This window comes from Dendrobates tinctorius, unplaced genomic scaffold, assembly GCF_039654945.1.
Source record: "Dendrobates tinctorius isolate UK_male_01 unplaced genomic scaffold, ASM3965494v1 ptg000028l, whole genome shotgun sequence".
Classification (NCBI taxonomy): domain Eukaryota; kingdom Metazoa; phylum Chordata; class Amphibia; order Anura; family Dendrobatidae; genus Dendrobates; species Dendrobates tinctorius.
In genome coordinates this window covers 79089535-79233473 of record NW_027361696.1, presented here as the reverse complement: position 1 = coordinate 79233473, position 143939 = coordinate 79089535, and the positions used below count along the sequence as shown (strand labels likewise).

General features: G+C 44.7%; 2 protein-coding genes, 1 long non-coding RNA gene and 1 pseudogene across 4 annotated transcripts; 3 read left to right on the top strand and 1 right to left on the bottom strand.

Moving 5' to 3' along the window:
* Window positions 1-10577: 10577 nt before the first annotated feature.
* On the top strand, window positions 10578-14487 carry LOC141085572 (small ribosomal subunit protein uS4-like; annotated as a pseudogene).
* Window positions 14488-23399: 8912 nt separating this feature from the next.
* Window positions 23400-27257, bottom strand: LOC141085571 (small ribosomal subunit protein uS4). Its single transcript, XM_073571032.1, has 4 exons — window positions 27123-27257; window positions 25111-25233; window positions 24723-24909; window positions 23400-23636 (listed from the first exon to the last, which is right to left on the bottom strand). Exons 1-4 carry the CDS (start codon window positions 27217-27219, stop codon window positions 23459-23461), a joined length of 585 nt encoding a protein of 194 aa, XP_073427133.1. The 5' UTR covers window positions 27220-27257; the 3' UTR covers window positions 23400-23458.
* A 26093-nt stretch (window positions 27258-53350) lies between these two features.
* LOC141085570 (small ribosomal subunit protein uS4) lies at window positions 53351-56710 on the top strand. Its single transcript, XM_073571030.1, has 4 exons — window positions 53351-53482; window positions 54863-54985; window positions 55187-55373; window positions 56464-56710. The coding sequence occupies exons 1-4, from the start codon at window positions 53386-53388 to the stop codon at window positions 56639-56641; spliced, it is 585 nt and encodes a 194-aa protein (XP_073427131.1). The 5' UTR covers window positions 53351-53385; the 3' UTR covers window positions 56642-56710.
* A 1685-nt stretch (window positions 56711-58395) lies between these two features.
* On the top strand, window positions 58396-143039 carry LOC141084955 (uncharacterized). 2 transcript variants are annotated; one of them, XR_012231183.1, is made up of 5 exons: window positions 140699-140827; window positions 140951-141057; window positions 142144-142282; window positions 142438-142629; window positions 142771-143039. It is a non-coding gene; the product is annotated as an uncharacterized lncRNA (long non-coding RNA). The 2 variants fall into 2 exon arrangements; XR_012231184.1 differs by lacking the exons at window positions 140699-140827; window positions 140951-141057 and adding an exon at window positions 58396-60385.
* Window positions 143040-143939: the final 900 nt, after the last annotated feature.

Here is a 143939-nt window from a genome sequence, read left to right as displayed (position 1 = left end):
CTTCAGCATCCGAGATGAAGCATCTGCGCTAGCGGTATAGCATAGCGTGATCGCGTTATGCTATAGCGTTAACGCAGCCTGTCAACGCTATGCGTTGAACAGGCTGCTTTAACGCAGTGTGAGCCTAGCCTCACATGTTCAGAATTTGAGCAATTTTTTGTCCCTGTATCGGGTTTTGGAAAAATATCAGGTGGGGAAATAATGAAATTTCTTTTAGGCCGGGGTCACACATGTGAGAAACTCGGCACTGCCGTCGGCACTTGGGAGCGGAGCGCTCACCTGAAATACATGCAGCCGCACACTCCGGTCCCGAATGCGCACGGCAGTGCCGGGTATTGAGACGCGAGACTCGTGCAAGTTTCCCGCAAGTGTGACCCCGGCGTTAGATATCTTCTGCTCCAAACTAGGCAGTGTCGAATGAAAATGCTGCAAAAAAAAATGCTTCAGGAAACTTCTCCAAAACCGCTGCAGGAAACGAAAAACTCAACCTAAGAAAGAACGTTTTCAGAAGCGGTGAAAACTCATAGTTTTTTACAGCCTCCAAAAAACAAACTTTTCATATGCATTTACCCTAAGGCCGCTTCCACACGTCCTGATATTTCCGGTACCGGAAAAAACGATGTCGGTGTGTAAATTTGTCACATCCGTGTGTGATCCATGTGCTGTCCGTGTATCCGTGTATTGAAGCAATTTGTTTCAATGTTAACCCTATGATTTTTAAAACGCACACAGATGGCACACATACGCCATCCGTGTGCAGTACGTGTTTACACGGACCCATTGACTTGTATAGGTCCGTGTGATCCGTGCTGTTGCTCAAAAAATGACATATCCGTGAAAACACGCTGACATGTGCATAGACCCATTCATTTGAATGAGTCTAGGTGTGTCAGTGTCTCCGGTATGTGCAAAAACTGTCACCACACGTACCGGAGACACTGACGTGTGAAACCCGCCTAAGGGCTCATTCACATGCTGCATTTTTTTAAATGTAAAAAAAATCTTGGCATTTTGCAGTATCTGCAAAGCAAATGAGATCTCTGAAATCTCACTCTCAGCTGCTTAATATTTACTTGCAATTTTACCCATAAGGCCGGGGTCACACTAGCGAGTAAAACGGACGAATGCAATGCGATAAAAAATCGCATTGCATTCGAACCCATGTTATTCTATGGGGCGGCTCACATCATGCGATTTTTTATCGCATCCGATCCTCTGATCAAGACAATCGCAGCATGCTGCGATTGTAACCGATTTTTGTATCGGATTCGACAATACAAGTCTATGGGGACGAGAAAAAATGGGAGTAAAAACGGACCCGATGCGTGAGTTGCGATAAAATTGCACCCGGTGTCCTTTAGCAAAAGCCAGCAATTATTTATTCCAATACAGTAAAATCACAGAGACCGGTTAAATAAAGAAAGAATGATTATATCTAGACATATATATATATATATATATATATATATATACATATATATATATATATATATTTTATACATGTCATAGAGACACATTTATACATATATTTCTAATTCATACAGTTCATCAAAGCAGAATAGCCGCAGAAACATTTGCCGGCTTTTGGATATTTATTCTCCTGCCCGACATGAAATGACACATGGTTTACATATAGTTAACCATTTCATTTCATGTTTTTTTTGGTATGTCTATCACTATTAATTTGATGAGTGTTTGTGGGTTAAATTTTGGAGTTGTAGGGGTTAATTTAAGGGGTTAATTCGTTGTATGAAATTACGGGGACTCCCTGCAGCCTCAGTGACGTCAGCAGGAGTCCCTGCAATTTAATACATTTATTTAGTACATTTATCCTTGTCAGTTTTATTTTCCAGTGATAACAGATTAAAGCGATTGTCACATCTGGACATCACCTTTTCTGTGAGCCAGGGCTCCACAATGTGGGTGCTAGTGGATAGACTTTACATTAGTCACTCCACCCAGAGCGCCCCGGTGTTCACCCTGTCACCCCTATACAGAGATTAAGACCTTCGATGCATCCAAGCAGTAGCTGCTGGCTGGTGGAGCAAGCTAAGGGAAAATGAATGTAAGAAGCCAGGAAATAAGAATGAGAGACAGAGGTCAAGCAGTCAAAGGTCAATCTGCTAGGACATTTATGGGTCAAATGTAAGTGAATTCTTGTAAAAGCACACCAGGAATGTATAGTATACAATAACTGGGGGTTGGGGGGGACAGAAAAAATGTGCAGAATTAAAAAAACAAAAATGCAACAAATTCCCAATGTGTGTCATAATGTATTAAAAGACCGTCCTGTAATATTCTACACATGGTGGGAGTCCTGATATGTCAGGGCCAGAAGCTTCTGCATTCACTTCCCCATGAAGCCAAATTTAGAAGTGTGCAGTCATGAAAACTAGTCAACATTAAAAATGTATAGGATCAATAATTTTCCACTTTCCGCTATTGTATGTCTTTATCAGGTGTGGAGAAGTAGACGCTGTCCGCAAATGACGTCATTTATAGGCATAAGTTTATTAAAGGGGTTTTCCGGTCACAGAATATTGACCACCTCCATAGCATCCGCTGCAAGGTACAACAGAGTAGCTCTTGCTGCCGTTCTGCAACACCGGTCAGTGACTCCTGCACATTACATGGAGCTTTGCTGTGTTCAAAGAGTTTACATCTGGCAAATGACAGCTGATCGGTGGGGCACCCACTCATCTGAAACTGATAACAACTCCTTTAACCCCTTCACCTCCAAGGGTGGTTTGCACGTTCATGACCGGGCCAATTTTTACAATTCTGACCACTGTACATTTATGAGGTCATAACTCTGGAACGCTTCTATGGATCCCGGTGATTCTGACAATGTTTTCTCGTGACATATTGTACTTCATGTTAGTGGTAAAATTTCATTCAAATAACTTGCGTTTATTTGTGAAAAAAACGGAAATTTGGCAAAAATTTTGAAAATTTTGCAATTTTCCAACTTTTAATTTTTATGCCCTTAAATCACAGAGATACGGCACACAAAAAACTTGATAACTAACATTTCCCACATGTTTACTTTACATCAGCACAATTTTGGAACCAAACTTTTTTTTTGTTAGCAAGTTATAAGGGTTAAAAGTTGACCAGCGATTTCTCATTTTTACAACACCATTTTATTTTTAGGACCACATCACATTTGAAGCCACTTTGAGGGGTCTATATGATAGAAAATACCCAAAAGTGACACCATTCTAAAAACTGCACCCCTTAAGGTGCTCAAAACCACATTCAAGAAGTTTATTAACCCTTTAGGTGCGTCACAGGAATTTTTTTGAATATTTAAAAAAAAATGAACATCTAACTTTTTTCACAAAAAAAATACTTCAGGTTCAATTTTTTTTATTTTACCAAGGGTAACAGGAGAAATTGGACTGCAAAAGTTATTGTGCAATTTGTCCTGAGTACGCTGATACCTGATTTGTGGGGGGAACGACTGTTTCGGCGCATGGCAGAGCTCAGAATGGAAGGAGCGCCGTTTGACTTTTTCAATGCAAAATTGGCTGGAATTCAGATCGGACGCCATGTCACATTTGGAGAGTCCCTGATGTACCTAAACAGTGGAAACCCCCTACAAGTGACCCCATTTTGGAAACTAGACCCCCCCAAGGAACTTATCTAGATATGTGGTGAGAACTTTGAACCCACAAGGGCTTTACAGAAGTTTATAACGTACAGCGGTACAATTAAAAAATCATATTTTTTCCACAAAAATGATCTTTTCACCCCAATTTTTATTTTCCCAAGGGTAACAGGACCCTAATAGTTATTGTGCAATTTGTCCTGAGTATGCTGATACCCCACATGTGGGGGTAAACCACTATTTGGGCGCATGGCAGAGCTCGGAAGGGAAGCAGCGCCATTTGACGTTTTTGGCTGGAATTGAGATCGGACATCATGTCGCGATTGGAAAACCCCTGATGTACCAAAACAGTGGAAACCCCCCACAAATGACACCATTTTGGAAATTAGACCCCCTATGGAACTTATCTAGATGTGTGGTGAGAACTTTGAACCCCCAAGGCCTTCACAGAAGTTTATAACATAAAGCCGTACAATTAAAAAATCATATTTTTTCCACAAAAATGATCTTTTCACCCTCAATTCTTATTTTTCCAAGGGTAACAGCACCCTAAAAGTTATTGTGCCATTTGTCCTGAGTACGCTGATACCCCACATGTGGGGGTAAACCACTATTTGGGCGCATGGCAGAGCTCGGAAGGGAAGCAGCGGCATTTGACGTTTTTGGCTGGAATTGAGCTCGGACACCATGTCGCGATTGGAAAACCCCTGATGTACCTAAACAGTGGAAACCCCCCACAAATGACACCATTTTGGAAGCTAGACCCCCTAAGGAACTTATCTAGATGTGTGGTGAGAACTTTGAACCCCCAAGGGCTTCACAGAAGTTTATAATATAAAGCCGTACAATTAAAAAGTCATATTTTTTCCACAAAAATGATCTTTTCACCCTCAATTCTTATTTTTCCAAGGGTAACAGCACCCTAAAAGTTATTGTGCAATTTGTCCTGAGTACGCTGATACCCCACATGTGGGGGTAAACCACTATTTGGGCGCATGGCAGAGCTCGAAAGGGAAGCAGCGCCATTTGACGTTTTTGGCTGGAATTGAGATCGGACACCATGTCGCGATTGGAAAACCCCTGATGTACCTAAACAGTGGAAACCCCCCACAAATGACACCATTTTGTAAACTAGACCCCCCAAGGAACTTATCTAGATGTGTGGTGAGCACTTTGAACCCCACAGTGCTTCACAGAAGTTTATAACGCCCGGGCGTGAAAATAAAAAATTCGTATTTTTTCCACAAACATGATCTTTTAGTCACCATTTTTTTTATTTTCCCAAGGGTAACAGGAGAAATTGGACCCCAAAAGTTGTTGTCCAATTTGTCCTGAGTATGCTGATACCCCATATGTGGGAGAAAACTACTGTATGGGCACACGTCGGGGATCGGAAGGGAAGTAGTGACGTTTTGGAATGCAGACATTGATGGAATGGTCTGCCGGTGTCATGTTGCCTTTGGAGAGCCCCTAATGTACCTAAACAGTGGAAACCCCCCACAAATGACCCCATTTTGAAAACTAGACCCCTAAGGAACTTATCTAGATGTGAGGTGAGCACTTTGAACCCCCAAGGGCTTCACAGAAGTTTATAATGCCAGGGCATGAAAATAAAAAATCGTATTTTTTCCACAAACATGATCAATTAGTCCCCAATTTTTTTTATTTTCCCAAGGGTAACAGGAGAAATTGAACCCCAAAAGTTGTTGTCCAATTTGTCCTGAGTACGCTGACACCCCATATGTGGGAGAAAACTACTGTATGGACACACGTCAGGGCTCGGAAGGGAAGTAGTGACGTTTTGGAATGCAGACTTTGATGGAATGGTCTGCGGGTGTCATGTTGCCTTTGGAGAGCCCCTAATGTACCTAAACAGTGGAAACACCCACAAATGACCCCATTTTGGAAACGAGAACCCCTAAGGAACTTATCTAGATGTGTGGTGAGCACTTTGAACCCCCAAGGGCTTCACAGAAGTTTATAATGCCCGGGCATGAAAATAAAAAAATCGTATTTTTTCCACAAACATGATCAATTAGTCCCCAATTTTTTTATTTTCCCAAGGGTAACAGGAGAAATTGGACCTCAAAAGTTGTTGTCCAATTTGTCATGAGTACGCTGACACCCCATATGTGGGAGAAAACTACTGTATGGACACACGTCGGGGCTCGGAAGGGAAGCAGTGCCATTTTGGAATGCAGACTTTGATGGAATGGTCTGCGGGTGTCATGTGCGTTTGGAGAGCCCCTGATGTACCTAAACTATTGAAATTCCCAACAAGTGACCCCATTTTGGACACTAGACCCCCCCACGGAACTTATCTAGATGTGTGGTGAGCACTTTGAACCCCCAAGTGCTTCACAGAAGTTTATAACGCTCAGACGTGAAAATAAAAAAATAATTTTTTTCCACAAAAATGATATTTTTGCCCACGATTTTTTATTTTCCTAAGGGTAACAGGAGAAATTGGACCCCAAAAATTGTTTTGCAATTTGTCCTGAATAGGCTGATACCCTACAAGTGGGGGTAAAACACTGTTTGGGCGCATGGCAGAGCTTGGAAGGGAAGGAGCACCATATGACTTTTTCAACTCAGAATTGGCTGGAATTAAGATCAGACGCAATGTTGCATTTGGAGAGCCCCTGATGTGCCCAAACAGTGGAAACCCCCAATTCTAACTCCAACCCGAACCCCAACACACCCCTAATCTCAGCCCTAACCCTAGCCCTAACCCAAGCCCTAACTTTAACCCTAACCCTAACCCTAGCCCTAACCCTAGCCCTAACCCTAACCCTAGCCCTAACCCTAATGGAAAAATGGAAATAAATACATTTTTTTAATTTTATTATTTTTCCCTAACTAAGGGGGTGATAACGGGGGGTTTGATTTACTATTTATGGCGGTTTTTATATTTGGCAGCTGTCGCACGCTAAAAGACGCTTTTTATTGTAAAAATAGTTTTTGCATCACCACATATTGAGAGCTATAATTTTTCCGTATTTTGACCCACCGAGTCATGTGAGGTCTTATTTTTTGCGGGACGAGTTGACGTTTTTATTGGTACCATTTTCGGGCATGTGACATTTTTTGATCGCTTTTTATTCCGATTTTTGGGACGCAGAATGAACAAAAACCAGCGTTTCATGAATTTCTTTTGGGGGAGTGCGCTTACACCGTTCCACGTGCGGTAAAATTGATAAAGCGGTTTTATTCTTCGGGTCAGTACGGTTACAGCGATACCTCATTTAGGTTTTTTTTTATGTTTTGTCGGTTTTATGCAATGAAAACTATTTTATATAAAAAATAATTATTTTTGCATCGCTTTATTCTGCGAGCTATAACTTTTTTATTTTTTCGCTGATGATGCTGTATGGCGGCTCGTTTTCTGCGGGACAAGATAACGTTTTCAGCGGTACCATGGATATTTATATGCGTCTTTTTGATCGCGCGTTATTACACTTTTTGTTTGGCGGTATGATAATAAATCATTATTTTTTGCTTCGTTTTTTATTTTTATTTTTTAAGGGGTTCGCTAAAGGGGTTAACTAATGGGACAGTTTTATAGGGCGGGTCGTTACGGACACGGTGATACCTAATATGTGTACTTTTATTGTTTTGGGTTTTTTTTATTTTCAAAAAATGAATTTATTGGGGAATATTTTTTTTTTTTTTTACTAATTTATTTGGCGATTTTTTAAAAATTATTTTTACACTTTTTGTTATTTTTTTTTTTACTTTATTACATAGTCCCAGGTGGGACATCACAGATCACTGTGACAGATCAGCAATCTGTCACAGGCATTGAAGAAGACTTCCTCTTGCCTGCGCTTTGCAGACACTGAGGAAGCCAGCTTCCTCCAGGCCCCCGAAGGCCCCCGTCGCCATCTTGGATTCGGGGGCCTGGAGGAAAGAAGCCCCCCGCAGCAGCGCTGCACATTGCGCTGCCGTGGGGGGCTCAGGGAAGCACGGAGGGAGCCCCCTCCCTGCCGATGCTTCCCTTTAACTCCCGGTACACCGCGATCATGTTTGATCGCGGTGTGCAAGGGGTTAACGTGTCGGGGGCGGTCCGTGACCGCCCCTGACACATAGTGCCGGGTGTCAGCTGTGATAACCAGCTGATCGCGGTAGACGTACTATCCCGTCCATGGGCATAGGGGCCCGGGTCCCATGGACGGGATAGTACGTCGGATGTCAGGAAGGGGTTAAAAATGATATGATATGAAAAGTATACATACATTTTCTGGTTGTTTTTTTTAGCTTCAAATGCGGGCATTTAAGAAAAAAAAAACCCTCAAAGATGGACAACCCCTTTAATTCAGCGCTCATACACACGCCAGTCGTCTGATTATATTTTGATCTGATAACTTGCAAAAAAAAAAAGCAACTTTTTTTTAATTTAGAGTTTACTTTACAGTAAAAATGACCTGGTAATACGATTCTCCAGATCAGTACCATTACGGAGATACCAAACATGCACAGTTTTTGTTTTATTTTAGTGGTGAAAAAAATTCTGAAATTTGTAAAAAAAATAAATAAATAAAAACTTTGCTTATCGCCATTTTTCGAGACCTGTAACATTTTAAAATTTTGGGATCTGGGGTCGGGTGAGGGCTTATTTTTTTGTGCCCTGAGCCACTGTTTATATTGATATCATTTCGGGGTAGATCCGATGTCTTGATCGCCTCTTATTACATTTTCTCTGTTGTTGCGGCTGCTGAAAAAAGCACAATTCTGTCGCTTTCAGTTTTTTTCCCCATCAAGCAGTTTGTCGATCGGATTAATTTATTCTATACTTTGATAGATTGGACATTTACGAACACCGATACCAAATACGTGTATTTATTTAATTACATATTGATGGGGGTGATTTGAACATTTATATTTTTTTCATATTTTTTTTTAAATATTTTATTTTCTATGTATTCGTTAGTCTTAGAACCTGCGATCATTTGATCCCTTGTGCTGTATACAGCCCTGCTATGTATAGCGAAAATCACAGTCTCCTATGAACACTCGCTACCGGCTGGCTTTCACAGGAGAACCGTCATGACAAGCACGGAGGTCTTCAGGCAGACCCCCAGATAAGATGTCAACCCATCAGCACCCCGCGATCACTTCACGGCAGTACAGATGGGCACATAGAATGACTTAACCCCCCCCCTGCTGGCGTGCAGTAAATGCCGCTGTCACAGATTGTCAGGCTAACTGACACGGGTGGAGCGGAGGCAGATGATGGTTGATTATTACAGCCAACATCTGCCGGGAAAGATGCAGAATTTCATCCCTGAATAACGGAGAAGGGTGAACACGCTACTTCTTTTAACCGGTTTCCGTACCTGAAAGTTACAAGAAGTAACAGAAGACTGAGCATGTGAACAGCGACGTTGTTTTCACATTGCTCTGCACTATATTCATTTTTTTGGGAGGCACAGGCGATTAAAAGGCAGAAATGCAGGGAACGGAAACCACTTACATGCATTTTTTTTTAAACAAAACTACCCTAATAACGTGATTATAACTTTCCATGGTGGACAAAAAAAATTACTCTCTTTCAGTTTTGCACCATTTGCCTTCTTTGTTTTAGCGCTTGTTGCAGGAGTTAACGGAGGTTCTGTCAGTGAGTTGATTCTGACACAGGCAATTTGCATCTCCGTTTTCTATCTTTCTGAGCTCCTCTCATCTCATTTATGAATGCTTATACCATATCATCAGTGAATATAAAGTCCGTAAAAGCCAAAATGGAGCAAAATTTAAAATGATTGGGAAAAAAATGTTTTCTAGACCCAATTACATGTATTTAAGTAAAGAAATTCCCAAAAGTGGACAATCCCTTTAAGCACCTCCGTGATCTTTACCAGAAGCTTAGGAAATTGCGATTGAATGGACGGTGCACATTGTGCGTTATTTGGCGGGTTCAGTGCGTCTGATCTGTCATCTGTGGGACAGATTTTCCTTTCTCCAGTACATATAGCAGGAGTTGTGTATGTAAAACCATCACAAACTAATATTAATCACAATTTAACAACCTAAATACTTCCCCCTGTGCCGTCTGCTCTCCACCCGGACTTGATATACTACAGACAGACCGTGCACCAAGCCGCATAGGCCTGAACTAGCCATGTCCCATTAGTTCCAACCAGAAAAATGGCGGGTATTTCCCCTGTCTGGCGACAGACGCATCAGAACGTGTCATTAGCTGGCGCTGGAAGATTACGTAAGAGGCGTGGTTTGCACTGCACTATATAATAGGCCGCTGTAGCCGCCCCCTTTCTTTTCCTCGGAGCGGCACGGTGAGTTTGCATGTGTTGTTGGATGGCGGAACCGTATGACGCGTCCGCCCGCAGCGCTTCTACCACTTCTCTGCCCGTATTTTTCCATCGCTTTTGCCTTCTGAATGGGTCCAGGTGTTTGGGTTTTCTGGTTATCGCAGCCGGCCGCGTGCTTTGTTAGGGCGCCATCTTTGGAGCATGGCGTTCTGCTCCATGTACGATGTATTACCAAACCTCCCTGGCCCATGTAAACCACCATTGCAATTGCATTTCTAAAAATAGTGCTTTTCACAGGTCTGTTGTATAAGGCCCCTAAAAAAGTGTGAAATGCACCATGTAAGCTCCATCTGGTAGCATGCTGGTGGTCGTAGTTTCCTATGACCTCTGCAGGCACAATGCTTGCTGGGAGTTGTAGTTTCACAATTGCTAACCCGTTAGCTGTTAGTCTGGTAATTGCAGTGATTGTCGTTTCTCATCTATAAGGAATAGAAAGGGTAGAATGGTCACAAAATAAAGCACTTGGCCAGCAGTGCTTGTCAGTCTGGGGTCCATACACATCAGGAAATAGACTTGTCTAGGTGACCCTAATATCTAATGTGCCTACTTTTAAAGTAATACAATAAATGGCCAATTTCCAGTTTCTATTGAACAGCCGGACCCCAGATATCCATGTGTGTGCGGTAACTAAAAAGTCTGACCATGAACCTTCTTTTTGACAGGTAACTAGCCCAGGATGCCCGTTGCCAGGAGCTGGGTTTGTCGGAAGACCTATGTCACCCCGCGACGTCCATTCGAGAAGTCGCGGTTGGACCAGGAGTTAAAACTTATTGGTAAGTAGTTGTTAAAGGGTTTTCTGGGATTAAAGAAAGACATGTGTGTGCTTAACGCTCATCAGACTGGGTGCACGTTTAGTTTTTGCAGTTTGCCTGCTTCCCACAGCTACTGCGGCTTAACGGGAATCTCGCCACGTTTGACTGATCTGAACTATTAATATGGACACTTGTTCTCTTGCAAACACATTTTGGCAGTTCTGTGCCCTACTGTATTGCAGCCCAGAGAAGGGATGTCAGACATATAGAGAACACACATATATGTACACAAAATAAAGTTATGAACAAGATTAACCCACTTCACAAGATGGCATTTGTTTCCCCTGTCAAGTGATTTGGGGGCACCGATAAGGTCATTACCGCCAGGATTCGTCAGAAGAGCAGTGTGCCTGTCCATTGCGATCTCCTGTGAATCGTGATTTTTGATATATATGCCCCCTTTTGCCCCATTCACATTTGGTATTGCTGCTTTCAGAAATTTCTGATCTATCAAAATATAAAGTAACTTCATCTGGTAAACGGCATAACAAGAAAAAAATTTAAATACCAGATTTACGGTTTTCTGGCCTCTACAACTTTGCAATAAGAGGCGATCAAAACGTCAAGTCTGCCCCAAAATGGTATCAATAAAAACATCAGCTCAGAGCACAAATATGAAGTACTCACCCAGCCTCCAGATGCTGGAAAATGAAAATGCTGTCATTCTCAAAATATTGTGACAAAAACGAAAACTTTCTTAATAATAATTTTATTTCTATAGCGCCAACATACTCCGCATCACTTTACATTATAGAGGGGACTTTTACAGACGATAGACATTACAGCATAGCAATAAATACATAGATCAAAACAGATACCAATAGGAATGAGGGCCCTGCTCGCAAGCTTACAATCTATAAGGAAAAGGGGAGATACAAGAGGTAGATGGTAACAATTGCTTTAATTTTTTCATAGAAATTTTAGAATTTTTTTTTCACCACTTAAATACAAAATAAACTATCCATGTTTGGCATCTGCGTGCTTGTACTGACCTGGGGAATCATATTGCCAGGTCAGTTTTACCATATAGTGGACATGGTAAATAAGTGTGGAATTGCACAATTTTTTGCCAGGTCAGTTTTACCATATAGTGAACATGCTAAATAGTTGTGGAATTGCATTATTTTTGCAGTTTTCCAGCTTTTGACATTTTTTCCTATACACTATATGGTAAAATCAATAGGGTCACTCAAAAGTACATTTCCCTCATAAAACAAGCAGTCATATGGCTATGGGGACAGAAAAAGGAAGTTATGGCTTTTGGAAGAAGTGGAGGAAAACTGAAAAAACTTGTGGATAATGAACCTGAAGTGAACTGACAAATCAATGTGCATATAGGCTTTGGACTAGAACAAATGATCCTCAGTGAAATGAAGCAATACAAAACGAAGAAAAATATTATGGTCAGACTTTGACCAGCTGTCTACAACCTGTGCCCATTAAGAGTTTAGATGGGTGAAATATGGTGACTGATTCACTTTAAGCCTAGAAGTTGCAGTTACTTGTCCCATCATATTGAGTAGGACACACATTGGGGGAATCCATGTATGTACATGTGACTGACTGCAGCAGAGGCTAGGAGGACACGTTGCTGTAGGCCATTAGTTGAACACTTAGTCCCTGTACCAGGAGCCAGATCAGTATTCCACGGCTGGATGCGAGATCTGCAACCTGTTTCCTACATATAGCGTCCCCAGATTTGCATTTTGGTTAGCTGGCCTTGTGTGACACACTTTACACTAGGATGAAAAAATTAGAGTACCCGGTGATGCTGGTATCTAGGAGGCAGTTGCCTGGCCCTCATCCAGTGGCCACACAATACTGACCTGGGACCTGCAAATTTATTCACTGATCTCTACATTCTAAAATTAAGTTTTTACTTTGAGAACTTTGTTAAATGTCGTTCACTTTCTTCCCTAGGTGAATATGGTCTCCGTAACAAGCGTGAGGTGTAAAATTCACACTTGCCAAGATCCGTAAAGCTGCCAGAGAGCTGCTGACTCTGGACGAGAAGGATCCCAAACGACTGTTTGAGGGTAAGCACAAGATTTTAATGTATGGGAAGACTTTATCAGACAGCGATCTTCTGCCTCTGTGATCTCACTAGTGTCCATTTTGACCCTACAGCCATTGTATAAAGTTGAGGGTGCAACAACTTGTCTTCAATCACAAGGTCTGGAGCAGCTGAATGCGCTGAACATCCATTATCTATTCATAAATATTCTTTCCCGCTTTAGGTAATGCCCTGCTTAGACGTCTGGTACGAATTGGTGTGTTGGATGAGGGGAAGATGAAGCTCGATTACATTCTGGGTTGAAAATTGAAGACTTTTTGGAAAGGCGTCTTCAGACCCAAGTGTTCAAGTTGGGTTTGGCCAAATCCATCCATCATGCCCGTGTGCTGATCCGTCAGAGGTACATCCGGTAAGTCACTGTGCCTTAATGTCTGCAGGATTCATTTCTGAATGTTATACTTTATTTTGCAAGACTGCTTTTCTTGCTAGTGACATTTTCACGCTTTTGGTATGTTAAGCTGACTGCTCCTTCATCCTTATGCATGGTCCCAGATTTGCAATGACTGCAGTTAATTGCCAGTACTTGTTATGTAACCTCTGCCTGTTATGTGAAGTATGCCTTTTGGTCTTGCCTAGCTCATGGAACAGTCCTTGAAATGGAGCCTTGACTCGGCAAGGTCACTTTGGCTTCGGCCATACACCTTGTGATCTGCTAGCACTCGATGGTGTCCGAATGGTTCCTATACTTTGGGCATGAAGCAATAGTTTCAGCAAGGTCACTTTGGCTCTGGCCATACACCTTGTGAAGGGTCTTTTTCTGTAAATCCTTATAGTACAGGTAATCCTACAAACTGGTATGAAGCAAGAAGCTTCACTGTCAATTTTACAACTGACATGTAGTGATGAGCGAGTATACTCGTTACTTGAGATTTCCTCCATGCATGCTGTGTTTGTAGTTTGCTCCATAAACTAAAACCATAAGTAGATTTCATAGGTATTGTACAGGTAAACCCTAGTCTTAACTTTCCTGCAGGATACATCTCCATAGTCACTAGTGATGAGCAAACGTACTGGGATAAGATGTTATCGGAGCATGCTCTGGTGCTAACCGAGTGTCTTCGGCGTGCTCGAAAAATGTGTTTGCGTTGTCGCGGCTGCATGTCTCGCAGCTGTTCAACAGCAGCTACAAATGCAGTGATTGCCTTAGTCAATCCCTGCATGTCTCGCGGCTATCGAGCAGCTGTGAGGACTCGTAACATATTTTTTGACCATGCTGAAGACACTGTTAGCACACGAGCACGTTTGCTCATTACTTGAAATCGCTTAATGAACCACATTCTTGCACTGCTACTTACAACCATGTCTTGGTGAAGGTTTAATTCACTGGCTCAATTACTGCACAGCAAATGAGGGGTTACGGTGCTTAGATAACAATGGATGCGCAATAAGGTTGGTTACATGAATGTTTTATCTTGCAGAGTCCACAAGCAAGTAGTCAACATCCCATCATTCATCGTGCGCTTGGACTCCCAAAAGCACATCGACTTCTCCCTGCGCTCACCATACGGTGGCGGACGTCCTGGCCGTGTTAAGAGAAAGAATGCCAAGAAGGCACAAGGTGGTGCTGGAGGTGGTGATGACGAAGAGGAAGATTAAACAGTAAAACAGACTTCCGAATATCTAGGAAGTTGTAATAAGTTGTAAAATAAACGCTGTTGAACAGAACGGCTTGTCAGTTGTTTTCCATCAAAACGTCACTACTTGGTGTTTGCCACTTCACTCCATATCACTGCAGATCTCAATTGGTCATTTACATGCTGGCAGTAATGCAGGATGCTGGCATGGGAAATGTATATTGGGTGCCTGGTTAGGCACCATTAATGTTTGGATCAATTGGGATAATTTTTCACTTCTAATAACTTAAGTCCCCTTTTGGGGGACCTGATTGCTTGTTAAATATAAAGAAAATGCCACAACCATACTTCATAGGAGGTCAAACCGGGTAGTAAATCGGGCCTTTAGTGTGCCCCAGGTGCCGTTGTAAACACTCGTCTTAACAATGATTGTGAGGTGAAATGATGGGAGTCTGTGCATAGGCACTAACCGCTTTTTTTTTTTTTTTTTAAAGGGAATCAAATTCAAAGAAGCTTTATTGGCAGGACTAAATACACATTAGTTTTGCCAAAGCAAGTGTACAAAAGGGAGTAGGGATAGGGACTGTAGGGATGTTGGAAGGGGGCTGTAGGAAAGGTGGGTGGGGGCAGATCCAGGATGGGGGCTATAGAAGTCCATGGCATAGGGAAGGTGGGTGGGGGCAGATCCAGGATGGGGATTACATACATCTGAACCGATATAAAAAAGGTATTTATGCATGAAAGGTGTGGGGTCAGGGGGAAGCAAAAGTCCTAAGAGAATCCTTATGTGACACACAATTGAATGATATATGATATCTCAAAAAAGGGGTGACATATTGCCTTTAAGTATGTGACAGTGACTATAACTAGCTGTAATTGTGGCAGTTACTGGCTAGATACTGGCTATGGGACATGGCATCTGCCAGGTCAGGTTTGATCTGGGGTCAGCACTGAAAAGACCTGTAGATTTCATACTTGGGTGCTGTACACAGTTGTGAAAATTACACCATTTTGACAAGTATATGACTCACATTTTCTGCTCCTCAGAACTCCCTGGTAGTAGTCTTCCTTTAACCCCTTCCCGACATTTGACGTGCTATACTGTCCATGTACCCTGGGCATTAAAGGGAAGGTGCTGCAATTTTTTTTGTATTAAAAATTATATAAACAATTTTTTTTAATACAAATTTAAATTTTTTAACTTTTTATATTTTTTATTTATTAGCCACTGGGCGCTGCCATTTTGCTTTGCAGGAGTGTAAGACACTTAAACTCTGCTAATATGGCTGCCCTGGACATTACCTCATAAAGGGACAGTGGTCAACCACCTTTGGGGGTAAAGGGGTTAAGGTGTATCTGTTGCCAGGTTTTTTCCCAACCCATCTGAGGAGCAATTTCCAAAAAGTTTTTCAACTTGTGGCCAGACAATTTTAGTTCCTGACTGATTCTTTTCTAGTTTAGCATTTTGCTTGTCCTTGTGGCATGTAGGACATACGTCATCCATTCAGGTTGTCTGGCTCCGCCATATGTGCTGTCATGACGTCTATCTTTAGTCTCAAGAACACAGAGCAGATACCAAAACACAAGGAAAGCCATATAGTGTCGTAGAAGGGATTTGACGCAGCAGGACTGATATCTGCTCCTTTATGTGAGGAGCACTGTAGAGCCCTAAAAAAAAAAAAAAAAAATGCTCAGTATAGTTGTGGGACGTGTGCAGATGCATTGACATTCACCAGAGAAACTGTTCTCTTTGCAGATTACAGCAGGTTTACAATGAGCATGTCATCAGACTGGAGATCTCGTGTTGTGTAGTATGTTGCCTGCAACGTCATCCAGCATGACTTGTTTGGTGGTGGAAGGTGGGCTGTAGATTGATGGTCCTGGGAGACATCTTGGAGGATGCAGAAAATCCACATAATAGCTAATCGTAACCCCAATGCTGTTTGGTATCAGCATGAAATAAGTAGTTGGACCTTACACTTGTGCAGTAGGTACTGGGTTCCTCCTGGTGCAGGGCAATGCCTGGCCTCATGACCAGAACGTGTAGGGATTTCCATTAATGCAATTGCCTGGCCCTCATGTTCTCGGGCCTGAATCCACTTGAGAGCCTCAGATATTATGTATCTGTGCATCTGATGCCACCAAGTATCGCCACAGTCTGCAGGATCTCATCTGCCCTGATCCAGATCTGGGAGGAAATGCCCAAGACACCATCTGGCGTCTCATTAGGAGCATGCCCAGAAGTTGTCGGGAGTCCATACAGGCATGTGGAGGCCATACACACCAATGAGACACATTGTGTTCCTGAAGAATGGTCAAGTTGCTTCTTTTAATCCCTTAGCGTCTTTGGAAACCTGAAGCAGGTAAAGATGCTCATAAGACTGAACATATAAAAATGAAGATGTTTGTTGTTTTGAGTGTTTAGCTAGTGCTTTTTCAGGCGGTTTTTGAAGCTGACACCGTCTGAAAAAGATGTGTACACGTATTGATTGGCAATGTTTTATTACACCTTGGTAATTTGGATACAGATGGTCTTGCAAGACTAATAAATTGTTAGCAATAGTTGTCTTTACTCTTAAATCTGGTCCCAACTACACGCTCTTCTTACTACCTGTAAAACAGTATCCAAAATGTGAAGCTCTGATCCAGATATGGTGTGACCCCAGCCGAATTTGTATGGTTTCAGATTTTTTTTGAAGTAGAAAAACAAATTCTAAAAAAAATGAAAAAAAAAAAATCCAAGAAACTCATGGTATGATGCGGGGAGCAGGAAACCAACCACATGGCAACGCGTTTTGAACGTGGATTCACATGTGGTGAAATTTTATGCCTTAGACAAATCTGCTCCGAATTCTGCAAGGTTTGGTTGTGCCTTAGAATTGATCCTGGATCATCTTAATATGGCACGGCGCACCAGTTTATTTCTTTTCGTTAAAACACATTTTTGTGTAGAAGGGACTCTAAAATGCGCAGTTTCTAGAAGTGAATACAACAACCTTTACTTAATCCAACCTCTTAGTTTCGGCTTCATATGTTCACTTGAAGAGGCAGCACTGTAAAAATTCTCTTTTTCGGTCTTTTTGCATGTGACCCATAGGTGTCGCTGCTGCAATTTCTTTCATGGAAGCTTTGTCTGAGGTCCGGATGGCGGAGTATTAGTACAGCTTCATATGTGACAGGTGCATATTACTATCTGTTATAAGAACCCATCTGAGTAGACAGTAGAACTAGCGGGTTACACAAGTGAAAACTGTCAAAATAAACTTTTCAGTGTTTTAAGAGGGACCTGTCAAAAGGGTCCCGTTTATGCTCGTTTTATTTCCGCTGCTCCCGATTGTTCGATTTTTTTTTTTAATGCGCTTTACTGTTCAAGACGTATACCATATTTTTTGGATTATAAACCGCTCCGGATTATAAGACGCACCCCAAATTTTGAGGAGAAAAATAGGAAACTTTTTTCTTTAATAAAATGGTGGTGCTTCTTATAATCCATGCGTCTTATTGTTTACCGGGGGGTGGGGGCTGCAGTGATGCGGGGTCCCAGGGTCGCTGCTGGAGGAGGCAGGAGTGAGGTGATGCTTCAGGCCGCAGGCTGGGATGAGAGGGTGTTGTCTGGCACTGCTGCCCAGTGCTGCTGAAGGTGTCTCCGGTGGTGCCGGGGCTCTGCCAACATTTTGTGAAGGCCAGAGCCCCGGCAGTTCCATGGTTTTCTGTGCGGTGGACTCCAGGAAAATGGCCACCGGGGGCAGCACATGTGCAGATGGAGATCTCAGAGATGAGTTCTCAGCAGCAACCAAAAAAAGTAATTCTTGCATTTTGATTCTTTTTCTCTTTTTACGCCATTTACTGATCAGATTAATTATTTTTATGCTGTATATTGATAGATTGGGCGTTTCTGAATGCAGTGATACCAAATATGTGCATTTTTTTTCTTCTATTTTCTGGGGCAAAAGGGATGATTTGACCTTTTATATTTTTAAATATTTAGTTTTTTAACTTTTACTGGCTTCAATATTCTATCTAGACTTGAATCTGCGATCTTCTAATCGCCTGTTCTACACAGAGCAGGACGGCGGGGCCCTGCAATGTGTAGCAAAAGTGCTCATCTGCTATAGGCGCTGGCCACAGGGCGCCACTCATAGCAGTTCAGCAGTGACAACCACAGGGGTCTCCTCCGACCCTGGGTTGTCATGCCAACCCATCAGAGCCCCCTGCGATCATATGACAGGCGCTGATAGGCGGAGCTAAAGATGTCTATCCAGTTTGCCCTAGTTAAATGCCGCTCTCAGAGATTGACAGCAGCATTTAACATATTAACAGCCACGGGAGAATCGCATTTCCTCCACAGCTATTAGGGGCACATGTCAGTTGCTCAGATCGGCTTTCATGTGCTGGAAAAGGTGCGGGCTCAGTGCCAGAGCCCACACCGAAGAGAGGGAGGCAACCTATTATGTACCTATACGCCATAGGTTGTAAAAGGGTTAACCTGTGAGCCACGCTCCATTGAGAAATATGTACACTAAATGGTCCATTCCTCTGGAACTGTATGGCGGATAAAAAAAATCCAAGCTGGAATATAATTAGGGGAACATTGGGAATAAAACAAGAGAAGCTTGAGAATTCCCATAGGTGTTCAGTTGATCAGGAAACTTACTTTTGCCAGTGAAACTCTTTCATCCTGTTCTTCAGAAATGCAACAGACGTGTATTTTGGCTCACTGTCGTTTTGGAGAATTGCATGTCTACCAATGACATGGAATGATTGTGGGATATTCTTTCAGTATAGAGCAGTACATCTGTCAATTCATGATTCTATCAATGAGATATTGCTCCCCAACACCAGCAGCACTCATGCAGCCCCACATAAGGATACTGCCAGCACCATGTTTCACTGTAGGCACGATGCATTTCTTCTAAATTAATTTTCCTAAATAAATGGTACATACAGTGCAAGATGGTGGTGGCAGTGTCCTTATGTGTGGCTGAATGACTGCTGTTGGTGTAAGGGAGCTACATTTCATTGATGGTATCATGAATTCACAGATGTACTGCTCTGTACTGAAAGAGAAGATGCTAACATCATTTAATGTCCTTGGTAGATGCGACCTTTTCCATCGCTGGCCATCCCTGTAAAAAATAGAATCAAAATAAAAAATATATAGTTATTCTCACCTTCCGACGTCCCGTTCAGCCATCCTGCCTCTCTCCACGCTCCGGTCCCAGTGATCCTTTGCGCGAATGACCGCGAGATGTCACGGTCTCGAGGGATAACAAAGTCTCGCGGTCATTCGTGCAAAGGATCACTGGGACCGGAGCGTGGAGAGGCAGGATGGCTGAACGGGACGTCGGAAGGTGAGAATAACTATATTTTTTTTAGTATTTTGTACACCTGATCGCTGGTCTCCCGCCTGTCACACACAGCGATGCGTGCTGGCCAGCGGGAGACCAGCGACCAAAGAAATGTCCAGAGGTTTCTTCCAGCGATCAGCGATACCGGCAGGGGGGCCGCTCGCTGATCGCTGTCACACACAGCGATCTCGCTGGTGAGATCGCTGTTACGTCACAAAAGTTGTGACTCAGCAGCGATCTCGCTACCGAGATCGCTTAGTGTGACGGGTCCTTAAAGCACGTATACAACTATTTAAATAAAAGTACACAGTAATGCAGCATTGATCTTCTGAGGTCAGCACCTCTCCGCCCAGGGATTCCATATTGTTGTCACACTTTTTTTGTAGTCGATAATGAGGTTTGCGCACGTCAGGAGGAGTTTTGGTCTACTCCACTTTGTAGATCATCCCTAAATCATTAAGATTTTGAGGCTGTCCCTTGGCAACTCGAAGCTTCAACTCAATCCATAAGTTTTCTATGGGAATAAGGTATGGAGACTTTCTAGGTCACTCCATGACCTTAATATGCTTCGTTTTGAGCCACCCCTTTGTTGCTTGGCTGTATGTTTTGGGTCATTGTCTTGTTGGAAGACCCAGCCACAACTCATTTTTAATATCCTGAATGAAGCAAGGAGGTTGCCACTCAGAATTTTACGGTACATGGCTCCATCCATTCTCCCATTGATGTGGTGAAGTAGTCCCGTGCCCTTAGCAGAGAAACACCCCCAAAACATGTTTCCACCTCCATGCTTGACAGTGGGGACGGTGTTCTTTGGGTCATAGGCAGCATTTCTCTTCCTCCAAACACAGCAAGTTGCATTAATGCCAAAGAGCTCAATTTTTGTCTCATCTGACCACAGCAGCTTCTCCCAATCACTCACAGAATCATCCAGGTGTTCATTGGAAACTTCAGACGGGCCTGCACGTGACTTCTTGAGCAGGGGGACCTTGCAGACACTGCAGGATTTTAAACCATTACAGCGTAATGTGGCTACCAATGATTTTCTTGATGACTGTGGTCCCAGCTGCCTTGAGATCATTAACAAAGCCCCCCCCCCCATATGTAGTTTTAGGCTGATCGCTCACCTTCCTCATGATCAAGGATACTCCATGAGGTGAGATTTTGCATGGTGCCCCAGATCGATGTCGATTGACAGTAATTTTGTATTTCTTCCATTTTCTTACTATTGCACCAACAGTTGTCTCCTTTTCACCCAGCATCTTATTGTTTTGTAGCCCATTCCAGCTTTGAGCAGGTTTGTGATCTTGTCCCTGATATCCTTAAAAATCTCTTTGGTCTGGCCCATGTTGTAGAAGTTACAGTCTGACTGAGTCTGTGGACAGTAGTCACTGTCACATACTTAAAGGGACTCGGTCACCCCTTTTTTGAGATATTCAATTGTGTGTCACATAAGGATTCTCTTAATACTTTTGCTTCCCCCTGACCCCACACCTTTCATGCATAAATACCTTTTTTATATCGGTTCAGATATATGTAATCCCCATCCTGGATCTGCCCCCATCCACCTTCCCTATGCCCTGGACTTCTATAGCCCACATCCTGGATCTGCCCCCACCCACCTTTCCTACAGCCCCTTCCCAACATCCCTACAGTCCCTATCCCTACTCCCTTTTGTACACTTGCTTTGGCAAAACTAATGTGTATTTAGTCTTGCCAATAAAGCTTTTGAATTTGATTCCCTTTAAAAAAAAAAAAAAAAAAAGCAGTTAGTGCATATGCAGACTCCCATCATTTCACCTCACAATCATTGTTAAGACGAGTGTTTACAACGGCACACTAAATACCCGATTTACTACCCGGTTTGACCTCCTATGAAGTATGGTTGTGGCATTTTCTTTATACTTAACAAGCAATCAGGTCCCCCAAAAGGGGACTTAAGTTATTAGAAGTGAAAAATTATCCCAATTGATCCAAACATTAATGGTGCCTAACCAGGCACCCAATATACATTTCCCATGCCAGCATCCTGCATTACTACCAGCATGTAGTCATGGCCAAAAGTTTAGAGAATGACACAAATATTAATTTTTACAAAGTCTACTGCTTCATTTTTTATAATGGCATTTTGCATATACTCCAGAATGTTATAAAGAGTGATCAGCTTAACAGCAATTACTTGCAAAGTCAATATTTGCCTAGAAAATTAACTTTATCCCCCAAAACACATTTCAACATCATTGCAGCCCTGCCTTAAAAGGACCAGCTAACAGTTTCAGTGATTGCTCCATTAACACAGGTGTGGGTGTTGATGAGGACAGGGCTGGAGATCAATCTGTCATGATTAAGAATGACACAACTGGACACTTTAAAAGGAGGCTGGTGCTTGGCATCATTGTTTCTTTTCTGTTAACCATGGTTATCTCTAAAGAAATGTGCAGTCATCATTGCACTGCACAAAAATGGTCTAACAGGGAAGAGTATTGCAGCTAGAAGGATTGCACCTCAGTCAACAATCTATCGCATCATCAAGAACTTCAAGGAGAGGGGTTCCCTTGTTGCCAAAAAGGCTCCAGGGCGCCCAAGAAAGACCAGCAAGCGCCAGGACAGTCTCTTAAAAGTGTTTCAGCTGCGGGATCTGGCTACCAGCAGGCAGGTGTGAGGGCACCTGCACGCACTGTGAGGCAAAGACTCTTGGAGCAAGGCCTGGTCTCAAGGAGGGCAGCAAAGAAGCCACTTATCTCCAGGAAAAACATCATGGACAGACTGATATTCTGCAAGAGGTACAGGGAGTGGACTGCTGAGGACTGGGGTAAAGTCATTTTCTCTGATGAATCCCCTTTTCGATTGTTTGGGACATCTGGAAAACAGCTTATTCGGAGAAGACCAGGTGAGCGCTACCACCAGTCTTGTCTCATGCCAACTGTCAAGCATCCTGAAACCATTCATGTGTGGGGTTGCTTCTCAGCCAAGGGAATGGGCTCTCCTCTCAGTCTTGCCTAAAAACACAGCCATGAATAAAAAATGGTACCAGAATGTCCTCCAAGAGCAACTTCTCCCAACCGTCCAAGAGCAGTTTGGCGATCAACAATGCCTTTTTCAACATGATGGAGCACCTTGCCATGAAGCAAAGGTGATAACTAAATGGCTCAGGGAACAAAACAGAGATTTTGGGACCATGGCCTGGAAACTCCCCAGATCTTAATCCCATTGAGAACTTGTGGTCAATCATCAAGAGACGGGTGGGACAAACAAAAACCTTCAAATTCAGACAAAATAAAAGCATTGATTTTGCAAGAATGGACTGCTATCAGTCAGGATTTGATCCAGAAGTTGATTGAGAGCATGCCAGGGAGAATTGCAGAGGTCCTGAAGAAGGGTCAACACTGCAAATATTGACTTGCTGCATGAACTCATTCTGTCAATATAACCTTTTGTTACTCATAATATGATTGCAATTATATTTCTGTATGTGATAAAAACATCTGACAAACACATAAAAACCAGAGGGCAGCAGATCATGTGAAAATATAATATTTGTGTCATTCTCTAAACTTTTGGCCATGACTGTAAATGACCAATTGAGATCTGCAGTGATATGGAGTGAAGTGGCAAACATCAAGTAGTGACGTTTTGATGGAAAACAACTGACAAGCCGTTCTGTTCAACAGCGTTTATTTTACAACTTCCTAGATATTCGGAAGTCTGTTTTACTGTTTAATCTTCCTCTTCGTCATCACCACCTCCAGCACCACCTTGTGCCTTCTTGGCATTCTTTCTCTTAACACGGCCAGGACGTCCGCCACCGTATGGTGAGCGCAGGGAGAAGTCGATGTGCTTTTGGGAGTCCAAGCGCACGATGAATGATGGGATGTTGACTACTTGCTTGCGGACTCTGCAAGATAAAACATTCATGTAACCAACCTTATTGCGCATCCATTGTTATCTAAGCACCGTAACCCCTCATTTGCTGTGCAGTAATTGAGCCAGTGAATTAAACCTTCACCAAGACATGGTTGTAAGTAGCAGTGCAAGAATGTGGTTCATTACGCGATTTCAAGTAATGAGCAAACGTGCTGGGATAAGGCGTTATCTGAGCATGCTCGTGTGCTAACAGTGTCTTCAGTATGGTCAAAAAATGTTACGAGTCCCCACAGCTGTTCGATAGCCACGAGACATGCAGGGATTGACTAAGGCAATCCCTGCATTTGTAGCTGCTGTTGAACAGCTGCGAGACATGCAGCCGCGGCAACGCAAACATATTATTCGAGCACGCCGAAGACACTCGGTTGGCACCAGAGCATGCTCCGATAACATCATATCTCAGCACGTTTGCTCATCACTAGTGACTATGGAGATGTATCCTGCAGGAAAGTCAAGACTAGGGTTTACCTGTACAATACCTAATGAAATCTACTTATGGTTTTAGTTTATCGAGCAAACTACAAACACAGCATGCATGGAGGAAATCTCAAGTAACGAGTATACTCGCTCATCACTACATGTCAGTTGTAAAATTGACAGCGAAGCTTCTTGCTTCATACCAGTTTGTAGGATTACCTGAACTATAAGGATTTACAGAAAGACCCTTCACAAGGTGTATGGCCAGAGCCAAAGTGACCTTGCCGAAATTATTGCTTCATGCCCAAAGTATAGGAACCATTCGGACACCATCAAGTGCTAGCAGATCACAAGGTGTATGGCTGAAGCCAAAGTGCCGAGTCAAGGCTCCATTTCAAGGACTGTTCCATGTGCTAGGCAAGACCAAAAGGCATACTTCACATAACAGGCAGAGGTTACATAACAAGTACTGGCAATTAACTGCAGTCATTGCAAACCTGGGACCATGCATAAGGATGAGGGAGCAGACAGCTTAACATACCAAAAGTGTGAAAATGTCACTAGCAAGAAAAGCAGTCTTGCAAAATAAAGTATAACATTCAGAAATGAATCCTGCAGACATTAAGGCACAGTGACTTACCGGATGTGCCTCTGACGGATCAGCACACGGGCATGATGGATGGATTTGGCCAAACCCAACTTGAACACTTGGGTCTGAAGACGTCTTTCCAAAAAGTCTTCAATTTTCAAGCCCAGAATGTAATCGAGCTTCATCTTCCCCTCATCCAACACACCAATTCGTACCAGACGTCTAAGCAGGGCATTACCTAAAGCAGGAAAGAATATTTATGAATAGATAATGGATGTTCAGCGCATTCAGCTGCTCCAGACCTTGTGATTGAAGACAAGTTGTTGCACCCTCAACTTTATACAATGGCTGTATGGTCAAAATGGACACTAGTGAGATCACAGAGGCAGAAGTTCACTGCCTGATAAAGTCTTCCCATACATTAAAATCTTGTGCTTACCCTCAAACAGACGTTTGGGATCCTTCTCGTCCAGAGTCAGCAGCTCTCTGGCAGCTTTACGGATCTTGGCAAGTGTGAATTTTACTCTCCACACCTCACGCTTGTTACGGAGACCATATTCACCTAGGGAAGAAAGTGAACGACATTTAACAAAGTTCTCAAAGTAAAAACTTAATTTTAGAATGTAGAGATCAGTGAATAAATTTGCAGGTCCCAGGTCAGTATTGTGTGGCCACTGGATGAGGGCCAGGCAACTGCCTCCTAGATACCAGCATCACCGGGTACTCTAATTTTTTCATCCTAGTGTAAAGTGTGTCACACAAGGCCAGCTAACCAAAATGCAAATCTGGGGACGCTATATGTAGGAAACAGGTTGCAGATCTCGCATCCAGCCGTGGAATACTGATCTGGCTCCTGGTACAGGGACTAAGTGTTCAACTAATGGCCTACAGCAACGTGTCCTCCTAGCCTCTGCTGCAGTCAGTCACATGTACATACATGGATTCCCCCAATGTGTGTCCTACTCAATATGATGGGACAAGTAACTGCAACTTCTAGGCTTAAAGTGAATCAGTCACCATATTTCACCCATCTAAACTCTTAATGGGCACAGGTTGTAGACAGCTGGTCAAAGTCTGACCATAATATTTTTCTTCGTTTTGTATTGCTTCATTTCACTGAGGATCATTTGTTCTAGTCCAAAGCCTATATGCACATTGATTTGTCAGTTCACTTCAGGTTCATTATCCACAAGTTTTTTCAGTTTTCCTCCACTTCTTCCAAAAGCCATAACTTCCTTTTTCTGTCCCCATAGCCATATGACTGCTTGTTTTATGAGGGAAAAGTACTTTTGAGTGACCCTATTGATTTTACCATATAGTGTATAGGAAAAAGTGTCAAAAGCTGGAAAACTGCAAAAAATAATGCAATTCCACACTTATTTACCATGTCCACTATATGGTAAAACTGACCTGGCAATATGATTCCCCAGGTCAGTACAAACGCGCTGATGCCAAACAAGGATAGTTTATTTTGCATTTAAGTGGTGAAAAAAAACATTCTAAAATTTGTATGAAAAAAAAAGCAATTGTTACCATCCACCTCTTGTATCTCATCTCCCCTTTTCCTTATAGATTGTAAGCTTGCGAGCACGGCCCTCATTCCTATTGGTATCTGTTTTGATCTATGTATTTATTGCTATGCTGTAATGTCTATCGTCTGTAAAAGTCCCCTCTATAATGTAAAGAGTACGTTGGCGCTATAGAAATAAAATTATTATTAAGAAAGTTTTCGTTTTTGTCACAATATTTTGAGAATGGCAGCATTTTCATTTTCCAGCATCTGGAGGCTGGGTGAGTACTTCATATTTGTGCTCTGAGCTGATGTTTTTATTGATACCATTTTGGGGCAGACTTGACGTTTTGATCGCCTCTTATTGCAAAGTTGTAGAGGCCAGAAAACCGTAAATCTGGTATTTAAATTTTTTTTCTTGTTATGCCGTTTACCAGATGAAGTTACTTTATATTTTGACAGATCAGAAATTTCTGAAAGCAGCAATACCAAATGTGAATGGGGCAAAAGGGGGCATATATATCAAAAATCACGATTCACAGGAGATCGCAATGGACAGGCACACGGGTCTTCTCCCGAATCCTGGCGGTAATGACCTTATCGGTGCCCCCAAATCACTTGACAGGGGAAACAAATGCCATCTTGTGAAGTGGGTTAATCTTGTTCATAACTATTTTGTGTACATATATGTGTGTTCTCTATATGTCTGACATCCCTTCTCTGGGCTGCAATACAGTAGGGCACAGAACTGCCAAAATGTGTTTGCAAGAGAACAAGTGTCCATATTAATAGTTCAGATCGGTCAAACGTGGCGAGATTCCCGTTAAGCCGCAGTAGCTGTGGGAAGCAGGCAAACTGCAAAAACTAAACGTGCACCCAGTCTGATGAGCGCTAAGCACACACATGTCTGGATCCCAGAAAACCCTTTAACAACTACTTACCAATAAGTTTTAACTCCTGGTCCAACCGCGACTTCTCGAATGGACGTCGCGGGGTGACATAGGTCTTCCGACAAACCCAGCTCCTGGCAACGGGCATCCTGGGCTAGTTACCTGTCAAAAAGAAGGTTCATGGTCAGACTTTTTAGTGACCGCACACACATGGATATCTGGGGTCCGGCTGTTCAATAGAAACTGGAAATTGGCCATTTATTGTATTACTTTAAAAGTAGGCACATTAGATATTAGGGTCACCTAGACAAGTCTATTTCCTGATGTGTATGGACCCCAGACTGACAAGCACTGCAGGCCAAGTGCTTTATTTTGTGACCATTCTACCCTTTCTATTCCTTAGAAATGAGAAACGACAATCACTGCAATTACCAGACTAACAGCTAACGGGTTAGCAATTGTGAAACTACAACTCCCAGCAAGCATTGTGCCTGCAGAGGTCATAGGAAACTACGACCACCAGCATGCTACCAGATGGAGCTTACATGGTGCATTTCACACTTTTTTAGGGGCCTTATACAACAGACCAGTGAAAAGCACTATTTTTAGAAATGCAATTGCAATGGTGGTTTACATGGGCCAGGGAGGTTTGGTAATACATCGTACATGGAGCAGAACGCCATGCTCCAAAGATGGCGCCCTAACAAAGCACGCGGCCGGCTGCGATAACCAGAAAACCCAAACACCTGGACCCATTCAGAAGGCAAAAGCGATGGAAAAATACGGGCAGAGAAGTGGTAGAAGCGCTGCGGGCGGACGCGTCATACGGTTCCGCCATCCAACAACACATGCAAACTCACCGTGCCGCTCCGAGGAAAAGAAAGGGGGCGGCTACAGCGGCCTATTATATAGTGCTAGTGGTGTCGTTCGTGAACGATCCGATACAAAGAGCCGGCTCCCTGCTGTGAGCGAAATGAGCCGGCTCTGCAGGGTGAATGAGCCGGTTTTTTTTTTTTCTGGCGCCTGGAAGCAGTGAATCCAGACTGTGACTCATCTGGGGGGAGGAGCAGTCAGGAGAGGAGGAGATGTGAATAAATGCACGTGAGTTAACCCTTCAGTACCAAATATATCCTGCCAGTTCCTCCATGGCATATATGGTGTGTGACTATGTGTAAAGGTAGTGTCACACTTAGCGATGTACCAGCGATCCCGACCAGCGATATGACGCGGTCAGGATCGCTGGTACATCGCTAAGTGGTCGCTAGTGAGCTGCCACACAGGCAGATCTCACCAGTGACATCGCTTGGGACGGGGGTCGCTACTTACCTGTCACACCAGGCGATCCTGCGTCCTCCCGCCCGGCTCCACGCGTCGCTCGTCGTCACAGCAGGAAGCGCCGCAGGAAGCTGACGACGAGAAACAGTCCAGCCTGTTCTCGCGCGATCAGCGATAAGCAGCGGGGGAGCGGGTTGTAGGTAAGTATCACACATAGCGATATCGCTAGCAATATCACTATAACGTCACAAGTTATAGCGATATTGCTAGCGATATCTCTTAGTGTGACATGCCCTTAAGAGGAAGGACGCAGCACATTGTTTGTCATCATCATCATCTGCAATGACCTGTGCGTTACCTTTAGGTGCAGATTTGGCCGTGCGGATTTTGTAAAATCCGCAGGTAAATCTGCAGTTCAAAAGACCTGCGGTTTTACCTGCGGATTGCGCTGCGGTTTTGCCCTGCGGTTTTTCATCTCCTCAATGGAGGAGATGGTAAACCGCAGCGGAATCCGCAGAAAGAATCGACATATCAATTCTTTCTGCAGTTTCAAAACCGCAGAAAAATCACGCTGAAAAATCCACACCGTCTGCACTGCGGTTTTGTATTCCCATAGGGAATAATGGTACTGTACACCGCAGCAAAAACTGCTGAGGACCCGCAGGGGCCGGAACCGCAGCAGAATCCGCAGCGTGTGCACGCACCCTTAGTCCCAAATAAAGATACACTTTACTGGCCCCTCATCCATGGCGTATACATACAGTATATGGTCTGTGTAGGAGGAGAGGCTCAGCACATTGTTTGGTATATCTTCTCATAGTGTTAGGCCAGGTTCACATTGCGTTTATGGCCCTGCGTTCAACGGGATCGTTACATAGCGGCACTAACGCTGTAACGGATGTGTTAGCGCACCCATTGGCCACAATGATATTAACGCATCCAAAATCGGCATGATGCGTTACTTCATGACGCACCCTGGAACGCGGTCTGCAGCATTTGTGGGTGCGTCATGAAGTAACGCATCATGCCGATTTTGGATGCGTTAATATCATTGTGGCCAATGGGTGCGTTAACTCATCCGTTACAGCGTTAGTATCATTGCGGCCAATGGGTGCGTTAACTCATCCGTTACAGCGTTAGTGCCGCTATGCAACGATCCCATTGAACGCAGGGCCAGGAGGATTCAGGACAACACTACAGGGAGGAGGATAGACGACTTCAGTTGTTGCTGCTAACGGCTTACACTCACTTGTGAGGGATGCACGTGATTCTCGTGCAAGTCTCACGCATGAAAACCCGGCACTGCCACCAGCACTCGGACCAGAGCGTGTGGCTACATGTACTTCTATGCAGCCACCCCCTCCGGTCCCAGTGCCGGCGGCAGTGCCAGGTTTTCATGCGTGAGACTCGCACAGGAATCGTCCGAGTCTCTCGCTAGTGAGTATAAGCCCTAAGGGAGGGGTAAGTAATATAAAGTGATTTTAGGTAAAACCTGTGGAGAGATCTCGGTCCAGCCCCAATCATTATATAGGGTTAAGCTGGTTTCACACTTGCATATTTTGCAATCCGTGTGAAAATGGCTGCACACGGATTCGTTTTCGTCTCCATTGACTTTCAGTGGTGACAGATGGGACCTGCATTTGTATCCAGTTGTCACCGTTTTCCCAAAGATCCGCATGTCTGCATATTTTATTTGATGCACAAAAACGCAACTTGTTGCAGTTTTGTGTCATCTGAAAAACACGCAGGCCCAGTGAGACGCACGGATCCGCAGCTACACGTCTGGAATTAAAATGGAGTTCTATGGAACATGGATCCAGGACAACACGGATCCATGTGCTTCTGTGTGCAGGAATCCGTTTTGCGGCACTGAGCATGCTCGGAAGTGAGGGATGTGCTGTATGGGACCAGTCTGCAAACATAATATAGACTATGCCCGCATGCTGCTCTGTCATACAGTGATCTTTCCTGCCTCACTAGAAGGGCTTGTGCCCTGTGCTATGCTGTGGTAATGATAATAAAATGTATTGGGAGCATGAATGGGGGCTCCTGGTTAGGGGCTGCATGAGTGGGGCTGCGTTCACACTAGTGCAGGGGCGGACACAGACTGTAGTCGGCCCCTGTGCAAGAAATACCCCCCACCCCCCACCCTTCATAGGGCAACAAAGTTATTTGTTATCTAATATTGAGTCTATGCAGGGCTGGATATAATATTTGTATAGAATATGATGTAACCCCTATAGAATATAATGCAGTCCCCCCATATAGTATAATGCAGCCCCTCCATAGAATATATGGCAACCCCCTTATAGGATATAATGCAGCCCCTTATATAGTATAATGTAGCCCCTCCATAGAATATAATGCAGCCCTCATAGAATATAATAAATATAATACAGCCCACCTCCCCATAGAATATAATGTAGCCCCCCCATATTATATAACACAGCCTCCCCTTATAGAATATAATGTAAAATGTACCCCAATGGTATATAACACAGCCGCATAGTGTATAGCCCAGCACCACATGGTATACAACCCACCATGGTATATAGCCCACCATGTTATAATACTGCCCAGCATGGTATATAGCCCCCCCCAGCACGGTATAATACAGCCCAGCATGGTATATAGCCCCCCCAGCATGGTACAATACAGCCCAGCATGGTATATAGCCCCCCCAGCATGGTATAATACATCCCAGCATGGTATATAGCCCCCCAGCATGGTATAATACAGCCCAGCATGGTATGATACAGCCCAGCATGGTATATAGCCCCCCCAGCATCAATGGCGGATCTTAATAGGGGGGGATGGGGAGGTCGCCCCGGGCCCAAGGTTTTTTGGGGGCCCAGGGGCAGAGGCGGGCTGGGCCGGATGTCAGAGAGGCAAATGCCCCCCGGGCCGCTCCCCCAGCACCTGTACACTGCCGGCCGTGCCCTGTGCTATGACGCCGCCAGCAGCAGACAAACGCCCGCGTCACATTCTATGAGGCCGGGGTCGGGAGCTGTGCACGGCCGTCACCTTGACGGCTGCTCAGCTCCGGCTCCCTCCGGCTGTACTTCCGGGTCAGATGTCGGGCGTGCGCGATGACATCATCGTGCACGCGCCGACATGTCCCGGAGGATGCTGAAAGCAGAGGCGCTGCTGGGAGCGAGCCGGCTGTGAGGTAAGTATGGGGAACTTTATTTATTTTTTTTTATTTATAAAATGAATTAAATGGGGGAGGGGGTCAGTGGGGGCTGTACACAATGAAGGGGGGGTGACTGGGGGCTGTATATGATGAAGGGGGGTGAGTGGGGCTGCACATGATGAAGGGGGGTGAGTGGGGCTGCATATGATGAAGGGGGGGTGAGTGGGGCTGAACATGATGAAGTGGGGGATAAGGGGGACTGCACATGATGAATTAAGGGGTAAGTGGGACTGCACATGATGAATTAAGGGGTAAGTGGGACTGCACATGATGAATTGGGGGTAAGGGGGACTGCACATGATGAATTGGGGGTAAGGGGGACTGCACATGATGAATTGGGGGTAAGGGGGACTGCACATGATGTGGGGGTAAAATTAACTGCACATGATGATGGGGGAGTGGGGCTGCACATGAAGTTGGGGGGGAAGGGGACTGCACATGATGAAATGGAAGGGGGGATAAGGGGCTGCAAATGATGAAGCGGCACTGCAGATGAAGTGAGTGGGTGATAGGGGACTGCAATGGATGAAGTAAGGGGACTTCAAATTAAAGTGGGAACATTAAAGTGGATCCCCTATCACGTTGGGCGATTTTGTGCGTATTGGCCGTAAGCCTACAGCTTATGTGCAAAGTCTTTTTAGGCCATGTCCACACGTGGTGGAATGGTGGCGGGTTTTCCGTATGGACCCGCAGCAAACCAAGTGCTGCGGTCCGTACGGCTGTCAATTCCCGCACGGGGACCGCAGCGCTCAGGTGGGAAGGGGGGTACAGGGGCCCAGGTTTTATGAACAGCCCCCGGGCCCATAGTCCACTTAGGCCGGTTTCACACTAGCGCATTTTCAACGCGCGCACGGCCGGGGGTAGCTCCGCCCCCGATCCGGCTCTCTGCCCGGCGTGCCCGCCCCTTCCTTGTAGCGCCGCCTCCTAGCGGACAGCGGCGCCTGCGATCGGCGCACCCTATCTTTAGCATAGGGTGCGCCGATCGTGCGCAGGCCGTGCGCTAGTTGCGCTTTGACCTGCGCTGCGCACTTTTGACGGTGCGCCGTGCGCGCCAAAATCAAACTTTTCGGATTTTGGCGCGCACGGCGCACCGTCAAAAGTGCGCAGCGCAGGTCAAAGCGCAACTAGCGCACGGCCTGCGCACGATCGGCGCACCCTATGCTAAAGATAGGGTGCGCCGATCGCAGGCGCCGCTGTCCGCTAGGAGGCGGCGCTACAAGGAAGGAGCGGGCACGCCGGGCAGAGAGCCGGATCGGGGGCGGAGCTACCCCCGGCCGTGCGCGCGTTGAAAATGCGCTAGTGTGAAACCGGCCTTAATCCGCCACTGCCCAGCATGGTATAATACAGCCCAGCATGGTATATAACCCCCCAGCATGGTATAATACATCCCAGCATGGTATATAGCCCCCCAGCATGGTATAATACAGCCCAGCATGGTATATACCCCCCCAGAATGGTATGATACAGCCCAGCATGGTATATACCCCCCCAGCATGGTATATAGCCCCCCCCCCAGCATAGTATAATACAGCACAGCTTGGTATATAGCCCCCCATCATTGTATATAGCCCCCCCAGCAGGGTATGATACAGCCCACTAGTGTTTTGGTACGGTGCGTTGTGATGTGTAGCAATCCTGATGCATCCTGATCCAGATTAGATCCCTATACTTAACATAGGGACGCACGGACCTGCGTTTGCATCAGGATCAGGATGCATCAGGTGCACCAACACATATCACAGCACTTACTTATTCACAAAGGACATTAACAAAAAATGCCGCAATACATGTTAAGACTGCAACCGAGGAGGAGCCGGGGCCTGATCACAATAGCTGACAATCTGAGGAAGCAGCAATGCTGAATAAGGCTGGTTTCACATTAGCGCTTTTTAAGCGCACGCACGGCCGGGGGTAGCTCCGCCCCCGAGCCGGCTCTCTGCCCGGCGTGCCCGCCCCTTGCTTGTAGCGCCGCCTCCTAGCGCACAGCGGCGTCTGCGATCGGCGCACCCTATCTTTAGCATAGGGTGCGCAGATCGTGCGCAGGCCGTGCGCTAGTTGCGCTTTGACCTGCGCTGCGCACTTTTGACGGTGCGCCGTGCGCGCCAAAATCAAACTTTTCGGATTTTGGCGCGCACGGCGCACCGTCAAAAGTGCGCAGCGCAGGTCAAAGCGCAACTAGCGCACGGCCTGCGCACGATCTGCGCACCCTATGCTAAAAATAGGGTGCGCCGATCGCAGGCGCCGCTGTGCGCTAGGAGGCGGCGCTACAAGCAAGGGGCGGGCACGCCGGGCAGAGATCCGGCTCTGGGGCGGAGCTACCCCCGGCCGTGCGTGCGCTTAAAAAGCGCTAATGTGAAACCAGCCTTACAGTCTACACTGCGTCACACAGGTGGAGAATGAGGCCCTCACTTCACAGGCAAAGACCTAGAACGATGACTGTGGAAAACGGATTTCTATTTTAAAAAAGAGCCGTTTAAAGAGCCAAAAGAGCCGGCTCTTTTTGGTGAGCGGAGCCGAATGAGCCAGATCACGAAAAAGAGCCGAACTTCCCATCACTATATAGTGCAGTGCAAACCACGCCTCTTACGTAATCTTCCAGCGCCAGCTAATGACACGTTCTGATGCGTCTGTCGCCAGACAGGGGAAATACCCGCCATTTTTCTGGTTGGAACTAATGGGACATGGCTAGTTCAGGCCTATGCGGCTTGGTGCACGGTCTGTCTGTAGTATATCAAGTCCGGGTGGAGAGCAGACGGCACAGGGGGAAGTATTTAGGTTGTTAAATTGTGATTAATATTAGTTTGTGATGGTTTTACATACACAACTCCTGCTATATGTACTGGAGAAAGGAAAATCTGTCCCACAGATGACAGATCAGACGCACTGAACCCGCCAAATAACGCACAATGTGCACCGTCCATTCAATCGCAATTTCCTAAGTTTCTGGTAAAGATCACGGAGGGATTGTCCACTTTTGGAATTTCTTTACTTAAATACATGTAATTGGGTCTAGAAAACATTTTTTTCCCAATCATTTTAAATTTTGCTCCATGTTGGCTTTTACGGACTTTATATTCACTGATGATATGGTATAAGCATTCATAAATGAGATGAGAGGAGCTCAGAAATATAGAAAACGGAGATGCAAATTGCCTGTGTCAGAATCAACTCACTGACAGAACCTCAGTTAACTCCTGCAACAAGCGCTAAAACAAAGAAGGCAAATGGTGCAAAACTGAAAGAGAGTAACTAATTTTTTTTGTCCACCATGGAAAGTTATAATCACGTTATTAGGGTAGTTTTGTTTAAAAAAAAAAAAATGCATGTAAGTGGTTTCCGTTCCCTGCATTTCTGCCTTTTAATCGCCTGTGCCTCCCAAAAAAATGAATATAGTGCAGAGCAATGTGAAAACAACGTCGCTGTTCACATGCTCAGTCTTCTGTTACTTCTTGTAACTTTCAGGTACGGAAACCGGTTAAAAGAAGTAGCGTGTTCACCCTTCTCCGTTATTCAGGGATGAAATTCTGCATCTTTCCCGGCAGATGTTGGCTGTAATAATCAACCATCATCTGCCTCTGCTCCACCCGTGTCAGTTAGCCTGACAATCTGTGACAGCGGCATTTACTGCACGCCAGCAGGGGGGGGGGGTTAAGTCATTCTATGTGCCCATCTGTACTGCCGTGAAGTGATCGCGGGGTGCTGATGGGTTGACATCTTATCTGGGGGTCTGCCTGAAGACCTCCGTGCTTGTCATGACGGTTCTCCTGTGAAAGCCAGCCGGTAGCGAGTGTTCATAGGAGACTGTGATTTTCGCTATACATAGCAGGGCTGTATACAGCACAAGGGATCAAATGATCGCAGGTTCTAAGACTAACGAATACATAGAAAATAAAATATTTAAAAAAAAATATGAAAACAATATAAATGTTCAAATCACCCCCATCAATATGTAATTAAATAAATACACGTATTTGGTATCGGTGTTCGTAAATGTCCAATCTATCAAAGTATAGAATAAATTAATCCGATCGATAAACTGCTTGATGGGGAAAAAAAACTGAAAGCGACAGAATTGTGCTTTTTTCAGCAGCCGCAACAACAGAGAAAATGTAATAAGAGGCGATCAAGACATCGGATCTACCCCAAAATGATATCAATATAAACAGTGGCTCAGGGCACAAAAAAATAAGCCCTCACCCGACCCCAGATCCCGAAATTTTAAAATGTTACAGGTCTCGAAAAATGGCGATAAACAAAGTTTTTATTTATTTTTTTACAAATTTCAGAATTTTTTTCACCACTGAAATAAAACAAAAACTGTGCATGTTTGGTATCTCCGTAATGGTACTGATCTGGAGAATCGTATTAGGCCTGTTTCACACTTCATTTTTTTTGTGTCAGTTAAAATCCACCAAAATGGCGGAAAGCAGATCCATTGCTAATTGATGTGAACGGATGCCACCGGACCGTTTTTTTGACGGATCCAATGAATGAAGAATTTTAAAGGAACCGCAGTCCAGGGAAGAGAGGAAGAGAGAGAGAGAGAGAAATTTTTTTCCGTCTGCCAGAAATGATTTCAGGGTTAAATTTCCGGCTGACTTCCTTCCTCTTGGCATGCGCACTCTATAATGCGGATCCTGCAGCAAAAAAAACGTTGCATGGTCCGTCTGGGCATGTCGGCGGACGCAAAAAAATTTGGCGGATCCGCAAAAAAATGGATCCAACGGATGGCCATCCGCCAAGATCCGCTGGTAATGCATCTGAATTGGGAAAATAAACGGATCCGCCAAAAAAATGGCAGATCCGTTTTTTTTGAAAGACGGCGGATTTTGACTGATGGTCAAAAATGGAAGTGTGAAACAGGCCTTACCAGGTCATTTTTACTGTAAAGTAAACTCTAAATTAAAAAAAGTTGCTTTTCTTTGTGCAAGTTATCAGATCAAAATATAATCAGACGACTGGCGTGTGTATGAGCGCTGAATTAAAGGGGTTGTCCATCTTTGAGGGCTTTTTTTTTTTCTTAAATGCCCGCATTTGAAGCTAAAAAAACAACCAGAAAATGTATGTATACTTTTCATATCATATCATTTTTAAAGGAGTTGTTATCAGTTTCGGATGAGTGGGCGCCCCACCGATCAGTTGTCATTTGCCAGATGTAAACTCTTTGAACACAGCAAAGCTCCATGTAATGTGCAGGAGTCGCTGACCGGTGTTGCAGAACGGCAGCAAGAGCTACTCTGTTGTACCCTGCAGCGGATGCTATGGAGGTGGTCAATATTCTGTGACCGGAAAACCCCTTTAATAAACTTATGCCTATAAATGACGTCATTTGCGGACAGCGTCTACTTCTCCGCACCTGATAAAGACATACAATAGCGGAAAGTGGAAAATTATTGATCCTATACATTTTTAATGTTGACTAGTTTTCATGACTGCGCACTTCTAAATTTGGCTTCATGGGGAAGTGAATGCAGAAGCTTCTGGCCCTGACATATCAGGACTCCCACCATGTGTAGAATATTACAGGACGGTCTTTTAATACATTATGACACACATTGGGAATTTGTTGCATTTTTGTTTTTTTAATTCTGCACATTTTTTCTGTCCCCCCCAACCCCCAGTTATTGTATACTATACATTCCTGGTGTGCTTTTCCAAGAATTCACTTACATTTGACCCATAAATGTCCTAGCAGATTGACCTTTGACTGCTTGACCTCTGTCTCTCATTCTTATTTCCTGGCTTCTTACATTCATTTTCCCTTAGCTTGCTCCACCGGCCAGCAGCTACTGCTTGGATGCATCGAAGGTCTTAATCTCTGTATAGGGGTGACAGGGTGAACACCGGGGCGCTCTGGGTGGAGTGACTAATGTAAAGTCTATCCACTAGCACCAACATTGTGGAGCCCTGGCTCACAGAAAAGGTGATGTCCAGATGTGACAATCGCTTTAATCTGTTATCACTGGAAAATAAAACTGACAAGGATAAATGTACACAGGACAGATTTGCTGTGAGTTTTCTGTGTGGAGCTGCACATTGAAAATCTGCAACGGAAAAGGCTGTTTTTGACGCATTTTACATGCATTTTTTAATGCAATTTTGCTTGCCCCCCCCATTCACTTGAATGGGCGAAAGACTCTGAAAGAATGGAAATGTTGCAGATTTGGGAAAAAAAACAAAAAACACTTTAATGGGTAAAATTGCAAGTAAATATTAAGCAGCTGAGAGTGAGATTTCAGAGATCTCATTCGCTTTGCAGACACTGCAAATGCCAAGATTTTTTTTACACTTAAAAAATGCAGCATGTGAATGAGCCCTTAGGCGGGTTTCACACGTCAGTGTCTCCAGTACGTGTGGTGACAGTTTTTGCACATACCGGAGACACTGACACACCTAGACTCATTCAAATGAATGGGTCTATGCACATTGTCAGCGTGTTTTCACAGATATGTCATTTTTTGAGCAACAGCACAGATCACACGGACCTATACAAGTCAATGGGTCCGTGTAAACACGTACTGCACACGGATGGCGTATGTGTGCCATCTGTGTGCGTTTTAAAAATAATAGGGTTAACATTGAAACAAATTGCTTCAATACACGGATACTCGGACAGCACATGGATCACACACGGATGGTAAACACAGATAGCACACAGATGTGACAAATTTACACACCGACATCGTTTTTTCCGGTACCGGAAATATCAGGCCGTGTGGAAGCGGCCTTAGGGTAAATGCATATGAAAAGTTTGTTTTTTGGAGGCTGTAAAAAACTATGAGTTTTCACCGCTTCTGAAAACGTTCTTTCTTTGGTTGAGTTTTTCGTTTCCTGTAGCGGTTTTGGAGAAGTTTTCTGAAGCATTTTTTTTTTTTTGCAGCATTTTCATTCGACACTGCCTAGTTTGGAGCAGAAGATATCTAACGCCGGGGTCACACTTGCGAGAAACTTGCACGAGTCTCGCGTCTCAATACCCGGCACTGCCGAGTTTCTCACATGTGTGACCCCGGCCTAAAAGAAATTTCATTATTTCCCCACCTGATATTTTTTCAAAACCTGATACAGGGACAAAAAATTGCTCAAATACTGAACATGTGAGGCTAGGCTCACACTGCGTCAGGGTGGATTTGATTTAAATCTAACTGATTTAAATCACGATTTAAATCACTAGTCAGTAAGGCTTGATTTAAATCAGTGATTTAAATCAAAGTTTCTACCTAAACTAGTTCTTGCTACTTTAACATGCAAGTAGATGAAGATTTTTAGAATCACTTTTTATATTACTTTTTTCTCCCCAGTTAAATGGGTTAATCATTCATATTTGGACACCACTGTTCTGTTGTACTTAGGAAGGAGAAAAATAATCCTGACCTTAATAACAATTTAAATAGATTTATTCAACTGAAACAATAACAACATTACAGCATAAGTTATTTGCTTAAACAAACATCCATGTTTGTTAACTAATTTGGCTAAACAAAATATATATATATTTTAAGAAACTTAGACTGTCAGCCCAGCCGACACATGAAAAACTTAAATACTACTGTCCTTGCTGTCCTCTGTAGCTCACTTGTCGTCATCTTCATCATCATCTTCTTCTTTGTTCCTATTCATAATCTGGAAAAGAAAAACAAGCTTTCCTGCTTTATTGGGTCCCAACCGATTTCTCAATTTAGAATGAATGAGTCCAAAGGAAGAGAATATTCTTTCAACGCCTGCAGAAGAAGCTACTGCTGTTAAAAGTGAAATCATTACTTGAACAGTCTCTAAATCCAAGCGCTTAAGTGACTTCCACCAGTTTACTGGTGTGACCTTCCTTAAAATATCTTCAGCAAACATATATTTCTTGAATGGTTCCCCCTTAGCTCTGAAGTTTATTATAGTTGGCATTAAAGATGGATGATTGCTGGATACCCATGTCATAGCTAACTCCTCTTCCTCAGCACTTAGGTTTTGACCCTGATATTGGATATTGACAATATTTGCCAAAAAATGAGCTGGAGTCAGTGCTTGTCCCATTCGTTTGTTTACTGCTTGTAATTTAATTCTGTCCATGTGTAGTTCTGTTTTTAAGTGTTCACTCAGTTCCTTCCAAATTTCAACAGCATCCGCAATAAAACAGCTATTTTTCTGTATTTTGTTTAAAGCTTGAGAGATGGGTTTCAGGAAGCTCAGCATATGTTCAACATTTCTCTTAAGCCCAATGTTGAGGATTTTGGCCGTGACAGTGCCATCTATTTTATCTCGATTTTCTTCACAAAGTGTCATCAGAATAGGCCAGTTTTTGATATACTGCTCAAAACAGTCCACCACAGAGTTCCATCTAACATCTTTTGGGAGCGTTAGCTTGGTTCCACCCATCCTTTTCAGAGCTGCTGCAGCAAAATGATTATTACGGAAGTATTTAGCAATTTCAACAACATTAGCCTTTATTTCTGGAACACTTAAGTCTTTGGCTAAGAGGTGCAGCAAATGAGCACTGCAACCATATGTTATTAGCAGCTTTGTATTCCCTCCCTGCTCTTCTAAATCTCATCTCATCTTGGATACGTTTGCAGCATTGTCAGTGACCAAACTGCGTACTAGACATTTGAATTTTTGTTCACATGTCGTTATAGCTTTTACTGCCACTTCTTGTAAGTATTCTGCTGTGTGTGCATTTCCTGACGTATCAGTTGTTTGTGCAAGGAAGACTTTACCTTCTTCTGTTGTTATACAAGCACATACAATAGGATCATTGTGGACATTACTCCACCCATCAATACTTAGGTTAACAATATTACCCTCCAGAGCTGTTGCACATTGCTCCATTTCTCTGTCATACACTTGATCCAGCAGTTTCCCTGCAACATCAGCTCTGCTGGGTGGACTGTATCCTGGTCTCAGTGACTGAACCATATTAATGAAATGTGGGTTCTCAGTCAGACGGAAAGAAGAGTTCGTTGCATAAATAAACTGGGCAATTTTTTCATCAATCAACTCTTTTTCTAATCTGCTAGTTCTTATCACAAACCTATCTATGGTGGTTCCAGGAGGTAAAGGTTTTTTCTTCCTTTTGGGTGATGGTGATATGTGGCTGTGGGTGTCTGATGATGATGCTGCTGCTAATGAAGCACTATCCTGGATGGATAACTCTGAAACTGTAGAACAGGATGATGGTGATCTTGGAGGTGGATAGTTTCCAGAATCCATGAATTCCCCTAAATAAAAAAAGTCAATGCTGTTATTTTATTGTTTATACAATTTCTGCTTATTGTACCCAACACATCACTGCCCCTGCCCCAAAAGGAATATTTGTTTTTCTTCATAACTGTACCAAATGACAGTAACATGCAGTAATAATAAGAAATATAATTTTTCTCACACATGACAGTTCAGTCTTTAGAAATAGGATTCAATAAAAATGTTTACCAACCTGAAGATCCTGCCTGTTCAGAAGTGTTTTTTTGGTCATCTTCATCACCGCACTTCTCATGATGTTGCCTCATTCGCGCCACCAGGCCTTGCATCTCTTTGTTGCATCGTTTGCATTTTGCACGCATGCCTGCCTTACCGATAGGCGAAGGAGCTTCATTAAAATATTCCCAAACTGGGTCTCTTTTACGGCCTGCTGCCATTATAAGGAAAGAATGTAATAAACCTCAGATCATACACACAAACAGATCCAGACTTGTCTGTCTGTGGCTATGCTGCAGCATTGTGCTCAAAGTTTCACTTTCATTTTCTTGTCTGCTTGCCCTTCCTCCTCCTCACACTTAGATTCACATTCTTCTTGTGTTGTGCAGATCTATTCCACTCCAAACAATCAGAAACATATTGTCTAACTTCTTGGACTTGGCACTGAAGGGGTTGATTCTGTATTCATAGGTTTGTAGAACAATAGGATTAAGGTCTTTTTCTCAACTCTGTTCATGTTGTAACATTTTTGCCGTGAAGAAGAGGCTGGGACCTCTGCGGAGTCAAATTCAGTTTTGAGAACTGCGTAAGTAAAGCGAGCGTCTGTGATAATATAGGAGAGAAACTGCCCACTAATCCTACAGAAACCTCTGGAAGAGCATGGCATTGTGAATGTTACACATATACAGCCTTTATTCTACTGAGTTAAACAACTCAGCTTTATCTCATGATGGAAGAACCTTTGGCTGGTAAAATATTTTCCTCAAAAAGCAGTTTATTGAAAAAAATCCGATTTAAATAAAAAAAATCAGATTTAAATAAAAAAAATCTGATTTTTTTGATTTTTTAAAAAAACCCATTGATTTTTATCCACCCTGCACTGCGTTAAAGCAGCCTGTTCAACGCTCCGCTCACCATAAAGAGCCGGCTCTTTTGGCTCTTTAAACGGCTCTTTTTTTAAATAGAAATCCGTTTTCCACAGTCCTCGTTCTAGGTCTTTGCCTGTGAAGTGAGGGCCTCATTCTCCCCGTGTGACGCAGTGTAGACTGTTATTCAGCATTGCTGCTTCCTCAGATTGTCAGCTCTTGTGATCAGGCCCCGGCTCCTCCTCGGTTGCAGTCTTAACATGTATTGTGGCATTTTTTGTTAATGTCCTTTGTGAATTAGTAAGTGCTGTGATATGTGTTGGTGCACCTGATGCATCCTGATCCTGATGCAAACGCAGGTCCGTGCGTCCCTATGTTAAGTATAGGGATCTCATCTGGATCAGGATAATAATAATAATAATAAATTTTATTTTTATAGCGCCGACATATTCCGCAGCACTTTACATTTCAGAGGGGATTTGTACAGACAATAGACATTACAGCATAACAATAATCACATACAGTAGATTATAACAAATACCAAGAGGAAAGAGGGCCCTGCTCGCAAGCTTACAGTCTATGAGGAAAGAGGTAGACACGAAAGGTGGGTGGTAACAGTTGCCCTGATTGTATGGACCAGCCATAATGTTAGGTGTGTGACAGTATGGACACAGAGGGCTAATGGATGCATAAAGCATGTGGGAGAATGATGCGGGGAACTTGGTTATGGTAAAACTTTTGGCTGTGCCACACAGGGATAGATTAGGTTAATGTGTTGAGGCGGTAGGCCAGTCTGAATAAATGCGTTTTCAGGACACGCTTAAAATTGTGGGGATTGGGGACTAATTGTATTGACCTGGGAAGTGCATTCCAAAGAATTGGCGCGGCACGTGTAAAGTCTTGGAGACGGGAGTGGGAGGTTCTGACTATTGAGGATGCTAACCTCAGGTCATCAGCAGAACGGAGGGCGCGGGTAGGGTGGTATACTGAAACAAGGGAGGAGATGTGGGGTGGTGCTGAGCCATGGAGGGCTTTGTGAGTGAGGGTAATAAGTTTATACTGAATTCTGGAGTGGATGGGTAGCCAGTGTAACGACTGGCACAAGGTAGAGGCATCGGTGTAACGATTGGTGAGGAATATGATCCTGGCTGCAGCATTCAAGACAGATTGGAGAGGGGAGAGTTTGGTAAGAGGGAGACCGATTAGAAGAGAGTTACAATAATTGAGACGAGAATGAATAAGAGAAACAGTAAGAGTTTTTGCAGAGTCAAAGGTAAGGAAAGGTCGAATTCTAGAAATGTTTTTGTGGTGCAGATGACAGAGCGAGCCAGTGATCGAAGGTGGGGGGCAAAGGAAAGCTCGGAATCAAGTATGACCCCAAGACAGCGGGCCTGTTGCTGGGGAGTAATAGTGGAACCACACACAGAAATGGCAATGTCGGGTATAGGTACATTAGTAGAGGGAGGAAACACCAGGAGTTCAGTCTTTGACAGGTTCAGTTTCAGATATAGTGAGGACATGATATTAGACACAGCGTTTAGACAATCGCCGGTGTTTTCTAGAAAGGCTGGCGTGATGTCAGGAGAAGAAGCGTATAATTGGGTGTCATCAGCATAGAGATGGTACTGGAAACCAAATCTACTGATTGTTTGACCAATAGGGGCAGTGTACAAGGAGAAGAGGAGGGGGCCTAGAACCGATCCTTGGGGGACCCCAACAGTAAGGGGAAGATGAGAGGAGGAGGAACCGGCAAAAGATACAGTAAAGGAGCGGTCGGAGAGATAGGAGGAGAACCAGGAGAGAGCGGTATCCTTGAGGCCAATGGAACGGAGCATAGTGAGGAGGAGCTGATGATCCACAGTGTCGAATGCAGCAGAGAGATCCAAGAGAATTAGCATGGAGTAGTGACCATTTGATTTAGCTGTTAGCAGATCATTAGAGACTTTAGTGAGGGCAGTTTCAGTGGAGTGTAAAGAGCGGAAACCGGATTGGAGAGGGTCGAGAAGAGAGTTTTCTGAGAGATAGCGGATAAGACGGGAGTGGACCAGGCGTTCCAGGAGTTTAGAGATGAAGGGAAGATTAGAGACAGGTCTATAGTTAGCGGCACAGTTTTGGTCGAGGGATGGTTTTTTAAGTAGTGGATGTATGATGGCATGCTTAAATGAGGGAAAAATACCAGAAGAGAGAGAGGTTAAATATTTTAGTTAGGTGAGGGGTGACAGCAGGGGAAAGGGACTGGAGGAGCTGTGACGGAAATGGGTCACTGGTGCAAGTAGTTGGGCGAGAAGATGCAAGGAGCCTGCTTACTTCTTCTGTGACTGGTTCAAAATCAGAGAGTGAGTTAGATGCAGTGGGGGAGGGAGGACAGTGCATGGTATGAGGTGATTGGGAGATAATTTCCTGTTGGATCTGGTCAATTTTTTCTTTGAAGTAATTGGCCAGATCGTCAGCTCGGAGCTCCGTGGTTGGGGCCTGTACTCTTGGATTGAGTAGAGAATGAAAAGTGTCAAAGAGACGTTTCGGGTTATTGGACAGTGAGGTGATGAGGGTGTTGAAATAGGTTTGTTTGGAGAGGTGAAGGGCAGTGTTGTATGTTCTAAGCATAAACTTAAAATGGATGAAATCTTCGGGTAGATTGGATTTTCTCCACAGACGTTCGGCGCACCTGGAGCATCGCTGCAGGAAACGTGTTTGCACCGTGTGCCAGGGTTGTCGCCGTCTGCGTTGTGGTGTTCTATTTATAGGGGGTGCAAATTCATCCAGGGCAGTTTGAAGTGTTTCATTGTAATGCTTCAATGCAGAATCAGGACATGAGAGGGAGGAGATAGGGGCCAATGAAGACTGCAAGTTCTTCATAAGTTTCTGGGTGTTAATGGCCTGTATGTTTCTATAAGTCTGGACAGTGGGGGTGACCTGAGCAGCCTGGCAGTTCTTGATAGAGAATGAAAGAAGGTTGTGGTCAGAGAGCGGGAGAGGGGAGTTTGCAAAATCATCCACTGCACAAAGCCGAGAGAAGACCAAGTCGAGGGAGTTTCCGTCTTCATGCGTTGGAGAATTAGTAAGCTGCGAAAGGCCAAATGAGGAGGTTAGAGATAAAAGGTGAGTAGCAGATGGTGAGAGGGGAAGAGCAATGGGGATGTTGAAATCTCCCATGATGAGGGTAGGGATGTCACAGGAGAGAAAATGTGGAAGCCAAGTGGCAAAATGATCCAGGAACTGATGGGAGGGGCCGGGAGGACGATACACCACCGCCACTCGCATGGAGAAGGGGGTGTAGAGTCTGACGGCATGGACCTCAAAAGAAGGGAAGACAAGTGAGGGTAGTGGAGGGATAACCTGAAAGGTACATTTTGGTGATAGGAGCAGACCAACGCCTCCACCAGCTCTATTGTCTGATCTTGGGGTATGAGAGAAGTGAAGCCCCCCGTATGAAAGAGCAGCAGCAGCGGTAGTGTCAAACTGCTGAATCCAGGTTTCAGTAAGAGCCAGGAGGTTAAGAGAATTAGAAAGGAAGAAGTCATGGATGAAGGAGAGTTTGTTACACACTGAGCGAGAATTCCAAAGTGCACAATTAAGAGACACAGATGGCATGTAGGGAATATTAATAATATTAGAGGGGTTTCTGAGTGTAGCAGTTGGGGGATTTGACTCTCTATAACATGGGGGACCAGGGTTGGGAGCAATGTCTCCTGCGACTAGGAGAAGGAGGATAAAAAGAGTGAGCAGATGGTTAAGTGATTTGTGAGAGCGTCTCTGATGTTGAATGGTGGGACTGACTGGATCTGTGCAATTTAACAATGTGAAAAGAGCGTGAGTGCTATACATAGGAGAGGAAAGAAGCGAGGGGCCAATGTGGATTGAATGTAGAGAGTTAATGCCAGGGCGATGGATGTGTGTGAATGCAGCGGCCAGGATATAAATTACACAAATGCATATGGTATATATTTGTTGTACTCCAAATGTACAGGGAGTAGATGTATATAAATGTCTTACCTGTCTCCTGCCCTGTCTTACTGCCATGTTATAACTGCCAGTACTTTGATAAACTGTACTTCGATAAAGTGTGCATAAATGCTATCCCCAAGCTATGTCTGAATATATAGGATAAGACTTAGAACTTTTTTTTTTTTTTTTTTTTTGGCCTCTCTCTCTTCTCGTTAATCAATCACACTAAATTGAGACACCAGGACCCAATAAAATGTTGTGGTCAAATAAACACATGTCCAGCACTACATGGATCATAAAGCACTTTGAAAAGTTTCTTGACCTCACAACATAAGGGGACAAGCAGAGTAAGTTGAAAAAACTATATACCATATATAAGCTTGCAGAGTTGAAAACACAGAGATAGCATTCAGGATTAACTGCTTGCTGACATTGAATGGAGACACAGGAGTGGATTCAGAGCAGAGATTGGAAAAGCTGGTTACCATATATCAGGATGCATCAGGATTGCTACACATCACAACGCACCGTACCAAATCACTAGTGGGCTGTATCATACCCTGCTGGGGGGCTATATACCATGCTGGGCTGTATTATACCATGCTGGGGGGGCTATATACCATGCTGGGCTGTATTATACCATGCTGGGGGGCTATATACCATGCTGGGCTGTATTGTACCATGCTGGGGGGATATATACCATGGTGGGCTGTATTATACCTTGCTGGGGGGCTATATGCCATGCTGGGCTGTATTGTACCATGCTGGGGGGGGCTATATACCATGCTGGGCTATATTATACCATGCTGGGGGCTATATACCATGCTGGGCTGTATTGTACCATGCTGGGGGGATATATACCATGCTGGGCTGTATTATACCATGCTGGGGGGGCTATATACCATGCTGGGCTGTATTGTACCATGCTGGGGGGGCTATATACCATGGTGGGCTGTATTATACCATTCTTGGGGGCTATATACCATGCTGGGGGGTCTATATACCATGCTGGGTTGTATTATACCATTCTGGGGGGGCCATATACCATGCTGGGCTGTATTATACCATGGTGGGCTGTATACCATGTGTTGCTGGGCTGTACACTATGCGGCTGTGTTATATACCATGGGGGTACATTTTACATTATATTCTATAAGGGTAGGCTGTGTTATTTAATATGGGGGGGCTACATTATATTCTATGGGGAGGTGGGCTGTATTATATTCTATTTGGGGCTACATTATATTCTATAGGGGGCTGTATTATATTTGTTATATTCTATGGGGGCTGCATTATATTCTATGGAGGGGCTATATTTTACTATATAAGGGGCTGTATTATATCCTATGAGGGGGTTGCCATATATTCTATGGAGGGGCTGCATTATACTATATGGGGGGGGACTGCATTATATTCTATGGGGGGTTACATTGTATTCTATACAGATATTATATCCAGCCCTGCATAGACTCAATATTAGATAACTAATAACAAATAACTTTGTTGTCCTATGAAGGGGTGGGGGGGTATTTCTTGCACAGGGGCCGACTACAGTCTGTGTCCGCCCCTGCACTAGTGTGAACGCAGTCCCACTCATGCAGCCCCTAACCAGGAGCCCCCATACATGCTCCCAATACATTTTATTATCATTACCACAGAATAGCACAGGGCACAAGCCCTTCTAGTGAGGCAGGAAAGATCACTGTATGACAGAGCAGCATGCGGGCATAGTCTATATTACGTCTGCAGACTGGTCCCATTCAGCATCTCCCTCGCTTCCGAGCATGCTCAGTGCCGCAAAACGGATTCCTGCACACAGAAGCACATGGATCCGTGTTGTCCTGGATCCGTGCTCCATAGAACTCCATTTTAATTCCAGACGTGTAGCTGAGGATCCGTGCGTCTCCCTGTGCCTCGTGGTTTTCAGATGACACAAAACTGCAACAAGTTGCGTTTTTGTGCATCTGATAAAATATGCAGACATGCGGATCTGTGGGAAAACGGTGACAACTCGATGCACACGCAAGTCCCATCTGTCACCACTGAAAGTCAATGGAGACGAAAACGAATCCGTGTGCAGCCATTTTCACACGGATTGCAAAATATGCAAGTGTGAACCCAGCTGAACCCTATATAATGATTGGGGCTGGACCGAGATCTCTCCACAGGTTTTACCTAAAATCATTATTATTATATTACTTCCCCTACCCTTGGGGCTCATACTCACTAGCGAGAGACTCGGACGATTCCTGTGCGAGTCTCACGCATGAAAACCTGGCACTGCCGCCGGCACTGGGACCGGAGGGGGCGGCTGCATAGAAGTACATGTAGCCACACTCTCCGGTCCCAGTGCTGGTGGCAGTGCCGGGTTTTGATGCGTGAGACTTGCACGAGAATCACGTGCATCCCTCACAAGTGAGTGTAAGCCGTTAGCAGCAACAACTGCCGTCGTCTATCCTCCTCCCTGTAGTGTTGTCCTGAATCCTCCTGGCCCTGCGTTCAATGGGATCGTTACATAGCGGCACTAACGCTGTAACGGATGAGGTAACGCACCCATTGGCCGCAATGCTACTAACGTATCCAAAATCGGCATTATGCGTTACTTCATGACGCACCCACAAATGCTGCAGACCGCGTTCCAGGGTGCGTCATGAAGTAACGCATCATGCTGATTTTGGATGCGTTAGTATCATTGCGGCCAATGGGGGCGTTACCTCATCCGTTACAGCGTTAGTGCCGCTATGTAACGATCCCGTTGAACGCAGGGCCATAAACGCAATGTGAACCTGGCCTAACACTATGAGAAGATATAACAATGTGCTGAGCCTCTCCTCCTACACAGACCATATACTGTATGTATACGCCAGGGATGAGGGGCCAGGAAAGTGTATCTTTATTTGGGACTAAGGGTGCGTGCACACGCTGCGGATTCTGCTGCGCTTTTGGCCGCTGTGGGTCTGCAGCAGTTTTTGCTGCGGTGTACAGTACCATTATTCCCTATGGGAATACAAAACCGCAGTGCAGACGGTGTGGATTTTTCCGCGGTTTTGAAACCGCAGAAAGAATTGACATGTCAATTCTTTCTGCGGATTCCGCTGCGGTTTGCCATCTCCTCTATTGAGGAGATGAAAAACCGCAGAGCAATCCGCAGGTAAAACCGCATGTCTTTTGAACTGCAGATTTACCTGCGGATTTTACAAAATCCGCTCTGCCAAATCCGCACCTAAAGGTAACGCACAGGTCATTGCAGATGATGATGATGACAAACAATGTGCTGCGTCCCTCCTCTTACACATAGTCACACACCATATATGCCATGGAGGAACTGGCAGGATATTAGTGATGGGTAGCTCCCGAAGGAGTCGGCTCTAAGAGCCGGCTCTTTATAGTGAATCATATGAGCCGGCTCCTGGCAGGGAGCCAATTGAAATTTAAACGGCTCTTTGCCAGTTCACGTTCCACAGTCAGTCCCCTCTTGCCCCGCCCCTCCCGGCAGTAGTCACTCTGATCTTATCCAGGAGACTGAGAAAGAATGCATGCTCCTCCTGCTGCCGCACATAGCACTGACTCACAGCTCCGCCCCCCTCCAATCTGTGACAAGCATTCCTTGCCCTCTTGTGATTGTTTTTAAGTTAACACACACGCTGTGTTCCTGGCAGCCTGCCCTACCCTGGATGGATGTGTCGTGGACGGATACAGAGTGTAACAAACAGTAGTGCATGCAGATTGAGGTGCGTGTAATCAAATCAAATCCTCCCAATTTTGCAACCATATTGGTGACGGTGAGGAACTTGGGTATTAATTTCCTCACAGACTATTTTTAAAATACCCACAAATAAATAAAGAGCGAGGTTGATAGCCTGCAGAGAGAAGAGGAGTGCACGTACAGTGGATAACAAGATGAGTGACAGCCGCAAACGAAGTAGGATTTGGTCGCATTTTGATTACATCGACAACACAAAAACAGAATGTAAAATTTGTAAGATAAAATTGTCATACCGAGCAGGGTCTACCACCAACCTTCACAGACATATTAGAAATGTACATCCAACAGTGCAGATTGAGGAACATGAAATCACCACTGCAACTACTGGAACTGCTGCTGCAGTGTCTGCAACCACCTCTGAGGCATCACCTAGACCACGACCTGCAACAATCCAGAGATCTATACTCCAATTTATGCCAGATAAAGTCATGACCCCAGCAAGATAGAGTGCAGTTGATAGAGTTGGCTAAGATGGTTGCAAAAGATTGCACTTTTAAAAATGGTTTTCTGCTGCTGTTTTGAGCATTTGTTATATTTTTGCACATTTTATATTTGTTAATGTTTTCACAACAGAATACTCAAAATGTTATTTTGGAAATTATCAGGTTTAAAGGGGTAGGCTCAATTCTTACCTTTCCCGGCTCCAGCGCTGCATTTTCTCTTATGCCCCTGCCTCAGGGGGCGGGGCCGGAGATGTGACAGGCAGTTCTGTGCGCACGCATGACATGCGCACAGAACTCCGTGATTGGCCTCCGGGGACCGATCGCACAGCTCCGTGCTGTCACCGCCCAACCCACAACGGCACAAATTACTTATCTAAATCCGCCTGGATGCAGATGCGACATGTGACACTGCAGTTTTGCTGCAGACTGTTTGCAGCAGACAGCCCACAGCGAACTTGCGAAGTGTGAAGGTAGCTTTAAAATGTGGCACTGATAATTAGGATCTTGTTGCTATTTTGCATGTTCATTTTGTGTTTGTTAAAGTTTTTACAGCAAATAATATAAAATCTGGTTATTCTGGAAACTATTCTGTTTTATGTCATAAATTGGCACATGTGTAGATTTTTACTAAAAGGTATACAATCATGGGTTAACACATACCAGAATTTGGCTTCAAATTTAAAGCCAAAGGTAATAGGAAATGAAGAGCGGTTTTCGGAGCCAAAAGAGCCGGCTCTTTTTGGTGTGCCGATCCAAAAGAGCCGGCTCACCAAAAAAAAATCGCATTTTACCCATCACTACAGGATATATTTGGGACTGAAGGGTTAACTCACGTGCATTTATTCACATCTCCTCCTCTCCTGACTGCTCCTCCCCCCAGATGAGTCACAGTCTGGATTCACTGCTTCCAGGCGTCAGAAAAAAAAAAAACGGCTCATTCACCCTGCAGAGCCGGCTCATTTCGCTCACAGCAGGGAGCCGGCTCTTTGTATCGGATCGTTCACGAACGACACCACTAGCACTATATAATAGGCCGCTGTAGCCGCCCCCTTTCTTTTCCTCAGAGCGGCACGGTGAGTTTGCATGTGTTGTTGGATGGCGGAACCGTATGACGCGTCCGCCCGCAGCGCTTCTACCACTTCTCTGCCCGTATTTTTCCATCGCTTTTGCCTTCTGAATGGGTCCAGGTGTTTGGGTTTTCTGGTTATCGCAGCCGGCCGCGTGCTTTGTTAGGGCGCCATCTTTGGAGCATGGCGTTCTGCTCCGTGTACGATGTATTACCAAACCTCCCTGGCCCAGTTAAACACGAAGCTGAAGTTGGTTTCTTATTCGTTCAGTTTCTTATTCGGGCTGAAGTTGGTTTCTTCTGGTTTTTCAAAATAAATAAAACATTCTAAGTATACAATAATATGCAATCATGTGTCCTTTAGTGAATACACTTAAAAATAGATACAAAAAAAAGGCTGGCACAAAAATGGGCATCAAAGTGGGCACTGAGGTATGTTATTGAAGGGGTTAAATGGCTTTGTGCCACTGATCTGACACCTGATTTACAAACCTTGTGATGCCCCACATCAAGTTCATGTCTCTCCAGCCTGGCACAAATGGGTTCTGGGCATCAAAGTGGTCAAATCGCCCATTTTCACAGATTTGAATAAGTAACAGCTATTTTGAAGGGGTTAAATGCCTTTGTGCCACTGATCTAACACCTGATTTACATACCTACTGATGCCCCACATGAAATCCATGTCTCTCCAGCCTGGCACAAATGGGTTATCGGCATCAGAACTGGCATCAAAGTGGGCAAATCGCCCATTTTCACAGATTTGAATAAGTAACAGCTATTTTGAAGGGGTTAAATGCCTTTGTGCCACTGATCTAACACCTGATTTACATACCTACTGATGCCCCACATGAAATCCATGTCACTCCAGCCTGGCACAAATGGGTTCTGGGCATCAGAACTGGCATCAAAGTGGTCAAATCGCCCATTTTCACATAGTCAAATCTGTGAAAATGGGCGATTTGCCCACTTTGATGCCAGTTCTGATGCCCAGAACCCATTTGTGCCAGGCTGGAGTGACATGGATTTCATGTGGGGCATCAGTAGGTATGTAAATCAGGTGTTAGATCAGTGGCACAAAGGCATTTAACCCCTTCAAAATAGCTGTTACTTATGCAAATCTGTGAAAATGGGCGATTTGCCCACTTTGATGCCAGTTCTGATGCCGATAACCCATTTGTGCCAGGCTGGAGAGACATGGATTTCATGTGGAGCATCAGTAGGTATGTAAATCAGGTGTTAGATGAGTGGCACAAAGGCATTTAACCCCTTCAAAATAGCTGTTACTTATTCAAATCTGTGAAAATGGGCGATTTGACCACTTTGATGCCAGTTCTGATGCCCAGAACCCATTTGTGCCAGGCTGGAGTGACATGGATTTCATGTGGGGCATCAGTAGGTATGTAAATCGGGTGTTAGATCAGTGGCACAAAGGCATTTAACCCCTTCAAAATAGCTGTTACTTATTGAAATCTGTGAAAATGGGTGATTTGGCCACTTTGATGCCAGTTCTGATGTCGATAACCCATTTGTGCCAGGCTGGAGAGACATGAACTTGATGTGGGGCATCACAAGGTTTGTAAATCAGGTGTTAGATCAGTGGCACAAAGCCATTTAACCCCTTCAATACCATACCTCAGTGCCCACTTTGATGCCCATTTTTGTGCCAGCCTTCTATTTTTTTTTATCTGTTTTTAAGTGTATTCACTAAAGGACACATGATTGCATATTATTATATACTTAGAATGTTTTATTTTTATTGAAAAACCTGAAAAAAGCAGAAAGTAAAAATTAGCCGAATAAGAAACTGCCGAATAAGAAACCAACTTCAGCCCGAAACTGAACGAATAAGAAACCAACTTCCGCTTCGTCATGTAAACCACCATTGCAATTGCATTTCTAAAAATAGTGCTTTTCACTGGTCTGTTGTATAAGGCCCCTAAAAAAGTGTGAAATGCACCATGTAAGCTCCATCTGGTAGCATGCTGGTGGTCGTAGTTTCCTATGACCTCTGCAGGCACAATGCTTGCTGGGAGTTGTAGTTTCACAATTGCTAACCCGTTAGCTGTTAGTCTCGTAATTGCAGTGATTGTCGTTTCTCATCTATAAGGAATAGAAAGGGTGGAATGGTCACAAAATAAAGCACTTGGCCTGCAGTGCTTGTCAGTCTGGGGTCCATACACATCAGGAAATAGACTTGTCTAGGTGACCCTAATATCTAATGTGTCTACTTTTAAAGTAATACAATAAATGGCCAATTTCCAGTTTCTATTGAACAGCCGGACCCCAGATATCCATGTGTGTGTGTGCGGTAACTAAAATGTCTGACCATGAACCTTCTTTTTGACAGGTAACTAGCCCAGGATGCCCGTTGCCAGGAGCTGGGTTTGTCGGAAGACCTATGTCACCCCGCGACGTCCATTCGAGAAGTCGCGGTTGGACCAGGAGTTAAAACTTATTGGTAAGTAGTTGTTAAAGGGTTTTCTGGGATTAAAGAAAGACATGTGTGTGCTTAACGCTCATCAGACTGGGTGCACGTTTAGTTTTTGCAGTTTGCCTGCTTCCCACAGCTACTGCGGCTTAACGGGAATCTCGCCACGTTTGACTGATCTGAACTATTAATATGGACACTTGTTCTCTTGCAAACACATTTTGGCAGTTCTGTGCCCTACTGTATTGCAGCCCAGAGAAGGGATGTCAGACATATAGAGAACACACATATATGTACACAAAATAAAGTTATGAACAAGATTAACCCACTTCACAAGATGGCATTTGTTTCCCCTGTCAAGTGATTTGGGGGCACCGATAAGGTTGTCATTACCGCCAGGATTCGTCAGAAGAGCCGTGTGCCTGTCCATTGCGATCTCCTGTGAATCATGATTTTTGATATATATGCCCCCTTTTGCCCCATTCACATTTGGTATTGCTGCTTTCAGAAATTTCTGATCTATCAAAATATAAAGTAACTTCATCTGGTAAACGGCATAACAAGAAAAAAATTTAAATACCAGATTTACGGTTTTCTGGCCTCTACAACTTTGCAATAAGAGGCGATCAAAACGTCAAGTCTGCCCCAAAATGATATCAATAAAAATATCAGCTCAGAGCACAAATATGAAGTACTCACCCAGCCTCCAGATGCTGGAAAATGAAAATGCTGCCATTCTCAAAATATTGTGACAAAAACGAAAACTTTCTTAATAATAATTTTATTTCTATAGCGCCAACATACTCCGCATCACTTTACATTATAGAGGGGACTTTTACAGACGATAGACATTACAGCATAGCAATAAATACATAGATCAAAACAGATAACAATAGGAATGAGGGCCCTGCTCACAAGCTTACAATCTATAAGGAAAAGGGGAGATACAAGAGGTGGATGGTAACAATTGCTTTTATTTTTTCATACAAATTTTAGAATGTTTTTTTTCACCACTTAAATACAAAATAAACTATCCATGTTTGGCATCAGCGCGCTTGTACTGACCTGGGGAATCATATTGCTTTAGGCCATTAGTTGTACACTTAGTCCCTGTACCAGGAGCCAGATCAGTATTCCACAGCTGGATGCGAGATCTGCAACCTGTTTCCTACATAGAGCGTCCCCAGATTTGCATTTTGGTTAGCTGGCCTTGTGTGACACACTTTACACTAGGATGAAAAAATTAGAGTACCCGATGATGCTGGTATCTAGGAGGCAGTTGCCTGGCCCTCATCAAGTGGCCACACAATACTGACCTGGGACCTGCAAATGTATTCACTGATCTCTACATTCTAAAATTAAGTTTTTACTTTGAGAACTTTGTTAAATGTCGTTCACTTTCTTCCCTAGGTGAATATGGTCTCCGTAACAAGCGCGAGGTGTGGAGAGTAAAATTCACACTTGCCAAGATCCGTAAAGCTGCCAGAGAGCTGCTGACTCTGGACGAGAAGGATCCCAAACGACTGTTTGAGGGTAAGCACAAGATTTTAATGTATGGGAAGACTTTATCAGACAGCGATCTTCTGCCTCTGTGATCTCACTAGTGTCCATTTTGACCCTACAGCCATTGTATAAAGTTGAGGGTGCAACAACTTGTCTTCAATCACAAGGTCTGGAGCAGCTGAATGCGCTGAACATCCATTATCTATTCATAAATATTCTTTCCCGCTTTAGGTAATGCCCTGCTTAGACGTCTGGTACGAATTGGTGTGTTGGATGAGGGGAAGATGAAGCTCGATTACATTCTGGGCTTGAAAATTGAAGACTTTTTGGAAAGGCGTCTTCAGACCCAAGTGTTCAAGTTGGGTTTGGCCAAATCCATCCATCATGCCCGTGTGCTGATCCGTCAGAGGCACATCCGGTAAGTCACTGTGCCTTAATGTCTGCAGGATTCATTTCTGAATGTTATACTTTATTTTGCAAGACTGCTTTTCTTGCTAGTGACATTTTCACGCTTTTGGTATGTTAAGCTGACTGCTCCTTCATCCTTATGCATGGTCCCAGATTTGCAATGACTGCAGTTAATTGCCAGTACTTGTTATGTAACCTCTGCCTGTTATGTGAAGTATGCCTTTTGGTCTTGCCTAGCACATGGAACAGTCCTTGAAATGGAGCCTTGACTCGGCAAGGTCACTTTGGCTTCGGCCATACACCTTGTGATCTGCTAGCACTCGATGGTGTCCGAATAGTTCCTATACTTTGGGCATGAAGAAATAATTTCGGCAAGGTCACTTTGGCTCTGGCCATACACCTTGTGAAGGGTCTTTTTCTGTAAATCCTTATAGTACAGGTAATCCTACAAACTGGTATGAAGCAAGAAGCTTCACTGTCAATTTTACAACTGACATGTAGTGATGAGCGAGTATACTCGTTACTTGAGATTTCCTCCATGCATGCGGTGTTTGTAGTTTGCTCCATAAACTAAAACCATAAGTAGATTTCATAGGTATTGTACAGGTAAACCCTAGTCTTGACTTTCCTGCAGGATACATCTCCATAGTCACTAGTGATGAGCAAACGTGCTGGGATAAGATGTTGTTGGAGCATGCTCCGGTGCTAACCGAGTGTCTTCGGCGTGCTCAAATATGTTTGCGTTGTTGCGGCTGCATGTCTCGCAGCTGTTCAACAGCAGCTACAAATGCAGGGATTGCCTTAGTCAATCCCTGCATGTCTCGCGGCTATCGAGCAGCTGTGGGGACTCGTAACATTTTTTTACCATGCTGAAGACACTGTTGGCACACGAGCATGCTCAGATAACGCCTTATCCCAGCACGTTTACTCATTACTTGAAATCGCTTAATGAACCACATTCTTGCACTGCTACTTACAACTATGTCTTGGTGAAGCCTTAATTCACTGGCTCAATTACTGCACAGCAAATGACGGGTTACGGTGCTTAGATAACGATGGATGCGCAATAAGGTTGGTTACATGAATGTTTTATCTTGCAGAGTCCGCAAGCAAGTAGTCAACATCCCATCATTCATCGTGCGCTTGGACTCCCAAAAGCACATCGACTTCTCCCTGCGCTCACCATACGGTGGCGGACGTCCCGGCCGTGTTAAGAGAAAGAATGCCAAGAAGGCACAAGGTGGTGCTGGAGGTGGTGATGACGAAGAGGAAGATTAAACCGTAAAACAGACTTCCGAATATCTAGGAAGTTGTAATAAGTTGTAAAATAAACGCTGTTGAACAGAACGGCTTGTCAGTTGTTTTCCATCAAAACGTCACTACTTGGTGTTTGCCACTTCACTCCATATCACTGCAGATCTCAATTGGTCATTTACATGCTGGTAGTAATGCAGGATGCTGGCATGGGAAATGTATATTGGGTGCCTGGTTAGGCACCATTAATGTTTGGATCAATTGGGATAATTTTTCACTTCTAATAACTTAAGTCCCCTTTTGGGGGACCTGATTGCTTGTTAAGTATAAAGAAAATGCCACAACCATACTTCATAGGAGGTCAAACCGGGTAGTAAATCGGGCCTTTAGTGTGCCCCAGGTGCCGTTGTAAACACTCATCTTAACAATGATTGTGAGGTGAAATGATGGGAGTCCGTGCGTAGGCACTAACCGCTTTTTTTTTTTTTTTTTTTTTTTTTTTAAAGGCAATCAAATTCAAAGAAGCTTTATTGACAGGACTAAAAACACATTAGTTTTGCCAAAGCAAGTGTACAAAAGGGACTAGGGATAGGGACTGTAGGGATGTTGGGAAGGGGCTGTAGGAAAGGTGGGTGGGGGCAGATCCAGGATGGGGGCTATAGAAGTCCATGGCATAGGGAAGGTGGGTGGGGGCAGATCCAGGATGGGGATTACATACATCTGAACCGATATAAAAAAGGTATTTATGCATGAAAGGTGTGGGGTCAGGGGGAAGCAAAAGTACTAAGAGAATCCTTATGTGACACACAATTGAATGATATATGATATCTCAAAAAAGGGGTGACATATTGCCTTTAAGTATGTGACAGTCACTATAACTAGCTGTAATTGTGGCAGTTACTGGCTAGATACTGGCTATGGGACATGGCATCTGCCAGGTCAGGTTTGATCTGGGGTCAGCACTGAAAAGACCTGTAGATTTCATACTTGGGTGCTGTACACAGTTGTGTTGTGAAAATTCCACCATTTTGACAAGTATATGACTCACATTTTCTGCTCCTCAGAACTCCCTGGTAGTAGTCTTCCTTTAACCCCTTCCCAACATTTGACGTACTATACTGTCCATGTACCCTGGGCCTTAAAGGGAAGGTGCTGCAATTTTTTTTTGTATTAAAAATTATATAAACAATTATTTTTAATACAAATTTAAATTTTTTAACTTTTAATATTTTTTATTTTTGCTGCCACTGGGCGCTGCCATTTTGCTTTGCAGGAGTGTAAGACACTTAAACTCTGCTAATATGGCTGCCCTGGACATTACCTCATAAAGGGACAGTGGTCAACCACCTTTGGGGGTAAAGGGGTTAAGGTGGATCTGTTGCCAGGTTTTTTTCCCAACCCATCTGAGGAGCAATTTGCAAAAAGTTTTTCAACTTGTGGCCAGACAATTTTAGTTCCTGACTGATTCTTTTCTAGTTTAGCATTTTGCTTGTCCTTGTGGCATGTAGGACATGCGTCATCCATTCAGGTTGTCTGGCTCCGCCATATGTGTTGTCATGACGTCTATCTTTAGTCTCAAGAACACAGAGCAGATTCCAAAACACAAGGAAAGCCATATAGTATCTTAGAAGGGATTTGACGCAGCAGGACTGATATCTGCTCCTTTATGTGAGGAGCACTGTAGAGCCCTAAAAAAAAAAAAAAAAAAAAAATGCTCAGTATAGTTGTGGGACTTATGCAGATGCATTGACATTCACCAGAGAAACTCCTTTGCAGATTATAGCAGGTTTACAATGAGCATGTCATCAGACTGGAGATCTCGTGTTGTGTAGTATGTTGCCTGCAACGTCATCCAGCATGACCCGTTTGGTGGTGGACGGTGGGCTGTAGATTGATGGTCCTGGGAGACATCTTGGAGGATGCAGAAAATCCACATAATAGCTAATCGTAATCCCAATGCTGTTTGGTATCAGCATGAAATAAGTAGTTGGACCTTACACTTGTGCAGTAGGTACTGGGTTCCTCCTGGTGCAGGGCAATGCCTGGCCTCATGACCAAAACGTGTAGGCATTTCCATTAATGCAATTGCCTGGCCCTCATGTTCTCGGGCCTGAATCCACTTGAGCCTCAGATATTATGTATCTGTGCATCTGATGCCACCAAGTATCGCCACAGTCTGCAGGATTTCATCTGCCCTGATCCAGATCTGGGCGGAAATGCCCACGACACTCCATCTGGCGTCTCATTAGGAGCATGCCCAGAAGTTGTCGGGAGTCCATACAGGCATGTGGAGGCCATACACACCAATGAGACACATTGTGTTCCTGAAGAATGGTCAAGTTGCTTCTTTTAATCCCTTAGCGTCTTTGGAAACCTGAAGCAGGTAAAGATGCTCATAAGACTGAACATATAAAAATGAAGATGTTTGTTGGTTTAGCTAGTGCTTTTTCAGGCGGTTTTTGAAGCTGACACCGTCTGAAAAAGATGTGTACACGTATTGATTGGCAATGTTTTATTACACCTTGGTAATTTGGATACAGATGGTCTTGCAAGACTAATAAATTGTTAGCAATAGTTGTCTTTACTCTTAAATCTGGTCCCAACTACATGCTCTTCTTACTACCTGTAAAACCGTATCCAAAATGTGAATCTCTGAACCAGATATGGTGTGACCCCAGCCGAATTTGTATGGTTTCAGATTTTTTTTGAAGTAAAAAAAAAAAAAAAAATGAAAAAAAATCCAAGAAATTCATGGTATGATTCGGGGAGCAGGAAACCAACCACATGGCAACGTGTTTTGAACGTGGATTCACATGTGGTGAAATTTTATGCCTTGGACATCTGCTCCGAATTCTGCAAGGTTTGGTTGTGCCTCAGAATTGATCCTGGATCATCTTAATATGGCACGGCGCACCAGTTTATTTCTTTTCATTAAAACACATTTTTGTGTAGAAGGGACTCTAAAACGTGCAGTTTCTAGAAGTGAATACAACAACCTTTACTTAATCCAACCTCTTAGTTTCGGCTTCATATGTTCACTTGAAGAGGCAGCACTGTAAAAATTCTCTTTTTCGGTCTTTTTGCATGTGACCCATAGGTATCGCTGCTGCAATTTCATGGAAGCTTTGTCTGAGGTCCGGATGGCGGAGTATTAGTACAGCTTCATATGTGACAGGTGCATATTACTATCTGTTATAAGAACCCATCTGAGTAGACAGTAGAACTAGCGGGTTATACAAGTGAAAACTGTCAAAATAAACTTTTCAGTGTTTTAAGAGGGACCTGTCAAAAGGGTCCCGTTTATGCTCTTGTTTTATTTCCGCTGCTCCCGATTGTTCCATTTTTTTTTTAATGCGCTTTACTGTTCAAGATGTATACCGTATTTTTTGGAGTTTAAACCGCTCCGGATTATAAGACGCCCCACAAATTTTGAGGAGAAAAATAGGAAACTTTTTTCTTTAAAAAAATGGTGCTTCTTATAATCCATGCGTCTTATTGTTTACTGGGGGGGTGGGGGCTGCAGTGATGTGGGGGTCCCAGGGTCGCTGCTGGAGGAGGCAGGAGTGAGGTGATGCTTCAGGCCGCAGGCTGGGATGAGAGGGTGTTGTCTGGTGCTGCGGGTGCCCGATGCTGCTGCCCAGTGCTGCTGCGGGTGTCTCCGGTGCTCCATGGTTTTCTGTGCAGTGGACTCCAGGAAAATGGCCGCCGGGGGCAGCACATGTGCAGATGGAGATCTCGGAGATGAGTTCTCAGCGGCAACCAAAAAAAGTAATTCTTGCATTTTGATTCTTTTTCTCTTGTTACGCCGTTTACTGATCGGATTAATTATTTTATACTGTATATTGATTGGCCGTTTCTGAATGCAGTGATGTATGTCTCTAATGACCTTATCAGAGGTGTATGGGCATTAGTACTGCTGTCCCACATGGGCTTAACCTTTTTACCATTGTGTATTTATCTGCTCATCTTTTGGTTATATGCAGTCTATAGGAGTATGTGCTCATTAATTACAGTACATCAGGGAGTGCATGGATGCCAGCCTTCATAGTTCTATATGTGCTTAACATATGCATGGTGCTGTGAATAGCTCTTTTCAAAGAAGACAGGTATATTTTCCTCATGTGTAATGTCCTTTTTCACTCATGTGCATTAGATACTGTTTCCTATGAGACACCTTAAGTGCTTATTCACACATTGTCTGTGGGGTTTGTTGATGTGGGAGGTTCATCACATCATTATTTCATGATATGACCTACCACTTTTCCATGTGTTTTTAAATGTTTTTATGGAGTCTGTCATTCCATGCCTGTGTTGGATGTATCTAATAAACTTCGTGTTTTACCCATACATGTGGTGTTCCCAATCAATAGGCAAGTCGCTTCGCTCTCCTGTTCCATGTCATACATTTCTTGACTAGCCTTTGGTGAACCCCTTTTCTAGCGGTGCCCTCCATTTTTTGTCTTTATACGCCATAGGTTGTAAAAGGGTTAACCTGTGAGCCACGCTCCATTGAGAAATATGTACACTAAAAGGTCCATAGCTCTGGAACTGTATGGCGGATAAAAAAATCCAAACTGGAATATAATTAGGGGTACATTGGGAATAAAACAAGAGAAACTTTAGAATTCCCATAGGTGTTCAGTTGATCAGGAAACTTACTTTTGCCACTGAAACACTTTCATCCTGTTCTTCAGAAATGCAACAGACGTGTATTTTGGCTCATTGTCGTTTTGGAGAATTGTATGTCTACCAATGACGTGGAATGATTGTGGGATTTTCTCTTTCAGTATAGAGCAGTACATCTGTCAATTCATGATTCCATCAATGAGATATTGCTCCCCAACACCAGCAGCACTCATGCAGCCCCACAGAAGGACACTGCCAGCACCATGTTTCACTGTAGGCACGATGCATTTTTTCTAAATTAATTTTCCTAAATAAATGGTACATACAGTGCAATATGGTGGTGGCAGTGTCCTTATGTGTGGCTTAATGACTTCTGTTGGTGTAAGGGAGCTACATTTCATTGATGGTATCATGAATTCACAGATGTACTGCTCTGTACTGAAAGAGAAGATGCTAACATCATTTAATGTCCTTGGTAGATGTGACCTTTTCCCTTCAACCATGACAGCACACCTGAGAGGGATCCATCCACCAAGGACAGGAAACCTACTGAAATAAAAGGGTGACACCTCTCCCCCATATCAGTTGGTTTCCTGTTCTTGTTGGGAACCTTGTGCTGGAATCGGCGGTTTAGATAGACTTTTTTCTTCCCCCTATGTCTGGAAGAGCAGGCTATTTGCCTTTGGGCCGGCCTTCAGGGCACTGTCCACAGGTCCAGTGGGGACTCTGATGTATGTCCGGGTGGCATAGATGGAGGGAGATGCGTTGCATGTCTCTGTCAACTGAGTTGCTCTCGGCGTCCATTGTGCAGCATGCTGGGTCAACTGGGATGCGCTTCCAGGATGAGCACGTTCTGCTGCTGTTATGGGGGCAAGACAAGCTGAGAATCATAGAATGGTAGAGTTGGAAGGGACCTCCTCGGTCATCTGATCCAACCCCCTGCTCAAAGCAGGATTCACTTAATCATCCCAGACAGATGTCTGTCCAGCCTCTGTTTGAAGGCTTCCATTGGAGGAGAACTCATCACCTCTCGTGGCAGCCTGTTCCACTCATGGATCACCCTGTCAAAAAGTTATTCTAATATCAATTCTATGTCTCCTCCCATTCAGTTTCATTCCATTGCTTCTAGTCTTTCCTTGTGCAAATGAGAATAAAGATGATCCTTCTACAATGTGACACAGCCCTTGAGATATTTGTAGACAGCTATTAAGTCTCCTCTCAGTCTTTTTTGCAAGCTAAACATTCCTAAATCTTGTAACCGTTCCTTATAGGACATGGTTTGCAGACTATTCACCATTCTGGTCGCTCTTCACTGAACTTGCTCCAGTTTTTTTATGTCTTTTTTAAAATGTGGTGCCCAAAACTGGACACAGTATTCCAGATGAGGTCTGACCAAAGAGGAGTAGAGGGCAATAATGACTTCACGTGATCTAGATTGTATGCTTCTGTTAATACATCCCAGAATTGTATTTGCCTTTTTTGCTGCTGCATCACACTGTTGACTCATATTCAGTCTATGAACTATCAGTATACCCAAGTCTTTTTCACATGTGCTGTTGCTTAGCCCTATTCATCCCATTCTGTATAAGCTTTATTGCCCAGATGTAGTACTTTGCATTTTCCCTGTTAACCCCTTCACCCCCAAGGGTGCTTTGCACGTTCATGACCGGGCCAATTTTTACAATTCTGACCACTGTACCTTTATGAGGTCATAACTCTGGAACGCTTCCATGGATCCCGGTGATTCTGACATTGTTTTCTCGTGACATATTGTACTTCATGTTAGTGGTAAAATTTCATTCAAATAACTTGCGTTTATTTGGCAAAAATTTTGAAAATTTCGCAATTTTCCAACTTTGAATTTTTATGCCCTTAAATCACAGAGATACGGCACACAAAAAATTTGATAACTAACATTTCCCACATGTTTACTTTACATCAGCACAATTTTGGAACCAAAATTTTTTTTTTGTTAGGAAGTTATAAGGGTTAAAAGTTGACCAGCGATTTCTCATTTTTACAGCACCATTTTATTTTTAGGACCACATCACATTTGAAGCCACTTTGAGGGGTCTATATGATAGATAATACCCAAAAGTGACACCATTCTAAAAACTGCACCCCTTAAGGTGCTCAAAACCACATTCAAGAAGTTTATTAACCCTTTAGGTGCGTCACAGGAATTTTTTTGAATATTTAAAAAAAAATGAACATCTAACTTTTTTTCACAAAAAAAAATACTTCAGGTTCAATTTTTTTTTATTTTACCAAGGGTAACAGGAGAAATTGCAAAAGTTATTGTGCATTTTGTCCAGAGTACGCTGATACCTGATTTGTGGGGGGGAACGACTGTTTCGGCGCATGGCAGAGCTCAGAATGGAAGGAGCGCCGTTTGACTTTTTCAATGCAAAATTGGCTGGAATTCAGATCAGACGCCATGTCACGTTTGGAGAGTCCCTGATGTACCTAAACAGTGGAAACCCCCTACAAGTGACCCCATTTTGGAAACTAGACCCCCCAAGGAACTTATCTAGATATGTGGTGAGAACTTTGAACCCACAAGGGCTTTACAGAAGTTTATAACATACAGCCGTACAATTAAAAAATCATATTTTTTCCACAAAAATGATCTTTTCACCCTCAATTCTTATTTTTCCAAGGGTAACAGCACCCTAAAAGTTATTGTGCAATTTGTCCTGAGTACGCTGATACCCCACATGTGGGGGTAAACCACTATTTGGGAGCATGGCAGAGCTCGGAAGGGAAGCAGCGCCATTTGACGTTTTTGGCTGGAATTGAGATCGGACACCATGTCGCGATTGGAAAACCCCTGATGTACCTAAACAGTGGAAACCCCCCACAAATGACACCATTTTGTAAACTAGACCCCCTAAGGAACTTATCTAGATGTGTGGTGAGCACTTTGAACCCCCCAGTGCTTCACAGAAGTTTATAACGCCCGGGCGTGAAAATAAAAAATTCGTATTTTTTCAACAAACATGATCTTTTAGTCACCATTTTTTTATTTTCCCAAGGGTAACAGGAGAAATTGGACCCCAAAAGTTGTTGTCCAATTTGTCCTGAGTATGCTGATACCCCATATGTGGGAGAAAACTACTGTATGGACACGTCGGGGCTCGGAAGGGAAGTAGTGACGTTTTGGAATGCAGACATTGATGGAATGGTCTGCGGGTGTCATGTTGCCTTTGGAGAGCCCCTAATGTACCTAAACAGTGGAAACCCCCCACAAATGACCCCATTTTGAAAACTAGACCTCCTAAGGAACTTATCTAGATGTGAGGTGAGCACTTTGAACCCCCAAGGGCTTCACAGAAGTTTATAATGCCAGGGCATGAAAATAAAAAAATCGTATTTTTTCCACAAACATGATCAATTAGTCCCCAATTTTTTTATTTTCCCAAGGGTAACAGGAGAAATTGAACCCCAAAAGTTGTCCAATTTGTCCTGAGTACGCTGACGCCCCACATGTGGGAGAAAACTACTGTATGGACACGTCGGGGCTCGGAAGGGAAGCAGTGACGTTTTGGAATGCAGACTCTGATGGAATGGTCTGCGGGTGTCATGTGCGTTTGGAGAGCCCCTGATGTACCTAAACTATTGAAACTCCCTACAAGTGACCCCATTTTGGACACTAGACCCCCCACGGAACTTATCTAGATGTGTGGTGAGCACCCCAATTTTTTATTTTCCTAAGGGTAACAGGAGAAATTGGACCCCAAAAATTGTTTTGCAATTTGTCCTGAGTAGGCTGATACCCTACATGTGGGGGTAAAACACTGTTTGGGTGCATGGCAGAGCTTGGAAGGGAAGGAGCACCATTTGACTTTTTCAACTCAGAATTGGCTGGAATTGAGATCAGACGCAATATTGCATTTGGAGAGCCCCAATTCTAACTCCAACCCGAACCCCAACACACCCCTAACCCTAATCTCAGCCCTAACCCTAGCCCTAACCCTAACCCTAGCCCTAGCCCTAATGGAAAAATGGAAATAAATACATTTTTTTAATTTTATTATTTTTCCCTAACTAAGGGGGTGATAACGGGGGGTTTGATTTACTATTTATGGCGGTTTTTATATTTGGCAGCTGTCGCACGCTAAAAGACGCTTTTATTGTAAAAATAGTTTTTGCATCACCACATATTGAGAGCTATAATTTTTCCGCATTTTGACCCACCGAGTCTTGTGAGGTCTTATTTTTTGTGGGACGAGTTGACGTTTTTATTGGTACCATTTTCAGGCACGTGACACTTTTTGATCGCTTTTTATTCCGATTTTTGGGACGCAGAATGAACAAAAACCAGCGTTTCATGAATTTCTTTTGGGGGAGTGCGTTTACACCGTTCCGCGTGTGGTAAAATTGATAAAGCGGTTTTATTCTTCGGGTCAGTACGGTTACAGCGATACCTCATTTAGGTCGTTTTTTTATGTTTTGTCGGTTTTATGCAATAAAAACTATTTTATATAAAAAATAATTATTTTTGCATCGCTTTATTCTGCGAGCTATAACTTTTTTATTTTTTCGCTGATGATGCTGTGTGGTGGCTCGTTTTTTGCAGGACAAGATGACGTTTTCAGCGGTACCATGGATATTTATATGCGTCTTTTTGATCGAGCGTTATTACACTTTTTGTTTGGCGGTATGATAATAAATCATTATTTTTTGCTTTGTTTTTTATTTTTATTTTTTAAGGGGTTTGCTAAAGGGGTTAACTAATGGGACAGTTTTATAGGGCGGGTCGTTACGGACGCGGCGATACCTAATATGTGTACTTTTATTGTTTTGTTTTTTTTTTATTTCCAAAAAATGGATTTATTTGGGGGAATATTTTTTTTTTTTTTCTAATTTATTTGGCGATTTTTTTTTTTAAACACTTTTTTTTTTTTTTTTTAACTTTATTAAATAGTCCCAGGTGGGACATCACTGTCCTGTGACAGATCGCTGATCTGTCACATCACAGATCACTGTGACAGATCAGCAATCTGTCACAGGCATTGAAGATTTCCTCTTGCCTGCGCTTTGCAGGCACTGAGGAAGCCAGCTTCCTGCAGGCCCCCGGAGGTCCCCGCCGCCATATTGGATCCGGGGACCTGCAGGAAAGGAGCCCCCCGCAGCAGCGCTGCACATTGCGCTGCCGTGGGGGGCTCAGGGAAGCACGGAGGGAGCCCCCTCCCTGCCGATGCTTCCCTTTAACCCCCGGTACACCGCGATCGTGTTTGATCGCGGTGTGCAAGGAGTTAACGTGTCGGGGGCGGTCCGTGACCGCCCCTGACACATTGTGCCGGGTGTCAGCTGATCGCGGTAGACGTACTATCCCGTCCATGTGCATAGGGGCCCGGGTCCCATGGACAGGATAGTACGTCTGATGTCAGAAAGGGGTTAAAAACCATTCTGTTAGTTGCTGCCAACTGCTCCAGTTTTTTTTATATCTTTTTGAATCCTCTCTCTCTAGTATTAGCTATCACTCCTAGCTTTGTGTCAGGAGCAAATTTCATCAGTTTACCCTCAATTCCTTCATCTAAATCATTGATAAAGATGTTGAACAATACAGGGCCCAGGACAGAGCCCTGTAGTACCCCACTTGAGACATTCTTCCAACTGGATGTGCAGCCATTTACGACCACTCTTTGGGTCCGATCACTAAGCCAGTTATGAATCCACTTAACAGTTGCCTTGTCCATTCCATACTTAGTCATTTTTTCAATAAGGATTGTGTGAGATACTTTGTCAAATGCTTTGCTGAAGTCAAGATGTACTATATCTACAGCATTTTCCTGATCCACCCAGTCAGTGATTCTGACATGACTTATTAGTTACAAAGCCATGTTGACTCTGTTTAATCACTTCATTCTTATCCAGGCACTTACATACATGTTTAATAATTTGTTCAAAGATCTTTCCTGGTATAGAAGTCAGACTCGTTGGCCTATAGTTCCCTGGGTCCGCCTTCTTCCCCTTTTTTGAAGATAGGAGCAACATTTGCTCTTCTTCAGTCTTCCGGGACTTCTCCTGTTCTCCAAGAATTTTCAAAGATTATGGAGAGTGGTTCCAAAATTTCTTCTGCTATCTCCTTCAGTACTCTGGGGTGTAATTAATCTGGACCTGGAGACTTGAATTCATTTATGTTAGTGATTCTTTACTATCTACTATCTTTCTGTTTAGAGATATCCTGGATTCTTCCATTCCCTTAATAGGACAGTGAAGATCAGCTGATGTTACCTTTCGTTTCAGATGCAAAATAGGAATTTAAAAGTTCGGCCTTCTCAACATCCTTTCTTAACATTTCATCTTTTTCATCCTGTAAAAATCCTATCGCATCTTTTACTCTACTTTTACTTTTGACATATCCCCAAAATCCTTTATTGCTTTTGACATCTCTTGCAAGCCTTAATTCATTGTCAACTTTAGATAATCTGATTTGTGCTCTGCAGTTTCTGCAGACAACATTATATTCCTCTTTAGATAAGCCTCTCTCTTTCCATTTGATAAACATTTCTTTCTTCCTTTTTAGCATGCTTTTAAGTTCTGTGTTCATGCATCCTGGTTTCCTTAAATGCTTCCTATTCTTCCCTCTTTTCGCAATTGTTAATGATTGTGCTTTAAGAATCTAATTTTTCAAGATTTCCCATCCTTCCTGGCCATTTTTGTCCTTAAGGATATCCAGCCATTGGATCCTTCCAATTCTCTTTCTGAGTCCGTTAAAATCTGCCTTTCCGAAATCTAACCTTGATGTCTGAGTCTTCACAGGTCTTATTCCTCTAGTTATCCAAAATTCTAAAATAGCATGGTCGCTACATCCTAGGGTCCCAGCCACTCTTACCTCCTCAACCATTTCCTCCCTGTTTATAAGGATTAGATCCGAGGTAGCAGTTCCCCTTGTTTTCTCCCCTACCTTTTGGAGGATAAAGTTGTCAGCAAGAGAGGATAAGAATTTCCTTGACCTGTTAGTTTTGCCTGAGAGAGATTCCCAACAAATGTCTGGATAGTTGAAATCTACCATGACAACTGTCATTTTTTTTGAGGACTTGGCCATTTGATGCATAAAGAGTTGATCCATATCTTCAGCTTGCACAGGCGGCCTGTAGTAAATGCCTACAATGGTGTCCTTTCCATTGTTCTGAAAAATGAGGATGATTGACCTCATGGAGATCAACATCTGACACTGCGGAGACACCATCACGTGTTTCTCAACGCAGTGATTCTAGAGCACTGCCCCCATCCCTTATGGGAAATATGTAAAACATGCAAAACAGAAGCCGCGGAGACACCATCACATGTTTCTCAACGCAAGCAGTGACTAGCCAGGTCTTTCACCGGGAAGGAACAACCACGGGAAGGGCAGTCTCCAATGAAGGAAACCACCTATGCCAAAACATGGTATCCATCCACAGACAGCTGTTTCGGGGTATTTGCCCCTCATCAGTGTGGAGTAGGAAACTGGCTAGTAGGAGCAATGCCTAGTGGAAGACTATGAAAAATGAGGATGATTGACCATAAGGGATGGGGGCAGTGCTCTAGAATCACTGCGTTGAGAAACACGTGTTGGTGTCTCCGCAGTGTCAGATGTTGATCTCCATGAGGTCAATCATCCTCATTTTTCATAGTCTTCCACTAGGCATTGCGCCTACTAGCCAGTTTCCTACTCCACACTGATGAGGGGCAAATACCCCGAAACAGCTGTCTGTGGATGGATACCATGTTTTGGCATAGGTGGTTTCCTTCATTGGAGACTGCCCTTCCCGTGGTTGTTCCTTCCCGGTGAAAGACCTGGCTAGTCATTGCTTGCGTTGAGAAACATGTGATGGTGTCTCCGCGGCTTCTGTTTTGCATGCTTTCCATTGTTCTGTCTTTGTATCCTTACCCAAACAGTTTCCGCAAAACTCCCAGTCTCTGAAACTTCAATCTCTGTGCAGATATACACGTTTCTAACATACAATGCGACACCTCCTCCTCGTTTATCAAGTCTGTTTCTTGCAAATAAGTTGTATTCTTCTAGCCTTGTATTCCAATCATGTGTATCATCCCACCAAATTTCAGTGATTCCAATGACATCATATTTCTTTTCCTGCGTTAGTATTTCCAATTCTCCTTGTTTGTGGCCCATGCTTTGTGCATTCGTTTAGAAATATTTTAGTTTATGATTGGTTTCTCTTTCTCCAATATTTTTATTATTTAGATTCTTTTGTCTTTGTTCTTCCTTTCCACTTCTAATAGCAGAGTTCTCAATATCATTTATCAGATGTATGGCTTTTTCTGACCTTTTGCTTGTTCTACTTTAAAGCTCTCCTGATGAGTGTAGCAAGGCGACTTCCAAATACATGTTTTCCAGTCTTCGTAAGGTGCACCCCATCTCTTGCAAGTAATCCATCGTATAGGTAATTCACTCCGTGATCCAGAAATCCAAATCCTTGCTGACGGCACCATAGATGTAGCCAGTTGTTCACCTGCAGAATCTTATTCCTCCGCCTTGTTCCATGGCCATCCACTGGAAGAATGGAAGAGAAGACCGCCTGCGCTCCCAGTTCCTTCACTTTCTTACCCAAGTTTTCAGTCACTGCAGATGGTTTCCAGGTCGTTTCTTGCGGTGTCATTTGTGCCCACATGTATTAGCAGGAATGGGTGGTCGTCTGTAGGTCTGAAGAGTCCAGATATCCTGCCAGACACATCTTTAATTTTTGCACCTGCAAGACAGCACATTTATTCGGTCGTCCATGACAGCACCACCTGAGAGAGGGGATCCGCCCTTTAGGAACAGGAAACCTACAGATACAAAAGGGTGGCACCTCTCCCACGCATCAGTTGGTTTCCTGTTCCTAGAGGACAGGACTCTCTACAGATCGTCCGTCATGGAGTCGTCGTTGAGTACCCAGGCCGGCTGACCGACTCAGGTAGCGAGGGGGTCTCCTACCTCGGTCAGTGCGGGGTCCCTGGAGGCGCCACGGTGGGGCCGGGTAGTTCACCACGGCAGTGGACGGAGCAGGTGGAGCAGGGGTCCGGTGGATGCCGTCTCCAAAAACGCCAGCACCTGGTATGTATGCCCCGGTCCTGCTACGCTTCCCCAGGCCCAGTCCTCCCGGTCAGTGCTGGCCCCTGGCAGGCTCATGGCGGCGTGCGCAGGGGGGCAGTGGGGCATTCCGGGCAGGAGGCGCTGCGCGGCTCCTTCGCGCGCGCTCCCGCAGGGCTCTGATGAGCGGCGGAAGTGACGCGGCGGAGGGGGCGGAGCGATAGCGCCGATACCGGAAGTCGGGCCTGCTGACCCGGACACCAGGAGGTCATATAAGGCAGATGGGGATGCCACTGGGGTGCTTCTGAAGGCCCCAGCAATGGATACAACGGAAGCCCCCTTGGACCAGCAGGACGAGGCGCAGGAGCGCCCGCAAAAACAGGCCACGACAAAACCGCATGCGAGTGGCCAGCAGAAAAAACAGAGACGAACTAGCGACCAGAGCCGTGAAAGTTCCTCCAGAAAGGACCCCCCTGCCTCCCTCCGTGATCCGGTACCTGCTTCATCTGCATGGGTAAGAGATCTCCGTGAATGTACCCTGATGCAGTGTTCCCTTATGTTTTTTTTTCAGGGGAAGAAGGCTACGGGAAAACAGAAGCACAGGGAATGTGCCCTCTGTAGTTCCCCCCTACCAGATGGCCACCCTAAAAAATTATGCCAACCATGCATTCGGCAAACGGTAGGGGTTATTAAAGACAGGGAGTCCAGGGGTAGATTGTCAGGCCCTTATACTCTCCCCCGTTTATGCAGGTAGCGGAAGAGACACCTGACTTCACTTCGAACCTGAGAGAGATGATCAGGGCAGAAATGAAAGTCTTACCTCAAAGAGAACCTTCTAGGAGAAGAGAGGCTAGTGGTTCAGGCTCGGAGACCTCAGTCGCCTCTAGGAAAGGCGATAATTCCTCGGACTCCTCGGCCTCCTCGTCGTCTTCCTCGGATGAAGACTCTAGCCGGTTCTGCTTCCCCTTAGACCAGATGGACAGATTAGTGAAAGCAATACGGTCCACCATGGGGGTAGCGGACAAAAAACGGGAACTCTCAGCACAGGACATAATGTTCGGGGTCTAGACCCCAAAAAACGCAGAGCTTTTCCATTAAACGATAAGGTTCAGAACCTAATTGACAGAGAATGGAAGAGACCGGAAAAAAGGGGCTCCATGCCACCAGCCTTTAAGCGGAGATACCCCTTTGATAACCCGGTAGTAAACAGATGGGATAAAGCCCCGAAACTATACGCAGCAGTAGCCAAAGCATCTAAAAAATCCGCCATACCATTTGACGATATGGCCTCCTTGAAAGATCCGCTAGATAAAAAAGCGGATTCTTTTCTTAAAGGGACATGGGAGATGTCAGCAGGCGCGTTAAGACCAGCGGTAGCTGCCACCTGTACAGCCAGATCGATGATGGTCTGGCTAGATCAGCTGGATTCCGAGCTAAAAGACGGAGCTTCAAGATCATCTATTCGGAAAAGTTTGCCGATCATTCAGAATGCCGCGGCGTTTTTAGCCGATGCTTCTGCAGACTCTGCAAGAATGGCGGCTAAAGCTGCGGGTCTATCTAATGCAGCGCGAAGAGCGCTCTGGTTAAAATGTTGGCCAGGAGATATTCAAGCCCGGTCCCGTCTCTGTTCCATTCCCTGCGAGGGGGAGTACCTATTCGGCCCCGTCTTGGACGAATTGTTAGAGAAAGCTGGAGATGACAAAAAGAAATTTCCCAGTCTCCCGAACCCCTCGTACAGACGTCCCTTTACCAGAAAAGGTTTTTTCCGGAGAAGGCCGTCCAGAGATCAGGGCAGATGGGAGGAGAAAAAAAGGAAAGGTACAGGATTCATGTTTGGAGGGGGGCGCCAGGAAGGTCCAGCTCGAGATACGAAAAAGCCGCCCCAATGACTAGTTACCCCGGTAGGAGGGAGACTAGCTGCCTTCTACCCATCCTGGTCTCTGATCTCTAATAGCAGCTGGATATTGGGGATAATAGCCGTGGGACTACGACTAGAGTTTTCTAGGGTTCCCCTTGATCAATTTAAAATCACCCCACTCAGGTCGTCTGCTTCAGAACAAGCTGCCCTGGAGGCCGAGGTTCATGACCTGTGCGCCAAGAAAGTCCTGATAGAGGTTCCAGAGGGAGAATGGGGGAAGGGATTCTACTCCCCTCTGTTCCTGGTCCGCAAACCAGACAGCTCCTTTAGGACAATAATAAACCTTAAGGCCCTCAACAAGTTTTTGGTCATACGTCCTTTTAAAATGGAAACAATTAAATCTGCAATAAAATTGCTGTTCCAAAACTGCTTTATGGTGGTGTTAGATCTAAAAGACGCATACTACCATATACCCATCCATGCAGGCCATCAGCGGTTTCTCAGAGTGGCGGTTCAGTTGGATGGGTCAATTCGACATTTCCAATATGCGGCCCTCCCCTTTGGAGTGGCAGTCGCTCCCCGAGTGTTTACTAAAGTAATAGCGGAGGTCATGGCCCATCTACGTGAATCGAACATTCTGGTGATCCCCTACCTGGACGATTTTCTTATTGTAGGTAAAACGGCGAATCATTGTTTACAACAGCTACAAAAGGCAATGTCCGCCCTAGAACGGTTAGGATGGTTGCTGAACGTCAAAAAGTCTCGGTTGCAACCAATGAAAGTCCAACAATTCTTGGGCCTAACCCTGGATTCTGAAAAACAGGAATGCCGTCTGCCTCCGGAGAAGCTTGTTCGCCTCCATTATCAGATCCTGAACGCCTCCAATAACCCCACCATGTCCCTCAGGAAAGCCATGTCCCTTCTAGGCTCTCTTTCGGCCTGTATCCCGGCAGTCCAGTGGGCCCAGTTTCATGCAAGGAAACTACAGAGCGAGGTCTTATTACATCAAAAAGTCCTTGGGGGTTACTTGGGGGGTCAGCTAACGTTGTCCCGTAACACAAGGGAGTCCCTAGAGTGGTGGTTAGACAAGGATAACTTGTCTAAAGGGGTGCCCTGGGAGTATAACGTAACCCGCATAGTCACCACGGATGCTAGTCCTTACGGTTGGGGAGCTCATATGGGTGAAATATTAGTCCAGGACCAATGGCAACATGATCAGTTAGGAATGTCATCTAACCTAAAAGAATTGACAGCAGTAGAACAGGCGGCTAAAAAGCTCCTTGTGTATCTACAGGGCCATCACGTGCGAGTGTTCTCCGACAATCAGGTCGCCGTGGCATATATCAATCACCAAGGCGGGACCCGTTCCAGACCCCTGATGATTGTAGCAGAGAGGTTGTTCCATCTAGCAGAACAATACTTTCTATCTTTAACAGCGTTGCATATAAAAGGAAGAGACAACATCACGGCAGACTTTTTAAGCCGCAATCAGCTAAAGCAAGGGGAATGGTCCCTAAACACCTCCATATTCAATCTGATTGTTCAAAAGTGGGGATATCCAGAGGTAGACCTCTTCGCCACCAGAGACAACAGGCAATTGAAACAATTCTGCTCCCTAAATCCCAGAGAGAATCCTCTGGCGGTAGATGCCTTCCTGATAAAGTGGGACTTCAAACTAGCCTACGCCTTCCCTCCCCTATCTCTTCTACCCCTGGTGATGAGGAAAATCGGGAAAGACAGAGCGAGGGTTATAGTCATCGCTCCATTTTGGCCCAGGAGAGCATGGTTCTCATGCCTCAGGACCATGTCGGTGTCCGATCCTTGGGTTCTGCCGGACATCCCGGATCTCCTGTCCCAGGGCCCAGTCTTCCATCCTCAGGTGGCTGGCCTTCATCTGACGGCGTGTAGTTTGAACGGTCATTATTAGAAGAGAAGGGCTTCTCCGCAAACCTAATTAACACCCTACTTAAGAGTAGAAAAATCATTACCACAAAAATTTATGTCAGAATTTGGAAGAAATTCCTTCAAAACTCAGGAGTAGTCGCTGGGGATTCAGCGCCTATAATGCAGATATTAGAGTTCCTACAAAAAGGTCTGGACATGGGGCTCTCTACCAGTACCCTTAAAGTACAAGTGTCAGCCTTGGGGGTTCTGTTTAGCTGTAACATCGCTGGTAATTATTGGGTAAGCAGGTTCATTAAGGCGGCAGGTAGATCCAGGCCAATAATGAAGGATAGGTTCATGCCGTGGGACTTGAACCTAGTCCTCACTGCTATGACAGAGACCCCATTCGAACCTATCTCGTCGGCTTCCCTAAAAAACCTGTCCCTCAAGGTAGCCTTCCTGGTAGCTCTAACATCAGCCCGCAGAATAAGCGATATCCAGGCTTTATCTAGGTGTCCTCCTTATTTACAGTTCAAAGAGGATAGGGTAATACTTAGACCTGATCCAGCGTACTTGCCGAAGGTAGTTTCTAGTTTCCATAGGACACAGGAAATAGTTCTTCCATCCTTCCTCCCTAATCCAACTAACGAGAAGGAAAAGAAACTACACACCCTGGATGTCAGGAGAGGCCTCATAGAATATCTGACAGTCACCGATCCCTGGAAGAAAGATAATGCCCTATTTATCTCTCATCAAGGCCCCAGGAAAGGTTGTAGAGCATCAAAAAATACACTAGCCAGATGGATTAGAGAGGCGATTTCAATAGCATACACCTCAAAGGGCAGGTCGCCACCCGGGAAGCTGAGGGCGCATTCCACCAGAGCCATGGCGACCTCATGGGCCGAAAGATCAGAAGTCTCCATTGACCAGATTTGTAAGGCGGCTACTTGGTCCTCTCCGAGCACCTTTTATAGTCATTATAGGCTAGACCTGGGTGCTTCCACAGACCTCTCTTTTGGTATAAGGGTGCTGCAGGCTGTAGTCCCTCCCTAAAGCTGATATTACTCTCTGTAAATCTCTCAGGTGGTGCTGTCATGGACGACCGAATAAAGTCTTAGTTACTCACCGGTTAACGGTATTTTTCGGAGTCCATGACAGCACCCGTATATTCCCTCCCTTTTAGTTTGATTGGGGTGTGCACGTCTATTTCTTGTATATGCTCACTGGTGGTAAAAGTTTATAATTGTAAAGAATACTGTACATAAATCATGCATTAACCTTGGAAGTCCTCTTGTGCTCTGTAATCCAACTGATGCGTGGGAGAGGTGCCACCCTTTTGGATCTGTAGGTTTCCTGTTCCTAAAGGGCGGATCCCCTCTCTCAGGTGGTGCTGTCATGGACTCCGAAAAATACCGTTAACCGGTGAGTAACTAAGACTTTCTCTTGAGGTTATATCTGGTCTGCAGATAGCGGACTCTGTTCCTCTCAACAGGGAATCCCCCATGACCACAACTCTCCGTTTCTTCTTCACAACATTTTTCTTTCTCCATCCACTCTGAGGGCGTACAAGGTTGTTGTTTGTGGGCAAAGTCTTATCTTGATGTATTTCTTCATCGTTCTGCTGGGAGAATGGGCATGCCTGAGTGATGTCAAGAGGGGGCTCTGGAAGAAAATGGTGGCGCCCTATGTGAAAACGCCATCCGGGACACTCAAGGATATAGCGCGTCCTGGTTTGGGGAGAGGTGGCAGAAACGAGGAGTAGTGCGATGGATTCCCCTTAACAGGTGGCGGGACCATCCTCAAAACAGAGCTTATGCTCATGCTCTCCTCTGTCATGGAGGACCAGAGATGACCGCATCAGCAACCACCATCAGCAACGTGCGCATAATAATGGGGGCAGCCGTCCGAGCCAGATGAGTGGAAGGTCGCAGGACTCCTCAGAGTCCAGAAGAGATGTCATATGTATCCCTGAACAGCCTCCAAATCTGGTACCCTTAAAGTGACAGCAGGTGGTGAGTGACCTTCGTGAATGTCACCATTTTAATAGGGCCTTGTTCTTTGTTTAAATTGCTCGGAGCTTGGAAAAGCTAGTGCTAAAAAGAGGAATAGAGTGTGCCCTGTTATGAATGAGTCACCGGAGGAGGAAAAAACAAAAATGCAAGCTAAGTCCAGAAAACCGGAGAGGTTGGTAGCTAGCGGATTGCAGACCCCTGATCCTATTCCCAACAACTAACAGTAGCCGTGGAGCATTCCTACGGTGGTCCTAGACGCCTCTTCACAGCCAGAGAACTAAATAAGCCTAAAGAAAGAATGGGGAAATCTAAACTGCCCCTGAGCAGACCCCAAAGCAATAGACAGCCCCCAACATGTATTGTCGGTGAAAACACAGAAAGACAGGCAGAGCAAATGATGGGGCCCAACTAACTAGATAGGAAAGGACAGAAAAGATGCTGGCTGCAATCTGCAAAAACCCTACCAAAAATGTCCCAACACGTCTGATAGGAAAAACGGCCCTGAAGTCACTAGACTTCAAAATCCCTATATCAGCACTACGATATATTCTGAAGACAGCGCAAAAGAGATTTAACCGATCAGGGACAAAAATGGAAATTCAGCAGAGCCCCAGCCGGGGCTGGAAGAACACAAAACTAAGCAAATCAGACAAAATTCTCATGGAACAATAACAGAGCAACACTTAGCTTTAGAAGACAGGAACTGAACTGGAGGCCAGAGCTCAGAGCAGAGAAATCACCAGCAACCCTACAGGGCGTCGGCTGCCTTATATCCACTCAGAGATCCCGGATGTCCAATCGCAATCCACCTGTTCAGGTGACAGGTTTCTCCCATCCAAATCAGTTTCACCACCTCCTTTCACCAGCAGAGGGAGTTCATCGGACATCAAAGGTGAATGAGAAAATGAGCTCACAACAGTGCCCTATGTAAAATCCCACTAGCAGTGGACTGGCAGATGAATCTCTGTTCACTGATTGTTTTGTGAATGCAGTCTGAAGAGACCCCAAACTTTGCCGTAAGCCTTAGGCCAGGTTCACATAGCATTAATGCAGTCCGTTCAACGTATAGCGTTGACGAACTGCTTTAACGCTACTCACATAACACGATCGCGTTATGTGAGCCCGCTAGCACAGATGCTTCATCTGCGCTAGCAGTGACGGACCCTCGGACGCTGCAGTCCGCATCCGAGGGTCCGTCACAGAATGACGGCACATCGCTAACGCATGCCGATTTATGGCATGCGCTAGTGATGCACTCCTAATGGAAGTGAATGGCAGCATTAACGGATTGCGTTACACCGCGTTATGCCACGGTGAAACGCAATCCGTTAAACGGACTGCTTTGAAGCAATGTGACCCCGGTCTTAGATCTATTATCAGTGTTGAGATGGAAGGCTCCCTTAAAACCCTATTAAAAAAGAAAAGACCTAGGGAAGTCTTTACTGATTCTGACGATTCTCCACTATCTGTGGCAGAATATCGTAGTGAATACTCATCCTCCTCGAATGGTGACATGGTGGGCAGCCCATGCTTTCAGGCGGAGGACACTGATAAGATAGACAGTCGTTAGGTCGACAGTGGGCCTAAAATAAGAGAAAACATCTAGGTCCCTGGAGAACATGATGTTTGGAGGGTTGGAGTAGAGGAAAAAGCTCACCTTTCCAGTTAATAATAAAACAGGCGCTCATTAATAAAGGGGAAAATAACAGAAAGGACCAGTGCCTTGTCCTCATAAAGGAGATATCCCTTTGAGGAAAACGACTCAGAAATATTGGATAAAGTCCAGAGGATTGATGGCACAATAGCTAAATCATCAAAGAGGTCAGCACTACCCATCGAGGATTCCAGTGTGTTCAGAGATCTCGTAGATAAAGCGGATGGACTTCTAAAGCATACTTGGGATGCAGCATCAGGGATCTGAAGCAGGCGATTGCTGGAAGCTGTCTTGTCCGCTCTCTCATGATTTGGCTGCAACAAATAGAGGAACAGCTCAAGGACAAAACCCCAAGGGAGAAAATGCTAGCCAACGTGCCCCTGTGACATGGAGCCGCATCATTCCTGACAGACACATCCGCAGACTCAGGCTAGCGGCTAGGTCTGCTGGGCTATCAAATGCAGCAAGACAAGCCTTGTGGATTAAAGGCTGTCCAGGAGATTTGCAGTCCAAAAATAGACTATGCGCTATACTATGTGATGGACAATTTTTATTCAGAAAAAATTAAACGTCCTGTAAAGGGTTGGTGACAAAAAAGAAGGCCCTTGCGAGATTCTCTAGTGACACGAGAAAGTCGTCTTTTCAGAGGAAAATATTTAATAGGGGACGTCCTACGGGGGGAAATAAGGAACTGAGAGTTTAAAGGCAGAAAAAAGAGGCCTGATTTATAGAGAAGTAAATAATTATTTGGTCCCTTGCTGATTTTGTAAGTTTGCCCACTGACAAAGAACAGTCTATAAAGGGTAGGTTAATTTTAATATTGAGAGAATCTTAAAAAAAAAAATCCAGAAAATCACATTGTACTATATAAATTCTATAAATTTATTTCCATTTTGCAGTGAGAAATAAGTATTTGATCCCCTACAGACCAGTTAGACGCTCCTAATCAGCTCATTACCTGCATTAAAGACAGCTGTCATATAGTCACCTTTATAAAAGACTCCTGTCCACAGACTCAATCAGTCAGACTGTAAAGGGCCTGTAACACTAAGATATCGCTAGCAATATCGCTATAACTTGTGACGTTATAGCGATATTGCTAGCGATATCGCTGTGTCTGATACTTACCTACAACCCGCTCCCCCGCTGGTTATCGCTGATCGCGCGAGAACGTCCAGGACTGTTTCTCGTCGTCAGCTTCCTGCGGCGCTTCCTGCTGTGATGACGAGCGACGCGTGGAGCCGGGCGGGAGGACGCAGGATCGCCTGGTGTGACAGGTAAGTAGCGACCCCCGTCCCCAGCGATGTCGCTAGTGAGATCTGCCTGTGTGGCAGCTCACTAGCGACCACTTAGCGATGTACCAGCGATCCTGACCGCGTCATATCGCTGGTCGGGATCGCTGGTACATCGCTAAGTGTGACAGTACCTTTACTTCTACAACATGGGCCAGACCAAAGAGATTTCTAAGGATATCAGGGACAAGATCACAAACCTGCTCAAAGCTGGAATGGGCTACAAAAACATAAGATGCTGGGTGAGAAGGAGACAACTGTTGGTGCAATAGTAAGAAAATGGAAGAAATACAAAATGACTGTCAATCAACATCGATCTGGGGCACCATGCAAAATCTCACCTCATGGAGTATCCTTGATCATGAGGAAGGTGAGCGATCAGCCTAAAACTACATGGGGGGGACTTGTTAATGATCTCAAGGCAGCTGGGACCACAGTCACCAAGAAAACCATTGGTAGCACATTACGCCGTAAAGGTTTAAAATCCTGCAGTGTCCGCAAGATCCCCCTGCTCAAGAAGACACATGTGCAGGTCAGTCTGAAGTTTCCAATGAACACCTGGATGATTCTGTGAGTGATTGGGAGAAGCTGCTGTGGTCAGATGAGACAAAAATTGAGCTCTTTGGCATTAACTCAACTTGCTGTGATTGGAGGAAGAGAAATGCTGCCTATGACCCAAAGAACACTGTCCCCACTGTCAAGCCTGGAGGTGGAAACATTATGCTTTGGGGGTGTTTCTCTGCTAAGGGCACGCGACTACTTCACCGCATCAATGGGAGAATGGATGGAGCCATGTACCGTAAAATTCTGAGTGGCAACCTCCTTGCTTCATTCAGGATATTAAAAATGGGTTGTGGCTGGGTCTTCCAACAAGACAATGACCCAAAACATACAGCCAAGCAACAAAGGGGTGGCTTAAAAAGAAGCATATTAAGGCCATGGAGTGACCTAGAAAGTCTCCATACCTTATTCCCATAGAAAACTTATGGATTGAGTTGAAGCGTTGAGTTGCCAAGCGACAGCCTCAAAATCTTAATTATTTAGGGATGATCTACAAAGTGGAGTGGACCAAAATCCCTCCTGACATGTGCGCAAACCTCATTATCAACTACAAAAAAAGTGTGACAACAATATGGAATCCCTGGGCGTAGAGGTGCTGGCCTCAGAGGATCAATGCTGCATTACTATGTACTTTTATTTAAATAGTTGTATACATGCTTTACAGAGGGAAGGGGGGTGGGGGAAAGGAATGTGAAGTATGTTTTGAAAAAATTTATAACTTGTATACTTTTCACAGATTGAATATGCTGGTTGTTTTATATTTTGTTATGCAATAAAAATTTATCTGATTTAAAAAAACAAAACAAAAGTGTGACTGCTGTTCTTGCCAACAAGGGTTTTGCCACCAAGTATTAAGTCTTGTTTGCCAAAGGGATCAAATACTTATTTCTCACTGCAAAATGCAAAAAAAATTGATATAATTTATAGAACGTGATTTTCTGGATTTTATTTTTGATATTTTATCTTTCAATGTTAAAATTAACCTATCCTTAAAATTATAGACTGTTCATGCCTTTGTCAGTGGGCAAACTTACAAACTCAGCAAGGGATCAAATAATTATTTCCTTCACTGTATGTTCAGTGGCCCCTCTTCAACTTCCAAAAAGTCCTCTGAATGACGCCAGGCTAGAGGTAGGTGCAGTAGCGTAGCTACCGGGTGGGCAGAGGGGGCGCTGACCCTGGTCCCCGCACTCTGAGGGGGCCCACCCGGAGCTACGCTACTGTAACTGTATTGGCGTGCGCAGCGCGCCGATACAGTTACATTCTGTGGCAGAGCATGGAGAATCGATCTCCCTGCTCTGCCGCCTGGCTGCTATGGGGCCCCTGAGCAGGCGGTGGGGGGCCCTGTGCCAGCAGTGGGCCCCCCCCCGCCCGTCATTGCAAGGTTAGAGGTGCGCGAATTTTGGCTCATTTTTCATCGCTTTGAAATCTCTTTTAGCAATAACAATATGGAAGAGGCCAGGAGCCATTTGGTGAGCTGCATTTCTTGCTACATGCTCACAGACTTACCAATGGAAAAGCCAAACTTCACATGCCACAAATGCCAGCTTGTGTCCCTGTTGGAGCAAAAGTTGCAAAATTTCGAAGAGAGGTTAGCTACATTGAAGATTAGTAAGGAAGGTGAAGAGTTCTTAGACAGAGCAGAATTATCTCTTCATGTTACAGAAAGAGAAGAAATTCGAAGTGCACCTGAAGAAACAGAGGAATGGAAACATGTGACCCAGAGAAGCAAGAGGATCTGGAGGCGGTCAGCGCCCATACTGCTAAGGAACCAGTACCAGGCTCTTATGCAGGAGAACGATGAAGAAATACATCAGGATAATACTTTGCCCACAAACAGCAACCTTGTAAGCCTTCAAAATCCTCCTGGATGGAGAAAGAAAAATGTTGTGAAGAAGAAACGGAGAGTGCTGGTCATGGGGGATTCCTTGTTGAGAGGAACAGAGGCCGCTATCTGCAGACCGGATATAACCTCAAGAGAAATGTGCTGTCTTCCAGGTGCAAAAATTAAAGATGTGTCTGACAGGATATCAGGACTCTTCAGACCTACTGATGACTACCCATTCCTGCTAATACATGTGGGGACAAATGACACAGCAAGAAACGACCTGGAAACCATCTGCAGTGACTTTGAAAACTTAGGTAAGAAAGTGAAAGAACTGGGAGCGCAGGTGGTCTTCTCTTCCATCCTCCCAGTGGATGGCCATGGAACAAGGAGGTGGAATAAGAACCTGCAGGAGAACAACTGGCTACGTCGATGGTGCCATCAGCAAGGATTTAGATTTCTGGATCACAAAGTGAATTACCTATACGATGGACTACTTGCTAGAGATGGGGTGCACCTTACGAAGACTGGAAAACATGTATTTTTAAGTCGCCTTGCTACATTCATCAGGAGAGCTTTAAACAAGAACAATGTGGGAAGGGAAGCAAAAGGCCAGAAAAAGCCATACATCTGATAAATGCTATTGAGAACTCTGCTATTAGAAGTGGAAAGGAAAAACAAAGACAAAAGAATCTAAATAATAAAAATATTGGAGAAAGAGAAACCAATCACAAACTAAAATGTTTCTATACTAATGCACAAAGCATGGGCAACAAACAAGGAGAATTGGAACTACTAACTCAGGAAAAGAAATATGATGTCATTGGAATCACTGAAACTTGGTGGGACAATACACATGATTGGAATACAAGGCTAGAAGGATACAACTTATTTGCAAGAAGCAGACTTGATAAACAAGGACGAGGTGTCTCATTGCATGTTAGAAACGCAAATATCTGCAGAGAGATTGAAGCTTCATAGACTGGGAGTTCTATGGAAACTGTTTGGGTAAGAATACAAGGACAGAACAATGGAAAGGACACCATTGTAGGCATTTACTACAGCCGCCTGTGCAAGCTGAAGATATGGAATGAACTCTTTATGCATCAAATGGCCAAGTTCTCAATAAAATATGACACAGTTGTCATGGGAGATTTCAACTATCCTGACATTTGTTGGGAATCTCTCTCAGGCAAACTAACAGGTCAGGGAAATTCTTATTCTTTCTTGCTGTCAACTTTATCTTCCAAAAGGTAGGGGAGAAAACAAGGGGAACTGCTACCTTGGATCTAATCCTTATAAACAGGGAGGAAATGGTTGAGGAGGTAAAAGTGGCTGGGACCCTAGGAGGTAGCGACCATGCTATTTTAGAATTTTGGATAACTAGAGAAGGAAGACCTGTGAAGACTCAGACGTCAAGGTTAGATTTCAGAAAGGCAGATTTTAAGGGATTCAGAAAGAGAATTGAAGGAAACCAATGGCTGGATATCCGTAAAGGGAATCTGTCACCCTTTTTTTGGACTATCAGCTGCCGGCATTGACATCAGGGGCTTATCTGCAGCATTCTGTAATGCTGTAGATAAGCCTCCGATGCAACCTGAAAGATAAGAAAAATAGTTAGATTATACTCACTGGGGTGGGCGGTCCGGTCCAATGGGTGTTGCGGTCCGGTCCAGCGCCTCCCTTCTTCATGCGATGATGTCCTCTTCTTCCCATCCTGTAATGGCTCTGGCGCAAGCACACTGCTCTGCCCTGTTGAGGGCAGAGCAGAGTCCTGCATTGCGCCGGAGCCATTACAGGACGTGAAGAAGAGGACGTCATCGCATGAAGAAGGGAGGCGTCGGACCGGACCGCAACACCCATCGGACCGGACCGCCCAGCCTGGTGAGTATAATATAATGTGTTTTTCTTCTCTTTCAGGTTACATCGGAGGCTTATCTACAGCGTTACAGAATGCTGTAGATAAGCCCTTGATGTCAATGCCGACAGCTAACCTAAATGAATTCTAGTCTCCAGGTCCATATGAATTACACCCCAGAGTACTGAAGGAGATAGCAGAAGAAATTTTTGAACCCCTCTCCATAATCTTTGAAAATTCTTGGAGAACAGGAGAAGTCCCTGAAGACTGGAGAAGAGCAAATGTTGTTCCTATCGTCAAAAAGGGGAAGAAGGTAGACCTAGGCAACTATAGACCGGTGAGTCTGACTTCTATACCAGGAAAGATCTTTGAACAAATTATTAAACAACTTGTATGTAAGTACTTGGACAAGAATGAAGTGATTAAACAGAGTCAGCATGGGTTTGTAAATAATAAGTCATGTCAGACTAACTTAATTTCCTTCTATGACAGAATCACTGATTGGGTGGATCAGGGAAATGCTGTAGATATAGTATATCTTGACTTCAGCATAGCATTTGACAAGGTATCTCACACAATCCTTATTAAAAAATGGGTAAGTATGGAATGGACAAGGCATCTGTTAGGTGGATTCATAACTGGCTTAGTGACTGGACCCAAAGAGTGGTCATAAATGGCTGCACATCCAGTTGGAAGAATGTCTCAAGTGGGGTACCACAGAGCTCTGTCCTGGGCCCTGTATTGTTCAACATCTTTATCAACAATTTAGATGAAGGAATTGAGGGTAAACTGATTAAATTTGCTGATGACACAAAGCTAGGAGTGATAGCTAATACTAGAGAAGAGAGAGAGGATTCAAAAAGATATAAATAAACTGGAGCAGTGGGCAGCAACTAACAGAATGGTTTTTAATGGAAAAATGCAAAGTACTACCTCTGGCAATAAAAATGAAAAAAGCATATACAGAATGGGAGGAATAGTAGGGCTAAGCAACAGCACACATGAAAAAGACTTGGATATACTAATAGATCACAGAATGAATATGAGTCAACAGTGTGATGCAGCAGCAAAAAGGCAAATGCAATTCTAGGATGTATTAACAGAAGCATACAGTCTAGGTCACGTGAAGTCATTATTGCCTTCTACAGTTTTGGGTGCCACATTTTAAAAAAGACATCAGCAAACTGGAGCAAGTTCACAAAAGAGCGACCAGAATGGTGACCAGTCTGCAAACACTGTCTTATGAGGAAAGGTTGCAGGATTTGGGAATCTTTAGCTTGCAGAAGAGAAGACTGAGAGGAGACTTAATAGCTGTCTACAAATATCTCAAGGGTTGTCACATTGTGGAAGGATCATCTTTATTCTCATTTGCACAAGGAAAGACTAGAAGCAATGGGATGAAACTGAATGGGAGGAGACACAGATTAGATATTAGAAAAAAATTTTTGGACAGTTAGAGTGATCAATGAGTGGAACAGGCTGCCACGAGAGGTGGTGAGTTCTTCAATAGAAGTCTTCAAACAGAGGCTGGAAAGACATCTGTTTGGGATGATTTAGCGAATCCTGCTTTGAGCAGGGGGTTGGACCAGATGGCCCAGGAGGTCCCTTCCAACTCTATGATTCTATGATTATAATACAAAGGCTGCCTATGGGGGTGCATTATGATATAGAGGCTGCCTATGGGGGGTGCATTATAATACAAAGGCTGCCTATGGGGGTGCATTATATAGAGGCTGCCTATGGGGGTGCATTATAATACAGAGACTGCCTATGGGGGTGTATTATAATATAGAGGCTGCCTATGGGGGTGCATTATAATATAGAGACTGCCTATGGGGGTGCATTATAATACAGAGGCTGCCTATGGAGGTGCATTATAATATAGAGGCTGCCTATGGGGGTGCATTATAATATAGACTCTGCCTATGGGGAGTGCATTATACTATTTTGGGGACTATCTGGTGTATTATGCTAAATGAGTGGTCCCCAACCTGTAGCTCGGGAGCCACATGTGGTTCGCGGTCCCATGAATTGTGGCTCACGACTGTCTGCCAGCTTGATGCATTAGGTCCAGGTCTAGCAAACAGGTATGTAGAGTACATCACAAAATAGTGATTTACGTGAGTAGTCGTGCACAGAAGAGCAGATGTGGATGCACATATACTGGTCTTAGGGGTTTAGAGATATTTTAGGTATGGTACGCTGGAGGATGGTACTACCTGTTAGAGGGGGTGCTCAAAGCTGGATGTGACAGTGCGTTGGGAGTCTTTGATGGGAGAATACTGAATGGGGGGATTGTGGGATCTCCTGTATCTCAGTGTACTGCTTTGGAGTGATTTCTGTGGAAAAGCTTTGTTATCATTATATCTGTAATGGTTGCGTTGGTTGACACTACTTTGAAGGAGATGGAAGCTGGATGTGGCTCACACCCCCCTCTCAGTGCTGAATGTGGCTCTCATGGTCAGAAAGGTTGGAGACTACTGTGCTATATGGATGCTATCTAGGGGGCCATCATACAGTGTGGGGATTATAGTGACGGGGCCATAATGCAGTGTTGGAGCCATTAAATAGTTTGGGGGATATTAAGGGGTCAGTATATATACAGTGAGGGGGCATTATACTGTGTATAAGAGAGCATCATACTGTGTATAGGGGAGCTGTACGGGGGGAGAATCGGGACATTATTAAATGTAAAGTGGGCACTTATTATAGTGGAACTCAGGTTACTGTGACTGTCAAAGGGGCTCACACAGAGCAATATTACATTCTAGGGGACAAAATGTGGGCACTGTTTTCTAGGGCACTTGCACCAGGCATTACTATATTCTAGAGCCTTGCTTTATAATTTAGAGGGCACACAGAACCACACAACAGGTGCAGTAATAGGGACACATAAGGCAGCAGCGGCTCAGTATTGGGATATCAGCAGGATATGGAGTTTGTGCAGGTTGAGAATAGTCCAATTGGTGACAGTGCTGAAAATATGATAAGTGAAATGTGTCTTTATTGTATTCTCTGCAGCTGAGTCGTGGCTGGAGGAGTCGTCATGTCGGTCTGGGCCAGATGGAAAAGACTTGAAAAGTGAATCAATTCAGAAAAAACAGATGAACGGCACCAAGGCACTAATCTACCAGCAACTAGTCCAGGATCAATCACGGGCACACAGTATGCAACACGCTGCTAGGGATAACGGTGCTCTGCATCAGAAAAAACATGTAGAATTTTATAGCGGAGAAAAAGAGATGCGGCACTCAATTTGCAGTACAGTGTTTCTTTATTCGACCATTAAAGGTCACACAGTAAAAGACAGGCAGGTAACATGAGGCATGCGGGGAAAAAGCGGACAGTTTTTCTCCGCTATAAAATTCTACTTGAAAAGTGAATGATTCCATCAGAAAGAACATCAGAGGTAAGTCATTATCTGTAACTCTGCTGCAATCTATTAGATGTTCTGTAGGACGGGTATTATTTACCACTGACCATATGGCGGTAATATCAATATTGGTCTTTTTATATATAGATTATTTTTGGCAACAGCGCGGTCATCTGCTGAGGTTCTCTGGTTAGGGGCCCACTCAGAAATTTCGCCCCCTTGAACCAAAACCCTAGCTACGCCTCTGGGTAGGTGGCCGGGTGTCAGCTAATTATCATAGCTGACACCCGGCACAATGTGTCAGGGGCGGTCACGGACCGCCCCCGACACGTTAACCCCTTGTACACCGCGATCAAACACGATCGCGGTGTACCGGGGGTTAAAGGGAAGCATCGGCAGGGAGGGGGCTCCCTCCGTGCTTCCCTGAGCCCCCCACAGCAGCACAATGTGCAGCGCTGCTGCGGGGGGCTCCTTTCCTGCAGGTCCCCGGATCCAATATGGCGGCGGGGACCTCCGGGGGCCTGCAGGAAGCTGGCTTCCTCAGTGCCTGCAAAGCGCAGGCAAGGAGGAAACCTGCACACTGCCTGTGACAGACTGCTGATCTGTCACAGCGATCTGTGATGTGACAGATCAGCGATCTGTCACAGGACAGTTATGTCCCCTCTGGGACATTGTAAGAAAGTTAAAAAAAAAAAAAAAAAAAAAAAAAGTGTAAAAATAATTTTAAAATAAATCGCTAAATAAATTCAAGAAAAAAAAAATATTCCCCAATAAATTCATTTTTTGGAAATAATAAAAAAAAACAATAAAAGTACACATATTTGGTATCGCCGTGTCCGTAACGACCCGCCCTATAAAACTGTCCCATTAGTTAACCCCTTAAAAAATAAAAAACGAAGCAAAAAATAATGATTTATTATCTTACCGCCAAACAAAAAGTGCAATAACGCGCGATCAAAAAGACGCATATAAATATCCATGGTACCGCTGAAAACGTCATCTTGTCCCGCAAAAAACGAGCTGCCACACAGCATCATCAGCGAAAAAATAAAAAAGTTATAGCTAGCAGAATAAAGCGATGCAAAAATAATTATTTTTTTATATAAAATTGTTTTCATTGCATAAAAGCGCCAAAACATAAAAAAACGACATAAATGAGGTATCCCTGTAACCATACTGACCCGAAGAAGAAAACCACTTTATTAATTTTATCGCACGCGGAACGGCGTAAACGCACCACCCAAAAGAAATTCATGAAACGCTGGTTTTTGTAAATTCTGCGCCCCAAAAAAACAAAATAAAAAGCGATCAAAAAATGTCACGTGCCCGAAAATGGTACCAATAAAAACGTCAACTCGTCCCGCAAAAAATAAGACCTCACATGACTCGGTGGGTCAAAATCTGGACAAATTATAGCTCTCAATATGTGGTGATGCAAAAACTATTTTTACAATAAAAAGCGTCTTTTAGTGTGTGACATCTGCCAAATATAAATACCGCCATAAATAGTAAATCAAACCCCCCAATATCACCCCCTTAGTTAGGGAAAAATAATACAATTAAAAAAAGTATTTATTTCCATTTTCCCATTAGGGCTAGGGCTAGGGTTAGGGTTAGGGCTAGGGTTAGGGTTAGGGGTGTGTTGGGGTTAGGGTTGGAGTTAGGGTTGGAGTTAGAATTGGGGGTTTCCACTATTTGCGCACATCAGGTGCTCTCCAAACGCAACATGGTGTCTGATCTCAATTCCAGCCAATTCTGCGTTGAAAAAGTCAAATGGTGCTCCTTCCCTTCCAAGCTCTGCCATGTACCCAAACAGTGTTTTACCCCCACATATGGGGTATCAGCCTTCTCAGGACAATTTGCAAAACAACTTTTGGGGTCCAATTTCTCCTGTTGCCCTTAGGAAAATAAAAAATTGGGGGCAAAAATATCAATCTTGTGGAAAAAAAATGATTTTTTTATTTTCACGCCTGGGCGTTATAAACTTCTGTGAAGCCCTTGGGGGTTCAAAGTGCTCACGACACATCTAGATAAGTTCCTTGGGGGGTCTAGTTTCCAAAATGGTGTCATTTGTGGGGGGATTTCACTGTTTTGGTACATCAGGGGCTTTCCAAACGCGACATGGTGTCCGATCTCAATTCCAGCCAAAATCGTCAAATGGCGCTGATTCCCTTTCGAGCTCTGCCATGCACCCAAATAGTGGTCTACTCCCACATATGGGGTATCAGCGTACTCAGGACAAATTGCACAATAACTTTTAGGGTCCTGTTACCCTTGGGAAAATAAAAATTGGGGGTGAAAAGATCATTTTGTGGAAAAAATATGATTTTTTAATTGTACCGCTGTACGTTATAAACTTCTGTGAAGCCCTTGTGGGTTCAAAGTTCTCACCACACATCTAGATAAGTTCCTTGGGGGGTCTAATTTTCAAAATGGGGTCACTTGTGGGGAGTTTCCACTGTTTAGGTACATCAGGGGCTCTCCAAACGTGACATGGCGTCCGATCTGAATTCCAGCCAATTTTGCATTGAAAAAGTCAAACGGCGCTCCTTCCCTTCTGAGCTCTGCCATGAGCCGAAACAGTGGTTCCCCCCCACATATCAGGTATCAGTGTACTCAGGACAAATTGCACAATAATTTTTGCAGTCCAATTTCTCCTGTTACCCTTGGTAAAATAAAAAAAATTGAACCTGAAGTATTTTTTTTTTTAAATATTCAAAAAATTCCTGTGAAGCACTTGAAGGGTTAATAAACTCCTTGAATGTGGTTTTGAGCACCTTAAGGGGTGCAGTTTTTAGAATGGTGTCACTTTTGGGTATTTTCTATTATATAGACCCCTCAAAGTGGCTTCAAATGTGATGTGGTCCGGAAAAATAAAATGGTGTTGCAAAAATGAGAAATCGCTGGTCAACTTTTAAACCTTATAACTTCCTAACAAAAAAAAATTTTGGTTCCAAAATTGTGCTGATGTAAAGTAAATATGTGGGAAATGTTACTTATTAAGTTTTTTGTGTGCCATATCTCTGTGATTTAAGGGCATAAAAATTCAAAGGTGGAAAATTGCGAAATTTTCAAAATTTTCACCCAATTTCTATTTTTTTCACAAATAAATGCAAGTTATATGAATGAAATTTTACCACTAACATGAAGTACAATATGTCACGAGAAAACAATGTCAGAATCACCGGGATCCATGGAAGCGTTCCAGAGTTATTACTTCATAAAGGGACAGTGGTCAGAATTGTAAAAATTGGCCCGAGGAGTTAACGTGCAAACCACCCTTGGTAGTGAAGGGGTTAAAGGATTCTTTTATTACCACATCCCAACTCATCCAGACCATCAAAGCTACCTGAGAGTAGCCCTGTAGTACATTTAGGAGGAAATCAAATATTTTCAATTCTGAGTTATTCCATTCGGAGAGACTTTCGTACCTTCGTTATCGTCCCTTACCTGGACAACTTCCTCATAGTAGAAGATCAGAAGGCCACTGCGCATCACGGCTGAGAGATGTAAGAATCGTCCTAGAAGATTTTGGCTGGATGATGAACACTCTCAAGTCAAGGTTAAGACCAGTGATGATACAGTCCTTCCTAGGCCTGGTTCTAAATTCTGAACTCCAGACTTGTCACTTACCTAAACACAAAATAAACAAGATAATAAACCTGGCCTCAACAGTGATAGATCTCTGATATCCTGTATCCCAGCCGTAATATCGCCCAACTCCACATGAGACAGCTTCAGTGGGAAATTCTGACTGCACAGAGATTGCTAAAAGGACATTTAGAAGGTAAGTTGGAACTTTCTTTAAAGGTCAGAAACTCCCTCTCCTGGTGCGCAGACAGATTAAACTTAACATGAGAGGTCCAATGGGTAAGGCCGATAAATAACATACTCACAACTGATGCGAGCAACTCAGGTTGGGGGGCACAAATGAGAAATCACACAATTCAGGGGACCTGGTCAGCTCTCGAGAGAAACCAGACATCAAACCTGAAAGAGCTGTGTGCTGTGGAAAGAGCTCTAAGAGGCTTTCTTCCCTTCCTTCTTGGTGGCTACGTCTATTTCATGTCAGTCTATGATGGCGTACATTAATCACGAGGAGGGAACAAGATCCCACTCCCTGATGATGGCAGTAAGCAAACTCTTCCAGCTGGCAGAACATCTTTTATCCCTTACAGCAATGGAATAAAAAGGGGTAGAGAATACCAAGACAAACTTACTGAGTTGCAAAAGGCTGAAACTGGGGGAATGGACGTTGAACTCCAAGGTCTTTCAGCAGATAGGTCTATTTCCGACCACCCTCATGCGAGAGCTATTTGCTGACAAGCAGAACAGAAAGGTAAAAAAGTTCAGTTCACTCAACCCAAGGGAAAATCTGTTCTCGGTAGATGCCCTTCAGATCCCCTGGAACTTCAGGATTGCTTGTGCCTTCCCTCCGATAGCGATTATTCCAACAGTCGTGTGAAAGATCAGGGATAATCAGACGAGGATTGTTCTGATTGCTCCATTCTGGCCAAGAAGACCATGGTTTTCCCTGTTAAGGGCAATGTCAATGTCGGATCCATAGATCCTGCCAGAGATCCCAGGCTTTCTTACTCAAGGCCCAGTATTCCACACTGAAGTGAAGGGCTTCTATCCGGGAGCATGGAATACTGAGTCAGAAAAGTTTGTCACCAGGGTTAGTCTCCACCTTGTTAAAGAGTAGGAAACCGATAACAACAAGGATTTATGGCAGGATGTGGAAAATTTTTCTAGAATTTTCAGGACAGCCTCTATTGGATAAGGCTCTAGAGGATCCCATTCTAGAATTCGTGTAATCCAGTTTTGAGCTAGGATTAGCAACTAGTACCCTCAAGGTTCTGATTTCAACCTTAAGCGTGTTGTATAATTGTAATCTCGCAGCCAATAAGAGGGTGTCACGATTCATAAAATCATGTGGTAGGTCCAGGTCAGTCACAATTCCAAGAGTTTCCCCATGGGATTTAAAGCTCTGGTAATAGAGGCATTAACCAAAGATCCATTTGAACCCCTAAAGGAGTTGTCTGCTAAGTTCCTTATGCTCCTTATGTTTAAAACCATTATATTTTTGGCACTGATATCGGCCCACAAGGTGAACGATATACACGTCTTGTCCTTATGCCCTCCCTTTACACAGACTGTATGAGGATAGGGTTATACTAATACCTGACCTGGTCTACCTTCTTAAGGCAGCCTTAAAGTTCAACAGGAGCCAAGAAATTAATCTGCTCTCCTTTTGTAATAATCCTAGGAATCCAGCGGAGGAAAGATTCCATAGGTTAGGAAGGTTAGTGGAGGAAAGCCCAGTTCCTGTTCATAGGCTTACAGGGTAGAAGAAAGGGATACTGGGTAGGTATCCAAAGATACCATTGTGAGGTGGATGAGGGAGGCCATTAGATTGTCCTACTCTGCGAGGGCTGCTCATTCCACCAGAGCTATGGCAACCTTTTGGACAGAGGTATCAATTGATCAAATTTGTAAGGTTGCTATCTGGACTTCACCCTTTACCATCTTTAGACACTATAGACTGGATCTACTCCTCTGCTGACTTGACCTTTGGTAGAAAGGTGCTGGAAGCCGTGGTCCCTCCATAAGGTGTTTCAGTTCTCCAGAAATCTCTCAGTTGTGCTGTCATGGGTGAAGGGAAAGCACCGAGGTTACTTATTGGTAGCCGTTTTTTCAAGAACCCATAACAGTACCCATATATTTCCCCCCTTTCTCACAATATGGATGTGCACTCTACAGTGGGTGATATGCGTGATGTGGTGTCGGTTATGTATATAATTTCTTACGGAGGTCCTCTCATGCTCTGTAACCCAACTGGTGTGGGGGAGAGGTGCTGCCCTTTTATTTCAGAATGTTTCCTGTCCTTGGTAGGCAGATCCCTCTCTCATGTGTGCTGTCATGGGTTCTGGGAAAACTGGCTACCGGTAAGTAACCTTGGTGTTTTCCAACATGACAATGACCCAAAATACACATCTGTTGCATCTCTGAAGAACAGGGTGAAAGTGATCCGGTAGCCAAAGTATGTCTCCTGATCTGACCCCAACTGAACACCTATGGGGCATTCTGAAGAGACAAGTTGTCATCTTTCTCCATAAAAGATCTAAAAGAGGTCATTCTTCAAGAATGGAAAAAGATAGATGTTGCAATTTATTTCCTACTTGGTCTGTATTACTTACTCATCTTTAATTTTCACTATCTTATTTTGGGGTGACATTTTTAAACCTTGGAACCAATTACAGGTTTTTCTTAAAGTAATGGTTGAAACTCACAATATATCTGATCCAACATAATGGTCGTTACAGTACAAATAAAAGGAGTATTCTGCATTGACAAATTACCTCCCCAATGTATGGTTGAGAAGGGTTAGATGAAGACCTAGATATCATCTTCTGAGGTTTGCCCTGATTGTCTACTTCTTGCTGATACAATAGGAGTACGTGCCAAGGGTTTCGTTTTCTCTCATCTTGCTCAATAGCTTCTTGATAAACATTGGTCTAAGAATTTGTCTATACTCTGTTACTAAGCCCATTGTCAATTTCCTCATTTTTCTCCACAAAAACCTTTTCAGGAAACAGACGTGGTGAGCGGTTTAGAAACTCATCTCTTCCCAGCATTAGTGTTGCCTCATCCTACATGGCACATTGCAGATACCAAAGGACACGATCCCTTAATACCACATATATTGCCGCCACGTATGCAGACGAATATATTTGGCCTTGAAATTTCCTGCATGTCTGATTTTCGACAGCCAATCCAATTAACTTCTAATGGTACGGACATGAAAACGTATAGGTTTTTGTCATGATCCAGGTTGGATATGACAGAGAAAATGCACAAGTAACCTTTTTTTTCCTTTAGCTGTGTGCTAATGTTTGGTTTTTGCCCCCGGTGGCCATTAGGGTCATTGCACTGTGGTGGTTTCAGTTCTAGTTTCCCCCCGGTGGCCATTAGGGTCATTGCACTGTGGTGGTTTCAGTTCTAGTTTCCCCCCGGTGGCCATTAGGGTCATTGCACTTTGGTTACTTTAGTTTTGTGCAAATAATTATAAAACAGGTGTGATTGCTCTATAAAAGATTGTCAGGTGTGGTAATCACTGTTGGTGATAGTCCTCAGTTACAAGCAAGCCTGGGTGAAGGATGGAGCTGAAGGAGAGTCCCGGGCAGCTCAGTGAGAGTCCTGGAGTGGCAGCTATGGTGTCTGCAAGGAGGGCTGGCATGGCTTGGTGGAGTTGCAGCTATGGTGTCAGCAAGGAGTTCTTGCATGGCTTGGTGGAGTGGCAGCTATGGTGTAGAGCTGCACTCATGATGCTGGACTCGGTTGCTGGAAAGCTGGACTCAATATGCTGGACTCTTTTGCTGGAAAGCTGGACTCAGGGTCACGTGTGTCATCTAAATCCACCCTGCTGGAGGCGCTGTGTCCAGCCACGCGTGACCATGACAGTTTTAGGTGCATTGAAAAGTACTTTTATGCAGATGTGGCACCCCTGAGGGTTCAGTCGCCACAGAAGTACTGAACCTGAACCAGAGGTGTGGTATCCCATTTCCCAGGTAAGATGGAGGCACCTGACAGTACTCTAACACCTGCACCCAACACACACCCTATAGCAGCAGGGCATCTGGATGTACTGTATGGGAGGAGGATCTCAACCCTGCCTGGGTTGTAAAGGGTATTGGGAGGTGGGTGGAGCTAGTAGGAAGACCACGGAGAAGACAGTGCAGTTCAGAGAGAATGTGGGGAGAAAGTGAAAGTAACAGAGTGTGCTGAAGCAGCTCCCTGTCAGGAGCTATGGTGTAGAGCTGCACTCATGATGCTGGACTTGGCTGCTGGAAAGCTGGACTCAAGATGCTGGAATCTTTTGCTGGAAAGCTGGACTCATATGCTGGACTCTGTTTCTGGACAGCTGCACGCAGGTGGTGGACTCTGTTTGCTCCAAGGCTGCACTATGGTGTTGGATCCAGTCGGAGGAAAAGATGCACGCAGGTGGTGGTGTTGTGAGTTCATTCTCTGGTCCACCAGTGGTGAGTTCACCTTCCAGACTCCCTCTGGTGATGACAGGAGGTGGTGAGGCTGATTTGGTCAGTGGAGATCTACCACCTGATGGTGATGATGATGACGATTGGACCTCAGGAATCTTAGATTGGATTTAACACTGCTGATGCCCTAAGTCAGGGCTGGTGATTGCTTCAGGCTGCTCAGGTCTTGGTTTTCAGCTCTGTTCCAGCCTTCTCAAAGCTAAGTGTTTTTGCTAATGTTCGCATTTGATTTTGTTGGTCTGTTCAGTTTTTTGTGTGTTTAGCCGGCCCCGGCTGGGCTGTGCTGAATTTCCACTCTTATTTATCTGTATTTGCCAGTTTGCTTTTTGGTCCCATGTTGGTTTGGCCTCTTTTTGCTCTGTCTCAATATTTCAGAGTGCTGATATAGTGGGAGACGTCTAGTGACTTCAGGGTTAATTTTGTTATCAGAAGTGTTGGACATTATTTTGTAGGGTTTTTTGGCAGATTGCAGACAGTGTCTTTCCTTTCCTGTTCTTTATAGTTAGTTGGGCCCCATCGTTAGCTCAGCCTATTTTCCTGCTTATGTTTGTGTTTTCATCTTGATTCACCATCAGTACATGTGTGGGGGCTGTCTATTCCTTTGGGGTCTTCTCTGGGGCAGTTAGTTTTCCCTTTTCTTGCTTTAGGTTTATGTAGTCCTCCGGCAATGACGAGGTGTCTAGGAACATCATAGGAACGCTCCACTGCTATTGTTAGTTGTGTGGTTAAGATCAGGGATCTGCAATCTGCATAGTTACCAACCTCTCTGGTTTTCTGGGACTTAGCTTTTGTTGTTCCTCCTCGGTGACCCATTCATAACATGGTGGGCTCTGTTGCTGGGAGCATAAGCAGCAGAGCAAAGCTAAGTGGTGTTTCCCTGTTTTGTCTCTTTTCCTTATGTGTGTTTTAGTGCAGTGGTGGGAATAGTTTCCTCACTATCCACTTCACTAGTGAGGGTTTAGGTGCAGGGCGAGTCAGGGTTTTTAGGTTCCTGATCGTCGCCCGGTGCGGAACCGGCCTAGGGAACGTTAGGAGTGTAGAGACACTGACTCAGGGGAGTGCAGGAGGTCTACACTTCCCCGTTCCCTATCGCAGGGCCACCATTGTTATTGTTACCCAGGTTTTCCCCTTATTGTTTAAATTCGCCTTACTGGAGGCGGGGTTTCCAGATATACGTGTATTTCCGAAATTCACCTGTTGGAGGCGGCGTATCCAGCTGCACGTTTTATTATTTAAATACGCCAAACTGGAGGTGGTGTATCCAGGGTCATGCGTGTCATCTAAATCTGCCCTGCTGGAGGCACTGTGTCCAGCCATGCGTGACCATGACATTATCACCAACCGTACATTTTCTCTGGTGAGCCTTTGGCCATGTTCAGACATGTGAGTAATTGCTGCTGGGCCTCACTAGGGTGAGTGAGGAGCTGCATGGTGTGTTGAAGCAGTTCCAGCAGCAGTAATCGGGGTCTGGGGCCTTCCCTCTGGCTCAACCAGAAAATCAATTTGCGGCTCTGGCAATGAAGCCCCCTAGAGTCGCTGCTGGGGAGCGGGACTTGCTCATACAGGCGGACGCACCCAGACAGGTGGTTGCAGGTGGTGTCCCCATGGTGCTGTCTGGGGTTCCCCAAGTTGATGGGGTACGTCACGGTAGTGAGCAGACTGGTGTTATAGTCCGTGGGGCTCACGCCAAATCTTCCATATCACCGAAGAAGCCGCCCCCTCCTGGTCGTGTGGAGGAAGGCGACCAGGGAGTGTATTTTTCCTCCATATCCCAGGCCCCTTCCTCTCCAGTGTGAGCAGCAGGTGCACTGCGGGGAGTAGGGGCAAATCTCAACCCTCGCCATTAGCCAACCCTGGGAGGGGCAAACCTCGTGGTGTAAAGTGTTGGAGGGTGGTGTTCCCTTGATGAATAGCGGGGGTGTGAGTGTGGTGACACAGGGGGACGCCTCTGTTGTCGATCCCAGAATGAGTTCACCGAATTATGACAAACGAATGTGTGGCAATAAACGTTCAGGTCCGGACCTGTGTGTGAACGAGCATGTATGGGTGGCCACCAAAAAACATCCTGTGGAAGTGTGTTGCGGAGTATTACCAGCTCATACCGAACATACACATACATAACTTGTTCCCCAGGTCAGCGCTTTGGAGATGTGTGGTGCCTCCAGAACATACATTGCCTATACCAGCGGTGCGTTTGTCATTAACCTAAAGTGTCAGGTAGTGGTTGGGGTGAACTCTGGATCTGGGTGTCCCCGCTGTATCTGGTTTCCTAATGAGGAACGGTCTTGAGGGTCCAGAGGCCCTTCATTAAGGGGAGGGAACTGTCATGATCCAGGTTGGATATGACAGAGAAAATGCACAAGTAACCTTTTTTTTCCTTTAGCTGTGTGCTAATGTTTGGTTTTTGCCCCCGGTGGCCATTAGGGTCATTGCACTGTGGTGGTTTCAGTTCTAGTTTCCCCCCAGTGGCCATTAGGGTCATTGCACTGTGGTGGTTTCAGTTCTAGTTTCTGCCTGGTGGTCATTAGGGTCATTGCACTTTGGTTACTTTAGTTTTGTGCACGTAATTATAAAACAGGTGTGATTGCTCTATAAAAGAGTGTCAGGTGTGGTATTCACTGTTGGTGATAGTCCTCAGTTACAAGCAAGCCTGGGTGAAGGATGGAGCTGAAGGAGAGTCCCGGGCAGCTCAGTGAGAGTCCTGGAGTGGCAGCTATGGTGTCTGCAAGGAGAGCTGGCATGGCTTGGTAGAGTTGCAGCTATGGTGTCAGCAAGGAGTTCTTGCATGGCTTGGTGGAGTGGCAGCTATGGTGTAGAGCTGCACTCATGATGCTGGACTCGGTTGCTGGAAAGCTGGACTCAATATGCTGGACTCTTTTGCTGGAAAGCTGGACTCAAGATGCTGGACTCTTTTGCTGGAAAGCTGGTCTCATATGCTGGACTCTGTTTCTGGACAGCTGCGCGCAGGTGGTGGACTCTGTTTGCTCCAAGGCTGCACTATGGTGTTGGATCCGGTCGGAGGAAAAGATGCACACAGGTGGTGGGCTCTGTTGCTGGGAGCGTAAGCAACAGAGCAAAGCTAAGTGGTGTTTCCCTGTTTTGTCTCTTTTCCTTATGTGTGTTTTAGTGCTGTGGTGGGATCAGTTTCCGCACCATCCACTTCACTAGTGAGGGTTTAGGTGCAGGGCGAGTCAGGGTTTTTAGGTTCCTGATCATCGCCCGGTGCGGAACTGGCCTAGGGAACGTTAGGAGTGTAGAGACACTGACTCAGGGGAGTGCAGGAGGTCTCCACTTCCCCGTTCCCTATCGTAGGGCCACCATTGTTATTGTTACCCAGGTTTTCCCCTTATTGTTTAAATATGCCTTACTGGAGGCGGGGGTTCCAGATATACGTGTATTTCTGAAATTCGCCTGTTGAGGGCGGCGTATCCAGCTGCACGTTTTATTATGTAAATACGCCCAACTGGAGGCGGTGTATCCAGGGTCACGTGTGTCATCTAAATCCACCCTGCTGGAGGCGCTGTGTCCAGCCACGCGTGACCATGACAGTTTTAGGTGCATTGAAAAGTACTTTTATGCAGATGTGGCACCCCTGAGGGTTCAGTCGCCACAGAAGTACTGAACCTGAACCAGAGGTGTGGTATCCCATTTCCCAGGTAAGATGGAGGCACCTGACAGTACTCTAACACCTGCACCCAACACACACCCTATAGCAGCAGGGCATCTGGATGTACTGTATGGGAGGAGGATCTCAACCCTGCCTGGGTTGTAAAGGGTATTGGGAGGTGGGTGGAGCTAGTAGGAAGACCATGGAGAAGACAGTGCAGTTCAGAGAGAATGTGGGGAGAAAGTGAAAGTAACAGAGTGTGCTGAAGCAGCTCCCTGTCAGGAGGAGCTGCTTGGAGCGAAAGAGACTGAAGGAAGCTCCCTGAAGAGAGAAGGGATCCTAGAGGTACGGTACAGTGACCATACTGTCCATGGGGCTCGTTCTACGCCGGCTGACGTCAGGTGGAAGGATCAGGTCGCAGTATAGGGACTGGCCCTTAAACTAGTGGAGTGGACAATGGACTCAACTAGATAAACCAGAGGCTCTGAGCATTGCAAGTGCTGCAGCCAAATCCACAATTATTCGCTGAAAAGGCAGACACATAGGATCCAGGGACCTAGAGGTTATTCCCGCCAAGATCCGAGTCTGCTGGTCCGGGACACTGACTGTGAGGTGTTGGGTAGGAGAGGCGAGAAACCAACACATTAAGACGGCTAGGAAAGGCACACACTGAAGGGAGTCCTGGGAAGGTGTATCCTGATCTACCTGGGCATTTGCTGAACCCCTCACCTGGAGGACACAGCACCAAGCGGGCATCTGTGCTGTAGCCAGAACTGTGAGTAAAGCTTTGGAACTGCATCCAGCTGTGTCCTCTAATTATTCCTGCGTCACCTATCCAACTCTGCTACATCTATCATCACTGAACACCCACTCAGCACTGATACATTCTTTGCCAAGTACTACATCATTACCATCTTCTATATATTACATCTGCCCTGGGACTAAGCTCTGCCTGTGGAGAGCTGTACCAACTCTGCTGCATCATCACCAGTTTCAGAGGATCTGCTCTGCAGCGCTGGTCAACCTCTGACCAGAAACCACAGATGGCGTCACAAACATTTTATTATAAACTTTATAAACTCTTATCCCTTGCAAATATCCCCCTTTTATTGGACGCCCAGGGCCACGGACCGGGTCACAGCTGCCGTGACACATTCCTTTAAGAAGTGGCCCAGTACCGAGTATCCTCACTGCCCTGGCAGGCGCTCCACAGACATTTCAATGTATCTCCCATTGTGAATAATGGAGAAAAAAACATGTCTTTAAATGTTTTGTTGGGAACCAAAAAATGTGCTCAACTACATTTTTTTTACATCCAAAAAAATCCAATATGACAAAACGGAGTCAAAGGAGCATTTTTTTTATTATGACTTGCATATTTTAGTCTATAGATAATTTGGATTGCCGTTGTTTTTGCAATTTAGGTTAATACGTCAATTGGACTACACTGAATAAATTGGAACAGCCGAAGACAGAAGTCTTGTATTAAGTGGAGAATATCTATAATATATACACACCCACAATGACTCACGTGAACTCCAAATGATCTTTGATCTGCATTGGAGAGGTTTGTGAATGTGCTCTGTGACCTGTGCAGAGGTCACTACAGGGAGAGGGAAGGGAAGGAATGGAATGGTGGATCTTGTTCTGAATAGTGACACACCCGTGTATATACACTGCTCAAAAAAATAAAGGGAACACTTAAACAACAGAATATAACTCCAAGTAAATCAAACTTCTGTGAAATCAAACTGTCCACATAGGAAGCAACACTGATTGACAATCAATTTCACATGCTGTTGTGCAAATGGAATAGGCAACAGATGGAAATTATTGGCAATTATCAAGACACACTCAATAAAGTAGTGGTTCTGCAGGTGGGGACCACAGACCACATCTCAATGCCAATGCTTTCTGGCTGATGTTTTGGTCTCTTTTAAATGTTGGTTGTGCTTTCACACTCATGGTAGCATGAGACGGACTCTACAACTCACACAAGTGGCTCAGGTAGTGCAGCTCATCCAGGATGGCACATCAATGCGAGCTGTGGTAAGAAGGTTTGCTATATCTGTCAGCGTAGTGTCCAGAAGCTGGAGGCGCTACCAGGAGACAGGTCAGTACACCAGGAGATGTGGAGAGGGCCGTAGGAGGGCAACATTTCAGCAGCAGGACCGCTACCTCTACCTTTGTGCAAGGAGGAACAGGAGGAGCACTGCCAGAGCCCTGCGAAATGACCTCCAGCAGGCCTCAAATGTGCATGTGTCTGCACAAACAGTTAGAAACTGACTCCATGAGGATGGTCTGAGGGCCCGACGTCCACAGATGAGGGTTGTGCTTACAGCCCAACAATGTGCAGGACGCTTGGCATTTGTCACAGAGCACCAGGATTGGCAAATTTGCCACTGGTGTCCTGTGCTCTTCACAGATGAAAGTATGTTCACACTGAGCACATGTGACAGATGTGACAGAGTCTGGAGACGCCTTGGAGAGCGATCTGCCTGCAACATCCTTCAGAATGACAGGTTTGGCAGTGGGTCAGTAATGGTGTGGGGTGGCATTTCTTTGGAGGGCCGCACAGCCCTCCATGTGCTCGCCAGAGGTAGCCTGACTGCCATTAGGTATCAAAATGAGATCCTCAGACCCCTTGTGAGACCATATGCTGGTGTGGTTGGCCCTGGATTCCTCCTAATGCAGGACAATGCCAGACCTCATGTGACTGGAGTGTGTCAGCAGTTCCTGCAAGATAAAGGCATTGAAGCTATGGACTGGCCGCCCGTTCCCCAGACCTGAATTCTATTGAGCACATCTGGAACATCATATCTCCACCATCATCCACCAACGTCACGTTGCACCACAGACTGTCCAGGAGTTGGCGGATGCTTAAGTCCAGGTCTGGGAGGAGATCACTCAGGAGACCATCTGCCGCTTCATCAGGAGCATGCCCAGGCATTGTACAGTAGGGAGCTCATACAGACTTGTGGAGGTCACACACAATACTGAGCATTAGTGTTGAGCATTCCGATACCGCAAGTATCGGGTATCGGCCGATACTTGCTGTATCGGAATTCCGATACCGACTTCCGATATTTTTTCAATATCGGAATTCGGCATCGGAATCGGAAGTTCAGTTGATTGACGGCCTGACGTCATCATGATGCGCGGTGTGTGCGCATCATGATGCGCCGTCATTTCGGGCCTTCCGGGGGTCTCTGCCGGCCTGCCGGGGGGCTGTGCCGGCCTGCCGGGGGGCTGTGTGGACTGCCCGGGGTCTCTGCCGGCCTGCCGGGGGGCTGTGCCGGCCTGCCGGGGGGCTGTGCACCCTGTGGGGGTCTGTACCGGCCTGCCGGGGGGCTGTGCCGGCCTGCCGGGGGGCTGTGCTGATGTCCGGGGGTCTGTGCAAGCATCGTCCGATGGGACTACAAGTCCCATCGGGCGATGCCTGCTACCATGACAGTGATTGACACATTAGCCAATGATGGGACAGTAGTAGTCCCATCATCCGGCTAATGTGTTAAATGTAAAAAAAAAAAAAAAAAAAATACTACATACATACTACATGCTACATACATACTACATATATACTACATACATACTACATACATGCTACATACATACTACATGCATGCTACATACATACTACATATATACTACATACATACTACATACATACTGCATGCTACATACATACTACATACATACTACATACATACTACATGCATGCTACATATATACTACATGCTACATACATACCACATACATACTACATGCATGCTACATATATACTACATGCATGCTACATACATACTACATATATACTACATGCATGCTACATACATACTACATGCTACATGCATGCTACATACATACTACATACATGCTACATATATACTACATACATACTACATATATACTACATGCATGCTACATATATACTACATACATACTACATATATACTACATGCATGCTACATATATACTACATACATACTACATATATACTACATACATGCTACATACATACTACATACATACTACATATATACTACATGCATGCTACATATATACTACATGCTACATACATACCACATACATACTACATACATGCTACATATATACTACATGCATGCTACATACATACTACATATATACTACATGCATGCTACATACATACTACATGCTACATGCATGCTACATACATACTACATACATACTACATGCTACATACATACCACATATATACTACATACATACAATACATTCATACAATACATACATAGACATACAGTACATATAACATAGAGTAACATACTTACCAATACTTGTCACATTGTTCCCCGAAGCCATTGTCTTTCCGGAATAAATATTAACATAACAAACCACAAAAATACTCACCCACGATCCGAAGCAGTCCACGAGTGTGTCCCACGACGATCTTGGGTAGAGAACTGCAGCATCAGATGATGCTGCCGTTCTCTACGGGCTGCAGGAATCCAATGACGGAAGGTAGGTATCCTTCCGCACTGTATTCCTCCGCCACTTAAAAAAAAAAAAGTCCCTAGTCTCACTTTATGCCATTGCTGTGTGGGAAATTCCCACACAGCAATAGCATAAAGTGAGACTAGGGACTTTTTTTTTTTTTAAGTGGCGGAGGAATACAGTGCGGAAGGATACCTACCTTCCGTCATTGGATTCCTGCAGCCCGTAGAGAACGGCAGCATCAGCTGATGCTGCAGTTCTCTACCCAAGATCGTCGTGGGACACACTCGTGGACTGCTTCGGATCGTGGGTGAGTATTTTTGTGGTTTGTTATGTTAATATTTATTCCGTAGACGACAATGGCTTCGGGGAACAATGTGACAAGTATTGGTAAGTATGTTACTCTATGTTATATGTACTGTATGTCTATGTATGTATTGTATGAATGTATTGTATGTATGTAGTATATATGTGGTATGTATGTAGCATGTAGTATGTATGTAGTATGTATGTAGCATGCATGTAGCATGTAGTATGTATGTAGCATGCATGTAGTATATATGTAGTATGTATGTAGCATGCATGTAGTATATATGTAGCATGTATGTAGTATGTATGTGGTATGTATGTAGCATGTAGTATATATGTAGCATGCATGTAGTATATATGTAGTATGTATGTAGCATGTATGTAGTATATATGTAGTATGTATGTAGTATATATGTAGCATGCATGTAGTATATATGTAGTATGTATGTAGTATATATGTAGCATGCATGTAGTATATATGTAGTATGTATGTAGTATATATGTAGCATGTATGTAGTATGTATGTAGCATGCATGTAGCATGTAGTATGTATGTAGCATGCATGTAGTATATATGTAGTATGTATGTAGCATGCATGTAGTATATATGTAGCATGCATGTAGTATGTATGTGGTATGTATGTAGTATATATGTAGTATGTATGTAGTATATATGTAGCATGTATGTAGTATGTATGTAGCATGCATGTAGCATGTAGTATGTATGTAGCATGCATGTAGTATATATGTAGTATGTATGTAGCATGCATGTAGTATATATGTAGCATGCATGTAGTATATATGTAGTATGTATGTAGTATATATGTAGCATGTATGTAGTATGTATGTAGCATGCATGTAGCATGTAGTATGTATGTAGCATGCATGTAGTATATATGTAGTATGTATGTAGCATGCATGTAGTATATATGTAGCATGCATGTAGTATATATGTAGTATGTATGTAGTATATATGTAGCATGTATGTAGTATGTAGCATGCATGTAGCATGTAGTATGTATGTAGCATGCATGTAGTATATATGTAGTATGTATGTAGCATGCATGTAGTATATATGTAGTATGTATGTAGCATGCATGTAGTATATATGTAGCATGCATGTAGTATATATGTAGTATGTATGTTGCATGTAGTATGAATGTAGCATGTATGTAGTATGTAGTATGAATGTAGCATGTATGTAGTATGTAGTATGAATGTAGCATGTATGTAGTATGTAGTATGAATGTAGCATGTAATTTTTTTTTTTTTTACATTTAACACATTAGCCGGATGATGGGACTACTACTGTCCCATCATTGGCTAATGTGTCAATCACTGTCATGGTAGCAGGCATCGCCCGATGGGACTTGTAGTCCCATCGGACGATGCCTGCACAGACCCCCGGAGCCTGCACAGACCACCGGCAGGCCGGCACAGCCCCCCGGCAGGCCGGCACAGCCCCCCGGCAGGCCGGCACAGCCCCCCGGAGCCTGCACAGACCACCGGCAGGCCGGCACAGACCACCGGAGCCTGCACAGACCCCCTGGCAGGCCGGCACAGCCCCCCGGCAGGCCGGCACAGCCCCCCGGAGCCTGCACAGACCACCGGCAGGCCGGCACAGACCACCGGAGCCTGCACAGACCCCCTGGCAGGCCGGCACAGCCCCCCGAAAGGCCCGTACAGACCCCAGAGAGGCTGTACAAGGGCAGGAAAGGGTTTTTCTTATTCCGATACCGGAAGTCCCATAGACTTGAATGGGACTTCCGGTATCGGAATCGGCGATACCGATACTTTTTTTAAAGATCGGCCGATACCATCCGATACGATACTTTGAAGTATCGGATGGTATCGCTCAACTCTACTGAGCATCATTTTGACTTGTTTTAAGGACATTACATTCCACTTTAATTTTGTGTGTGACTCCAAATCCAGGCCTCCATTGATTAATAAATTTGATTTCCATTGATGATTTTTGTGTGATTTTGTTGACAGCACATTCAACTTTGTACAGAACAAAGTATTCAATGAGAATATTTCAATTATTCAGATCTAGGATGTGTTATTTGAGCGTTCCCTTTTTTTTTGAGCAGTGTATATATACACTACCATTCAAAAGTTTATGGTCACTTAGAAATGTCTTCATTTTTGAAAGAAAAGCACAGTTTTTCCAATGAAGCTAACATTAAATGATTCAGAAATACATTTTATACATTGTTAATGTGGTAAATAACTATTCTAGCTGCAAACGTCTGGTTTGTAATGCAATATCTTCATAGGTGTATAGAGGCCCATTTCCAACAACCATCACTCCAGTGTTCTTATGATTCTTTGTGTTTGCTAACTGTGTAAGAAGGCTAATGGATGGTTAGAATACCCTTGAAAACCCTTGTGCAAGTATGTTAGCACAGCTTAAAATAGTTTGTCTCATTAGAGAAGCTATAACCCTGATCTTCCTTTGAGCTAGTTGAGAATCTGGAGCATTACATTTGTTGGTTCCATTAAACTCTCAAAATGGCCAGAAAAAAATAACTTTCATGTGAAACTCGAGAGTCTATTCTTGTTCTTAGAAATGAAGGCTATTCCAGGCGATAAATTGCCAAGAAACTCAAGATTTCCTACAACAGTGTGTAGTACTCCCTTCAGAGGAGAGCACAAACAGGCTCTAACCAGAGTAGAAAGAGAAGTGGGAGGCCCCACTGCCCAACTGAGCAACAAGACAAGTACATTAGAGTCAGTAGTTTGAGAAATCAGCGCCTGACAGGTCCTCAACTGGCAGCTTCATTAAATAGTACACGCAAAATGCCAGTGTCAACGTCTACAGTGAAGAGGCTACTCCGGGATGCTGGCCTTCAGGGCAGAGTGGCAAAGAAAAAGCCATATCTGAGACTGGCTAATAAAAGGAAAAGATTAATATGGGCAAAAGAACACAGACAATGGACAGAGGAAGATTGGAAAAAAGTGTTATGGACAGAGGAATCCAAGTTTGAGGTGTTTGGATCACACAGAAGAACATTTGTGAGACGTAGAACAACTGAAAAGATGCTGGAAGAGTGCCTGACGCTATCTGTCAAGCATGGTGGAGGTGATGTGATGGTCTGGGGTTGCTTTGGTGCTGGTAAAGTGGGAGATTTGTACAAGGTAAAAGGGATTTTGGATAAGGGAGGCTATCACTCCATTTTGCAGCGCCATGACATACCCTGTGAACAGCGCTTGATTGGAGCTAATTTCATCCTACCACAGGCCAATGACTCAAAGCACACCTCCAAATTATGCAAGTGCTATTTAGGGAAGAATCAGGCAGCTGGTATTCTATCTGTAATGCAGTGGCCAGCGCAGTCACCAGATCTCAACCCCATTGAGCTGTTGTGGGAGCAGCTTGACCATATGGTACGGAAAAGTGCCCATCAAGCCAAGCCAACTTGTGGGAGGGGCTTCTGGAACCATAGGGTGAAATTTCTCCAGCTTACCTCAGCAAATTAACTGCTAGAATGCCAAAGGTCTGCAATGCTGTAATTGCTGCAAATGGTGCATTCTTTGACGAAAGCAAAGTTTGAAGGAGAAAATTATTATTTCAAATAAAAATCTTTTTTTCGAACCTTGTCAATGTCTGAACTAAATTTTAAATTCATTTGGCAACTCATTTGATTAATAAAAGTTTGAGTTTTCATGGAAAACACAAAATTGCCTGGGTGACCCCAAACTTTTGAATGGTAGTGTGTACTGTATATACACACACACATATATATACCCACGTACACTAAAACACTAAATGATACATATAATACACACATGCAATACATATTATATACATATACACTATTCACAGCAAAATCAATTATTCCCTCCCCCTCCCTGTAAAATCAGTTCTGCACAGGTCCCAGAACACACCCAGGTCCTTCTTTAGTATAGGTGAAAGATCACTTGTCAGCTGTAAAATAGCACCTGTCACCAGATCAAAAGTGACCAGTTTTTTGCTCTTGTTTTATTTCCGTTGCTCCCCTGTGTATTGTTTCTGTTTTATTTTATTTTTTTTCTTTCTTTAATCCAGCATATGGGTCTAAAGATATGTGCTTTACTTTTTTCTTACTGCCAAGAGTCACAGGATCCTCTTGGGCTTGTCTTAGGCTGCTTTTCATTAATACCCTGTAAGCCACACCCCCTTTGTAAGGATTGTAAAAATCAGTACTAAATAAAATTGTTCATATCTCTGGAATTGTGTGGCAGATTATTAAAAAGTTGGAATACTCAGGAGCAGCAGGAATAAAATAGGATTAAAATCTGGACCCTTTTAGCCTAGTGATTGGTCATTTTAAAGTGTGCATCTAAAGCTGTAACCGAAAGAAGACTGCCCCCATAATCATGTACAGAGTATAAAAAATTATCTCACAAAAAGAAAAAAAAGTAAAGAAAACATTAGTATCTTGTGTTAATTAGTAAAAAGAATCCAGGTGATACATTCCCTTTAGATATTATATCCTATATCATTGTTCTGCTACCTGTGGCATGCACTGATGCTGGGAATCGTGGTGTTACTGGTTACAGACCATTAAGGTTAACCAGATATGATCAACATTTTAAGAATATTTGAATCCTAATTTGCACTATAGAACTTTTGTGCAAAATGCTTCACATGTTCGGGAAATGAATGATTATACCGAGAAAACTATTCCCTTTTTTATGTTTAGCTGAAAGGCCTTTTTTTTTTGCTTCCATTTTTCATATTATTCCTCAACTATAGCATTCAGCTTTCAAAACACAAGTTAATTGATGGCCCCAGGGGAAATATTCCCAGAAAATGTGCAATGTTTGTTAGCAATCTTATAATTAAAGCGTGGAGTAAAAAGTTGGCCTCACTTTTGCTCTTTGCACAGTCGTCTAAATAATTGCATTGATAATGAACTGCTGGAATTCCTGAGCATTAGTGCGTTTGTAACTTTTTAGGGTTTCCTGTGCATTCATTGTATATCTACAAGAGCCAAAGGAAATAGCCCCTTTGGAGCCTTCCTGCCCAACTCTGCCACTTGCAAATAAGACAGATGTTGTATGGGGGGGGGGAAGGCCGGACATTTTCTCCACCCCCTTCAACATCAAGTACAAAAGGTTTGGCAACCATTCAAGAGTTCCCAGCAGTTGTCTGACTTCCCAGCAGGTCAGTTCAGGACTTAACCCCCTGTGAGCCGAAGCTGCCTAACACTACTTCATATGTAACTTATTTCTCTCAAAGTGCCTCTTTTTTTCCTTTGGGTAATATGAGAGCCGCTCTACAGTCCAGCCTGCAGCATTTCTCGCAATTCACCACCAATGCTCGGCATCTGAAGAACTCCCCTCCCCGCTTGATCCTTCTATCTCATGGTCAAGCATATTAGTGTTCACTTCTCACAGTAATCACGGTTACAGAGAATATTTATATGTATACGGAGTGACATGGGAATTGTTGGCAGCTGTCCACCAGAACTGTAGACCCTTTACTCTGTTGCCAAGTTTATTGGCCTTGTAAAAGTACGTGAAAAGTGCGTTCACATTTCGAAGGGTCTAATCAACTAAAAACAAGCACAAAATAAACTTTTTTACAACACCTAGAATACGCTTCCAGTTCCACTATAGTTGGACTGCCGACGATTGCTTAACACAGCCTGAAATAGAATAATTGCCCAATATTTATGAACTCTCCAAAATTGATATGAGATCAAAGTTACCCATTTGCTCTTAAATTATTTTTGGACAGTTAAGCCAAAATATTACATTCAACTGCAACTTTTTCCAATATTTGACTCGTCCCTTTCATATCAATGATCAGTGATCAATGAGTGGAACAGGTTGCCACGAGTGGTGGTGAGTTCTCCTTCAATAGAAGTCTTCAAACAGAGGCTGGACATGTCTGGGATGATTTAGTGAATCCTGCTTTGAGCAGGGGTTGGACCAGATGACCCAGGAGGTCCCTCTCAACTCTACCATTCTATGATTCTATATAGTCCTCTCCTCCCCAAATATTCCAGCATAATGCCCTGTAATGACATAAAATATGGTAGAACCCGAAAAATTATTGGCAGTGCTCCATCAGAACCTTAAAGTCATTTAGGCTGGCTACAAACTATAAAAAATACTTACATTAGTGGTCCCCCACCAGTGGCTTTCTGCTCAAGAGAATGCCACTGTCAACTCTATCAGTGTCCACCGCGGACATTATTGAGGGGGATTCTCAGGGGAATTATTACTTAAAGGGGCAATCAGGGATATACTACTTTATAAGAGGCACTGGGAAGATGATTACTTCTATAAAGAAGCAGAAGATACATTATTACTTTATAAGGGGTCACTTGTGAAATTATTACTTTGTGGGGGTGTAGGGGCATTATTACTTTATAAGGGGTCACTCAGGAAATTACAACTTTCTAAGGAGCTTCTAAGATTTATTTGCACAGAATGTAAATTATTCGCATAAAATGAGAATTATGACTTATTAAGCAGGCAGTCAGGGACAAAGTACTTCATAAGAGGCACTTGGGGGGGATTATGACTTTTATAAGAAGGTAAAAGGTACTTTATTACTTTATTAGGGGGCACTAGGAGCATTATCACTTTATAAGGGGGCACTCAGGACATTATGACTTCCTAAGGGACTTCTAAGATGTTTTTGCTAAGATGAGTTTGCGACCATCTTTAGAGCTGAATGTGGCTGTAAAAGTAAAGGTAGTGTCACACTTAGCGATGCACCAGCGATCCTGACCAGCGATATGACGCGGTCAGGATCGCTGGTGCATCGCTAAGTGTTCGCTAGTGAGCTGCCACACAGGCAGATCTCACCAGCAACATCGCAGGGGTCAGGGGTCGTTACTTACCTGTCAGACGAGGCGATCCTGACGTCCTCCCGCCCGCGTCCACGCGTCACTCGTCTCCACAGCAGGAAGCCCAGCAGGAAGCTGACGACGAGAAACGGTCCTGGACGTTCTCGCGCGATCAGCGATAACCAGCGGGGGAGCGGTCGGAGTTAAGTATCAGACATAGCGATATCGCTAGCAATATCGCTATAATGTCACAAAACCAGTGACGTTATAGCGATATTGCTAGCGATATCGCTTAGTGTGACAGGCCCTTAAGAAAGATTGGGCTGTCCTGGATTATGCTCTGTTCACAAATGAGTTTGGAGCCTCCTTTGGAGTTCCCATCCCCAAGTTTTTTTTTCATGGTAAGAATAGCACAAATTTCAGTTTGAGCATAAACATAATAATATAGTATTGATGTAAGACAGGTAACTTCTTTTTTTCTCCTGTATATCATTTATGTTAAAGGGAAAGGAATACTTTTTGAAAAAGCATCTGGCTTCTCTCACAACAATCAGCTTTTATCGAGAGGAGAAGCCACTGCCCAACCCCCATTACATTTCTGTGATGAACAGCCCACCGCTGCTCACCAATACGTGACGAACGGGGGTCCCGCTGCCACCACAATGTGATGGACAGCGGACCCTGTGTCACCAATATGTCACAATCCCACCACTGACATGGGTGTATCAGCGGACGGAGGGACGTGACACACTGCCGGCACACGGCTATCACAGGCACAGTGGGGGCTTATCTTAGTTATCCCACCACTGGCACCATGTGACAAAAATGCAGCAAGCTAACCTTGCTCTAACAATTTACCGCAGGGGGGTAATTTGGATGTCCCTCCACTGCTAACAACCTTCCAAGTACTGCGGGGATTTATGTATATCCCACTTTCTCAGTTCCACTTTGGAACATGCAGCTCTCCGGCACCCCCCCTTACCCTCAGGTCAGTCAGGGAACTGCACCTAGGATAATTAGTCGCCGGACGGGCTGTTTGTTGTGCACGGGCAATTGGGCTACTGCAATAAGGGGATTATCAATGCTGTGGCCGCAGCCCCCTTATTCAGCAATATAAGACCCTTCTGGACTGCCAACTAGCCGCAACAGCCGTACACAATGCGCTGCCACCATCCACAGTTTACTTAATTCACAGTGTTAAATTAAGAGGGTCCGTGGCAAATCCCACAAATTAGTAGCAATTATCTAAACAAGGCGTATAGTTCGTTTCTTAGAGCATGGAGAGAAACTGAATAATTTTATCATTTATTCCCCAAAATGAGGGCAGTGATTATACAGATAAAAGTTGCTATAAAATTGAGACATAAAATATGTACAATAGACAAGTATAAAACAAAATGGATGAAAGAAGAAAGTACACTCACATGTGGTCAGTTGGTGTTAGGCATCCCATGCGGCTGGGGGGAGGGGCACTTAACCAAACGTCGGTGCTCATCGGCACGTCTCTCTGACACAAGGACTTAAGCTGCTCTGACTGGTTTTGCCAAGGGAATGCCTTATAGATTCTGCTGTGTGACATCACGGAAGGGGCAGTCTGGAGAGGGTTTGCCCCCTACTCTTGGATTTAGAATCAAACTACAAAACTTAATATAACTGTATCTCGCAGGAGGAAGTTCGCACAAACACGCACATGGTATCATTCTTTGTAGCTTATTGAGTACAATAATTCAAGCCCAAATATGCAGTATTTTATACACCGCTTCTGATCGGCAGTGAAATCATCCCCGCCGGTCAGAGAGCTGCGGTTCCCACGTTGTCAAAAGACAGCTTGAGCATGCAGCTGTGATCGGAGGTATAAAGCTTACCTCCGGTTACTGGTGTCAGCTGATGGGACTACTCATCCCTTCATCCGACACCTGCTGCTACTGCTAATTACAGTGAGAGCAGGAGCGGCGGATGGGAGTATTCATCAGCCGCTGCTGGGCTGTAAATAAAAACTCTCACGGTGTTAGCTGAGATTTCACTGAGGTCACGGCAGTTCAGCCTGGCTGGGACGGAGCCTCACTGACCGAGGTAACCTCGATGACGTCACCACAGGTCTCAGGCTGTGCTCGCAGCAGTTCAGTCACCAGTGGTTCTTAGCCTGGACGGTCACTTCTTGGCACTGTCCAGGTTAAAAACTGTTTATCCCCCAAACATGGATTAATATGTGGGACAGAAGGACGGACAGGTATGGTATATTGTTGCTTTCTTATTTTAGTTTTATTACAGGACAACGAGGGTTTCGGTGGAATTAGGTGTTTAAATTAAAATGGAAAACTGTGTTTAGGCTAGGTTCACATTTGCTGATGTCAGAGCTGCGGAGGGCTGCATAGTTCCCCCGTGAAGCTCCGCCCACTGCTGCACCTCCTCTGTTTAGCTCCGCCTACATCTGCATGCGGCCTGCATACCTATCTTTAGCATGGGGTATGTAGTGACCCAGTCCAGAGTGTGTCTGTCCCTTTAAGTAATACTGAATTGTGAGTAGCTTCAGTACACTACAGCTCACTCTCCAACTGGCTCTCTACATTATTTGTGAGCTGTAATTCTCCATTTCTAGTCACCTTCATTTTAGATGCAATGCATTTCTCGTTTGCTGTGTTCTGTCACCATCTAATGGTGAAAGTGTACAATGACTGAATTATTGTTTTGTAAGGCTCTGAGATGTGAATTCGGTCTCCTATTGGCCAGCTGCCAAGGGAATGCCTTATAGATTCTGCTGTGTGACATCACGGAAGGGGCAGTCTGGAGAGGGTTTGCCCCCTACTCTTGGATTTAGAATCAAACTACAAAACTTAATATAACTGTATCTCGCAGGAGGAAGTTCGCACAAACACGCACATGGTATCATTCTTTGTAGCTTATTGAGTACAATAATTCAAGCCCAAATATGCAGTATTTTATACACCGCTTCTGATCGGCAGTGAAATCATCCCCGCCGGTCAGAGAGCTGCGGTTCCCACGTTGTCAAAAGACAGCTTGAGCATGCAGCTGTGATCGGAGGTATAAAGCTTACCTCCGGTTACTGGTGTCAGCTGATGGGACTACTCATCCCTTCATCCGACACCTGCTGCTACTGCTAATTACAGTGAGAGCAGGAGCGGCGGATGGGAGTATTCATCAGCCGCTGCTGGGCTGTAAATAAAAACTCTCACGGTGTTAGCTGAGATTTCACTGAGGTCACGGCAGTTCAGCCTGGCTGGGACGGAGCCTCACTGACCGAGGTAACCTCGATGACGTCACCACAGGTCTCAGGCTGTGCTCGCAGCAGTTCAGTCACCAGTGGTTCTTAGCCTGGACGGTCACTTCTTGGCACTGTCCAGGTTAAAAACTGTTTATCCCCCAAACATGGATTAATATGTGGGACAGAAGGACGGACAGGTATGGTATATTGTTGCTTTCTTATTTTAGTTTTATTACAGGACAACGAGGGTTTCGGTGGAATTAGGTGTTTAAATTAAAATGGAAAACTGTGTTTAGGCTAGGTTCACATTTGCTGATGTCAGAGCTGCGGAGGGCTGCATAGTTCCCCCGTGAAGCTCCGCCCACTGCTGCACCTCCTCTGTTTAGCTCCGCCTACATCTGCATGCGGCCTGCATACCTATCTTTAGCATGGGGTATGTAGTGACCCAGTCCAGAGTGTGTCTGTCCCTTTAAGTAATACTGAATTGTGAGTAGCTTCAGTACACTACAGCTCACTCTCCAACTGGCTCTCTACATTATTTGTGAGCTGTAATTCTCCATTTCTAGTCACCTTCATTTTAGATGCAATGCATTTCTCGTTTGCTGTGTTCTGTCACCATCTAATGGTGAAAGTGTACAATGACTGAATTATTGTTTTGTAAGGCTCTGAGATGTGAATTCGGTCTCCTATTGGCCAGCTGCTAGTCAAATGGTCAATAGGAGGAGCTGTTTTCCAGGCAAGTCTAGAATGTTCTTGAGTCTGAGGGATGCCTTCAGGGAGAGCAGAACACACATGGAGGTTTTTACCTCAAGATCTCCTGCAGACGTAAAAGCCTTATTTCCCTCTAACAGTACAAACGTCATTCTATTTCTGACTGGATTCATCACATGTAAAGTATTGCTGACATTATTTCTCCTTATATATGGTACTTTATACAGCCTGTATAGCAATATACACGGAAGATGGACATCTCCATGTTATGGTGCCATACGTCCTCTGTGCATTACCATACTGGCTACATGGCTCAGTCCTAATGTGGCGCCCCTGAGACTTCAGTCGCCACAGAGGTACTGCACCTTCTCCTAAGGTGTAGTGCCCCACCATCCAGGTAGGCTGGGAACTCCTTTCCGCATTCCAACACCTGCACCCCATACACAGGATAGTTCAGCAGGGACCCATCCAGAAAGGTCATAGGGTGCCTTTTGTGGTCCCTGGCTTCGTAACACGAGAGGTGCTGGGGAGGCGGGTGGAGTTAGATATAAAAGAGTGGGAAGAGTGAGAGTTAGTGGTTAGTTGGTTAGAGGAGAGAGAAGAGAGAAGATGGGTGTCTGAGGGACGTGCTGCAGCAGGTCCCAGTGATCTGGGCTGCTGGCACGAGAAAGACCAGAGAAAGAGACTGATAAGATTGATAACCTAACCTTCCATAAGAGAGATAGAACAGATCTGAACAAAGGAGAATAGAAGGACGGTGGGAAGCTGGTTGGAGAAAGATAGAGAACCCTTCCAGTCCAGAGAGCACAAAGGCTGGGGCCCAGTCCCCGAGGTTGATTGGATCTTTATGTCTGGCAACAGACACCGGAGGAGTTGTGAGCCGCTAACGCCTTGCTCCCATCATAGACTTGGGACACAACAGCAACTGAATAGAGAGCCGGGACGCAGTGAGGAGTCCCCGAAGCAGGCTACAGCTGTCTGTCATACAAATAAAGACTAGGAACACCTAGAGAGAGGCATTCCAGGGTAACTAAGTACTGGAGTGCTTCGCACCTAAAGGCGCATTGGAGGAGTCGTTCAGTAAGGTACATGTTGGCGGAGTGTGGAAGGGAGAATCCTATCCTGCCTGGAGGTTGGCTGGAGCCCTGACCTGGAGAACACGGTACGGAGGCAGGCAGTTGAGTGAACTGCAAACAGTGAGTAAAGCTTTGGAACCGCATACTCGGGTGTCCTCCAGTTATTCCCGCACCACTACACCTGCGTACCAGCATCCATACCATTCTGCGCCTCTCCTCATCCATTGCACCTACACTGCCCTGGGACTACAGCTCCACCTGTGGGGAGCGATACCATCTTTGCTGCACCACACCATCAGTCCCAGCGGATCTGCATGCAGCGTTGGCTCAACATCTTACTTGCTAAACACCACGGGTGGCATCACAAACTATTCTAATAAACTTTAACACCATTAACATCACCGCCATTGATATTGGGCGCCCAGGGCCACGGACCAGGTCACCGCTGCTGTGACACATTCCCACCTTGACACCGGCCCGGTACCGAGTACCCCGCTGCCCTGGGTGTGCGAAGGCGACCCACTAACTTTTAAAGTGGATCTGTTACCAAGTCAAAAGTAACCATTTTTTGCTCACCCTAAATATTTTGTTTTTCGTCTTTTTAAAATCTGTCAAATAGTTACAGACTACAGAGATATGGTCATTTTTTATTTAGTGCTGATTTTGGTGGTCTTTACAAGGAAGTGTAGCTCATAGGATCCTCTGGGGCGTGTCTTTAGGCTGCTCTGCATAATTACCCTGTGAGCACTGCCCCCTAGTAAAGAACATAAAGATTAGCACTAAATAAAAGCATATATCTCTTAAACTGTATGGCCGAATTTAAAAAGACAAAAAACAGAATACTCAGGGGAGCAGCTGGAACAAAATAAGATGAAAGAACTGGCTGCTTTTACCCAGTGACAGATCCTCTTTTCTGTGGCTCATAGTCACATACAAATATTGGCAATAGTACTGTGACCATGTGGATCCAAAATAAGTCTTATCCCCAAGACTAAGGTTTGAACTTGTAATCCTTGTAAACGCCATCTGTAGATAAGCAGTGTCTGGTATGGTGTGTGGTCCTATTGTGACTTCAGGCCTTGATGGTCATATGTGTTTCCTAAATTAGAAAGTGATCTTGGTGCTTCCAGTTTCCTCTTACATGGTGGGCTGATTTCAGTGTCTGCACTTGCTACATTAGTTTGCTTTATAAGGTCCCACCACTCATTACACACAGCCAGGGTTTGGTGTATGAACAACTGTGCAGAAAATGAAGAGGTGGCCCATAGCAACCACAACATGTAACTGGCTTCATAACTTTCTTGGAACCACATTGTAGGGTCACTGGCTCCCATTCTTTTATACACGAGACTTTACGTCTCATTACTTATATTCGCTGATCATATCATTTTTTTAGAGCCGTTTAAGAAATGAAGGCCGAGCTCTTGTTGGTTGCTATGGACGATAAGGAAATTTCACTGACAGGCAGCATTAAGGCCATTACATCTATTTCCTCCTCCTGAATATTTACTTTTCCATTCCACTAATCGGAAAATGAAGAGTTTTTAACATTATAGGCCTACTTGTATCATTATAGAATATGGTGGATACATATAAGAAATCATGAAGACAGCTGTGTGTAAAGAAACTACTAGAGCAAAGACAGGCCTGGAAGGAGTTTCAAGCCTTGTTAACCCCTCCCAACATGTACATGTCACTGATGGATACAGACAGTAGCACCCCTGTGCACGAGCAGAGTATGGGTTCTCTACAGTCCAATAGCTCATCATAATAAGCTGTTTGCTGCTTTGGAGGTAGACGTGGGTCCCCTTAACTCTTGGGCTCCTGTTTCACAAATGGTGTATCTGATCTTGGTACTTGTATAACGTATATCAAGAGCGGGTGTATGGAACAGGTTCAGGAGTCAAGCCCGTTACATACTGGGAACATGCCAGCTCTGCTCCTAAAAACGCAAGAAAAAGTGCTAAAGAAAAACGCTCATAACAATCACCCTGCTTGTTTCAGTCGAAAACAGCATGCCTTTGAGCCTCCTTTAAAGTTTCAGGCCTTCCAAGACACCAAGCGGTTAAATGAAGTGACCTGTCCCATTTCTCAGGTATTTTCCCCCCATGGATGGCTCTCCATACTGTGCAAAAGAAGTCAATGGAAAGGTTAAGGGCTTAAAAAAAATTGTGGGCATCTTTTTGAGCATTTTGTAAACTTTTTCACTAGAGATGGGCGGACCCCTGGATTTTCGGGTCAGGCGGGTTCAGCCAAACAGTTACAAATACAAAAAGTTCGGGTTCGAGTACCAAATCAGCACCCGGACCCGAACCCAAACCTTATCCCCATTCACTTGAACACTCAAGCATCCAGTGTTTGCCACGTTCTCATGTGCATGACAGCGCAGCAAACACTGCTTCTGATATTACCGCCGGTCAGACAGCAGCGATTCCCACTCTGTCAAATGACAACGTGATCCCGCAACTGTGATTGGAGGTAAAAAGTTTACCTCTGGTCACTGGAGTCGGTTGATGTGACTACTGCTTTCATCAGTCTATACCTCCTGCCGCTGGGAGTATTCATCAGCCGCAGCCATCACTCTAAATAAATAATTTAAAAAAACGGTGTGGGTTCTTCTATGCTTTCTATAACCAGCCAGGCAAAATTGACAGCTGGGAGCTGCAACCTTCAGCTGTCAGCTTCAGCAAGGCTGGCTATCAAGAATAGAGGGGTCCCTATGCTGTTTTTTTATTTAAATAAATAATTTTAAAGGGGTCATGGATTTTGCCTCCTCAGTAGTGTTGAGCTATACCATCCAATACCCTAAAATATCGGATCGGATGGTATCGGCCCGATACGAAAAAAGTATCGGGTATCGCCGATTCCGATACCGGAAGTCCCATTCAAGTCTATGGGACTTCCGGTATCGGAATAAGAAAAACCCTTTTCTCTCCTTGTACAGCCTCTCGGGGGGGTGTACGGACCTTCCGGAGGTCTGTGCCGACTACCCGGGGGTCTGTACCGTCCTGCCGGTGGTCTGTACCGACTGCCCGGGTGTCTGTGCGGACTGCCGGGGGGGCTGTGCCGGCCTGCGGGTGGTCTGTACCGACTGCCCAGGTGTCTGTGCAGGCTGCGGGGGGCTGTGCTGGCCTGCCGGTGGTCTGTACCGACTGCCCGGGGGTCTGTGCTGACTGCCGGGGGTCTGTGTCGGCCTGCCGGTGGTCTGTACCGACTGTCCGGGGGTCTGAGCGGACTGCCGGGGGTCTGTGCAGGATCGTCCGATGGGACTACAAGTCCCATCGGGCGATGCCTGCTACCATGACGGTGATTGACACATTAGCCAATGATGGGACAGAAGTAGTCCCATCAACTTATATCTGGTAACCAGCTTTTCCAATCTCTGCTCTGAATCCACTCCTGTGTCTCCATTCAATGTCAGCAAGCAGTTAATCCTGAATGCTATCTATGTGTTTTCAACTCTGCAAACTTATATCTGGTATATAGTTTTTTTCAACTTACTCTGCTTGTCCCCTTATGTTGTGAGGTCAAGAAACTTTTCAAAGTGCTTTATGATCCATGTAGTGCTGGACATGTGTTTATTTGACCACAACATTTTATTGGGTCCTGGTGTCTCAATTTAGTGTGATTGATTAACGAGAAGAGAGAGCCAAAAAAAAACAAAAAAAAAAACTTAGCCTTAACCTCCTATATATTCAGACATAGCTAGGGGGAGCATTTATGCAGGGGTGGCAGTTATGCACATGTAATCGAAGTACATGTATCAAAGTACTTCTGGCAGTTATAACATGGCAGTTGGGCAGGAGACAGGTAAGACATTTATATACATCTACTCCCTGTACATTTGGAGTACAACAAATATATACCATATGCATTTGTGTAATTTATGTCCTGGCCGCTGCATTCACACACATCCACCGCCCTGGCATTAACTCTCTACACTCCATCCATATTGGCCCCTCGCTTCTTTCCTCTCCTATGTATAGCACTCACGCTCTTTTCACATTGTTAAATTGCACAGATCCAGGCAGTCCCACCATTCAACACCAGAGACGCTCTCACAAATCACTTAACCATCTGCTCACTCTTTCTATCCTCCTTCTCCTAGTCGCAGGAGACATTGCTCCCAACCCTGGTCCCCCATGTTATAGAAAGTCAAACCCCCCCACTGCTACACTCAGAAACCCCTCTAATCTTATTAATATTCCCTGCATGCCATCTGTCTCTCTTAATTGTGCACTTTGGAATTCTCGCTCAGTGTGTAACAAACTCTCCTTCATTCATGACTTCTTCCTTTCTAATTCTCTTAACCTCCTGGCTCTTACTGAAACCTGGATCCAGCAGTCAGATACTACCGCTGCTGCTGCTCTTTCATATGGGGGGCTACACTTCTCTCATACCCCAAGATCAGACAATAGAGCTGGTGGAGGCGTTGGTCTGCTCCTATCACCAAAATGTACCTTTCAGGTTATCCCTCAAGTACCCTCACTTGTCTTCCCTTCTTTTGAGGTCCATGCTTTCAGACTCTACACCCCCTTCTCCATGCGAGTGGCGGTGGTGTATCGTCCTCCCGGCCCCTCCCATCAGTTCCTGGATCATTTTGCCACTTGGCTTCCACATTTTCTCTCCTGTGACATCCCTACCCTCATCATGGGAGATTTCAACATCCCCATTGCTCTTCCCCTCTCCCCATCTGCTACTCACCTTTTATCTCTAACCTCCTCATTTGGCCTTTCGCAGCTTACTAATTCTCCAACGCATGAAGACGGAAACTCCCTCGACTTGGTCTTCTCTCGGCTTTGTGCAGTGGATGATTTTGCAAACTCCCCTCTCCCGCTCTCTGACCACAATCTTCTTTCATTCTCTATAAAGAACTGCCAGGCTGCTCAGGTCACCCCCACTGTCCAGACTTATAGAAACATACAGGCCATTAACACCCAGAAACTTCTGAAGAACTTGCAGTCTTCATTGGCCCCTATCTCCTCCCTCTCATGTCCTGATTCTGCATTGAAGCATTACAATGAAACACTTCAAAGTGCCCTGGATGAGTTTGCACCCCCTATAAATAGAACACCACAACACAGACGGCGACAACCCTGGCACACGGTGCAAACACGTTTCCTGCAGCGGTGCTCCAGGTGCGCCGAACGTCTGTGGAGAAAATCCAATCTACACGAAGATTTCATCCATTTTAAGTTTATGCTTAGAACATACAACACTGCCCTTCACCTCTCCAAACAAACCTATTTCAACACCCTCATCACCTCACTGTCCAATAACCCGAAACGTCTCTTTGACACTTTTCATTCTCTACTCAATCCAAGAGTACAGGCCCCAACCACGGAGCTCCGAGCTGACGATCTGGCCAATTACTTCAAAGAAAAAATTGACCAGATCCGACAGGAAATTATCTCCAAATCCCCTCATACCATGCACTGTCCTCCCTCCCCCACTGCATCTAACTCACTCTCTGATTTTGAACCAGTCACAGAAGAAGAAGTAAGCAGGCTCCTTGCATCTTCTCGCCCAACTACTTGCACCAGTGACCCATTTCCGTCACATCTCCTCCAGTCCCTTTCCCCTGCTGTCACCCCTCACCTAACTAAAATATTTAACCTCTCTCTCTCTTCTGGTATTTTTCCCTCCTCATTTAAGCATGCCATCATACATCCACTACTTAAAAAACCATCCCTCGACCAAAACTGTGCCGCTAACTATAGACCTGTCTCTAATCTTCCCTTCATCTCTAAACTCCTGGAACGCCTGGTCCACTCCCGTCTTATCCGCTATCTCTCAGAAAACTCTGTTCACGACCCTCTCCAATCCGGTTTCCGCTCTTTACACTCCACTGAAACTGCCCTCACTAAAGTCTCTAATGATCTGCTAACAGCTAAATCAAATGGTCATTACTCCATGCTAATTCTCTTGGATCTCTCTGCAGCATTCGACACTGTGGATCATCAGCTCCTCCTCACTATGCTCCATTCCATTGGCCTCAAGGACACCGTTCTCTCCTGGTTCTCCTCCTATCTCTCTGACCGCTCCTTTACTGTTTCTTTTGCCGGTTCCTCCTCCTCTCACCTTCCCCTTACTGTTGGGGTTCCTCAAGGATCGGTTCTAGGCCCCCTCCTCTTCTCCTTGTACACTGCCCCTATTGGTCAAACAATCAGTAGATTTGGTTTCCAGTACCATCTCTATGCTGATGACACCCAATTATACGCTTCTTCTCCTGACATCACGCCAGCCTTTCTAGAAAACACTGGCGATTGTCTAAACGCTGTGTCTAATATCATGTCCTCACTATATCTGAAACTGAACCTGTCAAAGACTGAACTCCTGGTGTTTCCTCCCGCTACTAATGTACCTATACCCGACATTGCTATTTCTGTGCGTGGTTCCACTATTACTCCCCAGCAACATGCCCGCTGTCTTGGGGTCATACTTGATTCCGAGCTTTCCTTTGCCCCCACATTCGATCACTGGCTCGCTCTTGTCATCTGCACCTCAAAAACATTTCTAGAATTCGACCTTTTCTTACTTTTGACTCTGCAAAAACTCTTACTGTTTCTCTTATTCATTCTCGTCTCGACTATTGTAACTCTCTTCTAATCGGTCTCCCTCTTACCAAACTCTCCCCTCTCCAATCTGTCTTGAATGCTGCAGCCAGGATCATATTCCTCACCAATCGTTACACCGATGCCTCTACCTTGTGCCAGTCATTACACTGGCTACCCATCCACTCCAGAATTCAGTATAAACTTATTACCCTCACCCACAAAGCCCTCCATGGCTCAGCACCACCCTACATCTCCTCCCTTGTTTCAGTATACCACCCTACCCGCGCCCTCCGTTCTGCTGATGACCTGAGGTTAGTATCCTCAATATCAGAACCTCCCACTCCCGTCTCCAAGACTTTACTCGTGCCGCGCCAATTCTTTGGAATGCACTTCCCAGGTCAATACGATTAGTCCCCAATCCCCACAATTTTAAGCGTGTCCTGAAAACGCATTTATTCAGACTGGCCTATCGCCTCAACACATTAACCTAACCTATCCCTGTGTGGCAGAGCCAAAAGTTTTACCATAACCAGGTTCCCAGCATCATGTTCCCACATGCTTTATGCATCCATTAGCCCTCTGTGTCTGTACTGTTACACACTTAACATTATGGCTGGTCCATACAATCAGAGCAACTGTTACCACCCACCTTTCGTGTCTACCTCTTTCCTCATAGACTGTAAGCTTGCGAGCAGGGCCCTCACTCCTCTTGTTATTTGTTATAATCTACTGTATGTGATTATTGTTATGCTGTAATGTCTATTGTCTGTACAAATCCCCTCTGAAATGTAAAGTGCTGCGGAATATGTCGGCGCTATAAAAATAAAATTTATTATTATTATTATTATTATTATTATTATTATGTGTTGAATGTAAAAAAAAAAAAAAATACATACTACATACATACTACATGCTACATACATACTGCATACATGCTACATACATACTACATGCATGCAACATACATACATACTACATGCAACATGCATACTACATGCATGCAACATGCATATATACTACATATATACTACATGCATGCAACATGCATACTACATATATACCACATATATACTACATGCATGCAACATACATACATACAACATATATACTACATGCATGCAACATGCATACTACATATATACCACATATATACTACATGCATGCAACATACATATATACTACATGCAAAATGCATACTACATATATACTACATGCATGCAACATACATACTACATATATACCACATGCATGCAACATGCATACTATATATATACCACATATATACTACATGCATGCAACATACATATATACTACATGTATACTACATGCATGCAACATATATATAATACATATATACTACATGCAACATACATACTACATACATACTACATATATACCACATGCATGCAACATGCATACTAAATATATACTACATATATACTACATGCATGCAACATACATATATACTACATGCATGCAGCATACAAACATACTACATATATACCACATGCATGCAACATGCATACTACATATACAGTGCCTACAAGTAGTATTCAACCCCCTGCAGATTTAGCAGGTTTGATAAGATGCAAATAAGTTAGAGCCTTCAAACTTCACACAAGAGCAGGATTTATTAACAGATGCATAAATCTTACAAACCAAAAAGTTATGTTGCTCAGTTAAATTTTAATAAATTTTAAACATACAAGTGTGGGTCAATTATTATTCAACCCCTAGGTTTAATATTTTGTGGAATAACCCTTGTTTGCAATTACAGCTAATAATCATCTTTTATAAGACCTGATCAGGCGGGCACAGGTCTCTGGAGTTATCTTGGCCCACTCCTCCATGCAGATCTTCTCCAAGTTATCTAGGTTCTTTGGGTGTCTCATGTGGACTTTAATCTTGAGCTCCTTCCACAAGTTTTCAATTGGGTTAAGGTCAGGAGACTGACTAGGCCACTCCAACACCTTGATTTTTTGCCTCTTGAACCAGGTCTTGGTTTTCTTGGCTGTGTGCTTTGGGTCGTTGTCTTGTTGGAAGATGAAATGACGACCCATCTTAAGATCCTTGATGGAGGAGCGGAGGTTCTTGGCCAAAATCTCCAGGTAGGCCGTGCTATCCATCTTCCCATGGATGCGGACCAGATGGCCAGGCCCCTTGGCTGAGAAACAGCCCCACAGCATGATGCTGCCACCACCATGCTTGACTGTAGGGATGGTATTCTTGGGGTCGTATGCAGTGCCATCCAGTCTCCAAACGTCACGTGTGTGGTTGGCACCAAAGATCTCGATCTTGGTCTCATCAGACCAGAGAACCTTGAACCAGTCTGTCTCAGAGTCCTCCAAGTGATCATGAGCAAACTGTAGACGAGCCTTGACATGACGCTTTGAAAGTAAAGGTACCTTTCGGGCTCGTCTGGAACGGAGACCATTGCGGTGGAGTACGTTACTTATGGTATTGACTGAAACCAATGTCCCCACTGCCATGAGATCTTCCCGGAGCTCCTTCCTTGTTGTCCTTGGGTTAGCCTTGACTCTTCGGACAAGCCTGGCCTCGGCACGGGAGGGAACTTTCAAAGGCTGTCCAGGCCGTGGAAGGCTAACAGTAGTTCCATAAGCCTTCCACTTCCGGATGATGCTCCCAACAGTGGAGACAGGTAGGCCCAACTCCTTGGAAAGGGTTTTGTACCCCTTGCCAGCCTTGTGACCCTCCACGATCTTGTCTCTGATGGCCTTGGAATGCTCCTTTGTCTTTCCCATGTTGACCATGTATGAGTGCTGTTCACAAGTTTGGGGACGGTCTTAAATAGTCAGAAAAGGCTGGAAAAAGAGATAATTAATCCAAACATGTGAAGCTCATTGTTCTTTGTGCCTGAAATACTTCTTAATACTTTAGGGGAACCAAACAGAATTCTGGTGGTTTGAGGGGTTGAATAATAAATGACCCTCTGAATAAACTTTTCACAATTTAAAAAAAAATTAAACAGAGAAATAACATTCTTTTTTGCTGCAGTGCATTTCACACTTCCAGGCTGATCTACAGTCCAAATGTCACAATGCCAAGTTAATTCCGAATGTGTAAACCTGCTAAATCTGCAGGGGGTTGAATACTACTTGTAGGCACTGTATACTACATGCATGCAACATACATATATACTACATACAATACATTCATACAATACATACATATAGACATACAGTACATATAACATAGAGTACATACTCACCATCACTTGTCACTTTGATCCCCGAAGCCATTGTCATTTTTGGAATAAATATTAAAATAACAAACAAACAATATACTTACCCCTGATCCGCAGAAATCCACGAGAGTCCCACGACGATCTTGCGTGGAGAACTGCAGCATCAGCTGATGCTACCGTTCTCTACGGGGCCCAGGAAACCAGTGTCGGGAGGTAGGTATCCTTCCGCCCTGTATTCCTCCGCCAGTGTAAAAAAAAAAAAAAAAAGTCCCTAGTCTCACTTTATGGCAAAAGCTGCATGGGAAATTTTTCACACAGCAATGCCATAAAATGAGACTAGGGACTTTTTTTTTTTCTTTACAGTGGCGGAGGAATACAGAGCGGAAGGATACCTACCCCCCGACACTGGTTTCCTGGAGCCCGTAGAGAACGGTAGCATCAGCTGATGCTGCTGTTCTCCACACAAGATCGTTGTGGGACACCCGTGGACTTCTGCGGATCAGGGGTGAGTATATTCGTGCTTTGTTATTTTAATCTTTATTCCATAGACGACAATGGCTTCGGGGATCAAAGTGACAAGTGATGGTGAGTATGTACTCTATGTTATATGTACTGTATGTCTATGTATGTATTGTATGAATGTATTGTATGTAGTATATATGTATGTTGCATGCATGTATTGTATATGTGGTATATATGTAGTATGCATGTTGCATGCATGTGGTATATATGTAGTATGTATGTAGTATGTATGTTGCATGTAGTATATATGTATTATATATACAGTATGTTGCATGCATGTAGTATATATGTGGTATATATGTAGTATATATATATATGTTGCATGCATGTAGTATATATGTGGTATATATAGTATGCATGTTGCATGCATGTGGTATATATGTAGTATACTGTATATGTATGTTGCATGCATGTAGTATATATGTGGTATATATAGTATGCATGTTGCATGCATGTGGTATATATGTAGTATGTATGTTGCATGCATGTAGTATGCATGTTGCATGTAGTATATATGTATGTTGCATGCATGTAGTATATATGTGGTATATATGTAGTATGCATGTTGCATGCATGTAGTATATATGTTGTATGTATGTTGCATGCATGTAGTATATACAGTATGTGGTATATATGTAGTATGCATGTTGCATGCATGTAGTATATATGTAGTATATATGTATGTTGCATGCATGTAGTATATATGTAGTATGCATGTTGTATATATGTATGTTGCATGCATGTAGTATACACTCACTGGCCACTTTATTAGGTACACCATGCTAGTAAGGGGTTGGACCCCCTTTTGCCTTCAGAACTGCCTCAATTCTTCGTGGCAGAGATTCAACAAGGTGCTGGAAGCATTCCTCAGAGATTTTGGACCATATTGACATGATGGCATCACACAGTTGGCGCAGATTTGTCGGCTGCACATCCCTGATGCGAATCTCCCGTTCCACCACATCCCAAAGATGCTCTATTGGATTGAGATCTGGTGACTGAGGAGGCCATTTGAGTACAGTAAACTCATTGTCATGTTCAAGAAACCAATCTGAGATGATTCGAGCTTTATGACATGGCGCATTATCCTGCTGAAAGTAGCCATCAGATGTTGGGTACATTGTGGTCATAAAGGGATGGACATGGTCAGCAACAATACTCAGGTAGGCTGTGGCGTTGCAACGATGCTCAATTGGTACCAAGGGGCCCAAAGAGTGCCCAGAAAAAATTCCCCACACCATGACACCACCACCACCAGCCTGAACCGTTGATACAAGGCAGGATGGATCCATGCTTTCATGTTGTTTACGCCAAATTCTGACCCTACCATCCGAATGTCGCAGCAGAAATCGAGACTCATCAGACCAGGCAACGTTTTTCCAATCTTCTACTGTCCAATTTCGATGAGCTTGTGCAAATTGTAGCCTCAGTTTCCTGTTCTTAGCTGAGAGGAGTGGTACCCAGTGTGGTCTTCTGCTGCTGTAGCCCATCTGCCTCAAAGTTCGACGCACTGTGCGTTCAGAGATGCTCTTCTGCCTACCTTGGTTGTAACGGGTGGCAATTTGAGTCACTGTTGCCTTTCTATCAGCTCGAACCAGTCTGCCCATTCTCCTCTGACCTCTGGCATCAACATGGCATTTCCGGCCACAGAACTGCCGCTCACTGGATTTTTTTTCTTTTTCGGACCATTCTCTGTAAACCCTAGAGATGGTTGTGCGTGAAAATCCCAGTAGATCAGCAGTTTCTGAAATTCTCAGACCAGCCCTTCTGGCACTAACAATCATGCCACGTTCAAAGGCACTCAAATCACCTTTCTTCCCCATACTGATGCTCGGTTTGAACTGCAGGAGATTGTCTTGACCATGTCTACATGCCTAAATGCACTGAGTTGCCGCCATGTGATTGGCTGATTAGAAATTAAGTCTTAACACACAGTTGGACAGGTGTACCTAATAAAGTGGCCAGTGAGTGTATATGTGGTATATATGTAGTATGCATGTTGCATGCATGTGGTATATATGTAGTATGTATGTTGCATGCATGTAGTATATATGTAGTATGCATGTTGCATGCATGTGGTATATGTAGTATGTATGTAGTATGTATGTAGTATGTATGTTGCATGTAGTATATATGTATTATATATATGTTGCATGCATGTAGTATATATGTAGTATATATGTAGTATGCATGTTGCATGCATGTGGTATATATGTAGTATGTATGTAGTATGTATGTATTATATATATGTTGCATGCATGTAGTATATATGTGGTATATATGTAGTATATATGTATGTTGCATGCATGTAGTATATATGTGGTATATATATAGTATGCATGTTGCATGCATGTGGTATATATGTAGTATGTATGTTGCATGCATGTAGTATGCATGTTGCATGTAGTATATATGTTGCATGCATGTAGTATATATGTAGTATGCATGTTGCATGCATGTAGTATATACACTCACTGGCCACTTTATTAGGTACACCATGCTAGTAAGGGGTTGGACCCCCTTTTGCCTTCAGAACTGCCTCAATTCTTCGTGGCAGAGATTCAACAAGGTGCTGGAAGCATTCCTCAGAGATTTTGGACCATATTGACATGATGGCATCACACAGTTGGCGCAGATTTGTCGGCTGCACATCCCTGATGCGAATCTCCCGTTCCACCACATCCCAAAGATGCTCTATTGGATTGAGATCTGGTGACTGAGGAGGCCATTTGAGTACAGTGAACTCATTGTCATGTTCAAGAAACCAATCTGAGATGATTCGAGCTTTATGACATGGCGCATTATCCTGCTGAAAGTAGCCATCAGATGTTGGGTACATTGTGGTCATAAAGGGATGGACATGGTCAGCAACAATACTCAGGTAGGCTGTGGCGTTGCAACGATGCTCAATTGGTACCAAGGGGCCCAAAGAGTGCCCAGAAAAAATTCCCCACACCATGACACCACCACCACCAGCCTGAACCGTTGATACAAGGCAGGATGGATCCATGCTTTCATGTTGTTTATGCCAAATTCTGACCCTACCATCCGAATGTCGCAGCAGAAATCGAGACTCATCAGACCAGGCAACGTTTTTCCAATCTTCTACTGTCCAATTTCGATGAGCTTGTGCAAATTGTAGCCTCAGTTTCCTGTTCTTAGCTGAGAGGAGTGGTACCCAGTGTGGTCTTCTGCTGCTGTAGCCCATCTGCCTCAAAGTTCGACGCACTGTGTGCGTTCAGAGATGCTCTTCTGCCTACCTTGGTTGTAACGGGTGGCAATTTGAGTCACTGTTGCCTTTCTATCAGCTCGAACCAGTCTGCCCATTCGCCTCTGACCTCTGGCATCAACAAGGCATTTCCGGCCACAGAACTGCCGCTCACTGGATTTTTTTTCTTTTTCGGACCATTCTCTGTAAACCCTAGAGATGGTTGTGCGTGAAAATCCCAGTAGATCAGCAGTTTCTGAAATACTCAGACCAGCCCTTCTGGCACCAACAATCATGCCACGTTCAAAGGCACTCAAATCACCTTTCTTCCCCATACTGATGCTCGGTTTGAACTGCAGGAGATTGTCTTGACCATGTCTACATGCCTAAATGCACTGAGTTGCCGCCATGTGATTGGCTGATTAGAAATTAAGTCTTAACACACAGTTGGACAGGTGTACCTAATAAAGTGGCCAGTGAGTGTATGTAGTATATATGTATGTTGCATGCATGTAGTATGCATGTTGCATGTAGTATGTTGCATGCATGTAGTATGTATGTAGCATGTATGTAGTATGTATGTAGCATGTAGTATATATGTAGTATGTATTTTTTTTTTTTTTACATTCAACACATAGGCCGGATGATGGGACTACTACTGTCCCATCATTGGCTAATGTGTCAATCACCATCATGGTAGCAGGCATCGCCCGATGGGACTTGTAGTCCCATCGGACGATCCTGCACAGACCCCCGCAGCCTGCTCAGACCCCCGGACAGTCGGTATAGACCACCGGCAGGCCAGCACAGCCCCCCGGCAGGCCGGTACAGACCCCCGGCAGGCCGGTACAGACCCCCGGCAGGCCGTTCAGACCCCCGGACAGTCGGTACAGACCACCGGCAGGCCAGCAGAGCCCCCCGGCAGGCCGGTACAGACCCACGGCAGTCCGCACAGACCCCCGGGCAGTCGGCACAGACCACCGGCAGGCCGGCACAGCCCCCCGGAAGGCCGGTACAGACCCCCGCAGCCTACACAGACCCCCGGACAGTCGGTACAGACCACCGGCAGGCCGGTACAGCCCCCCGGCAGGCCGGTACAGCCCCCCGGGCAGTCGGCACAGACCCCCGGACAGTCGGCACAGCCCCCCGGTATATGTGGTATATATGTAGTATGCATGTTGCATGCATGTGGTATATATGCAGTATGTATGTATGTTGCATGCATGTAGTATATATGTTACATGTATGTAGCATGTATGTAGTATGTATGTAGCATGTAGTATGTATGTAGTATGTATTTTTTTTTTCTTACATTCAACACATAGGCCGGATGATGGGACTACTACTGTCCCATCATTGGCTAATGTGTCAATCACCGTCATGGTAGCAGGCATCGCCCGATGGGACTTGTAGTCCCATTGGACGATGCCTGCAGAGACCCCCGCAGCCTGCACAGACCCCCGGACAGTCGGCACAGCCCCCCGGCAGGCCAGCACAGCCCCCCCGGTAGGCCGGTACAGACCCCCGGCAGTCTGCACAGACCCCCGGGCAGTCGGCACAGACCCCCGGACAGTCGACACAGCCCCCCCGGCAGGCCGGCACAGCCCCCTGGCAGGCCAGAACAGCCCCCCCGGTAGGCCGGTACAGACCCCCGGCAGTCTGCACAGACCCCCGGGCAGTCGGCACAGACCCCCGGACAGTCGACACAGCCCCCCCGGCAGGCCGGCACAGCCCCCTGGCAGGCCAGAACAGCCCCCCCGGTAGGCCGGTACAGACCCCCGGCAGTCTGCACAGACCCCCGGGCAGTCGGCACAGACCCCCGGACAGTCGACACAGCCCCCCCGGCAGGCCGGCACAGCCCCCTGGCAGGCCAGAACAGCCCCCCCGGTAGGCCGGTACAGACCCCCGGCAGTCCGCACAGACCCCCGGGCAGTCGGCACAGCCCCCCGGACAGTCGGCACAGCCCCCCGGCAGGCCGGTACAGACCCCCGGCAGTCCGCTCAGACCCCCGGACAGTCGGTACAGACCACCGGCAGGCCGGCACAGCCCCCCGGCAGGCCGGTACAGACCCTCGGACAGTCGGCACAGCCCCCCCGGTATATATGTAGTATGCATGTTGCATGCATGTGGTATATATGCAGGATGTATGTATGTTGCATGTATGTAGCATGTATGTACCATGTAGTATGTATGTAGCATGTATGTAGTATATATGTTGCATGTATGTAGCATGTATGTAGTATGTATGTAGCATGTAGTATGTATGTAGTATATATGTTGTATGTATGTAGCATGTATGTAGTATGTATGTAGTATGTATGTAGCATGTAGTATGTATGTAGTATGTATTTTTTTTTTTTTCTTGTACATTCAGCACATTAGCCGGATGATGGGACTACTACTGTACCATCATTGGCTAATGTGTCAATCACCGTCATGGTAGCAGGCATCGCCCGATGGGACTTATAGTCCCATCGGATGATCCTGCACAGACCCCCGGACAGTCGGCACAGCCCCCCGGCAGGCCGGTACAGACCACCGGCAGGCCGATACAGACCCCCGGGCAGTCGGCACAGACCCCCGGGCTGTCGGCACAGACCACCGGCAGGCCGGTACAGACCCCCGGCAGTCCGCTCAGACCCCCGGACAGTCGGTACAGACCACCGGCAGGCCGGCACAGGCCCCCGGCAGGCCGGTACAGACCCTCGGACAGTCGGCACAGCCCCCCGGTATATATGTAGTATGCATGTTGCATGCATGTGGTATATATGCAGTATGTATGTATGTTGCATGTATGTAGCATGTATGTACCATGTAGTATGTATGTAGCATGTATGTAGTATATATGTTGCATGTATGTAGCATGTATGTAGTATGTATGTAGCATGTAGTATGTATGTAGTATATATGTTGTATGTATGTAGCATGTATGTAGTATGTATGTAGCATGTAGTATGTATGTAGTATGTATGTAGCATGTAGTATGTATGTAGTATGTATTTTTTTTTTTTCTTGTACATTCAGCACATTAGCCGGATGATGGGACTACTACTGTACCATCATTGGCTAATGTGTCAATCACCGTCATGGTAGCAGGCATCGCCCGATGGGACTTATAGTCCCATCGGACGATCCTGCACAGACCCCCGGACAGTCGGCACAGCCCCCCGGCAGGCCGGTACAGACCACCGGCAGGCCGATACAGACCCCCGGGCAGTCGGCACAGACCCCCGGGCTGTCGGCACAGACCACCGGCAGGCCGGCACAGCCCCCCGGAAGGCCGGTACAGACCCCCGGGCAGTCGGCACAGACCACCGGGAGGCCGGCACGGACCACCGGGAGGCCGGTACGGACCCCCGGCAGTCCGCACAGACCCCCGGGCAGTCGGCACAGACCCCCGGCAGGCCGGTACAGAACCCCGGGCAGTCGGCATAGACCCCCCCTCCGGAAGGCCCGAACTGACGGTGCATCATGATGCGCACAGACTGCGCATCATGATGACGTCATTTCGGCAGCCAATCAGAGCCACAGCAGTGGCTCTTTGCATTATGGGAACTTCCGATTCCGATATCCGATATTGAAAAAATATCGGTACTCGGTATCGGAATTCCGATACAGCGAATATCGGCCGATACCCGATATTTGCAGTATCGGAATGCTCAACACTACTCCTCAGCCTAAAAATAGCAGCCTACAGCCACCAAGAAAAGACACATCTATTAGATGTGTTAATTCTGGCGCTTTGTCAGGCTCTTCCTACTTGCCCTGTAGCAGTGGCAAGTAGGGTTCATATTTGTGGGTGTGGTGTCATCTTTGTATTGTCCAGTGACATCAAACCCATCAGTTAGTAATGGAGAGACGTCTATAAGTCACCTATCCATTACTAATCCTATAGTTATATTGTAAATAAACTCATGGCCAGAATAAAGTCTTTCATTTAAAGTACAAACAAAACACACTTTTCTATTTGAAAATAACAAACAGTAATACCCCCCTCTATAATGCCTAATTCCATTGTCTCTGTTAATAAAACAAAAAACACAATATTCCTCACTTGTCCATCATTCTGTCCCACACCGTAATCCATGTCTGGGGATTATTAGTTTTTAACTTGGACGGTGCCAAGATGTGATCCGGGCAAAGTGCCAGAATTGGCGAATCTAATAGATGTGCCTTTTCGGGGGAGGCTGCGGGCTGCTATTTTTAGGCTAGGGGGGGCAATATCCATGGCCCCTTAACAGCCTGAGAATACCAGCCGCCAGCTGTCTGTTTTGCAAAGGCTGGTTGACAAAAATGGAAGGGATCCCACACCGTTTTTTAAATTATTTATTTAAATTATTTTTTTTAAAAAGGCACGGGACAGAACAACGGACAGGTTAGGGATATTGTTGTTTTTTTATTTTTTTTATATTACAGAAGACGACGGCTATCTATTTAAATAATTAAAAAAACAGCTTGTGGACCCCTCTATTATTGATAACCAGCCTTGTTGAAGCTGACAGCTGAGGGTTGCAGCCCTCAGCTGACAGTTTTACCTGGCTGATGATTACTCCCATAAGCCGCCGCCTGCTCTGACTGTTATTAGAAGCAGCAGGCAGCAGTTGATGGGAGCAGTAGTCCCATCAGCCGATGACAGTGACCAGAGGTAAACTTTGTACTTCCGATCACAGCTGCAGGCTCACACTGTCATTTGACAGTGTTGGAATCGCAGCTGTCTGACTGGTGGTAATGATTTTACTGCCGATCAGAAGCAATGTTTGCCGTGCTAATGTGGCTCCCCTGAGGTTCCAGTTGCCACAGAGGTACTGCATCTCAACCAGAGGTGTGGTACCCCACAACCAGGTAAGGTGGGTGCACCTGACCAGATTCCAACACCCACATCCCACACACACCAGTAGTGTAGCAGAGCACCCGTCATGGTTCCCTGCTTGGAACACGAAGAGTGCTGGGAGGTGGGCGGAGCTTAGCTTAGAGCGGAGTCGATAGAAAGTGAGATCAGATCCCTCTGAGGGAGGGAAAGCAGAAGGAGGTGTCTGCAGCAGCTCTACTGCTTAGAGGCTGCTGGACAGATTGGAATACAAGGGAAGCTCCCTAGGAAAGAAGGTTCTTCTGGGACACGGCTGGCGCGAACACCCCGTGGGCCCTTTATCCACACTGACTACAGGTCAGGTGGAGGGAGAAACAAAGGGAACGGCCCCTAGCCTAGATCGCATTCTTCAGGGTGCCACTAGCAAGCCGACAGCTTTGGTTACTTTATGGACCATCGCCCTTACCACAGTTAGTCCGACTGGAATGGTGGCTATATAGAGTCACAGAGACGGTGAGGCGTTGTCTGAACAGGATTCGCAGCTGCTGGCCCAGAATGATAACTGTGAAGTGCTGGAGTGGAAGTCAGGCTGGAAAAGCAGCATTTTTGTGGAGACGGCCAGTAAAGGCACACACTGACAGGAAAAGCTGGAAAGGTGCATTTCATCTTATCTGGAAGTTGTCTGGACCCCTCACCTGTAAGATGCAGCACTGAAGCGGGCATCTGTGTGTACAGCAGAACTATGAGTAAAGCCCATTGAACTGCAAGCCATTGTGTCCTCCGCATTCTTTTTGCGCCACTCGTCCAGCACTGCTACATCTTCCTTCTAAATCACATCAACATCTACCAACTCATCACTACTGCCCTGGGACTACAGCTCTACCTGTGGAGAGCTCAACATCATTGCTGCACCACAACATCTGTCCCAGAGAAGCAACACTGCAGCGCTGGTCATTCTGACCAGAAACCACAGGTGGCGTCACAAATCACTTCATAGACTTTATCCCCATTCAATTCTACCCCCTTTTACATGGCCGCCTGAGGCGACGGACTGGGTCACTGCCACTGTGACATTTCCCATTGAAGTTAACGGGCCCGGTGCCAAGTATCCCACGACCTCTGGGGCGCGTCACTATCATGCACATGACAGTGCGACAAACACCTGGTCTTTGGAGGGGCCAAAACCAAACAGTAACACGGACTTCCTGGTGAAATCTGTGTTCAGTATCCGTGCCCGAACAGTAGGTGTTCGGTATGGACGCCAAACTTTACTGTTCGGGTGAAACCTATGAAAAAACAAGTTTTTAAAAAATTTGATGAAAATGCTAGAAAAAGAAGAGCAAAAGAACATTAACTTCAGGAAACAACCAAAAACCACTAATAAAAAAAGCTGAGGCTTACAAAACGCCAAGGAAACACCTACCTGAAGCATCTTCTGCTTTAAAAATGGACATTTTTGACTACCGTAAAAAAATGCAGTGTGAACATTCCCTTATGCATCCGGCATCTGCTCGTAACAGTAGTGACCAAAGCTGGTTAACATCATAACTTTTTCGATGTGGTGGCCAGTCACTGATAGCAATATTTACATGGCTTATTTGCCGATGCCTTCATTGGCCTCCAACAATGAGATCATGTGTTGTCAATAGGCTCCAATGGCTTGGTATACACCAATCCAGTTTTATAGTAACACCACTACGGGGTGAGATGCCACGTGGCAAAACCACATCCCCTGGTACACTGCACTCACATAAAATTGCATGTAAACATTAAGGAGAAAAGATAAGCTTTTCCCGCTGCCTGCGCACTGCAGTACTCAGCTCTGCCCTCAACAGGGCGCAGGAGCCATGATGGGAAGCAAAGAAGAGGACATCATCGTTAGAAGATCGGAGGCGCCAGACCGGACCGCGACACCCATAGGACCAAAATCGGACCCGGACCGCCCCTGGGTGAGTATAATACAACTCATTTTTCTTCTCTTTCAGGTTACACCTGGGGCTTATCCTACAGCATTACAGAATGCTGTAGATATGCCCCTGAAGGTGACAGATTCCCTTTAAGGAGAAAAGGTAAGCTACGAGTGCTTAATATAAAAGATATATCATAATTTTATTTAGTTTCAAAAGAGGTTTAAAACGACAAGACAATCACAAACAAAAATGTTGAGGACACAATGAGTGAAGGTCACCCTTCCAATGTAAAAACGTTACAATAATGGCATAGTGCAAGCCTAGCCACAAAATATTAGTACTTAACAAAAGTCAGATTAATATGGCAATGATATTTATAGGCTTACCAGATAAGTGGCAGGAGAGGAAGGAGTGGCCCCCATTAGGACTTAAAGCCCCGACGCACGTTTCGCTGTCTGGGGTACAAGCTTTCTCAAGGGGATAACAAAAAACAGTGGTTGAGGACCTCAAAATAGTGACGATGTGCAGTCACTTGGTCTAAAAGGGCCAATAGTATTGATGCTGCCGGCGCGTGAGCACTGCGTGCGACAGGTCCTGAAACATGACACAGGGTGTCATGCATCCCTTCGCACGTGCGGGAAAAGGCCAGCGCATGCACAGGACGCATAAAGACGCCCGTCCAAGGACAAGACCAGCACACTGCAGTGTGCACACGCACCGCCAAGTGGGAGGAGAGGAGATACCCTACAGAAAAAAAAGGGAGGGGAGACTAGTATCGTCATATGCATATGAAGACTTCCGGGTCATAGTCGCAGGGAAAAATACCGGCGCATGCGCAGTAGTGCTTATATGATTTGCTCACAGTTGGGCAAAGCTTACTGCACGAACGGCCTTATCAATGCACAGGCGCGAATAAACAACGACACTGATATTCACAGAAGAAATTACGTCCAGTAAGGCAAGGTGGGGGGGAAGGAGAATAAGCCACGCCCATCGGACCGGACCATGGCGATTTCCATAAATCGGAAGAGTGATAAAAAAGGTATTTATGCATCAAACGTGCGGGGACAGGGGGGATCAAAAGTACGACTAGAATACTTAGGTAACACACAATTCAATGATATCTTTACATGATATCTCAAAAAATGGGTGACAGATTCCCTTTAAAACCAGTCAGGATACTGATGGCTTTTATGTGGAGGTTTGTATGAACATCCAAGGATATGCCTCCCCAGAGCATCACTGTCACTGACCCTTCGTGAAAACCAGTCATACTTTCAGATGGTACAGGCAGCAAAACGTTCTCCATGACATTTCCAGATTCTTTCATGTCTGTCACATGTTGATTAGTGTGAACCTGCTTTTATCTGTGAAGAAAATGGCACGCCATTGGTGGACCTGCCAATCCTTGTGTCAATGAAGCTGGACACTGCTGACTTGTGAACACAGGTTCAACGGCAGGATGTCGAGCCCTCATGGCACCTTAGTGGAGCGTGTTTCTGACCGTTTTGTCAGAAGCATGCACACTAGTAGCACTCTAGTGTTCATTTTGTAGAACTCTGACAGTGCTCCTCATTTCAATCCTTGCACAAGGGAGAATACAGCAGTCTTGCTGTTGGGTTGATGCTTTCCTGTGGCAATCTCTGACCCTTCTTGCTAATGAAACACATGTCCTGGCATCTCTTAAATGTTCTTGAGACTGTCCTGGGAGACTCAATAAACCTTCCTTTGGCACGTATGGATGTGCTATCCTAGAGGAGCTGGAATACCGAATACCGGTGCGACCTGAATGGGTGGCAGGTACCATCTCATTTTACCAGTATTAACAAGGACACAGGCAAAAAAACCAGAAAAATTAGTCAGGAAGGAAAGGGAGAGAGTTATTGCTTGTAGCCACTATATCCAAAACCATTTCCTTTTTGGGTGTTGTCTTGTCCTTCAAGCTCGGCTCTTGTCACTTTAAACTGGGCAGATTAATTTTCCCTGAAGCACAATTGACTAGGGGTTATACTATGATGCTTAAATTATCCCTTATTTTTGGGGGACAGTGTATATACTGTAGGTTTGTGGGAAAAGATTCAGTAAAACTTGTATTTTGTTCATGCAAGTGCCTGCTCATTCTTGTCCCAGAGGTTAAGTGTCTCAATATAATGAGTGATTGACAGCCTTTCCGGTATAAGCATGAATAGAGATTGCCATCAGCCACAGATTGGGAACAACCTCTGAACCAAAAATGGGCATGAAAAATGAATAAAATACAAGTTAAATTAAACCTTTCTCCACAAAACTATGTACAGAATATTGGACAGAATTTTCATGGCAAAAGGCTCCCCTTTAAATTGTATGTGCCTAAATAGTGCAACGCTATCGGGAGGGCTATTGCAGGGTAAACCCAATACTACTTGTTGGGGAGAGGAAACTTCAGGATCATCTTGAGTACAGAAATCCATTGGATTCTCCACTCCATAGTCATCCGTCAGTGGTCTGCTTTTCCTTGTGTGCATGCTATATATTTTGAAGTGCATGTGTTCCATACAAAGGATGTACAAATCACAGTCTATCCCTCAGATCAGTTCTCAGACGACATGTATTACACATTGCCTGAGCCATCTTACAAAACTTTCAGAAGACACAACTAATACACTATCCTTATCTCTGTCAAGATGACACCTTGTTGTATCCTAAAAGAGAGTTGGTCACATAGCAAAAAACAAAATATGCCATTATGTGGGGTTTTATTATACAGGATAGAAGAGGCTAGCGTTAATTTCCTCTCCAAGTCTTTTTCATGGTCATTTTGATAATTGCCATCTCCGTGTGCCATGTCGGATAACAAGACAGTTCTTCTGGAAAAGGCAATCCTGCATAGGTAGGACCAATCAGGTCTTTAAGGACACAAAAGGAGTAGCATTTTCTACTTTAACATAAGCGCACCCCTGCTGAAACTTACTACTCGGCACATATAATTCAGTCAATCTACAGTTGGTTGTCCATTCCAGTTTTGGGCTCCCATTAAGTGGGAAAAAAGCTCTACTAAAGCTACAGGTCTAAGTCTGGGAAATAAATTGAACAATGGCTCAATGTAAATTTAGAGTTAAAGATTGATCCAATGACCTCTAAGTCCCCAAACCAGTGACATAATGAAATACCTTGTGAAACTGCCTGGAAGGTGGCTACTAATCATGTTTTTCCTCAAGATGCTGCCATATAGAAGACTTGCACCTAATGAATTATGTTTTGCCAACTTACAGTACAAACACATATACTAAAAAACTGAAGAAGGAAAGTCTGTCTTCTAAAATTTCCTAGAATGCATTTGCTACATATGTACATATATAATGTTTCTACCCTTTAATAATGATCTAATCTTTGATTTACTTTTTGATATTATATTTGCAAGTATGTTAAAAGTCTATTACCCTGTCGTAGATTAACAGCTGTGAATTTTTGACTTGTATGGTTGTTTTTTATGACTAATTTGGTATTTTTGTTCTAGCTATTATTTACAAGGTATGATGTAGCTTAAAGGGAACCTGTCACCCCCTTGTGGTAGGGGGCCGGGCTAGGGGGGTGGGCCACTGCTTACTAGATGAGGCAAAGATGAGATGGAGACAGCTTCCACTTGTAACAGTTCCGGATTTATTTGTCGTCCTCCTGACGACCACCAAACACGCACCGCAGCTTCTTTACACCACTGTATCGCCAGGCCCGGGTACCTATTCTTCAGCTCCAGTCACAGTAACGCACCTTGCGGATCTTTCACTGGGGGCTGTCCTAGACCAATCTACCCCCAGCGCTTCACCTGCCCGAAATCGTCTTCCAATCGGTACCCCCGGGGCCTCGTCTGTCTTGCGGTACGTCGAGTCAGGGTCTCCCCCCTGGCTGCCTCTTCTCCTTGCCTGTCCTGCAGTCCGTCGGGTCAGGGCCACCCCCCTGACTGTCTCTCCTTTGTCCGTCCCCCTGGCCGAGCTCTTCTCACTTTCTCCATCTTCTTCTGAGCTCCTCCCGGGACTAAAACTCTCCTGGAGCCCCGCCTTCTTCTATTTATCCCCTCTCTCACAGGGGAATTTCCCACCCCGGCTCCTATCTCCCCACCCCCCATGACTAAACTGATTCCTAAGCCCTAAGCTGATGTTAAGTCCTGTACTACTCTCCCCTGCCATCTTGTGGTCATTTCACAGCACTGCACTCCCTTTTCGGTCTCCCTGCTGTTACCTTTCTAACCTGTCAATCTCTGTCACTAGTGCACAAACCGTCCCCTCCTTCTACCAGTCACGTCTGTCCGTCAAGTCACCTTCCCCACACCCTCAGGGCATTTTTAACTAAAAGAGCCACCTTCAGCACTAAGGGTGCATTCTGTGAAGGTGGCTCTTCTGTTTCTGACCTCCATTAACACCAAAATATAGACTTTTATAAATAGGTCCTCATACCTGGATTCCGTCACAGAGGTATGGAGTGTCCCTCTGTTTAAGCCGCCTCACAGCTGTCCATCAATCCCCCTCTATAGCGTCCCTGCACCGCCTCCTCCTGTGTTGTTGCCGTTACATATTGTCGGGCGCCTGCACTGTGACAATAGTTCTCGGGCATGCGCAGTGCGCGCTGCCTGGGAACTGCCATCAGGCTATCGCGCCTGCGTGTTTCTGAGTCCCCAGATCTCGCCCCACAGTGTGTTATGAAGTATTCACACTGCGGGGCTGGGGCCTCCGCAACACGCAGGCGCGATAGCCTGATGTCAGTTCCCGAGCAGCACGCACTGCGCATGCTCGAGAGCTGTTGGCACAGCGCAGGCGCCCGGCAGCATCTAACGTGAACAGCAGCACAGGAGATAGGTGGCGCAGGGACGCAACAGGGGGTTGATGGACAGCTGGGAAGCGGCTTAAACAGAGGACACTCCATACCTCTGTGACGGAATGCAGGTAGGAGGGCCTATTTATAAAAGTCTATATTTTGGCGTTAATGGGGGTCAGAAACAGAAGAGACACCTTCACAGAATGCAGCCTTAGCGCTGCTGAAGGTGGCTCTTTTAGTTAAAAATGTCCTGGGGGGTGACAGGTTCCCTTTTACACTTTAAGGAATAGATGAAGAGCAGATTCCAATATTTGCTTTAGGGCAAACAGACTGTCAACCACTGGATATTGACAATGACACCTCAGAAACAATGTCAGAATCTGGAGAAAACAAAAAAGCTCAAGAGACATAAAATCCTTAGAGATGAAAAGGAAAATGGAATCTCATTCTGTCAACTCCGTCGACAAAGAACTTCAGAGTATCAGAAAAAAAAAAGAACTGATCCCTGATAGAAGGAGTAGGAACAATGCAATCATCAAAAGCAAAAATTGAGATTCTGATTTGGCTTGTATCCTAAGTCATACTACAAGACTCGTTAAAGGGTTGATTGTGACTTGTAGGATCGCTACTACCAATAGGTGGCGCTGTAGAGTAAAAGTCCTCTTTCTTTCTGAAGAGGCAATTTGCATATCATCAAAAGCAGAGAACCATCATCAATGTAGAGTTAGAGTTGTAAGAGGTTCTCCAAGAATGACATGTTCCATTCTCCAGATCTGAATGTCCAGAGACTACAAAACTACAAAGACAGGCAGCCCGGAAGAGAATCCAGAACAGCAAAAACTGGGTGTAGGAGATATCTTTTCTACTCACAATCAGCTAGGAATAGAGTATTATAAAGATCCAGATCAGCAGCCAAAAACATCTCCATCCCAGAGTCCAAACAACAACACGCACGAATTGATTCTGCACCCAAAAGTATATTGGAGAATTAAGCACCAGGTAACATAGAAATAGTTCAGTATAAAAAGACTGAAAGAAGAGATGAGTTGGATTATGCTCTTAATATTATGTAATAAGCCTCGTTTTTGTAAATTAATTCAATTCTGTCCTTGTTGCCTATAGCCAACGATTACAATGCAAGCTTACATTGTAGCAGTGCACTATACGTCTGGACGAGATCTGAATGACCTAATGATTGAATATATATCGTTTGCTAAGGAGACAACAAGGTAACTTTAAAGCCTACAAATCTATTGCACGCACATTATAGCCCTCGAGCAATGGACAATGACGACAGGAAAAAATGAAGATGGTAAATAGGACACCTTTGTGTGATCACATCATGTTCTCTGTATGCTTGTGTATGTAACCACTGATCCAGCCTCTACTTTCTATTTCACAAACTCTTTGAAGTAGGACCATGACCATGGCATCATACATCGGTAATTCTATTGTATTCTTAGCTCTACAAAGCTCTAATAAGTTGCAGGACATTGCAGGTTTCTGATCGTCGTCAGAAGAATCTTTCTCAAATGTGTAAAGCTGGAGTCACACATAGCGACTTACCAGCGATCCCGACAACGATATCAACGTGCCAGGATCACTGGTAAGTCGCTATGTGATCGCTGGTGAGCTGTCAAACAGACAGCTTCACCAGCGATTAGCACAGCGATGCCGTGCGCACGGCATCGCTGTGTTCGTTAGCGCCGATGACATAATTCATGTCAAAAATAGAATTAAAATAAAAAAAAATTGCTATTCTCACCTTCCGACGTCCCGCGCAGCATTCCCGCCTCTCTCCACGCTCTGGTCCCAGTAATCCTTTGCGAGAATTACCGCGATGATGTCCGTTCTCGCGGGATTGCGAAGTCTCGCGGTCATTCTTGCAAAGGATTACTGGAACCGGGAGCCTGGAGAGAGGTGGGAAGACTGCGCGGGACGCCGGAAGGTGAGAATAACATTTTTTATTTTTTTTAATTATTTTACTGCTGATCGCTGGTCTCCCGCCTGTCACACGCAGCGATGCGTGCTGGCCAGCGGGAGATCAGCGACGAAAAAAATGTCCAGAGGTTCCTTGCAACGATCAGCGATACCGGCAGGGGGGCTGGTCGCTGATCGCTGTCACACACAGCGATCTCGCTGGTGAGATCGCTGTTGTGTCACAAAAGTTGTGACTCAGCAGCGATCTCGCTAGCGAGATTGCTATGTGTGACGGGGCCTTAAGCCATGAAGCAAGTGTCTGGTCTCTCTATGTTGTGCAAAGTTCTTTTGATGAATTATCTTTGAAACTAACCATCTTCTCTTTCTCTCTGCAGTAACTGAAAACCCACAGATATTCTCCTAGATGACATCAGACACATCAATATCGCCAATTTTGGCTGATCTGCAATTAATTTGTTTGTGGAGGAAAAAATGGTTGACTTTGTAGGTTCTACTGGTTACACTACCCAAGAGGTAAGGAACATCTCTGTCTGATGCAGCATGATAAGAAGTCAAATCTATCAGATAGTTATAACCCATGATCCATATAAGCTTTGTGCAACCAATCCTCACAGCACTCAGTGCATCCCCAGTATGTTCATCCTATGCCTTAATTGATCTTTTAATAGATGATGAAAGGTGAAGACTACAACCTTCTGATGGACTTATTTTAATTCGGGGTCATCCTATTTATGATGAGTGTGAGTGATCATCCATTTAATGGCTATGGCTCCCTGCAGGGATATTATCAGTCACTGCAAGAAGGCGTTGCTTAGTTTCTACCTGATATATATCCTGGAACTTTCAATATCATACAACAGGTAAGTAGAATCAGATACACAAGGATAATAGAGAAGGTTATAAGAAGGGTTGAAAATAGGATTTAAACAGCCCACAGACATTGTAGTATAACTTATTTTATTGGCATTTTTCATCAGCTAATGGTGTTTCTTATTTTGCAGGTCACCATCAGGTTTCCATCAGATCTCATCCATCTTCGATTCAATAAATTGGGTTCACCCACCATTCCAATTGGACTATGTAAATGTGACACATAGAGACATCCATAGTGTAATCACTGCCCAATTACAAACATATATTGTATATACAGTATATAAGCGAGTAATCGTGAAACGGCCGTTGTCTGGCACCTCCCTCCCCCAGCATTCCTCTAAGTCCTGCTTGTCCATAAACCTGTCGATGGAATTTATGTGAAATAAGACGCACAATTTTTCAGTTCAACTGGTGAGTGCTGCATTTCTTCTTCTTCTACTATACATTGGATGATTCATGTTTGTTCATGCAAGCACCTCCGTTTTTTGACTGAACTGCATACCGCAATACTTCAGATAAATAGCTCTGTCTGTTAATAGTGGTGATTTGTGTGCCCTAGTTTGCTGTTCATCTGTTTGCTTTTCTGCTGGGACTAATATAAAATAGGCCCATTACAGTAACATTAGACTTAGACAATATGGACTGTCAAAAGGAAATGGCTGCTCCTTTACTTACCTTACCTGATGTGAACTGACAGAAGGAAGAGGCTGCTCCCTCACCTATCAGATGTGGACTGACAGAAGGAAGCGGCTGCTCCTTCACCTCCCAGATGTGAACTAACAGAAGGAAGAGGCTGCTTCCTCACCTACTAGATGTGGACTGACAGAAGGAAGAGGCTGCTCCCTCACCAACCAGATGTGGACTGACAGAAGGAAGCGGCTGCTTTTTCACCTACCAGATGTGCACTGACCGAAGGAGCCAGATGTGGACTGACAGAAGGAAGCAGCTGCTCCTTCACCTACCAGATGTGGACTGATAGAAGGAAGCGGCTGTGCCTTCACCTACCAGATGTGGACTGACAGAAGGAAGTGGCTGCTCCTTCACCTAAGAAATGTGAACAGACAGAAGGAAGCAGCTGCTCCTTCACCTACCAGATGTGACTGACAGAAGGAAGTGGCTGCTCTTTCACCTAAGAAATGTGAACAGACAGAAGGAAGTGGCTGCTCCTTCACATACCACATGTCCACTGACAGAATGAAGTGGCTACTCCTTCACTTACCAGATGTGACTGACAGAAAGAAGCGGCTGCTCCTTCACCTACCAGAAGTGAATCCCACCACTTTGAACCACACCGATT

What these genes read in the sequence shown, in the direction of transcription:
- LOC141085570 (XM_073571030.1), top strand. Translation starts at nt 53,386, where the DNA reads ATGCCCGTTGCCAGGAGCTGGGTTTGTCGGAAGACCTATGTCACCCCG. An exon ending in TCCCAAACGACTGTTTGAGG is followed by an intron (nt 54,986 to 55,186) that starts GTAAGCACAAGA and finishes TTCCCGCTTTAG; the next exon opens with GTAATGCCCTGCTTAGACGT. An exon ending in ATCCGTCAGAGGCACATCCG is followed by an intron (nt 55,374 to 56,463) that starts GTAAGTCACTGT and finishes TTTATCTTGCAG; the next exon opens with AGTCCGCAAGCAAGTAGTCA.
- LOC141085571 (XM_073571032.1), bottom strand. Translation starts at nt 27,219, where the DNA reads ATGCCCGTTGCCAGGAGCTGGGTTTGTCGGAAGACCTATGTCACCCCG. An exon ending in TCCCAAACGTCTGTTTGAGG is followed by an intron (nt 24,910 to 25,110) that starts GTAAGCACAAGA and finishes TTCCTGCTTTAG; the next exon opens with GTAATGCCCTGCTTAGACGT. An exon ending in ATCCGTCAGAGGCACATCCG is followed by an intron (nt 23,637 to 24,722) that starts GTAAGTCACTGT and finishes TTTATCTTGCAG; the next exon opens with AGTCCGCAAGCAAGTAGTCA.